This window comes from Pecten maximus, chromosome 4 (assembly GCF_902652985.1).
Source record: "Pecten maximus chromosome 4, xPecMax1.1, whole genome shotgun sequence".
NCBI lineage: Eukaryota > Metazoa > Mollusca > Bivalvia > Pectinida > Pectinidae > Pecten > Pecten maximus.
Genome location: NC_047018.1, coordinates 41,391,732 through 41,499,926, shown reverse-complemented (window position 1 = coordinate 41,499,926; position 108,195 = coordinate 41,391,732). Strand labels below are relative to the sequence as shown.

The 108,195-nt window shown below is 34.5% G+C and overlaps 1 protein-coding gene and 1 non-coding gene across 2 annotated transcripts; both read right to left on the bottom strand.

Moving 5' to 3' along the window:
• Positions 1-8,045: 8,045 nt before the first annotated feature.
• On the bottom strand, positions 8,046-97,964 carry LOC117326108 (metalloprotease TIKI2-like). The gene is given in 8 exon segments (XM_033882729.1): positions 8,046-10,828; positions 11,516-11,614; positions 12,148-12,270; positions 12,911-13,001; positions 35,807-36,131; positions 79,289-79,489; positions 79,491-79,850; positions 97,483-97,964. Coding segments are annotated over 8 exon segments (1,485 nt in total). The 5' UTR covers positions 97,582-97,964; the 3' UTR covers positions 8,046-10,641.
• Positions 97,965-99,511: 1,547 nt separating this feature from the next.
• Trnag-ucc lies at positions 99,512-99,583 on the bottom strand. The gene has a single exon. It is a non-coding gene; the product is annotated as a tRNA-Gly (tRNA).
• Positions 99,584-108,195: the final 8,612 nt, after the last annotated feature.

The following is a 108,195-nucleotide window of genomic DNA, read 5'->3' as shown; positions in this document are numbered from 1 at the left end:
GGTAAAAGACAATACTCGTCAAAGAATGGATGACACGGATGGGAGATTTGAAATGTCAGAAACAGAAATCGAAGAATTAAAACTCAACACAATCAATTGAATCTGGATGACAAATGGCAAAAATCTATTTAGAAAGTCTTTTTATATAAACAGTGGTGAGGATGACAGAAAAACAGGTACCAGTAACGAAAAAATAAATCCAAATAGAAAACAGAGAAAGGAATGGAAGCCATGGAGAGAAAGAGAATAGTCTCGGTCAGGAGTAATAACCCAAAGCCTTCATCACAGAGGCGAACGCTCGTGATCAGCTAAAGGCCAGATGTGGGCAGTGGCAAGGACCCGTCAGAAGTAATTAAGTTGCAGGAAAGAAGAGAAAAGATAAGATCCCAAATTTAGTCGCCTCTTACGATCATGCAATGGGTGCAGCAGGTACAATTCTTACGCCCTACCTGCAGGGCAGACAAAGGAAGAAAAGAAAGTGAATGATCGCCTTCGTCGACAGAATACCACAACTGTAGTAGAAGTCAAAAACGTTAACATCTTTAAAGGTCGGATAAATAGACACTGGAGGGATATCTGCCGATGTTTTGAACCGAGTTACCTGTACTTATATACTGCAATCACAGGGACTTGAGAACTAGTTACAGTCTACATGTATTTGGACCTCCCCTAGTGTGTATAAAACATTTTCACCCGGTGTTCATATATACGAAAAGAGAGGAAGCTTCCTGTGACAAAATCGACACCGCCTACGGTTCTCGATGAAAAAAAAATCTGTTGAGTGTAGAGAAAAATGCTTTCCGTATATATAAACACCGGGGGTGACATTTTTACCGAACTTTAATCTAGCCCCCCCCCCAACACGTCTGAAAATGTGCTATACACACTAGGGGATGTCCAAAAATGCATGTAGACTGTAACTAATTCTCAAGTCCCTGTGACTGCAATGGATATAGTGGGATTTTCTAGGATAGTATGTAAAGAATGTATTTTTCTCTCATTCACCAGATATTGGTACACATGCGTTCACCATCGTCGGGAACCCATACGGCCCTGACGCTCACGACCGTGCACGTGGGCTACCGACGATGGTGTTCACGGGATGTTACTAAATTTGTCTTATGTCTGTAAGAGTTTATTCCCTTCGTTTGTAAGTCCCAACCCCAGACAACTGTGATTCAACAACTCTTAAGTGTAGTTTAAAAACAAAAATGAAAATTCAAGGTCAAATCAATAGAGCCCAAACGATTTCAACATAGTGAGGTTTTAGGTTTCATGCTTCGGGCTACAGGCCCATACATGCAGTCTTTCTATTTAATTATAAGGTAATCTGGAAATAGAAAACGTGGGTTTGAACTTACCTGTATAACAGATCTCGAGATATGATATTTCGATTCACCAAAATATTACAAACAACAATTCTTAAAGTTTGCTCACTCTCTGAACGATTGTTATATTTTGAAATTGATTTAGTTTTAGTTTTTGTGAAACCAAAAACACATAAATATATACGGTTCATACCCTGGACAGGGATATTCACAATTTTACCGGTGTGATATTTTACGTTGAGTAACGAAGTCGTAAATGATGACGTAATTAATTTTGACGCACAGTCCAAGGAACATTGCAGATAGCGCGATGAAATAACTTTCATAAAAACTTTCATTTGCTTGCAAGTACAAAATGTACATTAATTTTTGTATGTGTGAAAAATAATCAAACATGGGTCTATACCATGACGTTTTTCTGACAATATACCATCGAGTCGACAATTTAATCACGTCACGTCAACATTTTCTTGTATTGATGTAACATCTATATTAGATACATAAGAGGGTAAACAGGGTAAGAGAAAAATAATCATTCACCCCCACGGAAGTGAGACGGAGGAATCTCGACCCTCGGGGGTATGATACTCCAGGTGCCAAACACTAGACAAATCCTCGTCACCCTCGGATTGGGATTCCCCTGTCCCTGATTCTTAGCTGCCAAACACTCGGCAAGTCCAGTGTTCGGCAAGATTCTATTTGTCTTTAACACTTGCACACGTAATCGCTTCGTCCATGATGTATTTTTTTTAACTTGGGCGATATCCGTTTGAATGTATTAGAAAATACAGAATTATTAAATATAAGTTCAAACTAATGAACACGAGCAATTGTATTTTGAACACAGATTACTCCTTTTTATGTAATAACAATACTGGTAATTGCTATTTATAACTGGGCTGCTCATGTTAAACATTGCCTTTTTTCTCTTTGCTTTGATGAGGCATGTGTATACCATTACACTTATAATTAAAAAACAACCTTTTACTGATAAAACAAAGAATTTTATCAACATCAGCAATATCTCCGAGGTTTACTTGATACCTAGTCAAAATGCGTACTTAATAAATATTTGGCTCATCATTTTACAGTTTTATTTGACAGGTACATTTTCTATATACCTGTAAAATATAGATCCTGTCTTACGAAGCTATGACGATTTGCTCATAATTTAGCTATCGAGACAGGTAGATATGTTAATTTACCAAGAGAACAAAGACTTTGTACTTTATGTCAACAAGATATTGAAGATGAGTATCATTTTATTGTAGTATGCAAAAGTGTTCATGATCTAAAACCTTTTTACTGGAACAAACCGTCATTGTATAAACTTATCCGATTGCTGTGTGTCAGTAATATTGGCGAAATTCGTAAATTAGTCATATATTAAATATGAAGCCAACACAGTCATTGTATTATTAGAATTTTATAGACATGTCAGTAGTCTAGTCCGAATTATCACGGCCGTGTTCTCCGCCATTTTGTATGCATGAATTGTTGTATGATATATGTGTATCTTGGAATCCTATATGCTGTGTTGCATTTGGAAATGAATTGAATTGAATTGGTCTATCAAAAGTAAACACTTTAACAGTCTATGACGACCGAGGCGGTACATTGCTAAAACAATGATCAATACACTTTTTTTTAATGAAATGTATTTCAGTAACTAAATACAATTACAAAGACCTATGTAAAACATACAATGATATTTATTGATTGTATTGAGCTTTGGTGGGATAATAAAACAAATGTATTTGAATAAAATATTGTTTAAACAAAATGAATTTTAAATGAAATGCATTTTGAATCTCTTTCATACGGCCCTACGGCACAGAATCCCCCTCGTAAATCATACAACGAAGATGCTTGGAAGATGGACTAGCCACACAAATACCGTTCCCAAAATCTTTCTCCTTACTCAACTCTCTGTTGCTCTTTTGACAGTGAAGAATGAATGTTTATATGGTAAAGCATCGGAAACGTTGAGTTATAATTCCTTACTGACCAGGTAAATTAAGAGATTTCGACATTTTGTTCGACTCACTTTGAGTTCCCTGTCTCCTAGGTATCAACTCTTTGGGCCTTGAGCATCACTGACTGACGAACCCTAGTATTGTAACTTGTATTCAGTTTTGGCGCTAGTCCAACCAGAGACATATATATATATATATGTCTCTGGTCCAACTCACCATTTTTATCAAATGTTGCTAATTAATATCTGGCGTGTCTTAAAAGGTGCAATCGTTTGAATTTGTTCTCTCAAAATTCAACATGGTGTATTTCTTTTCATAAAAACATTTTCCTTGTTTCTATTTTTGCAACAGGACATGGTATGTTGTTTGACTAGCTAAGCATGATGTCGCCATTTTGTTTATGTAGACAACAATATTTCGCGAAAATGGCGATAAAGACGTGTAGCTAGTCATCAATGAACGACATCCATAAAAATCCTGTCTCCAGAAAAGCTTGACTCAGGGTGACAATTTGCCATTAATAAGTTTATATAACATAATTTTCAACAATATCTCTTTCATATATTATCTAATAAATACAATATATATCCTCACCTAGAATCCACCCAGAGATGTTTTGATCCGATTGTGGCTGTTATATCGAAAATGCTATTTGATGCTTGTTTCGACTGACTTGACCTGGTTAAATTTCACCACCAAAACGAAAAGGAAAAACAGGTTTTAAGTTTTGTTCCATAAAATTTCGTTCTACCAAAAATTATTCGGAGACATCGAATCAGACAGTAATATCTTTAACAAGATATTTTCAGTTCTGATTATGTAGAATATGCAAATTTGATTAATTGATTACTGCATTGTTCTGTGAAGTAAACAATAACAACAACACAAAAACAAGTTATTATTGAAGGTAGTTTTATTTTGTATCTCCTCAAAACCTATTTAACCCCCAGTCATTGAGGGTTACAATGCCAAATGTTACAATATTACAATGAGGTAGATAAATAAAAGGGGAGCAGTACCTACCATGTTATATAAATTAATTCTCACATCAGTGACGTGTACAATATTTTGTCTACCTAGACTCTCAAATTAATTCTCACATCAGTGACGTGTACAATATTTTGTCTACTTGACCCTAAAATTATTTCTCAAACCAGTGACTTGTACAATATTTTGTCTACTAAGACTCATGAAATTTCTAATATATTTTCCCAATATTTAGTGACATTTTTATCTTGAATGACTCGTTTAATCTTTAAATGTCTAGTTTGTTCTTTATTCCAATTCATCCACCTAAATTTGACACAGTATATACAAGCACTGATTCTCAAGATACGTACCAATTAATGCCCACACTCCTTTTCTTTAACTCATATTTTGACCTAAACCAGTTCTGTCCTAGCCCTGTGTTTCTGCTATTGAATATAATAATTCCCTCAGACAGTAATTAAAGGTGTAAAGAATTAAGGCAAATGTTTTTAAAGTGTCTACAAAAAGGTAGGTAAGTCGATTGTGTTTTCAGATAAGAAATATCAAACAAAATATTTTGTTATTGTATAAAACAAAACAATTTAGTAAGTAGTAAGTAATTAAATCTGAGGTTTTCCTTACGTTCTTTTAACAAATAAAGGTTTACTTTATACACATTTAAAAAAAACAAACATGTCATGTAATATATTTCACAGGTACACAATTTTATTTGGGATTGCCAGTATTATTACTGTACAGAGGTTTTGAACACAGGTGCTTGTAACATTCTATTTCGCTATGGGTTGGCTGCTAAATAGATATACATGTATATACATATGTATATAAGTGGCCAGCCAAATAGGAAAATAAATTGTTACTAGCACCTGTGGTTTTGATTGCTGTTGCTCAGATGGGTCATGTGATTTGACGCAGATATTCATAGGCTAACACACCGCGACGAAAAATGTTTTTATTACATTGAATTATTAATATCAACATGCAATATAATTAGGTCAAGGTTTTCTTTTCTTTCTATCAGTTTTACAATTTCTCTCTCAGTTTATCTTGCCAATTTCTTTTAAAATGTTGAAAATTTACTGAACAGATTCATCTTGGCAGCGCAACAGGATTTTAATATAAATATTCTGTAATATACACAACAGGATGTAATTAATAAGGAAAGTTTATTTTATAAACACTTTGGTACGAAATGGAACGTAAAAAAGATTTATAAAATGCGTGTTAAATTTCCCCTCTTAACAGAATTGAATAAATCGAGTTATCTCCCCTCTACCATTTGATACCTTTGGACTGCCACTAAGACTTTTTTTTCTAAAATCTAAATTTATTGCCTGTTCCTGTATTTTGCCAACTTATAAATCTATAATTTAGGATACCATTTCTGTATTCTGAAATTATTTTATCGGAATAGATGTATTGTTATAATCACAATATCTCCTTAAAGGCCTAATAGGACAAATATTTATTGAGCTTTCTGGGGATTTTTGGTACTTAAAACCCTTACTTGAAACTAGTGCAGTGAAAGTATTCAAAGTCAATTTTATAACATCACATTCTTTTATGCATCAATATTGTACTGGCATTTTTAAATGGATTAAAATAAAACGTCTTACAATCACATATTCTCCTGTTCATAATTGACTTCCTTGTAACAAGCTACACTCTCACAAACAAAGTGACTCGCAATGTTGCTCCCTCAACCATCCAATACACCATACGCAATATATTGCACTATCAACACTACTTCAAGTTAATCAATTTCATTTCTAAATACAGCAAACAAAACCTTTCATCTCGAATTATACAGAGGTAAAATATTGAGTATAGAAATGACAGAATCTCAAAGAGTCCTTTATTTGTCATTTGTCATCAGTTTGTCATTTGCTTCAAGTATTTTCACAAAATTTCAAAAAAATGTCTCACTTTCCTATCTTTTAACCACCTGCATTCTGTACATCCTCTTATTTTCATCATTTACATAAAAAAAAAACAGTAGTAGTTTGAAATTTTCAGCAAATTTATCTTTATCTCACAAAATTAAAATCAAAACATATCTTTTTAAATTTCTAAATAATATTTCTTATAAATGTTCTATAAAAGGCCTGGTTGTGATCCTTTTTTCTATTCTATAATGTACCAACCAACTTTTTGAACATTTTGAACTTTACAAATGAATTCAGAATTCCAAATGCTGAAATAAGTGAATTTTGCACAAACTGAATGTGCATGCAAGATAAACAAGAGATCCCAGAGGGATCTTGGCGCCCACCATTGAATGATCTTTATAGGTTCCATGTCAGATTGATCTTTTCCCTACTTTTCCCTTCCTCTAAGTCTTACTTATCTGTGTAAATTCAGAAACAGCCCTCTAGTACTATTCAAACAAGGGGAACCTATATATAGAATTTAAGATTTAGCTATAATGGCTGGCTGTCGGCCATGTTGTTTTCGTATTGGTCCCAGTATGCATAACTAGGCACTGAGGGGAACCTACATATGAAATTTGAAAAAGATCCCTTCAGTACTTTCACAGAAATAGCGATAACAAACTTCAATTGTCAAAATCCAAGATGGCTGCCTGTCAGCCATGTTGTTTTCTGATTAGTCTCAAAATGCAATATGCATAACTAGGCACTGAGGGGAACCTGCATATGTAATTTCAGAAAGATCCCTTCATTACTTTCTGAGAAATAGCGATAACAAATTTTAATTGTCAAAATCCAAGATGGCTGCCTGTCAGCAATTTTGTTTTCCGATTGGTCTCAAAATGCAATATGCATAAGTAGGCACCAAGGGGAACCTCCATATGAAATTTGAGAAAGATCCCTTCAGTTCTTTTACAGAAAAAGCGATAACAAATTTCAATTGTCAAAATCCAAGATGGCTGCCTGTCGGCCATGTTGTTTTCCGATTGGTCTCAAAATGCAATATGCATAACTAGGCACTGAGGGGAACCTGCATATGAAATTTCAGAAAGATCCCTTTATTACTTTCACAGAAATAGCGATAACAAACTTTAATTGTCAGAATCCAAGATGGCTGCCTGTCGGCCATGTTGTTTTCTAATTAGTCTCAAAATGCAATATGCATAACCAGGAACAAAGAGGAACCTGCATATGAAATTTGAGAACGATCCCTTCAGTACTTTCACAGAAATAGCGATAACAAACTTCAATTGTCAAAATCCAAGATGGCTGCCTGTCGGCCATTTTGTTTTCCGATTGGTCCCAAAATGCAATATGGATAACTAGGCACCAAAGGGAACCTACATATGAAATTTGAGGAAGATCCCTTCAGTACTTCCTCAGAAATAGCGATAACAAACTCCAATTGTCAAAATCCAAGATGGCTGCCTGTCGGCCATGTTGTTTTCTGATCGGTCCCAAAATGCAATATGCATAACTAGGCACCAAGGGGAACCTACATATGAAATTTGAGAAAGATCTCTTCAATACTTTCTCAGAAATAGAGATAACAAACTTCAATTGTCAAAATCCAAGATGGCTGCCTGTCGGCCATGTTGTTTTCCAATCGGTCCCAAAATGCAATATGCACAACTAGGCACCAAGGGGAACCTACATATGAAATTTGAGAAAGATCCCATCAGCACTTTCTCAGAAATAGCGATAACAAGAATTGTTTACGGACGGAGGGACGGACGGACGGACGGACGGAGGGACGGAGGGACGGACGACGGACCACGGACGCAGGGCGATTTGAATAGCCCACCATCTGATGATGGTGGGCTAAAAATGGAGACCATTGCTCCTACTGGCAGAAAAATTATGGTAAATTTTTAGATTGATGAGCCAATTTCTCTATTTATAAACGTGGATGAAGTCTGGTTTATATGATACTGAACACTAATGATTATCAGTCGTTGCCAAAAAATTCCCAGTGGCACCTCAGACTCCCGACTGACAATTATGGCTGTAGAAGGGAGCTAGCATATTTAATTAGAATTGTCAGATTTTCCAACATAGAAAGGACAATTCTGTCCTTATTATATTACAATTAAATGATATCGGTGTCACTAGAGACCAAGAATTTCATATTTTCCTGTGACTGACTATGAAGGCATTTTTTTATCAGCTTCAACCCAATAAAACTGATCAAACATATTCAGTCTCTACATGTTAATTCTAAGTCAGGAGAATCGTCTCGTCCCCCTGCTCCCGATAATATGCTTCTGAAACGACCGAGAAAATTATATTTGAATCCTTGTATTAGGTATTGATTATTTTCAGTCCGTCATTCATATTCAAGCCACGGACAATTAAGATTCGACAATGGAACAGGAATACAAAAATCACAATGAAGTTACTCGTAGCCTAAAAGAACAGTGACATTGGCATGTGGAATTAATGCTGATGTTTCGTAAAACGCTTTTAATAGGAGATACACAGCACCAGTCTGCGACAATAAATTCATACCATTTATAACAATATCAAAAACAATATCTAACAGGGTCAAGAAGATAAAAAAAAGATACCCTGACAACCCCCCCCCCCCCCCCCACCTCATCCATTTTTACCCCAAAGTTTTGACCCTGTAGCATGAGTATATGAATGAGCAAGGTTTTAGAGAGTATTAAAGGGCATGGAGGGAGAAATTTTTTCATTTCATAAAATATGGAACATAAAAAAAAAGAGTGTGTGAGAAAAAAAATGTTACGATATGGTTATGGAAATTCATAAAATTTATGAAAGGGAGTCTTCGAAAAAACAATGTTGTAATTTCTGATGAACATGACCAGATGGATATAAGGAAGATTTTGATTTGAAACTTATATGCATTATTAAACTTATAGAAAGGTCTCAAAGACAATATTGGGATATTCAAAAGATCATAACAATTTGGTTGTTGATATATTCTTATGATATGGAAAAAGAATTTAATGATAGTATCTCCATCATAATCTTTTTCTTACCAATTAGTTCATAATATTCAGCAGAATTCAGTTAATAAATATATGACAGAATTCATGAATATGCAGTTGAATTTTACTTTAAATTTTACAGTAATTTTCTGTTGAATATTCAAAGCCTAAAAAATGTACTGTTGAATATTCATTAAGTAAAATTCTGCTGAATATTCAATGAGTAAAAGTCATACTGAATATTCAATAACTAATTGGTAAAATACGTACCTTCTGACAATAAAGTCGAAAATACATTAAGATGCATAGATTTTGAAATAATAATCTAATTATTCCTTAATCCATTCAACCTCAAATAACACTTCTCATTTTTTGATGTTTACAATATCATATGTTGTACAGTAAAGGACAAAGTCTTTCATTTTATATTCTATTAACTAAGTTTTCATTTTGTCAAATTTAAAATGTAGGAATTTGACATAATGCTTTACAATATATATATATATTATTATATACAATTAATTACAAATAAGATTAAAAAAAAACAATATTACATTATGACATACACAATGAACATCCATCAAATACACATTATCACAGGGTTGTGGCGTTTGGATGACCATAACAAAACAGCTATAACATTATGCCATTAATGGAAAATGATAATTGTGAAAATAAATGTGGGAAATATCATTTTGCCCGTCTCGGGCTTTCTGTTTATATGCACACAAAAACAATGATAACAGTATCATTGTACTGATAAGTTTGACATACTATAAGGTGTACCAAATATACAGAAAACGAACACAGCGGATCATTAAAATAATTAATTAATGCAAGAAATAGACAATGCCGACTGGTGGAGTTAAAAACAGTTCAGCATCAGACAAGTTGATATTTCTCGACGGCTCATTGTCTGGTAAATAGAAATAGAAAACAAATTTGAAAATTTATAGTTTAGAAGTAATTAAGCAAAGAAAACTTTGAAAAATTTAACTCTTGTAAAAAACCATTAGAAGAAAGAAAAAAAAGAAGTTTAACCTCTCAAAGTTATTTCTCTCAAGGTAAATATATCAACCTTTTAAGGTTAACATGTCAACCTTAAGGTCAAGGTCATTAGACATATATTTCCCAAGGTGATAAGGAAAATCTCTCAAGGTCGATGTAACACAAATTTACATGGTCATAGGTAAATCTCTCAAGGTCGTTTTACAAATTTCACAAGGTCATTAGGTCAATCTCTCAAGGTTGTTTTATTATATATATTTAACCAATTCATGCATGTAACATTATATTTTGTAATCACTTGGCACTCTGTGATCTTTTCATTCCAAAGTCATGACCCTCATTTCCGAAGTCCCCACTATTGTCTAATAACACAGGTATTCAATCATCCGTGACCATCTGCCCTCTCATCCAATCAGCAATGACCGTCTGCCCATGGCGGCCATTTTGAAAGACGCATGACCTAACAGGAATGAACCAGGTACTGTATCACATTAAGCACTAATACAAAAGTCCATAACCATGATGGTTGCCATGGCGACAGTCTGTTACCATGCGAGTAACCATGGTGATCCTCACTGATAGTCTGTTCCTGAGTGACTCCCTTTGAGGACATATATCTCTCAGCTAACTGATTCATCAAATCAGATCTGAAATGATAAACCATTGCTCATAAAGATATATTCTAACATCAATGTTTATAACTAAGTACAGAAATATATAGCTAAGTAAGAATTAATTCCTTTTTGCTAAAGAATGTGACAATCTAATAAAAAACAAAACGACGCATCGCAAATGATATTTCCCAATGTGCGCGCCAACACAAACTTGTTTGGGGTACATATTCTTATACTTTGACCAATACAAATGTATGTGAAGTTTGATATAAATTCTGTTTCGAAATGAAGTTGCTAGAGTAATGACAAAGATTTTCTATAAACAGTAACTGTGGCATTGACCAATTGACCTTGGCACCCAGGTGAAACATGAATTGAAATTCTGGGAGTTATCTCCCCTGATTGAACATCGCTTCCACGAGAGGTCTAAACTTCACTCTCATAATTCCGACTACAGAACCGTGCAGACCAGTTTTCATACCTGTGAGTATTACCTCCGTATTGCCTAGTTCTGCAGCCTAAGAGTCATTCGCTAATCTTCAATAGAAGACTGATGGTCTACCATACCAGTTTACTCTATGTTTACTCTTGTTCAGAGTTATTCTCATACTTTGCCAACATTATTAAGTTCAACTAAAATATAGCTACATTGTTAAAAACAGAAAGGTATTAATGGTGTCGTATTTTCTATTTTTTGCGAAGTATACACTTTATACATACGTTTCTGCATCCATCTTTACCCAGAGGTCGTTAAAAGGTTTTTCCTTATACCGATTGTAGATTTTCTTTCTGTGTTTATCCCTCTTCTTTAACCAATCACTGCAACAAAGAATTCATTTTACAATTGTATATCATCCACTTTAATTTTGACAGAAATTTCATTTAAACAAAGAACAAAGAATTTCCAAACATACCTTATTCCCAAATATGCCTTGGAGAAAATTTGCCACACAAACTTTGAATCTAAGTTGGGGGTTGGCTTATTGCTGGACAATGAAACAGTATTCGTAAGCATTTTAACTGAACTATAAAAGTTAGTTAGCCTAAATAATTACATTCTTAATCACCCACTGGCCAGCTGTTACAGGTACCTGGAATAAATCCCCCCCCCCCCCCCCCCCCTCCCATCAATAAAGATTTAAAACAAAAAAACAAAAACAAAAACAGAAAAATATCAGATCAACCCCCTTAGCACAGGTTTATAATGTCAGTGGTTTTCAAGATTAAGCCACTGATATTTAAATGTAAATCAAAATTCTACTTTAATTCCAGTGGCTCTAGAAATACAGTTGTCATCTTAGTCTTGGGATAAAGTTTAATTCCAGATATATCTAAAGCCCTTCTGTACTTACCTGTAATCTGTGTCTGACTCTAACTGGAACCAGAAATCACTAAAACTGTCATAATTTGGAAATGACGTGTTCTTCCCTTTCTTCCTATGATTTTTTCCATGATGCTTATTAGAATTTTTATGTCTGCAAAAAAAAGAATAAGAAAATTTAGAACTTTAATCAACTGTAATTTTTTCTTAACCAGTTATCTCCCTTGGATAGATAAACGCTAATGATAATTTAAGGGTTTGTAATACCTTACTGTGACACTGTCAAGTACATATCATAAATATTGCATTTTACAAGAACTGATAATGTACGTAGCTAATAACACTTATTCACTTGTTCTGGATAATGACCAGTGAAGCATTTTCAAAGAAATTAGAGGGAGATAACTCTAAACCAAATATAAGAGGACAGTTTCATCAATATTCTTAATTTAAGGAAACTTATTAACTTAATTTTATCATGGAAAATAATTGCTGATAAAATTTAAGGAAAGTTCCTTAAATAAGGTGTTTTCGTTAAATATATGTTTTCCTATGGTTAAGTTAAGGAATTTCCTGAAGTTAAGGGGCATTGATGAAACTGGAGCACAGTATGTGTGTAAAATTCTTTAACCTCAGATTTATTCTGAATGAATTAAGACTTGTAAATATCGTTATAAGTTGTTCAAGGGAGATAACTCTTAACCCAAATTGCTGTACATTTATGTAGGAATAGATGCAGCATACACCCTTAAGTTCTATACAGATTAAATGGATGCTGGTCCATGATGACTTACTTTGGAATGATGCTATCTGCGGGTGTATGCTCCACCCTGTACCCTTCCTCCCACAGTCGGTCAAGAATTGTGTTGTTTCCAAGGAAATGACCTACAACAAACAAAGTTTACAAAAGATTACTAACATGGTCAAATGTACCATATTTGAACTAAGCACACCTGCTCCTATAAGTGCATCCCCAGCTTTTTTCAGGAAGAAGATAGCTGAACTAATTGAAACAAATAAAAAGTATGTAAAAGCATGTAAATGATGAAAAAAATTGAAAATATCTGTAAGACATAATCCCCCCACTGCCAGTTGACACCCTGTAACACAATTTGGTGAGGATCGCATTAGCAGTTCTTGAGACTAGCTAGTTTCATTGCGTCCAGACGTGGCAGGACGAGATTCGACGAGACGATCATGGGTAACAATTTATGCCCCCCCCCCCCCAAAAAAAAATTTCATGGTAGGGGCATAAAAAAATAATGCAAAATTCTCATACAGAATTTTTTCTCAGTACATTTATTTCGTGAATTTTTTTAAGCACATAGTGCACTAGTGTACTAACATGGTTTTAGGTAGAATATGGTATTGTAAAGAAATGGGACTTTTTAGCTTGTATGTAGTGCAAAAAGGTCACTGTCACCCGACAGATGACCCTATTCTTGCACAATAGAAACATCACATACAGTGTTTAGAACCACATTCCAGTATTCAACAAACAATGTTTTTAATGTATGGTAATCGCAATAAGAATAAATTATCAGTCTGTTTGCATAAAAGATTTTTTCTGGACAACTCCTCCTTAATAGTTTTCATCAAAAATTTTGAGGATGTAATTATCTAAACACTTGAGCTCATATTGTACGTACTTGGTAACTTTCTAACTAGTATGTACAATGATGAAATAGAAATCAGGTCATTGTTTCTTGTGTAAATAGGTAAACATTGTAATCATTTAACACAGATTATGTTTCTGTTAAAAAATATGTTTTTATATTACATAGAGAATGAAGTCTTTGAAATTTACAGCTGGATATCACTTACCAATATCACAAACTTCTAACACTATACCTGTAATGTATCAGGTGTGGATTTTAATTATAAATTTAGGAAGTCTCAATTTTTTCAACTTATCAAATAGTAATATAATGAGACCTTATACATCAAATTCTAAATAGTCAAATTTGTTAAAAACTTGTTTTAAGAGTGCATGGCCATATCATTTAGTTAATTACACCGTTTCCATTGTCCGGTGTCATGCATAATATGTACTTCCTGTACCAGAGTATTTTTATACCCTACAAAAAGGTACCCCCTCCTCCCCATAAAAGTTAACCCACCAACCAAAAACCTTCAATTTTAATTTTATCAATCTGTGTAGTGAAAATATATAATGAGTGCACAAAACTGTCAATTACAAGTATATTTGACCCCCCACCCATGCCCAACCAAGTAAGGAAAAACATATCAAATCTTGATATACATATTATAGACATCCCACAACTTCCCCAACCCCCGGATATTTTTTGTTCCCATTTTAGCATAAAATGTACCACCCCGGATTAGCCTTAAAATCTGATACAGTGGCTGTAGGTACAAATGCCATCAAGGGAAAAGGCTACTTGAACTATGGGTTAAAGACAGATGTATTAATTATTGTGCTTAAGAATAAATAAAAAACTGCACTTCATTTTTTCATTTGACAAATAATTTAATGGATATTGGGCAACGGGCTAATGCCTATATTAGCCCTCTATCACTTGCCACATGGAGCTCTTTTTTCCTTCCAGGACCCTTCAGTAGTTCTAAAACGACTGGTGGAAAAAAAATCAAAAAAAAATCTAAATGGTGCAAAATTAACATTAAAACACAAATGGGAGGACTTCAGTGTACTGATTAACTCCATGACACAAAAAAAAGTTTTGTAATATTTTACAAGAATGTGAAATATGTAGAATATATATGTCTTGGGCAAAAGGACATTTGAATATTACATTTTTTGATACATAACATCCATTTTTTCATGTCATTTGATTGTATAAGAAGACACTGTCTCCAGTCCTCAGACTTAAAACAGATATGATATGACTGACTGCTGACCACAAAATATATAAGCTGTCAACAACGATCGCGACAGAAGCAGCATGGAGCATGCTTAAAGCTACAGATTATAATGTTTACCTGTTGAAACAGGAAAGATCAAAGACTAAACTGCATTCCAGTATCAAATTATGACAAATGCACCCCACAGGTAAATCAAATCTAAAGCGACACAGCCAAGAAAAAAAATATTCTGACTCCCTAAACAGCCTACAGCAGCCCAACATCAAAACACAATAGTCTGTTCCAGGGCAACGTCTGTCTGGTCTCAAATTTTTACTGTTATTGAATTTTTAAGTCTTCAATTTATACACACTAATCTAGAATGGGATTTTAATTTCCCTTCCTAGCAAGGTGTATGCTTTTTTTACACCAATGTTTTACAAAAGTAGAACAGAAAAGTAATTGATATCCTAGATGTTAAATACTACGTAAAACTCGAGATCCATCAATACAGTATACCCTCTGGTATCCTAGAATAATAGCTCTCATTTCATGGATGTAAAAAAACATTGTTTTCATTAGGAATTTATTAGTTTCGAGTTCTTTAAAATCCAGAGAGCAATATTGCATGGTGTTGAGTTCACCAAGTTTATTCTCATTTGTACAAAAATATGTGAGATTTAATCTAACCGATGATCGAGGCCTACTTAGCTAAGATAGGCCATCAGCAGGTGCTTCTAGCCAATAGTTGTTTTAACAGTACTTTTTCATGATATTCCGTAACTCCCATCAGCTGGGCAAGAATTTCTAATCGTAATTCGTATAATATTTTTAAAGACTTGTATCACTTTTATTTTGAATATTTAGAGCGATAGTGAAAATATTTCTTTTAAGTTTACTATATAATTTTCCAAATAATCAGATAGCTGGTAAGAAAATGAAAATATTAAAATTATGACACAGGATCAAACTACTCAACAGGGTTATCTCCCCTCTCAAAGCAATTTGCAATATATTTTAATTGTAGCATTAGGGCTTTTGTAGCTATTTCGGGAAAAGAATCCTGGTGTTTTGTGTGGAGAATTGAGCAAATAGTTGTAAATTTGGAATAATTTATTATGATGTGAATCTGGTTTTTTTTTTCCCTGACTGAAGTTTCTTGAGAAAGAAATGTTTGTACCTGCATCTGTTCCCCCCCCCCCCCCCCCCCCCCCCTCCCTTTATTTTCCAGGAACAACCTAAGACCTAGTTTGTTAAGTAAATTTGAGAGAAAAAAAAAACAAAGAAGGAAGGTGTTTAATATTTTTTTTTTTTTTTAGTGCGGGTAAGTTCCAGGTTATCTACAAAATTTCTGGAAAGGAAAAAATAGCTTATTTAGCAATCTGACATTTTAACAGCAGAGGCTATAGGTACTGTAATCATTGGAACAGCCTAGGCCTCTTAAGATGAAAGAAAAGGAAATGACAAGAAATCAGTGTAAACTTTAGTGTTATTTTCATCTCAAGTCATGTAACTGGTCGGCACAGCCAAGTATCGGTGTGATCGGTGCCAAAATCTCTAAAACAGAAATCGGTGGTGTAGTGGGTGTTTATACAACCATCGTGTCCCAATCACATATACCAGACCACAGGCCTATGGTACAGGTATGGCTCCAGCATTTAATGTTCTGGAAACTGTTTACCTAGCATTGTATTGAATTGGCAACTAGCACCTCAGCCATCTATACACTGACTGCAAAAGTTATCAGTTCTCAATTTTCAATCTAAGTAGGTCTCGGTAGCCTTCTGTCTATACCCCAACAAATTCCTCAAAACCACCTTCTGTTTGGGTGGTGTTCCTGGTATCTTCTTTAGGCCCTTGGTTCATTTGGTCATCCCCTGCCTCAATTTCCTTCCACTATTCATGTATTGACTTTCCCTCTTCAGATCCTTGTTGATCCTAAATGCTCTCCTCTCTTTTTAACCTCTTCCAACCCTTATTGTTTCTAATAAGATTACCTCCCTTTGTCTTTCTCTTTTGGCCATCGGCTCACTTTTTGCGAAAGCTTTTTTTTTAATGTTTTTTATTATTACCATTTTACTTTGATAAGAGGGACTCTGTGCATGATAATGTTTTGAAAATGCATGGGTAAAGTAACAATATAGTACACTTATACAAGTTCACATGCCCCACATAACATACCAGGAGAGATGTCAAAAAGACCAGCAGAGATGTCAAAGTAGTGTAATGGACCGACAGAGATGTCAAACTAGTGTAATGGACTGACAGAGATGTCAAACTAGTGTAATGGACTGACAGAGATGTCAAACAAGTGTAATGGACTGACAGAGATGTCAGACTAGTGTAATGGACCAACAGAGATGTCAAACTAGTGTAATGGACTGACAGAGATGTCAAACTAGTGTAATGGACTGACAGAGATGTCAAACTAGTGTAATTGACTGACAGAGATGTCAAATTAGTGTAATGGACCAACAGAGATGTCAAATTAGTGTAATGGTCTGACAGAGATGTCAAACTAGTGTAATGGTCTGACAGAGATGTCAAACTAGTGTAATGGACCGACAGAGATGTCAAACTAGTGTAATGGACCAACAGAGATGTCAGTCAAACTAGTGTAATGGTCCAACAGAGATGTCAAACTAGTGTAATGGACTGACAGAGATGTCAAACTAGTGTAATGGACTGACAGAGATGTCAAACTAGTGTAATGGACTGACAGAGATGTCAAACTAGTGTAATGGTCGGACAGAGATGTCAAACTAGTGTAATGGAGATGTCAAACTAGTGTAATGGTCGGACAGAGATGTCAAACTAGTGTAATGGTCTGACAGAGATGTCAAACTAGTGTAATGGTCTGACGGAGATGTCAAACTAGTGTAATGGACTGACAGAGATGTCAAACTAGTGTAAAGGACCAACAGAGATGTCAAACTAGTGTAATGGACAGACAGAGATGTCAAACTAGTGTAATGGACCGACAGAGATCTCAAACAAGTGTAATGGACCGACAGAGATGTCGGAGTAGTGTAATGGACTGACAGAGATGTCAAACTAGTGTAATGGACTGACAGAGATGTCAAACTAGTGTAATGGACTGACAGAGATGTCAAACTAGTGTAATGGACTGACAGAGATGTCAAACTAGTGTAATGGACTGACAGAGATGTCAAACTAGTGTAATGGACCGACAGAGATGTCAAACTAGTGTAATGGACTGACAGAGATGTCAAACAAGTGTAATGGACCGACAGAGATATCAAACTTGTGTGATGGACCAACAGAGATGTCAAAATAGTGTAATGGACCGACAGAGATGTCAAACTAGTGTAATGGACTGACAGAGATGTCAAACTAGTGTAATGGACTGACAGAGATGGCAAACTAGTGTAATGGACTGACAGAAATGTCAAACTAGTGTAATGGTCTGACAGAGATGTCAAACTAGTGTAATGGACTGACAGAGATGTCAAACTAGTGTAATGGACCGACAGAGATGTCAAACTAGTGTAATGGACAGACAGAGATGTCAAAGTAGTATAATAGACTGACAGAGATGTCAAACTAGTGTAATGGTCTGACAGAGATGTCAAACTAGTGTAATGTACCGACAGAGATGTCAAACTAGTGTAATGGAGATGTCAAACTAGTGTAATGAACTGACAGAGATGTCAAACTAGTGTAATGGTCTGACAGAGATGTCAAACTAGTGTAATGGACCAGCAGAGATGTCAAACTTGCCTGTTGAATGACTCATTAGTGCCGCATACATGTAGGCACTGACCCTTTTCTTCAAACTACTGCATTTATATGGTAATAAGCCCATTTATGAAAGTATGCCTATCCATTTAGATATAAAAAACAATGCTTTCATTGGCCTTCGATAAGCCTGCCCCTTAGTTATAGGGTAAAATGTGTTGGCCCCATGGGCTTATTTTAGGATAACTAATGTCTTATACCATTTTGATTTATTATAAATTCATCGTTATCTAGCTGATATATCAATTATATTTGAACACATACTTTTAAAAGTCCTCTGAGTTTATTTTACTCTGTACTGTTAAATTCATTTCTAGCGTCTTAATCATTATCACAGAGTTATGATTTCAAAATTCGAAGTGACTAAACAGATGACAAAACTGTTGTTTTATTCTAACTCTCAGATAATCTTCACCATAACTGTAATGTGTTTTTGTTTTATTTCATTTTAATGAAATATTTATTTTTTCTTGTCTGATGGGAAACATAACACTTTGTTTCCTTTCAATCAATCATGCTTCAGTATGACTTCATGGCAGTGAAATATGATTCATCTTGGATGAAGCACAAAATGAGGTTTTCCTCGATTCCCCCTCCTTGTGAGCCTCCTTTTATCTACCCTATTCCTCACAGCATCTTTCCCAAATCATTATGGTTTTACACAGGATTTGCTTCAGCAAGTTACTTTGAAAATTTCAAAATGGGCTGAAAAGATGGATGCATTATTGTGCTTACTCCATTGCAGGTCAATCCAGGAAGAATTTTTGTTTCCCCACAAATTCTGATCATCTTTTCAACTGTAACTTACAAGACCCTGCCGATATACAGTATATATATATATATATAACCCCATTCATCTTATGACACAGATATGTCCCTCTTTAGTCCCTTAAATTGCCTTCCTATATCCTATTGCACCTATGCACCACATCTCACCAATTTCCTCCTAATTTCCTCCTAATTCAAAATAATGCAGAAAATGCCAGCTAGTTAATGATACTCCTCCATTTGCTTAGACTTTAGAATGCCATGTATGTCACAATGTACACCTGCTGGTATCCCAGAACAAATTCTCCAGTATGCAGGGAATCTACAGTGTCTTGTGTACTCCTCTGGAGGTGTTTGAATTCAAACCTCCCTCTGATTAAAACTGGAAAGCAATGCCAAACCGTTCTGGTTAAATTGGTCTTCATGGTCAGTTACAGAGTATTCCAAAAATCTACATCCCTAATTAGCATCAGGGGCTAAAAACTCTATGCTAATGGTCAGTAGTAAAACTGACCACCCTGCTCTAGGGTCTCTGGTCAATACTTCTCTGACCAAACATTCATTATCACATACTGGTCAGTGCTCCCCTTACTGCTTACAGCTATATTCTGATATCCAGATTGTCTCCCCTTAGGTTGAATCAGTGGAGGAATCAGACAGAGCCCTGAGACCAAAATCATAAAGCTCAATTTTATTTATGATATTAATATTCTAGAGACAGGAGCCAGTCTTGTCAGTCATGTCCCGGTCAGTATTTTCCTCCCACTGCGTAATGGTCAGTAATCCCCCACTCCTGGCCAGTTATCAGCCTCCATGTGTCCTGGCAGTGGTCAGTATTTTCCTCCCACTGCCCACTGGTCAGTATCTACCCCTCCTGGTCAGTTATCAGTCTTCCTGTGTCTTGATCACTGATAATCAGCTGTCAGTCTGTATTTGTTACCAATAACTCATACTGAGGCATACTTGATTGGAGTAATGGGAAACCTACCATACTTTCTCCAATTACCTTTCCACTGATAACTCAACCTACTTTTCCTAATTACCTCCCCTTGTGATAAATACCATTTTACACCAAATAACAACTCTGTTTTCACCAATTACCTCCCCGTGATAACTACCATACTTCCCCAGTTAAATCCCATCTGACAACTACAATATATCTTTCTGATTAATCTCCCCTCTGACAATAACCATATTTTTCATAATTACATCCTTTTTGATAAACTTAATACCATATTTTCTAAAATACCTATAATTATAACATCTTCTCAGCACCTACTTATAAATCCAGTTTAATCTGTTATTTCAGTCACCACTTTTAAATTTAGTATTTTGTTATTTTTGTAACACAACTAAGCCAAGAGTTACTCCATTAAGAGAACTATAGTCATTAACAAAATGTTCACAATTTTCCATTAAGCTATTTTGACCTCACAATACTCTCAATTAGGTTGTCTACAACATATTTTATTGTAGGATAATGCTCAATTGTACAGGTACTTCAGGTTCTCAGTACAGAGAACTTTGGTTATGGAAATAATTTCAAAGTGATACCCTATAATCATAGTAAAAATTTTGGCAAAATATGAGTACAGCCTTAAATATGGCAAAATACTCATAATGAAGCATTATGGCATTAAGTAATGGCAAAAAGCCCTGGTAGCTAGCATACAGCCTTAAGTATGGTAGTATATTAAGTTATGGTAGCATACAGCCTTAAGTATGGTAACATATATTAACTATGGTAACATACAGCCTTAAGTATGGTAACATATTAAGTTAAGGTAGCATACAGCCTTAAGTTTGGTAACATATTGAGTTAAGGTAGGATACAGCCTTAAATACGGTAACATATATTAACTATGGTAGCATACAGCCTTAAGTTTGGTAACATATTTAAGTTATGGTTACAATATGACAGCCATTTTAGTATGGTAGCATATTATGTTATGGTAGCATATAAGTATGGTAACGTACTAGTTACAGTAGCATACAGCCTTAAGTATGGTATGATGTTAGCTATAGTAGCATACAGCCTTAAGTATGTTGACATATATTAGTTATGGTAGAATAGTAGTGTTGCAAAATATGATTATGATGAAAATGTAAATAAGTAGTATATTACTTAGCCTTAACCCAGTAATAAAATTTGAGTTTACTTTCCTTGCTTACAGATGCATTTTATAAGGATGGTAGTTCTTAAAATACTTCAATTAAACAATTTGAGAAATGACATTGATAAGAATCTCTGCTGTAATTGGTGTGTAATACACACCGGTTCAAGTTCATGTAACTTTAGCAAAATCACTGTACATAAGTAGTGCAAAAACTCATTACTGAATCTGTTGGCCATAACTGAAATTTCACAAATGCTTTGAAATGAATTTCTGTTCAAAAAGTTTTATATAAAACCATTGAAGCTCAAACATGTTTCAAATGATTTTTGTCTCAAGATCAATTTATTATTCATTTAGTTACACTTTCTTAAAGGAAATCCTTAAATTGAGGTCAGAGGTCAGTTTATGAGGAAACTTAAAACTAGAAATTTTACATTTTTATTTAAAGATTCTTTCTTGTTCTATGAAAAGGTCTTCATTTATGATATATTTTTTCCTCTACTTAAACTCCCAAGTATCATTATAGGGAGGAGGCATGACTATATTACGAGATAAGGGGATATTTTGATGTCAATAACTTATAAATTAACCTGTGTGAACTTCCATAAAGCATGATCAAAGTCCAAAATGACCTTAAAATAAGTTGACAGCGATCTAGAGATGAAAACTCATTTATTACTCTACCCATTAACACAAGTATTCTCAGCAGCAGGCCAGGATGGGTAACTGACGATGATCTAGTCATAGAAATAGAAAAAATATACATGTAAGCTTTTTTTCAAAACCCAAATTATTTTAGTGGCTCCTTAATAGTTATCAAAGAAAATTTCTGGCAGAAATTTTAATTTTAGATAATGATGTTGATATACAACTTGATAAAATATTTTTGTGTATGTTTGTTCTTTTTGCCTTTGAATAAATTTTACAGTTGTCATCAATGTTAATTTTTTTTTAAACTCACAAATGGCATAGCATTTTTTTATCCAAATGATTAAAACAAATATAATTTCACCTTTAAATTTGAATCATATTTTGGAAAATAATATTCAAGATTTATGTATCAATATTTGCATAAAGATCTTTTTAGGCCCTGACAATGTCCCTCAGGTAAAAGATGAAGGAATATTTTCTGTGGTCAAAGAAAGCAGAAATTTATTGTCCCAGATAGAAGCTATTGTCTTTTGTACATAGGGACAGACAGGTCAGAAGGCTGGGACAAGGCAATCGGTAATTGAGGAGTGGAAACATATTATATATAATGATATGTTGAAAAATTACATTTTTGGGAGGGGTAGCCATACTTAATGATTCTTGAGGTAGCACACCTCCACACAATTATGATTTAGCCCTCCAGACCACATCAGAGAAGTAATAAGATGAAAAGGCTTGGGGCTCACTCTATCACCTATCAGATTGGTATATATAACACACGGACACCACTAGGACTGACTGTGGTAGGAAGTTGTGTGTAATCTACATCCAGTCTCATAAAAAATCTTATCATTACATGTAATTACATACTGATACAGCTAGCCCCAGGGTAGTCAGCTTTTGAAACAACAGTTACAATAATAATATGCCTGGGTTTGCTCCCCCATGGAAAGGAAATACTGGTATATATACTTTATCAAACAAGGCAAAGTGTTAAAAGCAGTCCCTCAGCTTAACCTCTCAGTCCAAACATGGACAAAGGACAATAACTCCAGATATTTAAGGGCACACGTGCAAATTTCTGAATGTACATGACATCCAAAGTAACAAATCAGAATTTTAGGTAACATATGACATAGAGTAAACAACAAAAGAACTAAACTGTGTAAATATCATAGGCAGACCATGATATTAATAAAAAAAATACTTAGGGGGCCGCGATAGCTCAGTTGGTTAAAGTGTCAGCCACCTAACCTCAGGTGAAGGTTTGTCAGTTTGTGTTTCTCGAGAAGCTGAGAAATGGGCCGGTCTGTACTGTCGTTGGGGTGTCCTTGGGCAAGACACTTTACCCTAATTGCTCTCGATGGCATGGGACTGGCCTCCAGTATGTTGTTCAATGAGGTAGTCACCAACTACTACAATGAGACCCCACCTCAACATGACCCCGGCTGTTCACAGGGCAATTAACCCAGCAAAGAAACAAACAATACGTAACCATTTCAACATACCCTGGTTAATCTTACGATATAAGCCCAGGAGACAACACAAAACCTCAGTGACAGGGGTGGGCTTGTTTGAGGACACTTATTAGTAATTCTATTATTCTACTGAAAAACAAAAGTTATTGGTTCGTTTGATTTCTTTTGTTTAACGTCCTATTAACAGCCAGGGTCATTTAAGGACGTGCCAGGTTTTTGAGGTGGAGGAAAGCCGGAGTACCCGGAGAAAAACCACCGGCCTATGGTCAGTACCTGGCAACTGCCCCAAGTAGGTTTCGAACTCGCAACCCAGAGGTGGAGGGCTAGTGTTAAAGTGTCAGGGCACCTAAACGACTCGGCCTCCGCGGCCCCACAAGTTATTGGATAATTATTGTTAATGTACAGGTTTTTACAGTCCTAAATTAAACTGTAAAAAATATAAACCTAACAACACTATTAAAACTTGTTCAGTTTAGGCAGTGCTATATTGTACAGTACAGAACCATAAAAATTTAAAATAAAAACTTAATACAAAATTTAAAAATTCTCAATATCAAATTTGAAATTAAAGTGCACGGCTTCTGTTCCTGTGAACTACACCTCCCTTACGTAAAGTAATGGAATAACAACAATCAAGCCAATAGGAGGTCTGATAGAGCCGATTTAACAGGTTGTTTCCTACGAGAGATCTCACCAGATTTTTCATAAATAAACTACACTTCTACACCTAAAAGTGCGAGCACATTTTATTTTAATTCGCATATCTCCACTTGATTATAAATACCTGGCCTTTTAGAATTACACAAATGAGTAAATGATATGTTTCTATTATGAAAAACTCATAATACAACCCAGATATAATAAACCTACATCAGCTATCAGGACGTTACTCAACAGATATTCTATAACTATTCAAAACATGTTAGTCTCACTGAGAAGCCATCTTTTTGATCTATCAGGTCAAAGATGAAACCCTTAAATTGGCTATATCCTGGTAATCAATCTGTATTCCGTGTTTTTTCCTTGCCATAAATTTTAAGTAAATGGTCACAAAATTTGATGAACAAAGATAAAAAGATGCCGATTTTTTTCCCCCGCAATTTTAATAAAATATTTCAGATTTATTTTTTATTTTTTTTATTTTTTTTTAAATCAAAAATAAAAGACCACAGTTTTGACTTCGTTATAGAATAATTGAATTTTGAAATCAGAATTTCGAATTCAGGATTTGATAAGAAACAGTCAGTAAACTTGCCTTTCTGAAAAATTAGGTAACATAATTTGGTTTACTTTACCGTAACATGATTACACCCTTAACCCTTTATATTCCAGCTAATGATCATCCTGTGCCCCGATTCACCAAATCTGGACAGTTTTAAACAAGTTAACCGAATTACACCTTCAAAGAACCCATCAACATATTGCTCATTATTTTTCAGTTTTCCGGTCTTAGAGATATACTTTTATCCCGAAAATAATATGAAACATTTTCTTCGGGGTTGTAATGTTTGAATCTTGAAAGATATTTTTGAGATAATATCTAGAATTTGTATAAAGTACATTTTTTTCAGAATAGTGGCTGTTTAATTTACAGACTTCAGTTCATGGGGACATTATTTAAAAATTCACCAACAGGAAATTGGATGCACAGAATTTTCATCATTCTATCAACCATCCAATTTTGATTGAGATTTATTAAAACAGTAGGGGGTTGGCTTTTGTTAGCAATTTTACTTAACTGCAATAAACATAGATGGGCTAACTATTGGTTGATATATAACCTATATACGTTGACTGGAACATCTTTCTTCCTATTTAAGGGGCGCGATAGCTCAAGTCGGTAAGAGCATCCGCCACGTAACCTCAGGTGAAGATCCCAGGTGTGTGGTTGGACACTCCCTACCATGGTGCGTTTGTGTTTCTCAGGAAGCTGATAAACAGGTGGGCCATCTGTCGTGGTTGTGTCCTTGGACAAGACACTTTACCCTGATTGCTCTGGATGGCATGTGACAGGCCTCCTGTATTTTGTTCAGTGAGGTAGTCACCAACTACTACAAGAATACCCCACCTCAAAATGACCCTGGCTGTTTCAGTGGTGATCAACCAGGCAAACAAACAAACAAACAAACAAACAAAATAAACAAACAATCACAGGAAATGAGCAAAGTTCTTTCAAGTTAAAAACAAAACTCATTCCACATTCCAGACGTGTAAAAGGTGAGGAGTTGAAAGTTCTTAAATCCCACTCCCAATCCGTAGATGAATTTCGATAGTTTTGTAAAAGAAATGGTACACCTTAAACTAGTTAGGTGGTCCTGCTCTCCGTCAGATAAACAAAGGGATCCGATCACAATGTTAATTGTATCATCAAGGTGATTGCCATATCATAGCTTTATTCAAGTTTCCTCACAGATGTCAGCGGATCAATTAAGCAGTAAATCTTGGCTGATCCAGGTTTTAAATCCGTGATATGAAGGGTCTGATAAAGCATTAAGCCAAAATCTTCAATCTATTAAAAAAGTACTAAAATGAACTATCCAAAATACACAGGTTCAAAATAGTTATATTTATGATTTCAAAGAAATTTTTTTTTTTTAAATAAAACTATAAAAATATAATTATGTAAATACAGTAAATTTGTTAATATAGTTCTTAATGTTTCAAATAAACCAATAAATAATTCAGACCTTTTATTTCATAGTTGAATTCTTTGCTAATTGTTAATGAGTATTTAAAAGTTTCTTGAAGTCACAAATGAAATCTGTATAGCTGTAGATTCGTTTATTCATCAATGATAACCGGATTATATATCATACATTTAAGTCAAACATTCTAAAGGGATTACTTACTCACTGATAAAATATGCCAGCTCGTCTAATCCTTTTTCCGTTTATGACATAATCACCGATTCAAGCCTGTAATGGCATCTATAATAATCTTTACTGATAAAATATCACTTTAAAGATTTATTCCTAAACAAACTTTAAAGTATGCTTACACAATAATCAGAGATCAGTGTTATCTGATTTGAGAGTCAAAGCTACCATTGAAAGCCGTACAACCGTAACTGTCCAGATTTTCTGATATAACATGTGGTGTTCCTTTCCTTGATGGTCAGCAAGATTTTAATCTAGATATTTAAATATGTATGCTACATTGATCATGATATCTCGATCGATTTGTCAGGACTTAACAGAATTAAATATAGTGTTTGCAGGCGCATTTGACATATGAGAAATCTTTGTAGGCTAATTTGACATATGAGAAATCTTTGTAGGCTAATTTGACATATGAGAAATCTTTGCAGGCGCATTTGACAAATGAGAAATCTTTGCAGGCGCATTTGACATATGAGAAATCTTGGCAGGATCATTTGACATATGAGAAATCTTTGTAGGCTAATTTGACATATGAGAAATCTTTGCAGGCGCATTTGACATATGAGAAATCTTGGCAGGATCATTTGACATATGAGAAATCTTCACAGGCGCATTTGACACATGAGAAATCTTGACAGGCTCATTTGACATATGAGAAATCTTGACAGGCACATTTGACACATGAGAAATCTTGACAGGCTCATTTGACATATGGGAAATCTTGACAGGCACATTTGACACATGAGAAATCTTGACAGGCTCATTTGACATATGAGAAATCTTCACAGGCGCATTTGACAAATGAGAAATCTTGACAGGCTCATTTGACATATGAGAAATCTTGACAGGCACATTTGACACATGAGAAATCTTGACAGGCTCATTTGACATATGAGAAATCTTGACAGGCTCATATGACACATGAGAAATCTTGACAGGCTCATTTGACATATGAGAAATCTTGACAGGCGCATTTGACAAATGAGAAATCTTGACAGGCTCATTTGACATATGAGAAATCTTGACAGGCACATTTGACATATGAGAAATCTTGACAGGCTCATTTGACATATGAGAAATCTTGACAGGCTCATTTGACACATGAAAAATCTTGGCAGGCTCATTTGACACATGAGAAATCTTTGCAGGCTTATTTGACATATGAGAAAATGTTACAGGCTCATTTGACATATGAGAAAATGATATCATTCCTTTGAAGGAAAAAACCAATTAACAATTAACCTGTTCTTATATATATACATTTGTATATACATGTATATAAATGTAAACAATATGGCAGATTCGATTAAGTGTAGGAAAAAACTGTTGAACAAGTTTTGAGTAGTTGAGAGAAAAAAAACAGTTGAAACAAGCTGATTTCTTGCATTACTGTTAAATAAGCTGTGAAGTCTCGTAAAATTCAGCTTCACAGTAACAGTTCGGTAAAATAAGTAAACCAATCAGACAAGCTCCTCGCAAAAACTAATTTGAAAATAAAGGCACCTGCTTCAGCAATATACGTGGATAAATTTATGTCTTTTACCGGTGAAAACACACCTGACTTATGTTTAGGACATTACCTGATGGTTAGCCGAGAAAATTAAAGCGATAAATACAACAATAATTGGAAAATATAAAATTTTCTATTTATTTTGCGAGGGTGTTTAAACCCTTTTCTGAGGATCTCGAACAGAAGTTGAAAACCTTTCTGTAAAGAGTATATATCGAGGATATTGGATTTTAACTATGGGTGTTAATTACCAGATACAACTACAATGATGTATGCCGATGGTACAAAAAAGCAGGAGATTGACGCTGTATATATGCAAGCATGAAATTTCCCCTTCATTTTTGTAATTTGCCAAAAAGAATAAGTTTTCAATGAAATTTAAATGAATATCTTATCATAGTCTTTGCCACAAGACCAAGGAAACATTGATTTATTTTCTTGTAAACTAAGAATTAATAAATGTCAATGAAAACAAGGGGAGATAATTTTCAAAAAATATCAATATCAAAGGTATTATATTACCATTCAAGTTCCAAAATTAGCTAAAGGTAATGGAACAAATCAAAGTAATAAGAAATTTTCTCGATATTTACGATTTATTTTCCTAATTTCCCCCCAGATTCGATCTTGTTTTATAGTCAACAACTCAACATTACCACTTAACAATCACTATTAGACGTTTTTCTAACTGGCAAAACCCCTGTAGCCTAGCTGAGCTGGCATTTTTCAAATTCACCACCCACATACGGAACCCAAGGCTAACTGTGTAAAAATGAATATTATTTCATAAAGTATTGATTAAATGCGACTACCTATTACTATATATATATAGCTTCCATTAATCCTTGTATAATCGCTCTGTAATCTCTGAATCGTCAGGTTTCATATAATAACCACTATTACCTACAATTACTGCCAGTTTTGCTTTGTGTTCATATATCCAAGCTTGTTGTCCACTGTCTATTGCTATCAATCGATCAAATAGGTGAAAGATGAGTCGAGATACAAACATTCATATGAACGTGACTTGCACATTTTCCGTAAACAGGTACTGTTATATAAACTACAGGTGTTAACGTGTGATTATATACAAGGAACTACACATTACAAATGTACTTTTATAAAGGAGGTTACAAATCAGGCTCATTTTCTCATCTAAGCCAAGACATGATGATAAGCCTGTGTTTATACTGGCCGATTCTGGCATAGATGAAATTCAAAGGCTTTCAATAGAGAAACCAAAGGCTGGTGTTAATCTGAAGAAAACACAGTCAAGATTTTTGTAATCTTTAAAAGTCAAAGGTAATCGAGGAAAAGAACAGATATTTAAGGTTAACATGCAAATGGTAGATATGTTAGAGAGTAAGGCGTGCAGTTCATTAATTTAAGTATGTTAAATAGTATGTTATATAATCCAATAAAGAGGTATCTTAATACAGACTTCGTTGAAAAGAAAAGCTTCAATCAGGAGATTAAAAGATTTTTTTTTTAAGAAACAGAACAGGTCTGTTTGGCAATTTGATTTGCCCAACATATTCGATCATCAGACAATATGTTTCTGCAATTCCATCAAACAGTCATGGCCAGCCAATTCAAATTAATGTATGCAAATTTTAATATGACAATGGAGAAAATAAAACGGTGTCAAAAAACCTTTAATTATCCAAATCTTAATCAGTTTCATACAAAATGTTCCCAATTGGAGAAAATCTGGTCACAAATTAGTAATTTTAGTCACGAAATGGTTGGGTGGGCCCTATGAGCAGACGGCATACCAATACACAGCCACTGGTCTGACTCTGTTTGGCTTTATGCACAGCAGTCCTTGTGATACCCCCAACCCTCCTCCCACTGGGAACGCCTCTCTGATTACCTTCACAAATGTAATCTATCTGTTTAGAATAGACATTTTATGTGTTATAAGAGTATGTATCATTTTATCTTAACCCAGGTAAATTACACCCTTCATGAGAATCCATAAATACAAATTATTCCCTTATTTTGATCCTGTGAAGATTCGACCCCTTGGTGTCATGTTGGTAGCTGTTTCTTTTTAATATACCACCCTATACAGTTTCATGTCCTAATATTCATCAGATCCATTACAGATCTGCGAAACGTAGAATGAAGAATTCTCTTCCCTTCATTACTATCTTCCGATAAAACACACCAGACAATCTATCTCTTTGAAATTTCAACAACTACAAATGGAAAGGCACCTAATGCCCTGAAGCATCTCAGGGACGGGAAACACCAGCTTCAAACATCCAACATAATTTTGCCAAATCCAGATTAGTACATTCAACTATTAAGACGTCTATCAACTTCTACGGTATTTCTTGTCCGATTCATGTTTACGATTTTGAGGGTAATGTTCCGTTCTTAAAGCTCAGATCAGCTTTTCGTAATTCTTTTCAGATTTCAAAAAGTACAACTCTCGAATTATTCACACTGTATACATATCAAACAGTATCTTGCATAACTATCCAATTTAATTTAATTTAAAATTTAACTGTATTACACTGACACTGACATTTATCTTACTGCCATCTATTGTCTGGGGGCCAAGGAGCTGGATGCGTCAAATTCAAGGTGCTGATCCTAAAATCGATTAAGACATTCATCAGAGGGCTGAGGATTTACAAGACACTATTATCTTTAATGAAGGATTATTCAAAATTTTCAAATAAGATTTTTACAAAAAAATTTATTTGAAATATCTGTGGGAATTTGGTTTAATTTTGTACTGATAGTGGTAACTTTCAATATTAACATACAATTTCACCAAAGGAATTTCTAAATTTTTGAAAACAAACAATGCAATCGAAGGATTTCCTGATCTAAATTGTTCATAGGAAATTGCAAAATATTAAGAAGATTCCTTAAATAAGATTTTTTCCATAAACCCGATAATGTTTTCCTACGAAAAATTTTGAAGTTAAGGAATTTCCTTAAATTAATAAAAATGTTGATGAATCCATGCACGGAACACCTTGAGAGTTCATGAATTCTAACTGATAACATATCATCTCAAAGACTGACCTAAACTGCCCCCCCTGGCATAATCCCTTTAATAGTATAATTTTCAACCTTATAGCCATTTAACTTCTGACAAGATCAGGTGAAGACAAACGGTTCCGTATTTATGTGGTCAAAATGATAAATGCCCACAAAAATATGCTTTCAAAGAGTTTAATTGAATTTGCTTAAGATTAAATATTTTAATCCTTTATTAATTATAAGCTGCCATTAAAGCATTCAAACAAATCTTTTATTAGTTGTGGTACATTTGCTTCCCAAAGACCCATATGACTGAATTTATTAGTCATCATTTTAAATTAATTTAGGATTGCCATCAGAAAACAAAAAACGAAAAAAAAAATGTTGCAATTATTTAAATGTCTGGTTACAAGTAAATTGATAGCTGGAGGATGTTCCATCACCGATGAAACTCCGAGTTTCACACACTCCATCGTCTAACAGATCCAAATCACCTTGACGATAAAATACAAATGAAATACAAGTATAACAAATTTTAATTAGGTAAAGATAATGTTAAAGATTGTCAAACACTGTTAAACTTCGCATGGAAGTCAATATGCTTTCAAGCTAATATTCAAACCGCACTAACTGCAAATGTAGAGTTTTAAAAAGATTAAAATGCCTGTTAAAAGCGCTGAATTCCGGAAGTGATAGCTTTTCCATAAACAAGCTGATGCCATTTGTTTCACCCGCACAAATTGAGTTTAACAGTTTTGATATTTGATAATTAGAAAAGCTAATTACTTTTAATAGTAATAATGTAATAATGTTTCTCACTTTGAAAAAATCATTTTGGAATTGAAGTCAGCTGTAATAGGATATATCAACAGTTGCTTGTGTGATTATATCTCAATTCCAGCCTCTCATAGTGTGGGGTGTAATTTAGTTAAGGTTGTATGCTACCTTAAGTGACAATGTACTTTTGTATTTTAAATGAACAAAAAAGGATGTCATATTCAGCAGTTGTATTCAAAATATGGAAAAGGTATAATTATTCTATGAAGAAACATCTATAAATTATAATAAGAGGGAGATTTAAGGGGATTGAATTTTGATTGGAAGACTACCTTTCCTCACAACAGACCGAGCTTTCAATTAAAATGAATTTAATTACATTTACTTTCATATCAAACAAGAGGTTTTAAGTGAAGATTTTTTATTGTAATTTATAAAATAATCTCTAAATAAAAGAAACTCTGTCAATGATGTATATCAGTAATACATTTTCAACAATTACGTGTTGGTTAGAAATTCTCTACATAAAGTTTGATTGTAACAAGAATCTCATCCTTGAAAGGCATGGATATCTCTAATTTTGAAGGATCTTTTCATGGGGTTTTAAAACTCATAACAGCCAGAGTCATAATATGGAGACCGGTGTCAAGGAGACACCAGCAGTCAGGCTCATATTGAGACAGGTGTCAACAGCCAGGGTCATATGGAGACAGGTGTCAACAGCCAGGGTCATATGGAGACAGGTGTCAAGAAGACACCAACAGCCGGGGTCATATGGAGACAGGTGTCAAGGAGACACTAACAGTCAGGCTCATACTGAGACAGGTGTCAAGGAGACACCAACAGCCAGGGTCATATGGAGACAGGTGTCAAGGAGACATCAACAGTCGGGGTCATATGGAGACAGGTGTCAAGGAGACATCAACAGTCAAGCTCATACTGAGACAGGTGTCAAGGAGACACCAACAGTCGGGGTCATATGGAGAGAGGTGTCAAGGAGACATCAACAGTCGGGGTCATATGGAGAGAGGTGTCAAGGAGACATCAACAGTCGGGGTCATATGGAGAGAGGTGTCAAGGAGACATCAACAGTCGGGGTCATATGGAGAGAGGTGTCAAGGAGACATCAACAGTCGGGGTCATATGGAGAGAGGTGTCAAAGAGACATCAACAGTCGGGGTCATATGGAGAGAGGTGTCAAGGAGACATCAACAGTCGGGGTCATATGGAGAGAGGTGTCAAGGAGACACCAACAGCCGGAGTCATGTTGAGACAGGTGTCAAGTAGACACCAACAGCCGGAGTCATATTGAGACAGGTGTCAAGGAGACACCAATAAGTCGGGGTCATATGGAAACAGGTGTCAAGGAGACACCAACAGTCGGGGTCATATGGAGAGAGGTGTCAAGGAGACACCAACAGTCGGGGTCATATGGAGAGAGGTGTCAAGGAGACATCAACAGTCGGGGTCATATGGAGAGAGGTGTCAAGGAGACATCAACAGTCGGGGTCATATGGAGAGAGGTGTCAAGGAGACATCAACAGTCGGGGTCATATGGAGAGAGGTGTCAAGGAGACATCAACAGTCGGGGTCATATGGAGAGAGGTGTCAAGGAGACATCAACAGTCGGGGTCATATGGAGAGAGGTGTCAAGGAGACACCAACAGCCGGAGTCATGTTGAGACAGGTGTCAAGTAGACACCAACAGCCGGAGTCATATTGAGACAGGTGTCAAGGAGACACCAACAGCCGGGGTCATATGGAAACAGGTGTCAAGGAGACACCAACAGTCGGGGTCATATGGAGACAGGTGTCAAGGAGACACCAACAGTCGGGGTCATATGGAGACAGGTGTCAAGGAGACACCAACAGCCAGGGTCATATGGAGACAGGTGTCAAGGAGACTGACACCAACAGCCGGGGTTATATTGTGACAGGTGTCAAGAAGACATCAACAGTCAGAGTTACTAACAGAGACAGGTGTCAAGGAGACACCCAACAGTCAGGCTCATATTGAGATAGGTGTCAACAGCCAGGGTCGTATGGAGACAGGTGTCATTATATGGCAGATAAAAATTCTTTTTATAGATTTTTTATTGGGTTGGTAATTAACACAGGAGATCAACTAATGCCACAATCGTACTCTATAACAAACAATATTACATGATGAATCCAGTAAAAGCATACTATTCAGCCATGTACAAACACATAACCATCACCTCCTCTCACAGTCTCGGCCTAACATCCCTGCCACGAGCGACATTCCAGGTTGGTTCTGTGATTACTAAGATATACAGATGCAGTAGATGGTCTGTCAAGAAAGAGGTGCATCACTTGGACTCCAAGTTAGACATAATACCTGAGAATTACCTGCGCTTCATCGCTAAGCGAAGCTGACAAGATAACAGACGAAAACAGCCTTGTCTGTCACCCTAACAACCCAGATGTCATATGATCTGTGTTTGTTTCTGTCCAATCACTAACTGTTTCTCCAGTAGGGATGACAGTTATGGTTGAGCGCCCCCTCCCCCTCCCCGAGTCTCCCCTCCCAGGCTCCAGACCTTACACAATCAAGACATGCTTTATGTGGATATTGCCTTGCTGTACTTGATACAGAGGACACTTTGGCTGTCAGGGACTGGTAGTTGGTGTGACAATTTACACCCCACCGGCCCAGAGTTTATGTACTTTACAACCTTGTTGACACTCAGTGCTTTATAATGGCAACCTTCGCGGTCACAAAACAAACATCCACCTCATACATCAGAAGAAATGTGGGATTCAGGATTTCGATGATAGGAATTCTCCAACATAAACATAATTCTTTTACATTGGTTGGATTCTAAATCACTATAAAACCTTGTCATTATATATTCTAAATAAGTGTGGAAGACCTAAACCTATAAATTTTATTTATATTATCTTGGTATCTGATCATCTACCTCATTACTCATCACCCCAGCTTGGATTAACAAGGATTCACTATAAAAACATATCTTTAATTCAAAGATGTATGCAATATTTAATTGTGAAATGCATCTCCACTTAAAAACAATTTCATATATCACTATAAAATGTATCTCCATTTAAAAAGAGTTTCAAACTAATGAAAGAAACTTGAACTTATCTAATTTATTGATGTTAGAATGAGGCAGACTTCGCCCCTGAAAAAACAAATGACATACTTATTATATATCGATTGCACTGAGGAACATAATGACTCAAAGGGGAGATAACTCTAATACAAATCATTTACTTGTAATTCAGCACATACATGTAGCCTTAAGTTAACTTTTAATCTATGTCAATACACATTTTTGTATTCACCACAAGTAACTAATGCAAGTTTTTCAAGATGTCAGTTAGGCCATACATCATGATTGTGGGAGGGATCAGAATTTCATTTTAGACGAACCGTGGACGCATGTAACACAGATTATTTGTGAAAGAGGTTTCAATTCAGAAGATGAAGTGACAGAAAAACTTTTAAGATGGTGGCCACGGCATGGGTCCTATCTGCGAGAATTATATAAACAACTCATTACTGAGAGACTTGTCACAATAGGACAAACAGTTCAGGGGAAGTGGCTTTACGATATGATATTAAGATGGCTGCTGCATATATGACGCTTAGATTTTTGGAGTTTAAGCTATAGGTACAATCTTCATAGGAACTGATAGCTCCAAACAGACAGGTGAGATGTGTACGCTCCAAACAGACAGGTGAGATGTGTACAGGTGCAAATCATAGACAAGTTTTGTATCACAACAGGTGGGATTGGTAAATGGAGGTTACAGTTAGCTTGCACTTCCTGAAACTCCTCGACCTCTGACCCTATCAGCGTAGTTATACTAATTCATTAACACCCTGTTGAGAAGCCTAATTTCACACCTGTCTTCAAGCCAAGTACATACAACAATGACCTACCTGCACCGAAGGCAAAGAAAAAACTTTTCTTTGGGTGAGCTTTGAGCAAGCTAATTACTCTCTCAGCCATCCGCTCGTTGCGTTTATTTATTAGCTCCAATCGAAAGTATTCGTCAATGAGTTTGGCAGTCTCCTGAGCGCCCGGGGGTAGGGAGTTGTTGACGAGGCTGCGCACCTGGGCTGTATTTTGATTGAGGATGACGGCGTTGAGGTCCCCACAGTTGTAGTGATATATCAGTTCATCAGTAGTGTACCTTGTCCCTCCCTCCTCGCTAGCCCTGTATGCCTCATGTTGCCAAAGTGTCTGGTTTAACGCAAACAACACCTGTGGAAGAGAATGGAGAAAAACATAAATTGTGTGAATTGATACAGTGATATGGTTCCATTGCTTTTATATAGAGCGTAGATATTGTTATTTACATTTAAATTATCTTGAGGGAAAACTTCTACAAGCCATTTTCTTAATTAACACCAAAAAACATGCTACTATCAACTCTATAATCAGGACACCTCTGTGTCAGAAAACCGATATTTTCAGAGGAACATTGATTTTATGGTAAATCACCTTCTCTGTTCAGACCGAGATCATCTCTAAGAAATTGTACTTCAATAAAAGACCACTTCTGTTATATTGTAACCTCTGATCAGGGGCCACCTCCAATAAATGACCAACTCTGTCAGGACACTATATATCTCTCTTTTTAGAGACCACCTCTGTTGAGAGAACACTTTCATTTAGAGTCTGATCTCTGTCAGAAAAGCTGAGATTACTTATGAGAATGATAACATCTAACTCTATTGAAAAACCTCTGTTAAGATACCTCTATTTAGAGACCATCTCTGCTCATACACCACCTCTGTTAAGACATTACCTCTCTTTCGACACCATCTCTTTCAAAAGAGCTCAGACCACTTATTTTAAAGAAACTTATATAACATCTTCCTCTACTTAAAGAGACCTCTGTTAAGAGACCATCTTTGTCAAAAGACTATGTGCCTATGATAATTAAATACCTCCTTTGTCAAGATACCAAATATGTTTAGAGACCACTCTGTCAGAAGTGACACCTGAAACTGAAACTGAATGTACTCTAATATTACCTCTGATAATAGACCACCTCTGTCAAGAGACCACTTATTAGAACTCGAGACCATTTCTCTTAAGAGACAGTCATTTATGTGATCTGAGACCACATCTGATAAGAGACCACTTATGAGAACTGAGACCACCTCTGATAAGAGACCACTTATGAGAACTGAGACCACCTCTGATAAGAGACCATGTATGAGAATGAGACCACCTCTGATAAGAGACCACTTAAAGATCTGAGACCACCTCTGATAAGAGACCATGTATGAGAACTGAGACCACCTCTGATAAGAGACCACTTATAAGATCTGAGACCACCTCTGATAAGAGACCACGTATGAGAACTGAGACCACCTCTGATAAGAGACCACTTATAAGATCTGAGACCACCTCTGATAAGAGACCACTTATAAGATCTGAAACCACCTCTGATAAGAGACCACGTATGAGAACTGAGACCACCTCTGATAAGAGACCACGTATGAGAAGAGATGTCTGTCTAGAGACCACTCATTAGAACTAAGACCACCTTTGTCAAAAAACAATCTGTTTTAAAATTTTGATGAAAGATAACCTCAGTGTTAAGACATGTCAGCTATATTAAGATGCATTTCTGAGGCTTCTCATGGATAATCTTTGAATTTGTGTGGATCAAAATGTTTGAGCCACAGAAATAAAGAAAACCAGCTAGATATGTCAATATGTTCCTTTATCAGAAAAAGCATTGGAATACCTGCTTTTTGGTATTCTCTACATTTCCAAGTGCTAACAGTTAAGAATATGGGACTCACTTCTTACACAGAGCATTGCAAGATAAACAGATAAGAAAAAATAGCTTACCGCGTAATAACAGGATCACATTCCCATTATTCCTAAGTACGTTAAATTACATCAGTTATATACGGTATCTCACTACCAAGTCATACAACCAGTCAAACTCTAAATAGATCAGTTTATATTATGTATATAACTTAAGACCATACACTTGCTACACAATATCCAGATAAACTATTTCACCAATTTATCTTCTTAGTATTTAGTATAACATCTTTTGATAATTTGTCTATTATCCTCAAGATTAATGTCTGAGGATTAAGGTCAAGGACACGCAAAGACAATTTCTGTAGTTTATGAACAGAAAACCATTATGTGTGTCAGATTTCATACCAGTCGAGATATTTTCTTTAATTTTTCGGAACTAATCATAATTGAGGTTAAAGATCACCATAAAAAACTTTTAATGCGTAAAATTTAATACATTTTATTTATCATGTGAAGTAATAAAGGAATAATTCCTCAAGATGAAATCAAATTCTGATTTTCAGATAATTGTTTTTCCACTTAATTAGATCTAGCAAAGCACATTTTGGCTGTATGAATGATTGTATCTGGTTAAAATTTCCTATTTCTCTTTGCTTCAGGGAAATTATAGTATTAAGAGATTGTCTATAAAGACAATTACATTCTTGATGAGTTTGTCTGTTTATATAGAGGAACAGTCGAGACAAAGCAATACAGGTAATTTCTGAAGTTTTTCCTCTTACCATACAGGTTTAAATTACATCATTGCTATGTAAATCACCTACAGGCGAGTTAAAATCAATACTTATAAGTTCATTACACCCATGTAACAAGAAATTTCCTGATATACCGATGTACTATCTTTAAATACACCAGTATATCTACAGGCTAAAACAAATTACTTCTAACACATCAAATCTAATTTTCAATGAGAACGTGCATTTTGTCTTCTCTAATTAGGTATTGGTGTGTTTTAAAATCATTAAACTGTGCTCAGTTCGAGAGGATGCCGATGTATACAAAATTACTTTTTATTCACTGGATATATGCTGGTAATCACTTAATGTTCAATCTGAAACACTTTAAAAACAAGCCTGGTACAGTCCCGTATGTTAGCCTCTGTTTTTTCTTCCAAAGATATCAAATCTTATCCAGTCGATTTACAGCCGATGTCAACAACAGTTGGAGTTCATTCATAAAAGCACGGACATGGAGTAACATTGCTAGACATGAGCAGGTATTTTGCCGCGTTGCTTAAAGTGAAATATCTCGATATAAGATATGTACGGGAGATACATTTTGGCTGAAATCCAGGACGAAGTTTTCACAACCTTCCAACTTATCTAAAATTAATTCCAAAACAAATAGCGCTGTGTCTACTCTAGGATAATACAAAATTACTATGAACGTTCGGTCCTTATAATAGAAGTGTACAGCTTATACTGTCATAACTTTGATGTTTTCCTTTCATACAATACATTAACATTCAACAGTTCAAGTACTTTGTCAGTGTAGTAATACATGTTAAATATGTATTCAGTTTTAATGTGCGAAAACCTATTCAATCTTCAGGAAATATTTAAAGACTCCACATACTTGTCGAGGAGATACAATAGTGTTGTGTATTGGAGGTATCGGATACGATAAATATTGTATCTATATAAAAGATAGTACGGCGTTCCTGTTTATGTCTCAGATAGATATGAAACGTCAGTACTATACATACAACATCTACGCTAGCCAAGAGTTCATTATACGATTTCTCCACTTTATGATGGTACTGGATCGTAATCAATTAAAGCTTGGGGCTACCAATTTCCTGGTAAGCAACAATGTACTACACACATTATATTGGAATAGAATATATATTTATCCACTTGGAATATCTTTTAAACAATGATGGTAACATTTATAACAATAGATAATAAATAATAACAAATTTTTCATAAATTTCAGACAATTTTTGAAATTTTCATCATGAGGTTATCTACATAAGTTTATTTGGACATAATTAACAATTACCACTTAAACCTCATCAGATTATTTGTCTGTTGTCTGGAAAATTCTCTGTTACCCATTTTAGCTCTAGCCAGAACATCACTAAATCAACGAGACAAAAAATATAATAGTTTAAGGTATTAAATCACGTACAATGACCAGTGAAATTTACTCATATTCTCTTACAAATACCGCAAAGTCATCGAGTAATTGGTACCAATCACAAAAGGAATTGAAAAAAAGAGAATGGAAAAGTTAATTTGAAAATTTAAGATGTCTAAATCAAGAAATCTCTGAAAATGGACCACATGCTGTGTTTAAATTTCAGATTTCTTAAACATTTATTTTTTGAAGTAATGGAGTGACATGTAAACCGAGTCCTTGTAGTTGAATGACAAGCTTTTTCATTTTAATGAAAATGTCTCCATTCATTGAACCAGCTAGAAGTTAATATGCCCGGGAGTTTCACTGGAGGATTATTAGTGCCTAACAGCTGTGAAAGTACGCCTATATCTAGTATACAACACGTAACAGACTTCCTATTCTACCTGAACTACCCACACTGGCCATCTGGTTGTCTTACATTTCTCATATTCTGTACATCAGGCCTCTGACCCTCACACCTGTACTTCATTTTCCATCTTTTTTATTCTTCCTTCTCATCTCTTCACACCTTCTTTATTCATCACCTTTATTTATCCCCTTTATTCATCCCCGTTCTCCCAGTCATACTCTACTGACTGTCCTTCGTTGTATCATGTATTTCCTAATATAGGCATACCAGTATGTCCTCGAATCCTTAATATACCATTTCTTTATACTGACTGTCACCTACTGCAGACGCAGCCCCGTCATTCCACTCTCTTTTGTATCTATGTCCCAAACTGACCAACTGACCAGCACTCTCCTCATCACTTATATACCCATGTTGTATCTCCTTACTGACCATCTCACCAACCATATATCATTCCATCTGTCCATCATCCTTATCTGCTATAAACTGTTTCCAGCCATTTTGACCAGTTGACCTGATGAACCCCCAAACATTCCACTTTCCTTTTCACTATCACCATATACTGTTCCCTGTTTTCCCAACTAACATCCTGAACAAAGTCATTCCTTTAATTTGTAACTTTTAATACATTTTGTGACCTGCAGAATATCCCTCCATATTGCACTCTCCGATACCTTTCTTAGAACCTTTTATCATTTCTGATCGTCCTTATAATGTGCTAGATTCTCTACCCTCCAACCCCACGGAATACTCATCTCGTCATCCTTGTATGATCCCTCAGTTCCTACACTCTGTCCAATCATGTGTGGTCTACAAGGTATTCAGTTTGACATCGGAAGGAATTTTTTTTTAACTTCCATTGGACTCTCATTTGCGACATCAGTCTACCATAAAAACAAAGCGATGTGGAAACGATAGCACTGAAGCTAACACTTCTCCGACAATATAACACTACACCTGTAATTTTCTGACAAAGATGGCGGTTTACATAAAACTTAATACCCTGCAATGAGAGAAAGGGAATAACCTTATCCGTGAACCCCGCTTTCATCTCCGAGTCGCCGTAATGGCGAGTCATGACACGGTACTAAACACCTGAAATTTCCAATAAAGCCGCTCCAGTCAACCGTGAACCCCCTCGTCAGATAGTAGCAACCAACACAGCAATCGAGAAGGATTTCATGGAATCAAAGATGTTATGTGGACTGTCAGGGTTAGAACCAGAGAAAGGTTGAAATAACGGACTCCATGCCCTGTTCTTTAAAGATGCTACATCCCCGACTAGGTGTCTGTTTATCACACTATAACAGCCGCAGTAACGAAGTAAAGTCCAACCTCATTATCTTGAATTCAAACAATCCTCATTATCTTGAATTCAGACAAAACTGATTATCTTGAATTGAGACAAACCTCATTATTTTGAATTCAGACAAACCTCATTATCTTGAATTCAAACATACCTCTTTATCTTGAATTCAAACAAAACTAATTTTCTTGAATTCAGACAAACCTCACTATCTCAATCTATAATTCAAAGATCCTGCTTAACTCAAAATAAACATTCAGTTCGGACAGTATTAATTATATGTCAAATACACTCATTATGTCGAATACTCAGGATATCTAAAATATATCATGGCCCCATCGACTTTGAGATAAAGAGGTTCGACTGTATATCTAATAAACATAAACAAATAAAAACTAAAATAAAAAGGATTGGAGACTCGGACCCTTGGATCTTCAAACTGAATGAATGCATTCTAACATTATACAGCTGGGGAAAAGACCAGTCCAGTTTGGTTAATACAAGTCTCATTCCTTCATCATCCTGACACTGATGACACGAACATGACCATACACTACCTTTCTATACTAGACTAATTTGCCAAATGTAGATGAGAAAAAGAGTGGAGGATGTAGATCAACTCAAACCCAAGACCTCAGAACTCTAGACACACTCATCGCAGATTGGCTTAGTCGACTACCGGTATGTGCCATTGAAAAGATGTAGTCTATATGAATATCAAACGTTAAATCATTTTCATCAGTGTGAAAGTAAAGGAATTAAGTGTAGATTTAGAATGGTTGTGAAAAAGTATGGGGTCACCATCCCAACCACCTGGGTTTCCGGTTAAATTCCACAGGTACTCCGGTTAAAAAATCCTCCCACAGTAAGACCCTTAATTCCTGCACTTCTATCCGGACCAACAAGCATTTTTAATGTAGTTGATAAAACTTGTTTCACAACTGATGCAAAACAGATAAAGTTTATTAAATTATTAACATATTTGGATTCAATTTATAATGCCTTATTCTTCAAAGATCTGTAACACAGATTTGTTTATATATCAACATAACACCAACGATCCTGCCCTTTAAATTTGTGTAAATTGTAAAAGAGCTCCAGAATTCTGTATTGTTTTCCTATTGTAAGATAAACATCCACACTACAATGTTATCAATGAGAAAGTTTATGGCCAGAGACCATGCTTTACATGAATAATAACAATGTGGCTTCTGAATTCTTTGCCCAATTACAGTGTGCTGTAGTGGTGCTGGTGACAAATGATGGATTGTGCCTGGTGACCCCTGGTGACCTCTTGTGACCCCTGGAACCCTTGGTAACCTAGTGACACTACATCACCTATATTTCACATCCTTTCATTAATCATTGTTTAAGCCACCACCACCACCATCACAAAAAAAAAAGTTGATCATCCTATAATTCAGTGCCTTCTGTGAACAGGTCTGCTGCCTGGTAGTATGGGAAAAGGCATGCTTGAAATAATAGAATATGTTGTTTTGTAAATATCATAAAAAGTCTAATAATTTCACGCTTTTTTGTTTGTTTGTTAGCTGGGTTTACTGCCCTGTGGACAGCACAGGGTTATTTTGAGGTGGAGTAGAGATATACTTATCAAAGAACAATGATAGACAATAATATCTATCAACCAACAAAATACTAACTCATACTGTATATTATTGTATTTTCTAGTACTGTTTATATATCATGTGAATTAATTTGTATTCCCTGTGTCTTGATAAAAGGGTGGATTGACTCGAAAATTTGACATTTTTCATTGTCCACACTGTTAGAACTTTTTCTTTGCACCATATCAAACAACAATGGTAGATGTTTTATATCTATCATGGGATTGTACAAAAGCCACACAAAATGTTAGCACCCTATTGAGAGTTGGGGGGGGGGTCCCTAAAGACTGAGGAAATAGGTTGTTATACTTACTCAATCTTAACTATTGTGTATTAATTGTATTAACATTCATTCAGGATGTAAACTTTTATGCTATCTGAAGTTCTAAAATAATTCAAATCGGAGCCATTCCAAGTTTTAAAGCATGCTAGTGATTTTGCGGTCTGCTACCTCACACACATGGGAAAGTACTTGTCTCCCCTACAGTGTTTTGACAGGATGAGTCGGCTGGGAGCAGGATAGCCTCATCTCTCCCTAGTGATAATGTTTATTTACAAGGACTACGGTTTGATGTCAAGCTATTTCCATTGACTTAATGATAAATGAGGAACAGGTTACGAAAGTCCAAGATGTGTATTTGGTGGGACTTTTATTTCCCATATCGGAACTATTACAGCCAGAGATGAAATACAAACCTAAGATCTAGATAAGAGATTACTTTAAAATACTTGATCATATTCAAATTTTATTTGGTAAATAAATGTAACTTTTAGTTGGATCCATTTCATTTTCATTTCATTTTTGTGTGCTTCTTCTTAACTTGAATATTTTCTTATCTTTTTAAAAATTATTTTTTTCTTGAAATTACATTGACATCAACATTTACATGTAGATTTTTATTTACTTTTGTTTTATCTTTGATTCATCTAAGTGTTTTAACTCTGTATGACATACAATAATTAATCTATAGAAACGAATCATTTCCATCCCACTCACAAACCAAAATTTTCCTTTTCAATGTCAATGGCACATCTAGATAATTCAAAAGTTCAAGGACAAATTTTGATTGATAAAGTCAAGGACAATTAATATATTTTGAAGGTCAAGGACATATCTAGGTCATTCTCATGTTACAGAAACACATTTTTATTATATATAAGGTCAAGGACACATTTTGAATATGCAGTATCAACAAGGTCAAGGACACATCTAGGTGACTTACACAAGTTCAAGGACAAATGTGATTATTCACAAGGCTTGGGACCACATCAAGATTATCGGTATGAGATCAAGATGAAAGATTCAAACCATTGAAGTCAAGGTCATAATTCCATTGATAGCAAGGCTAAGTTTTCCACCAATTATAAATAAGGTCAATCATTAACAAAGACAAGAACATGTCCAGATAGAACATTTTAAAATACCAAGGAAATTAATACAAATCAATCTTATCAACAAAGCCTAAAACACATCCAACTAAGAGGAAAAGCTTGTACACATCCAACTACTGGTGGTGATGTAAACTAAAACTCAGTTTCTCCCTTCCCTGGGTTGATACAGTAGTCTTTGATGAAATATATAATGTTGGGGACCAAAAAAACGTTAACAAATAACAAATTCAGAAAGTGTCAATTCCAACAACCACCTGCACTGCATTAACACGAGGTCGGCTGCATCAAAGGTTTCGGGTTTCTCGTGTATGTTAAGGGAGACCCTTTAACTGTAGTGTATAGTGGGCACACCAGCATGTTCTCCACATATATTTTAAAGACTTGATAAATGGAAAATTAATGATGAAACAATTTGTCAACCTAAATGACATTTCCACACATCTTTCCATAAAAGGTACCACGGTTTAATTCCAATACACACTACAACATTTGTTATGTTGAGTGGATCATCAAATTGACATCACGGCACTGCACGTAAAAAGCTTCTTATCATCCCTAATATTGCTTAATAATTACGTTATAAATTTTTTGTACCTCATTTAGAAGTTTGTGTATACATCTCAAGTGTGGCCCTTCACGTTTCAAAACAGAATTTAAAGCTTTCAAAAGAATCAGATCCCTGTGAAATCAAACTAAATCAGATATGCATTTCATTTTTGAGACATAAAAAAAATGTCATTGTCATTTTTTTTTACCCTCTGTCAATTTTTTTCTTTAAAATGTAGGACACAGATGTTATCACAGGTTGGATCAGTTCAAGTCTTATTTCTAAAAATGTTTATTGAAAACATACCGGTAATTGTTACTTCAAACTTGTGATAACCCTATGAAATGGAAAACCGGAATAATATGTATCATAAAAGTCTTCAGTTATAGTATTAAGATTTCAATCTGATATACAGCATTATCTGAAAATCATTGTTAATTGCTCTACTTAAATTGAAGTGTGATACCCTTATGTGGACCCACCAACAACATTAAGGAGGATTGCACCATGACTTGATCAACCAACAACTTTAAGGAGAATTGCACCCTGACAACTTTAAGAAGGATTACACCATGACTGGATCCTCCAACAACTTTAACTCTTTCCGTACTCACGACGACTACAGACGTCACAAAAATGTGCTCTTGTATCCTTCATGACGACTACACACGTCACAATTAACATGCCTTCCATCCTTTGTGACGACTCAAATCGTCGTAAAACATCGCGAAAGATGTTGATATTACTTGCTGGTTTAGCATAGTCATACGAAGGAATTGACACGGAAATGATGTTTTTAAGAAATAAAAAGCAATGTAAATATTGTATTGATGGTATATTTTACGTACCAGAAGCATAATTCATTCGTTAAGATTGTCTATTTCAAAGAATTCCGCCGGTTCATGCCGAGCTGTTTACATAGCTACAAAATGGCGGCCTCAAATTTACTTTCGTTTTCTGTGAGATTGTTGAGGTGTTAAACACAATAAAACAATTAAAAACGATAATATATATATAATTGAGTAACGTTTATCATCAAAATAAGTAAGAAATACGTAAAATATTTTTACAAACCGAAAAAACGATGTTTTGGCTGCGTGATTTCTTGCACATGTGTGACACATGTGCCGATTAACATGTCATTTGCCGCGATTCTGCCTGGTGATTTCGCCGTATTTTAAAGGAAAAATTGGGTAAAAGAGTTTCCGTACTCAGTACTTGTTCCATATGATAAACTTCATTTAATATTAAGCATTATACAACAGTAAAAGATCAGTAAAAGATCGTTTTATCGACGTCTGATGTGATAGCCATATGCTCCAATACACAAAGGACCTACCCAGCATTCACTTCCGGTAGCGACCGCGAAATTTGAATGAGTACGTAAAGAGTTAAGGAGGATTATACCATGTTTTGATCTTCCATCAACTTTAAGGAGGATTATACCATGAATGGATCCATCTACAACTTTAAGGAGGATTGCACCATGACTGGATCCATCTACAACTTTAAGGAGGATTACACCATGACTGGGTCAATCTACAACTTTAAGGAAGATTAGACCATGTCAGTGGATCCATTAACAATTTTAAAGAATAGTACACCATGTAGATCGACAAGTTTTAAGGATAACTGCACCATTTGGATGTCACAATATAAATCAACAACAATTTTATTAATTCAACAACAATTTTAAGGGCGATTACACCATTTTGACAAACTAACAACTATGAACTTGCATCTTTATACCTCTAATTGCAAAGAAAATTGGGTAAACCTGATATCAATTGTAACCTCACAGAGACATTAATGTGGCTTCATTCCAAAAGAGGTTCCAACTTCACCTGGTAACAATAATTTAACTTGGATGCACCTGAATTTAGACTTAATTGATTAATTGATTTAAGAGTTCAGGGCACCTGTGAAAAGATACAAAAGAATTTAAGACATTTACATTTGACATGTACATGGACAAGAAATAATGACAAAGTTGAAAGCTTAATATAAGCTATTTATGAGATATTTGACATCGATTGACAGGTAAAAAGGAACTTATGCATTGATATTGTGCTGATACATACAGATGATATGGCATTAAGCTAATTCTAACATTTCTAAGGGCAACAACTCTGATTAAATGTATGGTTAATAGCATTTTAAGAATAAAATATGTCTTATATGAAACTAACAACCTGTAATGTATATTACCAGTCAATGTTCTACTGTATTTCATGACAGCTGAATTAATTTATTATACAGGAAAGTGTTATGACATGTAATATATTCCCATATTCCAAATTCCATGTCCATTAAATTATATTATACACAGCAGGACAAAACTATGATAAATATGTATGTCAATGCCAACTAGCTGCATAGTAAGTTTCTCTGTGCATGAGTATGGCCTACGTTCTTTTGTTACGTAATTATACAGGGTTCACGGGTCTATAACTCTACCTGTCACTTCTAACTGTCAGAAAGTGTGCTTACTTTAAATGCAATTGTTTACCTGCCAAGGTGAGCTAGATACACACAAGAACCATGCAGTGCATTGGACCAGAATTCTCATCTAAGATATACCTGCACTGTGACAGAGAAGCAAAAGGCAAAATTGACCTGTAATGTTCATCAGGTGATATTTTCAAACAATGCCAAGAAATTGCAATGCACCGTTTTTTTTGTGGCATATATTTGTGATCTATCTCTCACATCAGTTGTGCGACAATGACCACACATGCAACCATATTTCCTAAACATGTTTGATAAAAGTTTTTCTTTGTGAAGATTTCAATAATTTTGTTCTTCGTTTGATATATGTTTAGACCATCAAAAATGAGAATCAACTATAAATTTGAAGTTTGAACTAGAATACCGGAAAATAGAAAATGTTTTTGATTAAAAAGTTCATGTATTGGAACTAGCCACTGACTATACCATAATCAACCTTCCACAATATCCATTCTTTTACCGTATTAATCCTGCAATAAGCTCAAGGGGTCAACAAATGAACCCCTGACAAAAAAGAGTAGGTTTATCACAAGACATTATTATGAAATATCATTTGTAGGTAGTTATACTGAACAACACCTGATCCAGATAGGTCTATTACCAGACATGGGCTTATAATAATAATAAGACTTGGGCTTATTGCCAGATATTGGCTTATTACCAGGTATGGGCTTATTACCAGACATGGGCCTTTTCACAGCTTATTTCAAGATAAATATAATAATAATTGTAACTCTGTCAGATTGGATAATTCGTATAAAATCTGAAGAAGAATACAGATAAATTCTATGCTGTGTTATCGGGTAAGATTTTGTCATTGGATATTTTTTAAAGGGGGACAACTCTAAACAAATAATTTATCATCTAAATTCCATGTAGGTTATTTGAAATAATTTATTGGACCAGTACAAACCTGCAGAGAGCCCCAGAAATATTCATCACAGAATATTGCAGCCACGAATTAACAAACTGCATGGGTGGCAGACGGTCACCATCTGTTGTAATACAGATATCCATACTGCTTCAGACAGAAGAAGGTGTAGGACACAGTCATGTACAAGTAAAATTAACATGTTTCTCTGTGTATTGCCTAGGACAGACATCTGAAGTACACATGTACTTTCACCACCAAGAAAACCATCATGAGTTCTGTTGGCAAACTTTTATTTTTAACACCCTGTATTGCGTGCTGTTTGCCTACGAGAGTTGTTTTCTCAATAGAATCATTCAAGTCTCTGCCAATGTTAACAAAATTTGTAACATGCAACGAAGCGGAGAAGAATTTGAGTCTTAATCAACTTCTAAAGCCAATAGCAATGTTCTTTTTGCCTTTTAATCTCTTGAATAAATTGACTCAGTTTTGACTCACTTTACTTCTGAAATCTTTGCCTGCAATGTAATATGTTATCTCCCTTGCATATATACAAAAAGCTATTAGGTAAAAAGGCAGAATTTTCAGATTTTTATTTCAAATGCCAAAAAATCTCTATTTTAAAAGCTTCATTGAATGGTACAATTGATTTTATCTGGAACAGTGTAAAATAATTCTATCACTTTGAAATAATTTTTGAAATCTGAAACAACTTCATTTTTAATGGTTCATTAAAAAGTTGCTCAGAACATGTTGCCTACAAAATTACCTCAAAAATCAGTAAAATGTTAGATTGCATAACAACAATAAACTTTTACATCTTAAAGACCACTATTTTGTTTTTACTGGAAATGGGCCACTGAGGAATTGTGGGTAATGTTGTAATGCATTTCTAGCATTTCAGTAAACAGGCAATTAACTTTCCATGGTTTTATGAACAGAGCAAAACCTCAATTCAAATTTTATTGGTTCCTTTAAAATAGATTACACACAGTATTCACAAAATAAATAAACAACTGGTCACTATAGCTATGGTAACAGACTTATGGTCAATCTAAATCTGTTTTACGATCTTGTTCTTTCCCGAAACATTAGACAGATACTTGTAATATTGATAGCACAATCTTACAAAAGATAGGATACACAAATCTCGAGATCAAGACAGAATGTCTCAAGTACATTAAATCTCTCGAGGAAATCTGAAAAAGATACCATTCAATGAAACCATCCCCTACTGCGAAACGTATCCACATCAAAACATTGACATTTATTAATATGTAAACAAACACTATTTTCACTCTTTAAAAACATTTAAAGATCCCCGTCAAGGCTTTTTTCCCTCCACAGATTTAAATGTTGCTATTAGCAACAGGAAATCTGCAGTAGTTCACCTGTGTTTAATGAGATGTGAACGGCATATTACTATAAGTCCTTTTTAGAAAACACTCACAAAAGTGAAAAATTTTATCACAAAGTGCCCATCCTTTCCCCATCAAATCCAACTGCAAATATCATAGATTGAATACCACTACACTAATTGTTACACCATCCCTCCCATTTCTACAGTCTAGATAGCATACTTAAGATCACTGCTGTCTTACTTTGATGAAGGCTCTAAATGTAATTGGGCCCCCATTGATCTCAAGTGCTTAGACAAATCAATTATCAAACTTTCAAACTGCAGTCATTTAAGTTCATTTCCATGTAGATGTTTACCGTGCAATATTTGTTCAAAAAAAAAGATTCTTTTTATTTACAGTGTTTTACAGTTCTCTACATAAAGTTGCATGAAGAATCAAATATCCTGTTATTTTCTTCTGATCAAGGAGTTTGGTAACTGTTATACAGAAAAACCTCTTTATACTGCCATCATTTGTCAGGTAAAACCCTTGTAATACTGCCACCATTTGTCTAGTACAACTTTTGTTATACTGTCACCATTGGTCAAGTCAAACCTTGTTATACTGCCACCATCTGTCAAGTAAAACCTTGTTATACTGTCACCATTTGTCAAGTAAAACCTTGTTGTACTACCACCATTGGTAAAGTCAAACCTTGTTATACTGCCACCATTTGTCAAGTAAAACCTTGTTGTACTGCCATCAATGTCCAGTAAAACCTGGTTGCTAATATTTGTCCTTGGTATTAAGGTGTTAAACAGCTAACATTGGTGATAGTACTTGTTTTACTGCCACTGTGTCCTGTAAAACATTTTATGGTTTTAATATACAACCATATGTCATACTATCCCCCCCCCCCCCCCCCCCCCCCCCCTTTATGCTGCCATCATTGGCTATTTAATGAGGGAGACAGATATGAAGGTAGGACAAGGAGAATAAGTGTACAACATCTAGGAAAGATTTTATTTTAAAAACCCCATCCTCTGGTGATGCTGGGTCAGAAAGGGATTATATCAGGTACATACAGTCAAACTTCGATGTTTCGAAGTTCAAGGGACTAACAGAAAAACTTCGAAACAGCGGGACTTCGAATTATTCATGGTTGACAATAGATCGATGTTTTCTTGATAATGACCATATCTGTTAACGTTACATGTCCTCAGTGTCTTCGTGTTGATCGTCGCCTGTCAGGCTCACATCGAAATTTTAGTTAATTTATACCTCAAACACAACAAAATAAAAATTCTTTTCATTAATTATACCTAAGCATTTTATTAATTAAACAAAATATGTATCGGTTACAAAACACTTATATCGCGTTTAACAGATAAAGCAAAAGAAGTACAATACACACTTACGTAAGTCGTTAGGCTTTTCTGCTAAAGACACGTGCGTTTACGTTATGTGCATATAAAATACGGAATGCCGATCGGTTGGAGAATGCATGATTGAATGAAAAATAATCGATTTACTTGGATATTTATGTATAAGTTTGAAACGTGACACTTTGAATATTAGTGAAGCTATCGCTAATTGTTTGTGTTTAAAATTGGTCCGGTTGTTTTACAGTTCCGTAAAATGTACTCACCGACCGCTGATTTCAATGGCGGCGGAGATTATCAGAGACGACTACCGAAATGTTTTACCGGAGTAATTAAATGTCATGGCTTCTAAATACACCTTTTATCTATCAATTTGGTCTGATTATTAATTAACCCCATGACCGGGAGTGACAACACACGCTATCGTTATCCCTATTGTCAGTCAGGGCATTTGGGGGAGAGGTGTGAAATCTTGCCGCAGGGGTCACGACAAACACCTGTCCAGTGGTCAGTACAGGTAAATTTTTTGTTCGAATCATGAGATGTCAATTACCTATAATATCATAGCTAACGGGTCATGAAAAAAGTTCGATACATCGAAAACTTCGATTTATAAAAATTCGAATCATACATAGTTTCGTTAATAGTGTTATATAGTGAAAAAATTCGGGACCAAGCAAAAAGTTCGATACAGCGAGAAATTCGAATCAACGAAGTTCGAATCATCGAGGTTTGACTGTATATATTGTCCTAAAATGAGATGGCAAAAAATGGAACATATATGGAGTTTTACTGCATTACCCAGGGGTAGTGGTTAACAATACATTATATTTGTATCAAAGTTGAAGTTATGTAAAAATTAATAATTCAAATAAAAAAAAAATATCAAGTGCACATTCTTATAAAATCCATGAGGTCATATCTATAAATAACACTGATTATCAAATCTAAATTACAAATAAGCAAACTATCAAAACAAGATATTACCCAAAATTAAAAAGATTTTTGATAAGAAAACATAGATAGCTGTCCAAATAGGAAGTTAGATACGTTAGAAGGTGAAATATAAGGGCTGCCACACCTATGGCCCCAGTGCCCCCTGGGTAATTACTTATCAGCAGAGCTCACTGTTTCCTGTGCTGTGTAGGAAGCAGACAGATAACAGTAGATGATGTAGTCTTAGATCCTAACACTAATTGGGTGTGGGTCAGTATGAAATTCCAGGGGGTAGCAACTTTTTATCACCAGCATCAATAGAACAGCAGAAACAAGAGTTATATAATCATGGTCTGTCAACATTTATTCCTCTTCTAAGGTGTTAGAGGAAAAAGGGGGTATCAAAATATTTATCTTCAGTAAAAATATGATGAAAAAGGAAGACATCTTCAGATAGCATGGGAAAGTAATCCAGGTCAGGAAAACAAAGAAAGCTGCTAAAATTTCTGAATAAAAATTCACACAATATTGCAGGGGCCAAGATCAGATCTGAGTCTGAAAGACGTCAGTCAACTGTAAAACTTAGAAGGGGCTTGAGTGTGTGCAGTTTGATCCCTACTTTGGGGCAGTTTTTGTTTCTCAGGAAGTGGGGATCCTCTGTTGTGGTATGCAGTGTCTGTGGGAAAGACAAATATATTTCACCTCAATTGCCCAGCTGGACAGCATGTAAATGGCCTCCCTGATTTTTGTTCACTGAGGTAGTCACCAGCTACTACAAAGAGACCTCAAAATGACCCTGTCTATTGATTGATATTACAATACACCACATGACACACTGATTATGTAAAAAGGTAAAGTTTTTAATGTACAATCTCATTTTTATTTTTCTATGTACAACCGAAGCGAAGACCAATAACATTAAGTCTGACATGAAAGTGGGTGTAGATTTGATAAGATGGAATATTTGTTAATCAAAATGTTGTTTCAACCGTTTTGCTATACAAGTTACATTTTTTGTTGATGAACATATTTTTAATGAACCCGGATTATCCTCGAGGAATATAAGAAAGATTCATTAGTGGCTTAGATTAACTATTTTCAATACACACTTATAAGAATTAAGTGCTCTTATCTATAAAAACAAGAACCCCATGGTTATAGGGTAAGACCACAACGTGTACTGCCATCATTACAGAAACAGGAGGAACTATCTCTAATCAAGTTGTCTAGTCTCTCCATTAACTGACGACAAACAAACGGGATGTTGGCATGGTGTCGTTTTCAGCCTGACACTGTTACGATATCGCAATAAACAAATATACCATTAAATAAAATTTATATAAGATATATCAACCAGAAAATTTAATCCAAATGTTTCACAGGCATATCTTGATAAATGTCTGCACTTTAGAGATTCATTGGTTTGATATGGAAAGTGCTTTTTAGTTGAATTTATAGCTTCTCTATGTTTATCTGAAACAAATAAATTTTTGGTGAAAATGTTACATTTTTGAGTTGTCTCCCTTTCAAATCCTTCTCAAGAAAGTGATGGCTGAAATTAATGTAATACATTCCTTTGAAAGAAAATGTTGGTTACAGTACTACTTGAAGAATTGTCTCCCTTTGTAAGGATTCTCCAATAGGTGTAAATTGAAGTTAGATATCTGAGCTTCCTTAACTGAAACATATCCTTCAATATTCATCTGAAATACAGTATAATCAAAGAGTTGACAATTGAGAGAAAGACAAAGTTTTGTCTGTAGCCATCTTGGTAATTGTAATATCCTTTGAGGACTTTTAGCACTATGGTTTTGACTTACAGGGCAGTAGCTAGATTTCTGAGACTCAGGCTGGATCCAATGCTTTTGTAAACATATCAGCTTAAAAGAACAATGTTTTTATGTTGTTCAACAGTTCAGTAGACCTTTTGAAAACTTTAACAGATGGAATATACATGTTGTAACATTCTTCCCCAGCCCCGCCAATATAATTAATCTACCAGAGATTCCAAACTTGTACCAGGGCATGAAACATCTACCTCTCACACAGAAAATTGTGGGCTGTAATAAATAAACAAAAGTTAACTATATATATATAAATAGAGTCCCTTTACGTTTTACCTTTGAACATGATTCAGGATTTGTTTCTGAATTTGAAAAAATCAAAAAGAGCTCAGATCAATTTTGTAAGTCAACAACTGAAATCAAAATGCACTTTTATTATGAATAAAATTAAAAATAATTAATTTTAAAAATTATGAAAAAAATTCTATCACCTTTAATAAATCACTTACGACAGTCAAAGTTGGAAGCATGCAAAACAAGATAACATGGAGAAAACCCACATGGTCCAGCAGATGCTTGAACCCATATGTTTTTCTCAAGCTTGATTATGAAATTGATTATATGAAATCCTGATGAAGGAAAATCTTATGAAAGTGAATAAGCTACCCAACAAACAATAATAGCCATCCTGTTGAAGGCATAAGATATCATCAAACCTATAATCTTTTCAAAGGCAAATAAGTTATCTATCAAGTCTATATCATCCTGAGGAAGGCAAATAAGCCACCATCAAATTATCTATAACATCCTGAGGAAGGCGAATAAGCCACCATCAAATTACCTGTGAGACAAATAAGCTATCATTTCCATATAGTGACATCTGGAGAAAGGCAAATAAGCCACCATCAAATTACCTGTGAGACAAATAAGCTATCATTTCCATATAGTGACATCTGGAGAAAGGCAAATAAGCCACCATCAAATTACCTGTGAGACAAATAAGCTATCATTTCCATATAGTGACATCTGGAGAAAGGCAAATAAGCTACCATGAAACCTAAGACATCCTGAGGAAGGCTAATAAGCTATCTACTCTGTCACCAGACACATATGCTTCTATAAATCTATAACTCCTTATATAAATGTAAATCAACTCTGTCAAAGTGAGAAAATCTAATTATCAGAACATGGAAAGGGTGGGCTTAAAAGAACTTTAAAATGCTTAAAATCATAGGTATACATGTATATGTATATCGATAAAGTGATTTAGATGCATGTCAAGCTATGCGGCTCTCATATCCTACCATATATAATAACCTATCTGTGTCATAAAATTCACAGCCTTATGAATAAACATTTTTCTGCCCCAGTGGAATTCAGTGAGAGCAAAAAAGATGATCTCAAATATGATGTACATTATACAATTTAAAATAACCAAGGAAGTAGGTTTCCCTCGAGACAGCATTGAGATAAAACAGATCTTAGCTTGTATTTTCCCCGATTTATATAGACAGTTTGGCAACCAAAGTGTGAAGGAAGAGGATCAGCATAGTCTGGACTATATCATATATCATATCTATAACAAGCCAAACGACTCAGGGAAGGGGAGGAGGAGGGGCATGAATTTGACAATCATAAGCTGAAATTATGAGCCAATTAAGCCTTAGCATTCACTGTAGCTAATCAAGAAAAGAACATAATTCGCAAGTGGGTTAGGCAGATGATGATCATTTTTTTTACACTGGAGGTATAATTCTCATCAAGGTTGTGTGTGGCAAATTTATTTTGTTTTTTTTACACTGGAGGTATAATTTACATAAAGGTTGTGTGTGGCAAATTTATTTTGTTTTTTTTACACTGGAGGTATAATTTACATAAAGGTTGTGTGTGGCAAATTTATTTTGTTTTTTTTTACATTGGAGGTATAATTTTCATTAAGATTCTGTGTGGAAAATTTATTTTGTTCTTTTTTACACTGGAGGTATAATTCTCATAAAGATTATGTGGCAAACTTCTTTTGTTTTTCCTTCACACAGGATGATGCTGTAAATACATGTCTAAGACAAAGCACCAGGCCTTGGTCTGTAAATGAAATCTCAAACATTTCTTGGTGTTTTGAATCCTGCTTTATGTGATCACTGATTGGATGTGAAAATGTATGGGGTTTCTCAGTCTTCTCCCATAGTAACGTACCCCTCTCATACACTTCCATCCTGGCCAACAAGAGAGATTACTGTAAATGTTTAAATTTACACGAGGGGGGAATTTACGCTGATGAAGTAGACTCCTTTTATTCGCGAAAATTTCCTGCACGCATATTATTTTGATTTCAATTTGCGTAATCTTGAAATACAAGCGAAAGTGGATCGATCGCGAAAAATTACCCCCATGTATATAGTTTACATATTGAAATCGCGAAATTAACCCCCCGCAAAAATAATCACATTTACAGTAGTATTGTAATATTCTTTGATTCGTAATACAGTGCATTCCACTTAATCGGGTAACGCTTAATCGGGTATTTCGTTTAATTGGGTAAAATTTTAAAAACCAAAACCATTTTCTCTTAAATCATGTTAAAAAAATTCGTTTAATTGGGTTGGAAAAGTCGTATTTTTCGGTTATTCGAATAGAACAATCGGGACAAAAAATAGAAATGCTCCGATTTTCACGAAAGTCATCGCGTATTTCTTTAAGTTTTAGACATTTATCAACAAATAGTGTAATTTTGATGGTTCAAATGTCAAAAAACAGTTAAATATTACCTTAAACGGTAATGTTATGTCGGGGTTTTGTCATGTTCAGAACTGTGTTGTTGTTGATTCTGCCTCGTGTGGTTTTTCCCCAACAGGAAGTCGACTAAGAATTGTGGGTAAAATTAAATGTTATTTTTAGAGTCAGCAGCAGGCAAAACGTAATGGGGTTTTAAAAGCATAATTAAGCGACTAGACAATTAAACTTTTACGTCTGGGATGTAAAATCTTCGAAGCAAAAACCAAAACAATAGGTTTTTACCTGGGTCTGATATTGCTACAGATCGATTGATATCACCGCTTACTGTATGTGGCGAATCCAAAGTGAGGGGTTCGCCACGGGGAAATGTGACGACACCGATACACAGGTGAGTTAAAAATCAGTAGCGAGCAGTAAAATGACAGACGCCCGACGTTAGCTCATAATTCCTATTCAGGTTAGGATTAGAACTGGTTAATAAAAACATTACATTGGATTTCGTGTTGTTTTATCAGTGACTGCCAGTGTCAAGTTCGTATAAATTTATACCACAGGAAACGACCTAAATAAACTCGGTTTCTCCGATCTCTGTGCTTTGGTAATTGGAAATAATATGGAATATTTTAAACTTCAAAGCGAACATAAGAATGTCTCTATGATAAACATAAATGATTTTAGATGTAATTGTCGGCGAGTCCTTAGATCGTATGTCAAATTAGGAACACACGGATGAAACAGGGATGTATGACCCCCCGATTTGAGGTGCTACGATTGTACTGTGCCGCGAATAAGAAAATCATTAAGGTTTTGTTATTTTAATACACACATTTTTATACAATTAGTAATAGTAATCTGACAATTTGACATCAGTAAAAGCACAAACAAAAACACCGTTTATTAACAATAATAACGCAAATATTTTCATCCAAAATCGACCCAAGTCTGACTACCATTACGGACCAAATCCAAGATGGCGACGTGCATTTCGGCTTATCGGGTAAGTCGGTTAATCGGGTAAAAAGTCCCCGCAAATAGGCAACCCGATTAAGCGGAATGCACTGTAGTTGTAAAAATAAATGCAGTGGTTCGAATCCAAGCGTAACTTTTAAATTTTTTATCTTTTACGAATATCATTATAATATTTGAATAGTAATTTACATACAAGACTTTGTTGGGCTTTAGGTTTCCTCTCCGTCCATCTTTTACGTACAGTATATATGTATGTAGGTAACGCCAAAGTTTCTTAACTCTCTTAAGCGTCATCATTCCTGGATTGATTTTGATCAAACTTCACACAATGATAAAGGACCATATCTTAAAGAAGTTTTAGTCTTCTGGGTCAAGGTCAAGTTCACTGTTACTATCATTAGCTGGGGCCGGTAGGGGACATGTAACCCCTATTGCTTTAGCAAAACCCAGTATGCTTGTTTACTTAGAGATTGATTTGGACAGAAAACAAAACAATTTTCTCATCAAGGAGGATTTAATAATCTGACAAGTTGACAAATGATCTATGGGTCAGCAATTTTCACAGTAAATTGACCATTTATAGCACACAACATCTGCCACAGTATGGATAATATTTATTAATTCCTTTCTAAACTGGGTTTAAATTGAAGAAAAAAAGGCCAGTTCAATTTTTATTAGAAGACAGGTGTCAGGCAATGTGAAAATGTTAAATTTGAATGTAATTGACATATTGTAATACGTGGTTATATTGGACAAGAATTTCCGTCAGCAGTTAGCACTTGATAAACTCACAGGACATACCTAGTGTTAAGTGAGGACATCAATTTATCATTGAATTGAAAATTGACGTTTGATAGATCAGATCTGGTTACAGCACACATCTTCTTTTTTAAAGGAATGCCGTTTCATCTGTAAATCTTAAATAGCTCAGACATAGCGGTATACGGATCTGTCACTATTAACGCAGCTAATGGCTTACACCGTCAAAAAGGTGTTCATGGATGGGTAGCTAAACTTAGGGTAGTGTTCACAAGTGGAGCTCGAATAATATATCTAAACGATCGAATACTGTGACGAACGCCAATATGAGGCAGACAGACCGACGAAATACGCGAACAGAAGTAGTAGATACCTGCTGCTCAAGCGCTTAACTGACGCCATTGTTACATAGACACGAAACATAAATATTTCCAAATCTGTCACGCAACTTAATTTTCATTCAGGAAAATACTGCTAACTGAAGTTAAAGACCAATGTTATATTTGGTTCACTGGTTCTGAAATATCCGAGAATTATAAATGTTTGTATACATTTTAAAATATTTCTGTTTCATATGGAATACTTGTGAAAATTTGGTTCTTTTCCATGAATTTTCTTTGGCTTTAATTAAAATCAGAAGTTCAAATGGTCACTAAACTTATAGTAACATTTATGTGCGACCTTTTAACATTGGGGCAATTAAGTTGTCTGCATTTAATTTGTATATGCAATTATAGGCATTATAAGGAGGGCTGAAAAATACATGTAGGGATAAATGTATTGGCATTATAAAAGGATTAGGCAGCATAGGAAGGGATACAAATAATGAAATTCTAGAGGTATTTGGGAGTATATCTGAAAGACAAATATTGGCATTCGAAAGGGACTTGGTATTTTATCTAGAGACAAAAATATTGGATTTTTAAAGGAATTTGACGGTAAATTGTGGTAGTAAATTAACATGTTGACATTATGAATGAAGTGCCTTCATAATCATCTATCAAGTGAAATATATATCGTATTTTAAGAGAATCAAGAATTCTAATATAGGTTGAATACGGCCATTGTTCCCATAATACTTCGCCTTTGTGCACTAATGACTGTCCGATCTTGATCTACTTCACATACAATTCACAAAGATCAAGAAATGCTTGCCAAATTTGTACACGATATTTCAGTTCTGTATATTCTAAATAAAAATTATAAAACATTTTAAAGTACAAATACCAATGTTTATCAACAGACTGATGACAGGCCGCCATCAGCGGGTACCATAATGGGGCCTACATATTGTTTACTAACTCTCCCATGTTTTACGAGGGGTTACGTATGCGTGTGTTTATATTAACCTCTAAACACCTCCTCTTAATTCCTGAATTACTAATGTAAACGTTCATGTTTATTTGAATACTTACTCAATGCCAAACAGTGGCTCTAACCATCTCCCAATAAAAGCAATTTAAAGGCCAAAACAAAAACAAATCTGTTTCTACCTTCCTTACCTACACTATAGACATACTCATGATCGGATGTACTATGGATTTAGACATTTTTGGATAACTATCTCAAACAAACATGATTGAAATGTGAATCACTGATGAAAACATTTTACATGTCATTGTTATGAACAGGTTATCTCTATAGACAGGTGACCATTATCGACATAGAAACTTATTAGATTGGTGGTAGACATAGACAGGTTGACGTTATAGACAGGTGGTAGTTATAGAGAGGTGGTTGTTATAGACAGGTGGTTGTTATAGACAGGTTGATGTTATAGACAGGTGGTAGACATAGATAGGTTGATGTTATAGACAGGTAGTTGTTATAGACAAATGGTAGTTATAGACAGGTGGTAGTCATAGACAGATGGTTGTTTTAGACAAATGGTTGTTATAGACAGGTGACTATCACAGACAGATGGTTGCTATGGGCAGGGTATGTTACTGACAGATGGTTGTTACAGTCAGTCTATGTTAAAGACAGATGGTTGTTATAGAAAGGTAGTAGTCATAGACAGGTTGGTGTTTTAGACAGCTGGTTGTTCAGACAGGTAGTTGTTATAGGCAGGTTATTTTATAAACACCGGGTTATGTTATAGACAGATGGTTGCTATAGACAGGTTGATATCAGAGACAGGTGGTTGTCATAGACAGGTTGATATCAGAGACAGGTGGTAGTTAGATAGGTTGTCAATATCAGAGACAGGTGGTTGTTATAGACAGATGGTTGTTATAGACAGGTTGATATCAGAGACAGGTGGTTGTCATAGACAGGTTTTGTGCCATCGACAATAATAACACTCATTTGTTTGACATATATCATATCTTGAGGCCATATGTAACTAAGTTATTCCGCCTGGACATGCTACACCATGGACACTAGCCATCCCACCCTGACACAGTAGATCATCATAATATGTCTATATCAAAATACAGTGTGAAGCAGAGACAACAAGAAAACACTGGGTTAAAAGGGGTTAATTAGGTAAGCAGAATTTGCTGGCATCCACTTAGGTGGTATTTGTATTAATTATGTCCTGCCAGAAATACCTCTGACATTCTCCACCACTTAGGGCTGTAACTGTTGGGATACTGGCAGATCTCCTCTGGCATGCTGTAAAATCTGACACTACAAGACAGTGATCCAAGAGGATTGTGATTGATTTCAGATTGATAGAAAGATATTTAGGACACCAGGCAAGCTGAGAGAGATGGACATATTATATCCATTAATATAAAAAAGAACTTATTTCAATAAAGTTTTTTTCCAAATCATTTATATTATTTATAATTAGTTCCCCATCAATGTAAGCAATGGTCTACAATTTCACAATAAATGCATGAACAGACTGACTATATTTTACAGCATGCCCCAAATTAATATAGATCCCAGTTGTTTGTATTATATGATGTGCCAATAATACTTTGCCCTATTGAAGGCGACACCATGTGCACCCCAGTCTGATAAACTGCATTCCTCTATGTCAACACCAGCAAGATCAAACAGGTCCCTGTGTCTTATCACTGCAGCGATTACTGGAATTTCCCCACCAAAGAAATAAATCAAATAGTCCTATAATACTCTGTATTCTAGATAACAGTGTATTAATACTCTACATAATACAGTTCCTCCCACACAATATTGCATGACACTGTCCCAATACTCTACATAATACAGCTCCTTCATCACAACATTGTATTACATTGTCCATTATACAGTTCCTCCCCCACAACATTGTATTACATTGTCTATAATACAGTTCCTCCCCCACAACATTGTATTACATTGTCTATAAAATTTCCTCCCCCACAACATTGTATTACATTGTCTATAATACAGTTCCTCCCCCACAACATTGTATTACATTGTCTATAAAATTTCCTCCCCCACAACATTGTATTACATTGTCTATAATACAGTTCCTCCCCCACAACATTGTATTACATTGTCTATAATACAGTTCTTCCGTCACAACATTGTATTACATTGTCTATAATACAGTTCTTCCGTCACAACATTGTTTAACATTGTATCTAATACAGTTCCTCCCTCACAGCATTGTATTACATTATCCATAATACAGCTCCTTCATCACAATATTGTAAATGTTTCTATTACATGTACCAACCTCTAAATTAAATTTGTTTCTGGCTTGGATACAAAAGAAATGTGTAAGAAAATTATTTTTATGGTATTCTAAATTACTTTCATTCAAAAAGTACTTGAGCAAGCAATCAAACTTGCTCTATATACTTAAATATCTAAACATAAATAACTATTGATCTTTATACATATCAATCACTTGTCAAACATCTATCTGAAAACTGACATTTCATAATTCGTACAGACAAATAAGTGTGCCAGTGGTCTATATCTGTCAGTCAGAGGTTACATATCAAGTTTATCAGGTATTACTGTTCCTTTCATTTACCCCACGTGGGGCTTTAATATCCATCCCCTCCATCAACTATGTGAATTCCCCCTCTGCGCTTTCATCCACCCACCCCATTCCCCCACTTAACCCTACTTATCCTCATACCTCCCCTGTTCATAGCCCAAGGTTCCTTAATGCAATGTTATATTAAGGCTGGGAGCCCCATTACTTTTCTAAACTGACAACAAATTTAAGATGTCATATTCTCCTTAAATTTACATCATTTCCTTCATATTTACTTGTAACTTGTTTGCTGGGTTAATTGCCCCATAACACAGCCAGGCCCATTTTGAGGCAGGGTATACTTGTAGTAGTTGGTGACTACCTCACTTAACAACATATAGGAGGTCTATTGCATGCAATCCAGAGCAATTATAGGGTAAAATGTCTTGCCCAAGGACACAACTAGGATGGCACAGACAAACCTGTTTCTCAGCTTGTCGAGAAACACAAACTGGCCGGGAACGAAGTATTGAACCAAGAACATCAGATCTTAATCCTATGTTAAGTGGATGATGAAATGAAGGAATTAGTAATAAAAAGTATGAAAAAAACATATAAAAAACAAACAAACACAAAATTTACTATCATAGCTAAGCTGTGAATTGAAAAATGTACCATTGTCATGTTTAAAATATGACAATGAAAGCTGGTGGAAACCTCAATACTTTGTATTCAAGAGGTCTGGGCATTGAATTGCTTTCAGGAAGATTTGAAACAAGAAAAGAAAAGAAATAAATTGCAAAATGTGACTCTCTACCTAAACAGATGTATTTTCTAAAGTCAGTAAAACTGCTTTTAACTGCCAATGACTGGACTAGTGATACGTTGGGATTATATAAAAACCTCATAAGTAATTCAATGGCAAGGGGGACCTCACTTTAAGTATATCAACAGTAAGTATTTTATGATGTAAATGAAATGATGAACTAACTGATAGTTCAGTATGTATCAGACTATTACATACTGCAACAGCCAACGAGGCTACAAAGTTTATTCAGGTTCGATCCCTATACTTAGAGCAGTTTGTGTTTTTCAGGCAGCCAAGACCATTGGCCATTCTCACAGTGTTGTCCTTATTGTGATTTGGGTAAGATGATTATGCTTCAATGAGGTAGCCACCAGCTACCACATGGAAACCTCAACCTCGAAATAGCAATGTTTGTTGTCAAAATCATGACTTCACAGAATTTACCTTTTATGAAAACATTTTTTAACATGATTTTTATCTTTTTATTTCTAAATGCTAAGAAAAGTCAATTTAGTTGTAAAATATCATAAAAGACGAATAAACGCCTTAAAGCATAGCTTTTATCTGTTGACATTTCTAACTAAAGGTTAAGAGAAATATAAGAGGATTATTTTTTAGCTAACAGCATCACTGTCCCACATCTATGTTTTTAATCAGATAATATTTTTTAACATTTTCTTAAAGTGCAAGATGAAAATGCTGTGTTTTACCATGAGTGACGCTATATGTTGTCATGCTTGATAGAGAAATTCAGAAATTCACTTATCAATGAACCAATAAGCTTAATGATGAGTGGAGAAAGCCAGGCACATTTACTGAAAAACAGTCTTAACACATCGAATGGCTTTACGATCTGACAAGAAGATTTGTCGATGTACATGTTACAATCTAAACAAATGTACTTTACATGTTATTAATTTTCACATGTAAGTATATAATGAATTTTTATTATCTTAAGTCAATTAAGTTAAAATGTATAGGAAGTTGAAAAATTGTAGTTTGATTAAAAATGAAATAAAATCACCCAGGCAATCATTAATCAAAATTAACTAAGATATGATGGTGTTTCTTAGGAAATTGGACTACAAGTGTATGTCACATGGGACACAGTGTTGGTGGAAATTTATACCCAGGGGTCGGATTATTATCAGATATGGGCTTGTTATTAGAAATGGGCTTATTACCTGACATGGGCTTATTACTAGAAATGGGCTTATTACCAGGTTTAGGCTTATTACCAGACAAGGGCTTATTACCAGGCATTGGCTTATTACTAGACATGGGCTTATTACTAGACATGGGCTTATTACCAGACATGGGCTTATTGTGTGCTAAATAAGTGATACCCATTTAGAAAGTACAAGAAAATTTTAAAACACCAAAGTTGAATTTAAAAATGGCCCTTTTACACAGGTGTAATCTCAAAAGGGTAATGTTGAGCAGGTTCACGCCTGTAATAGGTTTTAATTCATAATCTACACACCGGGATAACAAAGAGATTGAATCAATATGGGAATTAGTTGTGTTAAGACTCGCTGATATCAACAACTGTCTAAATATTATAACAGGGCTAATTAACAGTAAAAGCAACCAAAAGGTCAATCAGCTAAACCAAGAGGAAGTGGGAAGAGAATGATAAGATAACACATAATGATATATGTACTGTTGTTGGTGTGTCTCAAGTTGTCTTCACCTGACGCATGGGTGTGATAGAGGGAGCCACCTGCTCCGACTGATATGTCCGAACATATGATTCTAAAACATAAAACATGTACAAAACGCCTAATAAACATGGCTGGTGTAACGCAGCCCTGCACTCCTTGTCTGTGTGAAATACAACTTGGAAAAATCATGGCAGACGGGCCTTACCAATGGATCTTAATGGCGAACTTGGCACTAGATTTGTTCCAGTGCATACAACTTCAAAAAGACAGGTGGATACAAATGATCCAATCAACATGACCGTTATATCAATCGGGAGAACCAATATATTCGGTTGAAACTTTCTCGAGAATTCCAATAAACAAGTGATGAAAAGAAAATTTATTGTTTTTCCTCAGATCAGTTGATATCAGGTTCTACAGCCCTTGTTGTACAGGGTGAAGAAACTGTATATCTCCTAGTTGGATACAATGCTTTAAATCTTTCATAATGCCCAGATCACGAGAAACGACAGTCACCCTTTCAACATACTCAACAGACACAGTTTTTTTTATTTAATGAAGAAGACTTACAGATCTGAGGTCAAGACTGTCAGTATTATCAATGACTTCCCTCGGCTTATAGCTACAAGTGATGAACAAGGCTTAGCTCTTCGCATCCTTCCAACTCCGTTAGTTTATCCAAATGTCTGCGTTACTTCTGGCAGGTCATTTGTATACCCCACGTATAACAGAGAATAGACATTTATAATCTAGCACCCTGTGTATATACAGTGACGGCTACCTCCGCCCTGAAAAAACCTTTCAATTAATATACGGGACCAGACCATACATGGTGTAGGGCGTTGATATAATCACTGTCTATCGCAGCTTTCTCTATTCCTTACAACATATACTATAATGACAGAAACAATTATTAATGTTACTGAAATATTCTGCCTGCAAATGAGAACTCTCCTCTTTGAAAAACGCATTCTGTCACACTATCAAGACATACATCCTGCATTTGAAAGATTGAAACCTCCGAGAAAACAATTGTAGATTTTGACTTTCCTTTATTCCAAATTGTACATTTAAGTTATATTTTATATCTTATGTTGGAAGTGAAAGCAGAACAATCCCCAGATTCAACAATCTTCCAATTAACTTGAGGAATACCCTCAACTTAAAAGTTTCCTTGAGAATTAAGTATTATTGTATTTTAGTGAAAATCTTGGTTAAGGAATTTTCCTGATAAGTTCTGTAATAATTAAATCTTTAAAGTCAAGCAATTATGATAAATCTGAGGCCACTGATCCTGTAAGAAATGAATCCATTATTTTCTCTAATACATTTTCCATTTAACTTTAAAATACAGCCTCTGTAAGCATTACAAATGTCCAAATCTTTATTAAAAAATTTAAAGATAATATTGCTTCCATGCAAAGCAGTAATTTAGGTGATCCAGGTTACAACATTAAACAACCAGTCAGCTGGATGGAATTTTGAAATAAATCAAAATTCAATTTGGAATCTTGCTGATTTCAAATATATTAAATACATCTGAAATGAATTTTCATAATATTTTCAATATATCGAAAATTAAGCAGGATACCATCTTAACACCACAAGTTATATGATGTCGGTATAAATATCAAAGGTCACGCCACCTGCTAGGTCTGAAGTCCTGTATCATTGAACTGCCCACCAGAGACTTTCATCAAAGGGCAATGAATGAAACTGCTATCATTAATATTGTAGCATCAACAGGATTGAACCTGCTCCCACCTTAAAGGTAGACATGCGCAATAATAAGATATCAATTTCACCATGTCTACTAAAGATCAGGGACCATAATGAGAAACACTGAAAATGACCCCTCAGGTCACACCAGGAGTGTGGAAGGGGGGGCTGACAGGATATATATATCATCTCCTAGCCAGTCTGTCCCCTGACTCCACACAGACAGGGACACAGCTGAGAGGGTCCAGGAGCTTGGTGACACTTCCAGAAAAAATATGGAGGTAAAGAGGAGACATCCTGGAGAGTGATTTGTATTCTGCCAGGTGTACTCATTGAACCTTTTTTATCAACTCCCAGTATCAGAGTACTTTCTTCACTTTATGTTACCACATCTATCCTAAAAGAGTAAAATTGTTGGATGGGCTTATTTTCAGGCCTGGTTATATATATATATATATATTGCCAGTTGAAAGATTTATATATAAATGAAGAAGTTAAACAACATTCTGCGCAAATTAATTGTCAACTGTCGAGGCATTCCACTCCTTTATCAAGACAGCTAGATATCAAGATAGCTGTTAAAGACACAGTGTTAAAGTTACATCACACATAAGTTACATCACACATAAGTTACATCACACACAAGTTACATCACACATAAGTTACATCACATACATAAAATATAAAACAAGAGTTACAAAATTTAGCACAAAAAACGATGAAACCAACAAATATCACTTTTTAATATGAATTTATTAATTAATACCGTATATGAACATTTTATATATCATTTTTAAAACCTAAGTTAACAGTAAGTATATACATTACATGATAGCTTCATGAAATATTGATGAGTATAGATCTAGGGAGAAAGTGTCAATAACATGCTATGTGTTGACAGTTCACAAATTGACACTGCCTGTGTCTTTAATTCTTTCAGGTTACGTGTATTTTCAACAGAAATAACTCAACCAGCGCAGCCTATCATTCCACTAATCAAAATAAATGACCCGGTGATCAAAACTAATGAAGAAGATATACAGGCAACAAAATACATTATCTTAACAACATTTTCAATCTTCTACAATTAGCAAAAACATTTATCATTTTGTTAGCAGTGTGTTTCTTCATGTCCCCGAGTCTCCTGAGCTAACAAAATTAGGAGGTCTCCTTGTACAAGGTCATCCCTCTAGGTGTCGGAGAAAGTTGTCCAGGGAAGTTGTCCGCATAATTACCGACACTATTTAACACTTTCGCTAATAGAAATGTATGTCGCTAAACGACTAAACAATTACCCCCTAATAGTCATTATCAAGTCATTCATTCCATCATACACTGGAATTATCTCCCTTGGGGGAAGTTGTAGGCAGATGGCAGGAAGAGCACAATGGAGTAATGATGCAGTTCTTTTATGTTGTACCTCGACACAAGTACATCAATGATCCTATTATCACCAGTTACCGGTGTATTGATGGTCTCTGATGAAACTGCATTCAGAAATATGGCCGACCCCACTTACAGCCATTTCTGTGTACAAGCCTACACAGAGGTATCGATTATCAAAGTGGAGAAATGAACTGAGTGGATGATATTATGGTAATTAGCACAGGGTTCTAATAAGGCTTGCAGGCCACCATGTAGAAATCTTCAAAATCACAGATCCACTGACAAATATGATGTATTACATGAAATAACAAGACATCACAAACGATACAAATCCCTTCGCGTGCCGACATGAACTTGTCCGAGGTATTTCTATATTTGATCAATATGTGATGTTTGATCAAAATCCGTTTAAAAAGGAAGTTGCTGGAGCAATGAAAATGATAATCTATAAATAGTAACATTGACCTTGACCTTGACACATATAAGCTCCTTTGAGATATTTTCATACTGACCAGTATGTGATGTTTGATCAAAATCTGTTCAAAAAGGAAGTTGCTAAACCAATGAAAATGATAATCTATAAATAGCAACATTGACCTTGACCTTGACACATTGAAGCTCCTTTGAGATATTTTCATACTGACCAGTATGTGATGTTTTATCAAAATCCATTTAGAAAGGAAGTTGTTAAAGAATTAATTAGTGACAAAGATTTTCTCTAAACAGTAACAATGACCTTGACCTTGACACACAGAACCATGAGCTCCTTTGCAGTATTATTACATTTGACCAATATATGATGCTTGATGAAAATCCATTAAAAAATGAACTCATTTTAGCTGTCAATGACAAAAAGTGAATATTTGTAAGAATGAACAAACAAACATACTAAGTATGTATACACATGGGATGTTATATCCCCTCCTCGACTTCACCGTGAAGGAATAATAGATACCATGTACTTTTAAACAGACTTATTTTCGCACACAAATTTTAGAGAATAATTGAATTTAATCACATTATCACAGTGATGAATTGACACACCAACAAAACTTGATGGAGAAAACGAAATACAGAAACTACAATTTAATTAGTGCAATCAGATTTTAGATGAACATGTTCAGCATGAAAAGCTTTAAATGTAAAAAATTACTGCAGAAAATTGTCTGTTGTACATTCAATTAAATCTCTGGGTTTTCTTTGATTTCTATTCCCGTTTCCTTGACCTTCTTCTTTTAATTTTAAACAGAAATACATAATTTAAAGCCAAGTTTTCACACCCAAATGGTTGAAAAAAACCTGACGCTGATTTAAATTACTCTAACCTAAAAAAAGATGTCAGAAATCATACGGATTTATCCACTACACATACAAACATGACACCCATATCCCCTGTTTCTAATAAAAGTGACCCAAAACAGACGTTCTAGTCAAGTCTTATAAAATTCAGACCAAAAAATCTTGATGAATTACCTTCTTTCACCAGTTTTCATTGAGCAAGATATACAACTAATGTAGGATTTTTCCGCTTTTCCGGATTTTCATTTCGTCAGACTACTGAGAATTATGGGTAATCTGAGGTAATTTAATGCCTTACAGATGTAGCATCTCTCAAAACAGATCACTGAGTAATTTGGTGTTAAACTCCAATACATTACAGATCAACATGATTCTTTCTAAATCTGTACCAGTATTGTAATGTCTGTCAAGTCCACCTACCATCTGTGATTTTATCATCTGACCTTGACCTTCGTTCTTTGATCAAAACCATTTCACAATAACCTAGACCTAATTAAACTGATTTCAGTTTAAATAGATAACATTTCCCTAATCAAAACAAATGTTATATTAAGAGATATTAGTGATATAAACCAATGTGATAATAACAGAAATAAGTGAAATGAAAAATATGTTATAACAGGTATAGATGATATTAACTAAATGTATAAACAGAAGAAAGAGAAATAGAAATGTTATATTAACAGAAATATGTGATATAAACCAATATTATATTAACAGAAAAAAAGTGATATAAACCAATGTTATATTAACAGAAAAAAGTGATATTAACCAAAGTGATATTAACAGAAAAAAGTAATATCAACCAACATTACATTAACAGAAAAAAGTGATATAAAGCAATGTTATATTTACAGAAATAAGTGAAATGAAACACTGGTATAGGTGATATAAACTAACTGTGATATAAACAGAAGGAAAAGAAATTAAAATGTTATATTAACAGGAAAAAGTGATATAAACCAATGTTATATAAACAGAAAAAATGTGATATAAGCCAATGTGATAATAACAGAAATAAGTGAAATGAAGCAGGTATAGGTGATATAAACTAACTGTGATATAATATAAACAGAAGGAAAAGAAATTAAAATGTTATATTAACAGGAAAAAGTGACATAAACTAATGTTATATTAACAGAAAATGTGATATAAACCAATGTGATATTAACAGAAAAAAGTGATAAAAAGTGACAATACAATGCCAAACTTTGACCTTATTCCTGACCCATTAATACAAATATGAGAAAAATCTGTTGGAAATGAGAAGAAACCTTGAAACAAAATGGGCAACACTTTTCAAAACAAATCTGACAAATGGCTTCTCCACATATCACCTCCACTTTAAAGCACTTCAACGATGTACTAAAGGCACACTGCCTTTATCGGATAGCAGATCGTAGCTCATTCACGATTTTATGATATCTATGTTGTTTTAACGCACAAGATATTTTTTGCAGATCCTGCAAGATTTTTTTTTAAACAATTAAACCCCACATTCCAATGTTAGAAGAATGGATGAAATCGTAAACAGATAGCAGATCCCCAAAACACTTACATGTTACAAAGATTAAAACACATTGTGTCTGCCGGGAGATCAGCATTACGCTTGCACCAAACGCGATTCACTATCTTACTGCCAAGCCTAGTTCAAAGGCCTAAACACTGAAGAATATCTGCAATGGTATTTGAGAGGGATGTCGTTTTAAGATTCTAGGCATGCATTTACACAACAAAAGAGCTGACAAGATATCCCCAGCTCCTGTAGTGTATTCCTATCATCTACAGTATTTACTGTAAAGTCCAACCATTTTGAGGAACACCATGTCTTCATGATCACAATGCGCCCTTCGGCCATCAAAGGACAACAAGAGTCCCAATGGGTCCGTATTGATCACCTGTTCTGTAGCTCATGAAGAAGTCTGGCTATTTATATCATGACCCAGGCTCTTGACATGGTTATTGAGAAGATTGAGAAAAAGTTATTTAAAAAATTTTGGTAAATTTTCAATCTTTGTCCTTTGAAAGTTAGTTGTGCATTCATGATCAGTTGAACTGCAAACTTAATACATTTGTAGCAATTCATCCAATTTTAATCAATTTGACCCCTGGCACATTATTTTACTGTACCTTTTGGAATAATTCAGAGGATCCCTGTAATGGCCATGTGGATGGGGGGGGGGGGGGGAGGTGGGGGGGTGGAACCCTTGAAATATTTCAAACAGAACTTGTTATAATTAGTAGCCAATCACAAGATAAACTACAATTGATGATGACACTGAGGAACTACAACAAAGGCAGGTATTTTTTTCCCTGACAGCAAACTAGTATCAATGTCTGGATCTAGGTACTCTCTGCCTGAACAGATACATCATATATACACACAGTAGAGAGATCATTTAACTGAAAACATAATTATGTTCGCAATTTTGGTCATTGAGATTATTAAGATCATTTGTATGCTTATGCACCATAATGAATTAACCAATATGTATATCCATGTAGCTCTGGTTGTCTGGTTGAAATCTGATCAGCCATTCAGGAGGAGGGGATTTTAAACACTTTGTAAAAGCTAAAGGACACAACAAACAATTCATCACTGCAATAGTTCATTGTTTTTCTCCTTCCGAAATAGTGCTAGAACAAGATCCTCGTAGATTGATCATCAGACATTATAAAAGTATACTGTAATTGTATTAATTTTGGTACAATTAAATTTTCACGCATTCAAAATTTCAACAAATTAGCAAAATGAAGAATCATGTTTTCTGTAGGAATATAGCACACTGAAAATGTAATGAGCGCAATCATAACTTTAACGATGAAATTAAATTACCTCTAAAATACATATATGTACATTTACTGTAGTTCCTTCAGGAAGCGATATTAATGTTCATATTTTCGCAAAAAAAGGCATTTATTTTAGCAAATACGAAATTTTACGACACTGTAATCTTACTTTGTATCAGTGCTGCGAATCGATTATCAAACTGATATACAAAATTATCAGGCCTATCAACAGTTCCTCGCCTTGTTTAAATGATCTTGGGTTTCTGCACCTGTTCCATGAACAATTGGTGGTGTTTGGCAAACTATTGTTAGTGTTTCGCGGCAGATCTTGGGTGTTGTATACATACCTAGGGGGCAGCACCTCTGCACCTCGACAACAACATCAAGGATGTGTTGTTAATTAACAATAAAACAATAGTTAATTCCCTCGACAGAAACAGCGGGCCATTTTACAAGGATTTAACTGTTTACAGCTGTTACAGGCTCAGATACATCTCCCAGTCTGGCAGACTTCAACATTAATACACAATTTATCAAGATTCAAATTTCAAAAAGAAAGTGATCTTTTGGTAACAGCATGCGTTTGTATGGCATATAAACGTATGGAGAACACAAACTGGATCCCCTATAGATATTAACGTAACATGTGTCTTAGTCAACCTGCTGTGGCAAATACTTACTTTTTACAGTTTTGTACCATTTTTATCAACCATTATATTGCCTATCATTACAAGTAAATTCAGGTTTATTCGAAAAATTATTTCAGACTCAAGGTCATTTGTTTCCACATTCAACGCGATAATAATTTGTCTATGTGCATTTTTCATAAATGTGGTATTTATTAAGGGATAATAAAACAAAGATAAAAGTAGATATAAACGCCAGAAATAAGTACATGTATATAATTTAAGACTGGCATATCAATCGTAAATGTCGTTTTTTTTTTTCTACATATAGCATTTAATGCATCAAAAAGGCACACTGGTTGTTAATCAATTATTTCATTTTCAATTTGCTGATGACAATTATATCACTCAAAAGATTATTAAAAATTGTGATAAAATGCAGAAATGCATATTTCATGCATGTATATATGAGCTTGGAATTTAATCACGCCTTAGCCGACTTGATAATCAAGCATATTTTCATCATGTGATGAACTCCATCCTGATCACATAGATGTTTGCTATATTGAAAAACAAAGAGGAATTTCATAGGAATTTCATACCATGCTCAAAGATATATATACGTATCTATACCAATCAAACATACATATCTATTTCTATATTTATATGGAATGTGTTGATTGACAGACACATCTGACTTTTTGACCTTGAGATGAAAGAGATTTTGATGCGTCATTGTCCGATTACACACAGGTAATGCACTAGGTCAGAAAATGATAATCATTTCCTAGATAGTCAAACTGTGTTATCGTAGAGTTATCTAAATCAATTGATTACAGAGCTTCAAACTGATACCACTCAAATACCAACGTGTTATCAACTTTTTCTTCGATAACATTTGGTCACTTGTTACTGACTAAGGGGAAATCCCACGTCAGCTCTATCATGGATCCTCTTAAACAATTAATTCATAACCTCACTTATGGCTTGATCGAGCTACAGTCCAGTTCCGCTATACTTCTCCCGCCTTCAATTTGGTTTGTTTGTTTTTGTTTAACTTCCTATTAACAGCCAGGGTCATTTAAGGACGTGCCAGGTTTGGAGGTGGAGGAAAGCCAGAGTACCCGGAGAAAAACCACCGGCTTACGGTCAGTACCTGGCAACTGCCCCACGTAGGTTTCGAACTCGCAACCCAGTTGTGGAGGGCTAGTGTTAAAGTGTCGGTACACCTTAACCACTCGGCCAACGCAGCCCCTCCCGCCTTCAACAAAAAAAAAAACCTGTTTTTTTTTGTTTTTTTTTTCCCGCCTTCAACAAAACCTTCAAACCTAAATTCATACCTTACACAAGACCCTCCTTTATTATCCTTCATTAGTTTGGATGACAAATTAAATATTTAGGAGACCGCAGTCTAATTCGCTACATTCTCCCTTCTTCAACAGAGCCTTTGACCTTTGATAAGCTACACATTTTATACCACCATCCAATTATTGGGCACCAAATACAATAGTAGAGCACCGGACCAGGATTCAAACCAAGAACCTTTGATCTATAGACGGATACTCTAAGAACAACTGCAATACCCGAACAAGTTTGATCAGCCGAATTCAATAACACGTACTACACTTATCTTCAGATATGTAATCCTATACCAGAATGTTTCAGATTTAATTCTCAAAGATAGATATTCAACCTTAATCTTTAATTTGATTAGGGAAGAATAGACAGTTGAATGACTGAATCTAAACATTTAATTATCTAATTTAATGATGCCACATCTGACGTCCTCATCACACACTCCTGGATCATGTCCTGAACAGTGTTGTTTTTAAAATTTTTAGATGGCCATGACCTTTTGACCTGACCTTCCATAAAGGTTTCACATTTGAGACATGGGCAGCATTGCTAGGAAAAGTGACCAAAGTTTATCAAAGAATTATAAGGATGGAGGGAAGGAGAGAAGACAAACTTCTGAGCAGATTATTTTATTTTTTTGGTGGGTTTATCACCCGAGAACAGCCAGGGTCATCTTGAGGCTGGGTCTCTTTATAGTAGTTGGTGACTACTGCACAGAACAACATGCGAGAGGCACATTTCATGCCCTCCAGAGCAATTAGGGTAAAATGTCTCGCCCAAAGGCACAACCATGACAGCACAGACCAGCCTGTTTCTTTGCTTTCCAAGAAACATAAACATGGGTCGAACCATACACCTTGGATCTTCATCAGTCATAAAATTACGTGGCTGGTACTCTAACTCTAACAGACTGAGCTATCATGGATCCTTAAATTTGAGCAAACAGAACAACATCATGCTTATACTGAATCACATAAATGCAGTTGAATAAATCTGACAGCTCAAGTGCCTGTGCTTTATTTTACAAAAAACTGGCAGCTCCCTGTGTCTCATCAAAAAAGCTGACAGTTCCCTGTGTCCAATCAGAATTACTGTCAGCTCCCTGTGTCCAATCAGAATTACTGACAGCTCCCCTGGCCGTTTGCTAGTCCCTGCACAGCAGTGTCAAGGAGGGGTGAAGTAATCAAGTAGATGGAGGGAGAAAATAAAATCAATGGCTAAGTACACACAAACTTCACACATGCATGTCCAGTCCAATTAGAAGTATCTGCTATTCTGTCTTAGTCAACAAGGATGGCTGAGGAACAATGCCCAGCCCACAAAGTGGCTCAGAAACTCAACAAACACGTCTTATACCATTAGCAAAACAAGATTCATTGAACTTTTTATATTCCAGCATTTTCTTGTAGCATTCTCGAAGAATGAACTTTAGATAAATGTTCATAATCTAAATCACTATGCTACATAATGTTAATGTTCTATATCATAGTGGTTTCTATCATTTATAATTATTGAAGACAATACATACAAAAAATTCATGAATAATGGTGATTATAAGAAACCTAAAAATGTGTTATTCTGCATATGTCAGCAAAATTATCACACCGTAATCAACAGCACTTATAAACTTTCATTAAGAAATTCTATCTCAAATGAGGAAAGTTGATATCGGGATGATACAGTTGAAATTAAAACCAGAAGTCGTTGAATATCGGATTGGAAAGCAATTGGTTATTGAAGATAAGAGAAGATGAATTCATAGGAGGTTGAATATGGGAAAAGTTGAAATTATAGGTAATTGAATATGGGAGAAGTTGAAATTATGGATTGTTGAATATGGGAAGTGTTGATATCATGGGTTGTTGAATATATGGGAGAAGTTGAAATTATGGATTCGTTGAATATGGGAAATGTTGATATCATTGGTTGTTGAATATAGGAAATGTTCATATCATGGGTTGTTGAATATTGGAAATGTTGATATAATTGATTGTTGAATATGGGAAATGTTGATATCATGGGTTGTTGAATATGGAAAATGTTGATATCATTGGTTGTTGAATATGGGAAATGTTGATATCATGGGTTGTTGAATGTTGAACATGGGGGAGAATACTGTATTAGATCATCATGGATTATTGAATTTTGGAAAAGCTGAAATTGATTCAGTTGTTGAATACAGAAGTTGGAAAATGCACGGTGTAAGATTTCAATGAATATGACAGCTGTTGAATAAAAACTTTATACAACATCAGAAATATGAATGTCATTTCAAGGTAAAATGAAATACTCCTGCTATCTGCTACTGATAATTTCTGATTACCTATGTAATATATGTATACATATGTCAGATAATTTGAGAGATATCAGCTTTTCATGATTTACTTTTTATTGATATTACAAAAAATTTTCACTGAAAACATTTTTCTGACTTTCTTAGACCACAAAAACATCAATCCTTTTTCCATGTGGATGACTCACTGCTGCAACACAGCCGTGAAAATTGATGTATCGCTAAGATTATTAATCAACCGTTACTTCTTTGAAGAAACTTCTTTCAATAAACCATTTCCCATCCCATAATACTACTCATTCATAATGTGTGGTAAATATCGGAAATGACATATTGTATTTGGTCACAGCCTTAAAATATCTGCTTTCAACCGAATCACCTCACATTACGTCAATTTTTGAAAAAACTAGAAACCAAACAGCAATTGAAAAATTAAATTTAAGGCACAATGAGTAGTTTGATGTTAAATGTCTGCTAGGTGCTGCTGTGAACATTCATCATTTTGCCAGCTAATAGTCTTAAAGATCCCCCTAAAAAGTAAAACAGAAACACTTTGCTACCATAATAATGTTTTCTTTAGAAGCCAACACCTCGGTCGTAATAACTTTACAAAAACGAAATGACATTACGACATCTATCATTGGGAGTGGCAAAACAGCTAATCCTGAAATTGGATCTCACATTTAGTGTCAAGCATGGTTTGTGTACAAGACGGTTCCAAATGTTTAATTATCTGAAATAGACACCAATGTTTGCAGTTCAGGTGCTTCAGTGACTTGCACACACCAACACCGTATCACAAAAAATCAATCACCATGTTAAATTTATTGTCCCAATAAGAAGCTGGAGACAAGGACCGAGAGATCTGCAGACATAAATCGTATAGCAGCTAAGTGCAAATAACCTTGTAAAGTTTTGTACACTTTTCAGAATCCCCCCTGTATCTAAATGAAGATTGGGAAAAGCATTCTACTCCATATACCCCAAAACATATTTTCTTGATAAATATGGAGCTTAATTGCCCCCTGTATTAGAAATCTTCCCTGCGATGGGACCATGATATAGCTCAGTCGGTTAGATTGTCAGCCTTGTAACTTCATGTGAAGGACACGGTCTGATGTACGTGGTTCGATGCTCCCTACACATATATGCATGTGTGCTTCGTATTTCTCCAGAAGCTGGCAAATGTGGCCTTGGGCAAGACACTTTACCCTTATTACTCTGGATGGCACGCTACAGTAAGTTGTTCAGTGAGGTAGCCACCAGCTACTACAACGGGCGTTTACAGGGCAATAAACCGAACAAAGAAGGTTGGCTAATGCCATGTTCTTCAGATAGTTTTGATAACTATTAACTGTTTAAAATATACAAGTATAAAATAAAAAAGTATAAAATTTTACAGTATCTAAAACTTAAAAAAAAATTTAAATAACAGCTTTTTGGGAATATTCAGCCCATACAAGTCTTTTACCAATTAGAAGTGAACAAACCTGATAGAACATTTACCGCTATCTCCATTAATCTAGACTTACACTTAGAGTAAACAATTAGCAAGTTGATATTCTGGTAAGTTTACCTTACAACAGGGAAAGCCGAAGACATTGAAGAAAAGAACAGTATCTCTGTATATTCTCATAGAGGACCAAAGTGGCTTTCAAGGATCCCAGAATGTGTTTGAGCAACACTATTTACCTCCCTAAGTGGAGCTCTTCAAACATGTGGGGTAGAAAAGTATTGGTGGTCTATTATCCAGAACACAAGACTAGCCATCATCGCCAGTTACTTAATGGGTCGGGAAAGAATTACTCTTACAAAGAATGTAATTGCTATATCAACTAAAACGTAATAAATACAACTTTGAAATATTATAAGGTGTGATAAAATTCATTAGTTCGATGACATGAACATTCATCTTATATCTATAGAAATTGATAAAAGATGTGTTTGTGTTAAATAATTATATATGATATGCAGTCATTTTCTTCACATATTGATTTTTGAAAAAAGTAGCATGCATCATGCATGCAAATTTACAGTACTGCAGTATATTCTCATAAGCTTTCCATTTTTCAATTTCATTTTTTTCTCATACTCAAAGTACCAAATGTAAACAAAAACAACAACATGGTGTACAAATGAACAATTACAGTCTGTACGGACCTGTTTGAAGGGTACTTTCTGAAGATTCAGGTGTGCTCCTAACTTCTGATACAAACAATTGACCTATTTCAGGTTTTTGAAACGAATATCTCAATTACTACAAAAACGAACATAATAAAATTTCTAGAATGGCTGAGAAATGGCACTTCCTGTGCCGTTAACAGCACTTACGGAACAGGTGTAGTAATCAGAGGATATATCCAAGGACAGGTGAGAGAAAGTTTTAAAATCTTTAGACCCAAAACTATGTACATTTATCCATTCCTGTAGAAATTAAAAACAAATGGTATATAATGCAGGAATGGAAAGCGATCGTATGAACTAGTGGCTAAATAACTGATTAAAACAGTGTCAGTTGTATATGCCGCCTTAAAAATGAGAAAGTTTACAATTATTTTTCACATTTCCATCCAAAACTGCTTTAATTCATTACAATTTTTATTAAATTTTGAAAGAACTAGAAAATTTCTGTAAGACCTAAATGCCCCCCGCTGCCACTTGACACCCCGAAACTTCAGCAGTTCCGGAGATTAGCTAGTTACATTGCATCGAGACGGGACAGGACAGGACAGGATGGGACGCGACGTGACGGACATGGGTAACAGGTACCCTATGCCCCCCTATTTCATGGCTATTCCCCAACCCCAACCCCCCCCCCCCCATTTCATGGAGGGGGCATAAACATGTTTATAAAAATAATATTTGTCAAACACACTCCTTTTTTCTGATGAAATGGTCATTTTAAACTTCTTTTCAATTCAATTAATTTTTGTCACTGAGTTTTGAGCCCCCACCCCCACCCCCACCCCCACCACTCCATTGCCCCAAGATCTCCCAAACTCAAACTTGAGACCCAAAAGGTTCAGATTGCAACCAGAAAGCCTTGCTTTACATTAAATCAACAAAATATGCAGATTATGAAATATATCAAGGTATGAAGACTTACCTGTGAGAAGTTTAGCTCGTTAAGTGGGACACATTGTTCTTCCACTCGCTCTATTGCACCTGTCACTTTGCCGATTTTTTCCGCCTGTTGAGCTAAGTACAAGTCTAACACTGGTGTCCCTCTGGACTTAATATCACTTTCCGTAAGAGAATTCACCATCAGCATGACCCATATGGGCCGCTTTCTCTGCCAGTTTCCGGCGAATAGCATTAAATAAATAGTCCGCGTACATTCCTCTGCCCTTCTGGTCAGCAGACATCCACGAAGGCATTTTTTCCCTAACATACTCTAGATGGCTTTTCAGTCGGTTGAACATGTCAACCGGCAACACGTCCGATAAGTTCTCGCCATTTGGTAAAAGTTGACAGTTGGCTAAAGCCGTGACTGTGTAAACATCTGTAAGATCCAATTCAAAGAATATGTTCTCCGATTGTTGGAAAGCTTCTTTGGTGCTTTCTGGAATGTGACTCCACACTTTGGTGTAAGGAACATGGATTGTCCCAAAAAAGTAGGAGGGTGGATCTCGGTTCAGTGTCCACAAAAAGGAATTCTGATGATCTGGCTGCAAAGAGAAAGAATACAAAAATTCATTTTTTTTTTTTTTTTTCGAAAATGTATTATTCAGAGTGTAAAAATTGTATTCATTTGTAATATTGACTGCACAGTACTGAAGTTGATCTGCAACATTCATCACATACAAGACGATGACCAGAGTTCAAATTGATCTATATCATCATCATTTAAAAAAAAGTTTTTTCTCTACAACAACAAAACTCCATTATCGTGAAAAACAGTCTGAAGATTCCCCGATGTGGCGTTACTTTAAATATCTTTTAAACCTTATAAACAAAAAACAAAAACAAAAAAGATAAAGATGGCCTTAATCACTAAAAATTTCAACTACAGAACTAAATCATTATTCACTACAGACCCTATCTTTTTTTTCTGATAAAAAAATCCACTCATGTTAATCTAAATACTCATACCCAATGTAGTTCAATTAAAATATTAACAATACTATTTCAATCAATCGGCACAACCACTAATTAACATTAGTATAACCTTGAGTCAATCATGGGTCAAGTATATAACCTCGAGTCAATCACGAGTCAAGTATATAACCTTGAGTCAATCATGAGTCAAGTTTATAACCTCCAGTCAATCATGAGTCAAGTATATAACCTTGAGTCAAGTATACAACCTTGAGACAATCACGAGTCAAGTATACAACCTTGAGACAATCATGAGTCAAGTATACAACCTTGAGTCAATCATGAGTCAAGTATAAAACCTTGAGCCAATCATGTGTCAAGTATATAACCTTGAGACATTCATGAGTTAAGTATATAACCTTGAGTCAATCATGAGTCAAGTATATAACCTTGAGTCAAGTATATAACCTTGAGTCAATCATGTGTCAAGTTTATAACCTTGAGTCAATCATGAGTCAAGTATATAACCTCGAGTCAATCATGAGTCAAGTATAAAACCTTGAGTCGATCATGAGTCAAGTATATAACCTCGAGACAATCATGAGTCAAGTATATAACCTTGAGTCCATCATGGATCAAGTATATATAACCTTGAGTCAATCAAGAGTCAAGTATACAACCTTGAGACATTCATGAGTCAAGTATATAACCTTGAGTCAATCGTGAGTCAAGTTTATAACCTTGAGTCAATCACAAGTCAAGTATATAACCTTGAGTCAATCATGAGTCAAGTATATAACCTTGAGTCAATCATGAGTCAAGTATATAACCTTGAGTCAATCACGAGTCAAGTATACAACCTTGATTCAAGTATACAACCTTGAGTCAATCATGAATCAAGTATATAACCTCGAGACATTCATGAGTCAAGTATATAACCTTGAGTCAATCATGAGTCAAGTATATAACCTTGAGTCAATCATGAGTCTGAGTAAGAGTCAAGAGAATGTTACCTCCTCCCCCTCCCACTGTTAATGTGCTAGTTATCTGAAGGGTAAGACAGAAGTTGTCTGTGTTCTATAGGAAGGTTGTATATTACCATTCACAGACCCAATCAACCTACCTTTCTCTCAAATCATATCATGCAGTCACAGATTTAATCAAAACGAGATGAAAATGTGTTGACATGTATGTGGAACTTTAAGATACAGAAGTGACTTTATTGGCAGATAATACACACATTTGAATTCCTATCCCCCAGAGAACCTCCATTTTTACCACAGTTTTTGCCATCACTTTCAAAGGCAGAAAATATTTTACACGTTACACCTCCCAAGATTCACCTAGTTTATTTTTCTCATTTTTTTACAATGTACGACCTTATCCCCTTTTCTTTCCAATTCCCACCCACACACTTTCTTTAAAATTTTTTGCTGCAGTTAAAAACTTTTACTGAAAGTATATCTATCAGACACTTGCGAAACTTCTAGATCTATTTTATGTATCAACCCCCTCCCACCCAGAAAGGGTGCGACTTTACTACGGATGTCTTACGAAGGTGACAGTTGATGTACTCGATTAGATACAGGGGGATGAAAACCAGTGCCAAAGATATAAAGTCCTTGACATCTTGACTACAAAGGTCTCTTTCCATATGCTTCACCCTGTCAGTAATATATATTATAAATTTAGGTATGATAATGAACCATAGCTAACCACAAAAACCTATATACGATAAATCTTGCTAAGTTTGTCTGAATAAGATCATAAAAGTCAGAAATCATACTCATCACCATTCAATTTCCAGACAATAATTTCTATATTTGTAAAACTTTGAATGACAATGTCTTGAAATCAAATATTGATGATTATAATATCCCCTAAAATAGTTTGTGATTCATTAAGAAATCATTTTCATACAGTTATTCGTTTCAACTGATTGTGCCCATTTCATTTGCAACAAGATCATGCAGATATGTTTTCAGAATATATATCAAATGAATTATGGGATGGTTTGAAATGTATTACACTCAGGTCGCATTCGGTGAAAAGTCAATTCAAAAGTACATAAAAAAAATCCCACAGTATTTAAAAGGATGAATTTACCAGAAAAATATATCATACATTTATCGGACCACCATGTTGGTGGTATATTTTATAATTATGATTTATATCTATAGAATTACGATGAGTGTATTGAAAATCTCCCAAAATTGATTGCCGTCTAACTGTAGGAGAAACTTTGACAATAGGACAGGAAACGTTAGATCGTTTGATGACGTGTGAAAATAGGAAATAGCGGGGGTGGTCATGTGTTTTTAACAGAAGAGCATTTAACCATACAATCTACTAAATCATACATAAATTAAAATCATTTATTACGGATGTTTTCTGATGGTGGTGATCAAAATGAAATAAAATATTCACAGCCTTTCTAAAAAAAATTTTTTTAAATTACTTTTAATAGTTATAAGTTAAATATTTGCACATGACCTTCTTGCTAGTAATAGATAACAAGGAAATTTAACAAAATTTTAAAGACTGCTACTTTATAAAGTTATGTATTTCTGAAATAAATCAACGTTAATTACTAGTTACAAGTATCGGGGTTAATACTCTCTGTATAAATTCTCCGAAGTTTATTTCGAGTTTATAACTGTATGATGACTTTCAGAGAGGCCATAGTCTTTCATCGTAAGTATTTTACACAGTACTGTACGATATAAAAAGACAGCTCATGCATAATTTATGACTTAAACACACATTTACAACAGCGATCAAAAGTTCACCTGTAAATACTTATTTTACGGCCTCCTATCCTATAAGATGTTCGGAAGGGGATCTTCTGCATTCTTCGTTCTCCAAAAATCAGTTTCACATATTTTAATAACAAACATTAGATCCACTTGAAAGATTTAATCTCTTAAAGCATCCCCTGTGCTATGTTAGCGATTAAATTCTAGTCTGTTATGACAGACCTTTAAGAACGAAACATTAAACCTCACAAATACCTATTGCACCTGCAGGTCTAGTAGCTCGCTAGAGAAGCCTTAAAAATGGTAGTAAGAAACCCATGATGTCTAAACATGGCCCTCATTTGGTTTATCAATACGAAATAAATAGATAAATGTTCAGATCAAAGAAAAAGAATCTAGAAAGCAAAATGACAGCCTAACAGGAAACCTCACTGATAATTCTCATAGCATACCAATGAAACTACTTGTATCACATAACACTACAGAATCTAAGTCTCAATTTTAGGCAATTCAAGGTCTAATTGCATGTCAACAGTCCTATATAGGTGTAGGTCTATTTATTCTTACACTTAATGTAACATTCCACTTTATATCAAGCTTCTCTTATTATCAAGATTTCCTTTCTTCCTAAATGTGTATGTACCAATAGTATGTACGGTTTATACTTCCGAGTAACATTTCAGAATAATTATATATATTCAACTTCAGATAACAGTAAGATTATTTTTTGAAATCTTTTAGACATTTGTAGATCTCTACTTTAATTTTCGTAAAAATTCAAAAGCTACTTGTATGACAAAGTACAACAAAATGTAAGTTCCAATTCTAGGCAAGATTTGATTGCAGAGATTTCCATTTCAACAGGCCTAGGTGTTGGTCTATACATTTTCCCACTTAATGTAACATATTCCACTTTATATCAAGTTTCTCTTAATATCATGATTTCCTATCTTCCTACAGGAGTATAATATGTACCAATAGTATATACTGTTTATACTTCAGAGTAAAAGGCCTCAATCTTATAACACATTATATTCAAATATTTAATCATTTGATATATCTAATTTCAGATAATAGTAGATTTTCCTTTTCTTTTTCTTTCCTTAATTTTCACAAAGATTAAAGAGATCTGGTTCATAATATTTGTGATTTAATGCAAGTATGTACATGCACATGAAAATGCAGGTATACATTACGAAAATGCCAGACAAAATATACACAAAATTTTATCTCATTCTACAGTATTTAGAACGATGCCAAGACTATTGATAGTCAGTTTCCGCAAGGATGCAAGCATTCATCTCGGCATTGACCTTTGACCTGTCTACACCTGTGAAAGTGTAAATCAGCGATTACAAAAACACACAATCTAGACAGGAGATAAACCATTCTCAAGTTGTTTTTTTTCTCTCTCTCTTTCCATCACAAAAGTGTTGTTTTTCTTTTCTTCTTATCTCAGCATGTTCACTACAAGTCTTGTGCAGGGCAAAGCCTTAATTAAAACAAAGGATATGGAGAGTAGCAATTCACTTGCATTCATACAGGAAGAACAAAATAGTAAGAATTTGTAAACAAACCAATTCTTACCAGAAATCATTTAAATTCAGGAAAAGTATTAAGAAAATAATTTTGGTTAGACTCCAGGAAAGCAAGCTAACATGGAGAGGATTGGCTGTAATGCATTCCTGGAGCGATAGACAATTACTTTTAAAGCATTGCCATTTGTGTTACTTTAATTGAATCAATGAATAACCAATAACTGCGAACTTGACTCCCGACTGTATCTTTAAGCTTTTTTGGCTTCAACATCCAAACCTTCACTACATTTGAAGATTTGTTTAAGTTTCCATAATTTTCACAAATTGTGCTGCACCCAAGGTGCTTTAGTCAATACAGTATCAAGATCAACAGTTTGATCCTCAGATGAAAAGCACAAAATGTAAACATTTGTTTTAGTTACCTTTGTATATAAACATCTTCGTACATGCATCATTTCAAACCACATACAAAAAATTAACTTTTTTATCTTCAGTCAGAAACGAATTCAAAAGTTCATGAAGGTCATAAACATTTGTCACCAAATACCTTTGAAAATGAATCAAAACTGTGGCAATACATTCTGTCATATCAGTAAAACTGACTCCATATCTATATACATACCGGAGCGTTTATTTACTCAAGTGACATGTTACACTCTTTGAAGAAGTCGACAGGTGAATTCTAGTCCTCTGTGCTCACGTAACGATAGTTTCATCATACACATGCAGATCGACATGCAGTATGATGTGCATGTCTAGCATGTTGATTTACGGGATAGGTAATACATGTACACGCCACCATAGAAACGGTGGTCCATATGTTGATCAGTATAAAGTAACTGCCATGTTTATTGTTTATTATATGTAGCTATTTTTTACTTATTTCAATGTCTGTATACATGCAGTGATCAAATCCTTTTCGAAACTTTTTTTTTTCTGCTTTAAGATGCATTAGAACCATTGAAATGAAAAAAGGGAATTCAATGAATTACACTTCACTACCAGATGAAGGTCAGAGGTCAAAATGTAGATCAGAGCGACTTACTTTTGATACATGACATGACATACCGCCTCATCTAGATGAGCTCATGACCCAAATATAAAGTCCCAATGACAATTTTAATATAAGAGACAGAGCCTTGCAATCTTTTCTTTGATGTAGGTCAGAAGTCAAAATATAGGTCGAAGCGACCTAATTTTGGTAAATGATACCATGGCATCACCTAGTAAACACATGCCCTAAGCATGAAGTTCAAGAAACATGTAGTGCAGGAGATTGCACCCTAGCTTGCAGACAAGCTATTTAAGTAAGGGTGAAAGGAAGGAAAGAAAAACAGACAGACACAATGTAATCATATATTCCCCCGCCTTCCCCAGGAAATCAAAAATCCATTTTTTTAAACTATAATGGTGTCCTTGACATGGATTGACAGATGGACATAGAGACCACAATATCAGTGATGTCCCAGGGCCTGTTTCATATAAATGCAAATCTTTTACATTAAAAAGACTCGAAGTTATGTAAATACAAACCTAAAAAGGATAAAAAAAAAATGAAGTTTTATACTGTTTCTTGCAGAAAAGTTAAAAGTCACTAATGTCAATTTAAATTCTTTACACCTATTTCATCCAACTTGGCATTGAAAATATAATCAAAATGATTTCTTAAGTAGGGACCGAGAGCAACTTTAGCTAACACCAGGTACAAGCTTTGAATATACATGTCTCACCAGAATTTACAAAATGAGGTAGCAAAAATATGTTACCTGTAATTTTGTTTTAAATTCTAATCCTTTCTATACAAATGTCTGGAAATTTGAATTTGCAAAAGTACATTTATATTGTCCTGGAATGCTGTAAATTCACAATTTCCTGAACGATCTGAAGGAGGCAGTCGTTTAAACATAATATACTGGAATCCATGTTAATGTACAATTTACACAGTGGGAGACCCAGATCATATGATACTCGACCAGCTACACTATTACAACACAACAGGCATGACATCTAAGTCTTAAAAACGTTCTATGATACACATGTTGTCCTCTTAAAAGTTTTTAAAATCATTTTTTAGTAGAACTATCATACAGCGAGTTCGCACCAGCTGTAATAATCAAACTTAAGAATTCTAAATTAAAGATTAAGAGAAAAAATATCTAGAGACTCAGTTAATTCTTGGATATCATCGAATATCATCAGTGGGGTCAAAGGTCACCATTAATCAAGGTCAACAGTAAGATATTTGTGGGGAAAAAAAAATGTAATTTCATATTTTTACATATAGGAATTTTCAATTATTGGGTGATGGGTGCAAATAAAGTCTTCAATTCAGAATATTTGAGAGAAATATGAAACAATTAAAAACCATATTTTTAAGAATTTAGGGAAATTAGGTTATTATCTACAAAGTTCCAGCAATGTCTCGATCCTATTGTGATTGAGAGGCATTGATTGAGAAAGTTCTGATACACCTGAACTGCAAAAATGACTGGACATTTTCATCAATCTCATTTGTTGGTAGAAAATTAACAAAACAAGTTCTGTACACTGCATGCTGTCGGATCCCCACCTACATTTAAAGGATGCAAATTCATCCCACCTGACAAATCGGGAGATATCTGTGATCTGTGTTTGTCCAGTAATGTCCACTGTGACATTCTTGACCATCAACAATACACACAGGATAAGAGGTGTGACCGTTCAATGGACACATGTTTGATAAAGTGTAGGTCTACATAATACTAGGAGGGGCCGAAAGTCCCATTAGGCCTAAAATCAACACAATTCTAACAAAAGTCCAATTATATCCAAACATGGCCAACAGGGCCACCTCAACTCCAGTTCTTTTGACAAAGGAAACACGAGCCTTCTCAATAAATTGAGTTCGAAATATTTCATAAAGTGCTAGTTATTTGAATTTGTAAGTGTAGTAAACAAATCGCTGATTAACTGCCGAAGCTTCAGTGGAATAAAGAAATCATTCTTCGTCTTTCAGGTGCTTGGCACCTTTTGGTTTAACTGCAAATAAATTCCTACAACATTCATTGATACCCTTTATCTCTTTTAAAGTGGAAACCTATTGTATAGTTTAATATCATAAAGAAAAGTGCCAAGAGAGAGAGTTATGGAATTGACATTTTGATGTGATATCATTGTTTATTAACTGTTTCCAACATTTCATCAAGAATTATTAAGACTTTTCAGAAGAAAACTATCACAATTTGACAAACTGCTATTCAAAGATAACCTCTGAGTTCCTCAATTAAAACACAAATGAAAATGATTATTTCAGGGGTAAGGCCACACAATAAAATTTGTTTGTTTCCTGTTAAAAGTTGGGGAAATGTTTATTTAAGGGTGACAATTTGTCACTTTTCTGAGGTACCTGCATGCTGTTTATCAATATGACATCAAGAGTTCCTTTTTGGAGTGTTGACTTGGTGCAGTGGTAATCAAGCTTCAGCTATTTCTGTATAGAAGACTTAGTACCTTAAATCATGAGATTTTAGCCTAACTAATCAGGACACACATATGTCAGAAATTGTATTATTTCAATCATATTGTAGTTAAATATGTACCAAACCAAAATGGAAAGCAACATTAACTCTGCATAACACAACAGATTTTTTTTTTATAATAACAAGAAAAATCTAAAATAATTTTTTTTTAAACTGATCTTTATTATTTTATAGAGCTGTTCAATGCCAAACTTTCTATAAACTGAAGCATAACCCAATTACAGCTATACACTGAATTATTTAGGCTAAAATCATATCAAATCTTAACATGTTTATGTAAATATTTGCAATAAATAAGAAGCCTTTGTAAGTTTTTTTGTCAGTTCAAAACTTACATGTACGAGAAATTTGATTTCTTTTGATTATATAGAAAGTAATACAAGCCAAATAATTGTAGAAAAAAAGTTTTTATCATGTTAAATCTGACCAGCCCACATGATTATAAACAATGACAGTCGTCAGGTTGTTTACTGATGAACAGATTGTTTAATTTACTGCTACTTGTTGAATATACGCATATTAACTTTAGCCAATACACAATGTAAGAGAGATTTGTAATAACAGTATCAGCCATAGGATCAAGTGGTATTCAAAAACGTGTAGACCAGCCAACAGTCACGCATATGGATTTAGCAATAGATATCCGTCAATCACGATAGCTCTAAAGTCAGTAACTTCAAGCTTCACTTAAATTGACCTGATCTTTTTTTTTTCTTTTTTTTTTTTTAATTTGTTACATTATAATGAAAAAAATCTCTTTAAAGTTTATGGATTTGAATATGGATTTAGCAATAGATATCTGTCAATCATGATAGCCCTAAGTCAATAACTTCAATCTTCATTTTAACTGACCTGATCTTTTTTTTTCGAAATTTCTTACATTATAATAAAAAAATCTCTTTAAAGTTTATAGATTTGGATATAAATTTATCAATAGATATCTGTCAATCATTATAGCCCTAAAGTCAATAACTTCAATCTTCACTTAAACTGACCTGTCTTTGTATTCGTCAACAGATAAGAAAATTTAGAATACTTCAACATTTATGAACATTTACTTTAAGTATTTTACCTCAACCTTATAAATTGTTAGCCAGGTGTGTCAAACAAGATTTCATTTTCATAATCACAAATTATATACAGGGCTGTATCGTATTGTAATAATCGGTATTATCTTTCCTTTCTAAACCAGCTCAGATCGACTAGCTATAGAGTTTCTTAATATTTCAGACTTCGACGTCAGGCCACACTTTAAAATATACATATAGTAATCAACAGACCATGACGTCCAGCTATATCATCAAATCAAAGTAGATTATTCGGTAAAACTTTTTTTTGTTTATCAATTCTGTCAAATAAAATAAATTTTGAACTTCGCAAGTTATATTAATGGCCAAAAAAAATGTTTGCATGGCATTTGTGGGTAAATAAATATATCTATCGCTTCAATAAATCTTTACTTTTACATGAACAAAAAAGTTTGAAGCTTAAAGATAATAATGCTGAAATGTACATGAGGCAATAATTTTAACTCAAAATTCATAAACATGTACAAAATATGAGTTGAAAATAGATTTACTGGAAGACACTTCCACAAATATGAGACTAAGACAAGTTGTTCGGGAAGGTAAGCATTTTGTTCTTCTTCAACAAAATAGTTATTGCACAAAATAAGCCTCTAGGACACCAATGGATGGAATATAAATATATCATAGGTATATGACATACAATTAAGGGCTATTTGAGACGTTTTGCAGGATTTTCCCCTTTGACGGGAATCAATCCTTCACGTACCTACCAGTTTAAGCCTCCTGGAGAATAAGTCATACTCTCAGAATTTCATTGTAATAAGTTTCTTTCTGACATCAGGGATAAAAATTGTATGTGAGATGGTTTTTAATCGAAATAAGAAAGGGTTACAGAGATTAAATGCATTAGAGATCGAGTTGGCCCTGGTAAACATGATGCATTATATATAGTTTGCGACTCCAGAAAACAGATATTTGTATAGGTTTGGCCTTCAAACTTTTGCTGGAAAGAGGGTGAATATTTCTTTGCATTATACAATATGTAGGCATTGGAATCTAGATATTAATAGTAAATTATCGTAAACTCTTGCAACATGTTATTCATAAAACATAACAAGACCATATTACTTTCTAGTAAAATAACAGTGAAGATTTTTTTTGTTTTATATATCGTATTAAATGTTTCAGAGACTTGCGTCATATTTGCGATAAAAAAGTACAGTATTATAGCATTAAATCATCACTTTTTGTTGAAATGAATCATAACGTAACATAAAACACCAATTTATAAAAATGATTCTCCGGATTCCTTTCAATGATAAGCAGCCTGGGCTGTATTTTACCTCTGGATTTTGTGTTTTCCATGTAACACCCATCAAAATTATAATGTGTACGATTCATCACCATGTTATTACCTAGACACAAGGAAGAGAATCAGAACTTGCTCACTATAATTAAGTACGATTTCACTGTTTTAGCTCTGTCTTGGAAGTCATGCATCATCGGTAATTTTTACTCACATTCGATTGTGAAAATAGCAAGTGACGTAGTTCAATCGAAGGAGAAACTTACTGACGATGCTCTCAAAGTGTATGCTGAGCTGTTTTCTATAGTTTTTCCATTCTGTTGAATTAATTTTCATAGCATGTATACAAAACTGCACAAACATCATATGAGACTCGTATACAGCACTCAGTGTTGTAAAATTACCTCCAATGCAGAAGAATTCCAATATTTGATGTGAAAATAAAATTTTGCCTTTATTTACAAAATATAGTCCCCACACCCCTTGATTGTCTTCAAAAAAGCTGATTTTATTAATCCAATATTCTAAAAATTGCCTTTTTATGAGTATTGAGGAGGTAAAATTTATAAGAAAATTAACATTTTTCAGACTTACTGCACACAGTACAGACATGTGCGATTTTCTGCCTTAAATTTAACACATGGCTTCGTCTCAGTCCAACCGCTGACAAATATTTGTTTAACCATCAATGCCAAACATATCACGAATTTTTCATTGACAGTTACACCGTGTATCAACTTTCCTTAACCTCTTAGAAAGGTGACAATATGCTAAACAAGAGGAACCTATCAATTTTCACACTCTCTCTAAACTTTTCAAGGTAACACAGATAATCTAAAATGAGGCTATCAATTTCCAAACAGATTTTGAAACCCCATGAAAACTGTTAATGGTTTAACGGCCTCGTGTATTATAGGGGTTTACGATAGCTTTAATCATATTTTAAGTGTATTAAAAAGATGAATGGATGTATTTAAGTATAAATATATTGTTGCCTTCAAAGGGACTCAACATTATAATCTCATTATTGACTTTAAAATTGGATTATTGAAATATAAAAACAGCATGACTAATTAGCTTCAGGTATAATATCACTTTTAAATGTTCGAAAAATAATTGACATTTTATTGTTCATATAGCATCTGGGATTAATTTAAATTATCAGAATTTAATATTGCATAACATGACTTTGTTCTTAATCATAAATGAACGAGTTTGATTATTTGATATCAGCATTTTGATTAAGATCGATTCATTTAATTATTTAAATATCATTCCTGTGTGGTTTGATCGTTTTACATAATATGTCATTTAAAATACAAATCAAGATCCTTTTAAGCAATAAAATATTAAAAGGTCTATTTTGAAATAACATTAATCTTTAAATTATACATTAATTGCAAATTACAATGTACTACATTATTTTTAAGCTTTGAGCGATTGACAGCATGTGAATGCTACAATGTGCTGGTAGGTGCGGGTTCAACTCCTAGCTGGTATTTTGGGCAGTCTAGTATACGTAGCAACAATATTACTCATTATAAACTTATAAAGTAATTCAAATACATTTGAATATGAAATATGTATCATAAATCCATATCATCTTCTTTTTTGCATCCCCACCTCACTCCACCCAGACCCCCCCCCCCACCCCCCCCCCCCAAGAATATTTGTTTTAAGACAGAGATTTGAGAATATTCACATGGGACAATCCATATTGAAATCACACTGAACACATTTAAAGTGACATAGCTGTATGTATGATGAGAATTTCTCAAAAAAAAAAAAAAAAGTTTGACAAAACAATCGATGATTAGAAATCTTTTTTTAATTTTGGCATATATCTGTCAATGATTAGCATTGATTTTGATCGAAAGTCATTGGTATGAATGGCATGGAGTCCAGTTTCAACCATCTGACCCTCCATAAGTAGAGTCCACTTATCTGTAATTATAGATCAACAGGGGTTCAACCAACCAGGGCAATTCAAAGTTTAACTTTTAAAGTTCCCTTTCAATTTTAAAAACCCCACCCAAATTAAAAAAAAATATTTTTTAGGGGAAAGGCCACACAAAAAAATTTTTTGTTCCTTTTAAAAAGTTGGGAAATTTTTTTTTTGGGGTGAAAATTTGCCATTTTTCTGGGGTGCCTCATGCTGTTTATCAAAATCACAAGTTCCTTTTTTGGAGTTTTTTGACTTGGGTGCCCTTAATCAAGTTGCTATTTCTTTTAGAAATTATATTTAATCTTTTGGATTTTACCTAAACTAATTAGGACACACATATGTCAGAAATTGTATTATTTCAATCATATTGTAGTTATGTACCAAACCAAAATGGAAAGCAACATTAACTCTGCATAACACAACAGATTTTTTTTTTATAATAACAAGAAAAATCTAAAAAAAAAATAAATTTAAATTGATCTTTATTATTTTATAGAGCTGTTCAATGCCCAACTTTCTATAAACTGAAGCATAACCCTATTACAGCTATACACCGAATTATTAAGGTTAAAATCATATCAAATCTAAACATGTTTATGTAAATATTTGCAATAAATAAGAAGCCTTTGTAAGTTTTTTTGTCAGTTCAAAACTTACATGTACGAGAAATTTGATTTCTTTTGATTATATAGAAAGTAATACAAGCCAAATAATTGTAGAAAAAAAGTTTTTATCATGTTAAATCTGACCAGCCCACATGATTATAAACAATGACAGTCGTCAGGTTGTTTACTGATGAACAGATTGTTTAATTTACTGCTACTTGTTGAATATACGCATATTAACTTTAGCCAATACACAATGTAAGAGAGATTTGTAATAACAGTATCAGCTCTAGGATCAAGTGGTATTCAAAAACGTGTAGACCAGCCAACAGTCACGCATATGGATTTAGCAATAGATATCCGTCAATCACGATAGCTCTAAAGTCAGTAACTTCAAGCTTCACTTAAATTGACCTGATCTTTTTTTTTTCTTTTTTTTTTTTTAATTTGTTACATTATAATGAAAAAAATCTCTTTAAAGTTTATGGATTTGAATATGGATTTAGCAATAGATATCTGTCAATCATGATAGCCCTAAGTCAATAACTTCAATCTTCATTTTAACTGACCTGATCTTTTTTTTCGAAATTTCTTACATTATAATAAAAAAATCTCTTTAAAGTTTATAGATTTGGATATAAATTTATCAATAGATATCTGTCAATCATTATAGCCCTAAAGTCAATAACTTCAATCTTCACTTAAACTGACCTGTCTTTGTATTCGTCAACAGATAAGAAAATTTAGAATACTTCAACATTTATGAACATTTACTTTAAGTATTTTACCTCAACCTTATAAATTGTTAGCCAGGTGTGTCAAACAAGATTTCATTTTCATAATCACAAATTATATACAGGGCTGTATCGTATTGTAATAATCGGTATTATCTTTCCTTTCTAAACCAGCTCAGATCGACTAGCTATAGAGTTTCTTAATATTTCAGACGTCAGGCCACACTTTAAAATATACATATAGTAATCAACAGACCATGACGTCCAGCTATATCATCAAATCAAAGTAGATTATTTGGTAAAACTTTTTTTTGTTTATCAATTCTGTCAAATAAAATAAATTTTGAACTTCGCAAGTTATATTAATGGCCAAAAAAAAATGTTTGCATGGCATTTGTGGGTAAATAAATATATCTATCGCTTCAATAAATCTTTACTTTTGCATGAACAAAAAAGTTTGAAGCTTAAAGATAATAATGCTGAAATGTACATGAGGCAATAATTTTAACTCAAAATTCATAAACATGTACAAAATATGAGTTGAAAATAGATTTACTGGAAGACACTTCCACAAATATGAGACTAAGACAAGTTGTTCGGGAAGGTAAGCATTTTGTTCTTCTTCAACAAAATAGTTATTGCACAAAATAAGCCTCTAGGACACCAATGGATGGAATATAAACATATTATAGGTAAATGACACACAATTAAGGCCTATTTGAGACATTTTGCAGGATTTTCCCCTTTGACAGGAATCAATCCTTCACGTACCTACCAGTTTAAGCCTCCTGGAGAATAAGTCATACTCTCAGAATTTCATCGTAATAAGTTTCTTTCTGACATCAGGGATAAAAATTGTATGTCAGATGGTTTTTAATCGATATAAGAAAAGGTTACAAAGGTTAAACGTTTAGAGATCGAGTTGGCCCTGGTAAACATGATGCATTATAGTTTGTGACTCCAGAAAACAGATATTTGTATAGGTTTGGCCTTCAAACTTTTGCTGGAAAGAGGGTGAATATTTCTTTGCATTATACAATATGTAGGCATTGAAATCTAGATACTAGTGGTAAATTATCGTAAACTCTTGCAACATGTTATTCATAAAACATAACAAGACCATATTACTTTCTAGTAAAATAACAGTGAAGATTTTTTTTGTTTTATATATCGTATTAAATGTTTCAGAGACTTGCGTCATATTTGTGATAAAAAAGTACAGTATTATAGCATTAAATCATCACTTTTTGTTGAAATGAATCATAACGTAACATAAAACACCAATTTATAAAAATGATTCTCCGGATTCCTTTCAATGATAAGCAGCCTGGGCTGTAATTTACCACTGAATTTTGTGTTTTCCATGTAACACCCATCAAAATTCTAATGTGTACGATTCATCACCATTTTATTACCTGGACACAAGGAAGGAAATCAGAACTTGCTCACTATAATTAAGTACGATTTCACTGTTTTAGCTCTGTCTTGGAAGTCATGCATCGTCAGTAATTTTTACCCACATTCGATTGTGAAAATCGCAAGTGACGTAGTTCAATCGAAGGAGAAACTTACTGATGATGATCTCGGCTTATGCTGAGCTGTTTTCTATAGTTTTTCCATTCTGTTGAATTAATTTTCATAGCATGTATACAAAACTGCACAAATATCATATGAGACTCGCATACAGCACTCAGTGTTGTAAAATTACCTCCAATGCAGAAGAATTCAAATATTTGATGTGAAAATAAAATTTTGTCTTTATTTACAAAATATAGTCCCCACACCCCTTGATTGTCTTCAAAAAAGCTGATTTTATTAATCCAATATTCTATCAATTGCCGTTTTATGAATATTGAGGTAAAATTTATAAAAAAAAAATGAACATTTTTCAGACCTACTGCACACAGTACATACATGTGCGACTTTCTGCCTTAAATTTAACACATGGCTTCGTCTCAGTCCAACCGCTGACAAATATTTGTTTAACCATCAATGCCAAACATATCACGAATTTTTCATTGACAGTTACACCGTGTATCAACTTTCCTTAACCTCTTAGAAGGGTGACAATATGCTAAACAAGAGGAACCTATCAATTTTCACACTCTCTCTAAACTTTTCAAGGTAACACAGATAATCTAAAATGAGGCTATCAATTTCCAAACAGATTTTGAAACCCCATGAAAACTGTTAATGGTTTAACGGCCTCGTGTATTATAGGGGTTTACGATAGCTTTAATCATATTTTAAGTGTATTAAAAAGATGAATGGATGTATTTAAGTATAAATATATTGTTGCCTTCAAAGGGACTCAACATTATAATCTCATTATTGACTTTAAAATTGGATTATCGAAATATAAAAACAGCATGACTAAATTAGCTTCAGGTATAATATCACTTTCAAATGTTCTAAAAATCATTGACATTTTATTGTTCATATAGCATCTGGGATTAATTTAAATTATCAGAATTCAATATTGCATAACATGACTTTGTTCTTAATCATAAATGAACGAGTTTGATTATTTGATATCAGCATTTTGATTAAGATCGATTCATTTAATTATTTAAATATCATTCCTGTGTGGTTTGATCGTTTTACATAATATGTCATTTAAAATACAAATCAAGATCCTTTTAAGCAATAAAATATTAAAAGGTCTATTTTGAAATAACATTAATCTTTAAATTATACATTAATTGCAAATTACAATGTACTACATTATTTTTAAGCTTTGTTCGATTGACAGCATGTGAATGCTATAATGTGCTGGTAGGTGCGGGTTCAACTCCTAGCTGGTATTTTGGGCAGTCTAGTATACGTAGCAACAATATTACTCATTATAAACTTATAAAGTAATTCAAATACATTTGAATATGAAATATGTATCATAAATCCATATCATCTTCTTTTTTGCATCCCCACCCACCTCACTCCACCCAGACCCCCGCCCCCACACCCCACCCCCCAAGAATATTTGTTTTAAGATTTGAGAATATTCACATGGGACAATCCATATTGAAATCACACTGAACACATTTAAAGTGACATAGCTGTATGTATGATGAGAATTTCTCAAAAAAAAAAAAAAAAAGTTTGACAAAACAATCGATGATTAGAAATCTTTTTTAATTTTGGCATATATCTGTCAATGATTAGCATTGATTTTGATCGAAAGTCATTGGTATGAATGGTATGGAGTCCAGTTTCAATCATCTGACCCTCCATAAGTAGAGTCCACTTATCTGTAATTATATATCAACAGGGGTTCAACCAACCAGGGCCTAGTGATAGCTCAGTGCACAGTTGTGAATGATTACCGACAAACACTGGGCTGGTATATAATCTGTTCTGGTGTTCTGGTGTTACAAAATATTTCTGTCACTTCTCCAGAAACTATAGTGAAATATATAAAAAGAAAATAAATTCAAATTCTTTTTCTAATTGTAAATAATAAGGATTTCAGTCAAATCATTTGAACAAGCATCATATTTTTTCACAGTATTGATTGTCCAACCCATAGGAAAATCAAATTTGACCACAGGGGCATGTCTAGTCTTATATTTAAAAAAAATAAGACTAGACATGCCCCTGTGATTTGACCAACCAGTTGACCATTGACACTCATATAAAACAAAAATGTAGAATATTTCAACAAAACCTTTTTAATCTAACCTCTTTTTTTAATGATTGATCAGAATTTAAGTTGAACTTGTCTATTGAAATGTGAATACATACCTTAAAAATTATATAAGTACTATCAATAATATTCCAAATTATGTATATCTGATTCGAGAAGAAGTCGTCTCTGATAAATATATATACTTACATTTTCTCGAGTCCTACATTTAGTCCTCTGATTAGCGTTCTTGTCCGATAAACCAGCGTGTATGGTAATTAAAAGAATTATCAATAAATGATTTATCATTTTGGTATTGCATTGTATTCATTTAAATTCCTTCACGTGAACTCCATCGCCACAAAGCACATGTTATTCCAAATTTATCCCCAGCCTCTGTAGTGTTATAATCCTCGGTATATCCTCTGCTAAGGGTCCATGTGCTAACCTTTCGGCTATACGTCTCATTTACAACTGACCGCTAGCCGCTGACTTGTGGGTATATTATTAGAAGGCGATGTTTCTCGTGTCGCTTTAAACTCAAAACTAGAAATGAGTTCCATTTTCACACCAAACATGATTTTCCCCGTACGTACGATTCATATGCCGTGTGTACATTCTGCTCCAACATACGGCTTTTCGATTGGTTCCTCACTCCGGAATATAAATAGCCTGTGTCTTTACGCGTACGATAAAAACCTGGGCAGTTACGGTCAATTCAACTCAACGTTTACTCCATGAATCGACTTTCACTGGGTTAGCTGTGATAAATCGGATGCATAATATTTAAACAGGTCATACGTGCGGTCGCATAAATATATGATACACATTGTATAGCATATAGCTTTACATAATAAAGCGAGGCGCGAACTACACCTGTACAGTTTTAGATTTACTTACACAGGTATATACTGTCACAGGTAAATTTCAATTCCACAGTATATTGACCTCCAAACAATGTGGTAATTAAAATCGTGGGAGACCACAAACGACTAAAAACTAAATGATTTATTAAACATAAAAATTGTTTTGAACGTTTTTCCTTTCTAAACATGAAAATATAACCCACTGCTGTGCAAGAGACTGGGAGCTACCGACTCGTTTAAAATAGCTAGTTAAAGGGACGGCGTGTCTATTTGAGTGAACGCAGCTAGCGATCCTAGTGTGGTTTTGGTTGACTAAATGCACTACGGGCCCTTACTGAAGGCAGATAGACATCAAACGTTTTAGAGATCAACAATGCTACCGATTAGCGATAAAACACTTGTCGATCGATGTATATTTGTCTCGCCGCCCGGGGGTAAAGGTGTACCGTTGTACGATCGTGGGGGCGGGAAATGGTCGTACATTTGTACATCAAAGATTTCTACCTTTCCTTCCCATTTTCATTACATTCACAAGGACGTAAATACAATATATATATGTCCATGGCACACCAAAAACCTCAACTTTTAAACATTATATGCGTATTCAAAATCAATATAAAATATTGCGATAAATTAAAAGTTTATCATTTTTGATTTTGTACTTCCCGAGTCTTCCAGAGACTGGAAATATGCTAGACACTAGATTAGTATAATTTGATATTCCGTGAATATAGCAGCATGATAAGCTAAATCACCAGAATAACGTTGTTTTAACATTCCCACTTGGTGGAACTTACGTAAGATATAATAACTACCAGGGGCGTAATTAAACGTCCCCCGAAGAGCTTAAAGCGATATTAAATACATGTAAAGCATTTCCACGAGATCGATAAACATGATTTGGTAATAATGCCTAAGAAATATCAATATCCAAATTAACGTATCAAAGAGTTGCATAATGGAATTTAAACGGTTACACCAAATTTTGGCGACTGAAGGATTATCAGCTTATTGGTAAACCAACATGGTTGCCATATGCGGTCCGACACCTTAATGTCTCGATCGCGTCTGCGTGCGTATTCTAAACAATGGCTATAATTACTGATGTTTCTTTGGAGTAATTTGAAGAAAACACAATGTTATCATGTTTTCGTTAATACAACCAGAGACGTTATGCAGTTCTCTGACATTACGATACTTGAACATTATCAGGGGCGTATATAAATACGCCTTGAAATTATTTAGAATAGTGTGGTGGAGTTTCAAATTTTTTGAGGAAAAAAATAAACACATTTGAAGAAAAAAGATAATTAAAAAATATTGGAAACATCGACCAGGTATAAGAAAAAATAATATTAAAATAAAAACAAATGTGCGTCGGCCGGGAGTCGAACCCGGATCGACTGCTTGGAAGGCAACCATGCTAACCGTTACACCACCGACGCATTGATAGTGAGCAGCATCATTGCCTATTTGTTCGACAGGAACCCTTTGGCCGGAAACGCACTGTAAACATGACCACGTGGCTACAGTTACTTTATTGGTGGTTGTTCTTATTTACGTTTCTGTTTGCGATAATATAAGTTCATGGCTACTTTGGATTTAATTTTTTTCGTTTTACAACTTATCACTGATTTTGGTAAATACATCAGTGGTCTTTGAATCCCAATAGGCCCTACAACATACAGCTTATAGCTATAGATCTGCGTATGTACGTTTACTTTTTTTAACCAGAGACGTGATATTTACGTCTCTGATTTAATGTACCAGGAACATATATTAAATTATATATGTCCCTGAATGTACAAAGTTGAAAAGTAGCAAATACAACTTAAAAAAATCTATTAGCAGAAACATAACCTAGATCTAATACATGTTTCTGCTATCAGCCTGTCTGAAGCCCGTACTTATTCATCATATACTAATAATAAGTCAAGTATAATTAAGATCACGGTATGGACCAAATCTTCTTCTTCTTCTTCTTCTTCTTCTTCTTCTTCAAGTTTTACACACTCTATATGACGCATCCACCAACATGTAGGTGGTGTGTCACATGACCCCGCGTACATTACGTCACCGACACGTCGGTATGGCATGTTTAATTAACCTCACTCAACATCTTGCCTTTATGCTAACGAGTGACTAAAATTTACAAATTGCATCATCATTGTTTACACAAAAAAGTTGATGGCCTCGACTGTTGAGAGTCGAATGCTTATAAAAATAAGTAGGCTTTTGACTCGTTCGACATGTTGCTCAATCTTGACGTGTTGGGCTCTGAAAGGGCCATGTTTTGACAAACAAGACTCATCGAGGAGGGTGTAAGATACCGAAAGAAAAACCCGGGCGTGTTTACATACACATGTTTACATAAAATCGATTCTTGAGACATGTCAGATGATTACCACTGACGTCTGCCAAACTGTCTCAAGTGGCGATGTCTACCGAAATTCATTAAAAACAAGTTAGCAGATTTTTTTTTGTAATAATTCTCACCAGTTTAATAATTTTGCCGAGATTTGTATATTGTATACTTTATTTATTTTACAACAATTGCGAAACAAGTTATATTAACTTATATTGATCACGCTTGTTTGCCCGGATGAAAGCGCGCGAGGTGTCTTACTGTGGGAGGAAACCGGAGTACCCGGGGAAAACCCACCTGGTCGGGCAGGTGACCATAACCATTTTCACGTCCGATCGGGGAATCGAACTCCGGCCGGTTAGGTGAAAGGCAAGTATGTCACCACTGTACTACCCGACCACCCAATTTGTATATTGACGAATCTCAATTAGTAATGATTGAAGTCTAAGTAAAATAGGCTATAGACATTGATCAATGTCCGGTATTGGATATACTTATTAATAGTACATTGGCCATAGGATTTCCGTAAACGTTACATGCTTGCATACATTGAAATACATAATGTATATTTATTGGACTCTAACTACATACAAATTAACGTACAGCTCTTGACATCAAATGTCTCATATACCCGATGGTTATCAAAACATAATGAAAAATATCCGACATCTTATCATAAAATTAAACTGTGTCTCCAGTTTCACACGACGATATTCCATGGTGTACCACAGACAAATATTTAATAATCGGCCATTTTCTTTTCTTTCAGCCTTCTTTTTGAGTATTTTACTTTTTTTTCTGTCATCTGAAACATAACAACATCTCAATATTTTGATTCACTGTTTGAAGCCAAATTTACGTATAAATGTTCAGTATAAGCACAGCTTTCTGTATTTCATTTGACTGGTTTGAGCAGAATGTACTATAATGACAAAACACTAAGATAATTTGTACATGTGTAAGAACCACATAGGTTTTTAGCTTATCAATTTTTAGATATATTTGAATATTTTTTCATATATCTAAATAAACAATAGACATATCCCTTTTTCTGACATAAATGAAGATATATTTTTTTCAACAGAGATGTTTTTAATCAAAACACATGCATGTATCTATTCTCGCCACACACAACAAATATTGTGCAAAGATTCATAGCATATAGGAGCACATGTGTTATCAAAGGACCTTACAACGGACGGGGAAACCCCCATCTGGGGAATTCCCGCCTTTTTTCCACCTGTAGTCCTACGCCATCCTATTTTTAGTATGGTCTTCAAACCTTATTCCTATAATCTCTATTCTCGCTTATAGGAAGTACCCAATCCATATTTTAATTGATCAGACCAACCCCTACAGGCCCCACAGACACACCTTCCTTAGGGACTTGGTTTACATGAAACAGCAGCTGATTGGCTGAATAAGTTGGGCGAGTACATGTTGTCGGTTTGTGACGAGTCGTCCTGACATTCGGTTTTCGTCACGATAATAGGATCTTTCGACCACCTTTTTGTTTGGTTTCTATTGTCTAAATTTTACCTTTCTACACAATTACATCTATATGTTTTGAATACTTGTTCCATTTCATTTAAACGAACTAATTTTAATATGGGATTGGCCACCCGATATTGTCACTGCAACCCGCTGTTTGGGCCGAGTTTTGCGGGACGAAATGTACATATCGAGGGAGGGGAAAAAACAAAAACAAAAACATTCATGACATAACACGGGCTGCCATCACATCGAATCGACCCGCGATGCTTTTCTGTTAAACCTTTAAGTTATATTATTTATCTATTTACTTATTTATTTGTTCATTCATTCATTCATTCATTCATTTACTTTTAGCATCTGTACACCACCAAAGATGTTTCCTTATTAATCATAATAGGCCCTCGGCGAATTTAGTATCGGCCGAGGGGGATCATTTTTACAACATTATGATACTTTTTGTTGTTTATACCTACTATATTTGTGTAACTGTTCCATGTTCTATGTCTATATGTGATCGTGTGTAATTTACCTGTGTCTTGATAAAGGGGCGGATTGCCTCGAAAATTTGACAATTTACTTGTCTGTACTGTCGTTATTACTACTTGACATATATCTATTTCTAGTAATACGCATCCAACATTTGTTTGTTAGGATCCAGTACCTATATTGGTTTATACCGTCGTTATTACTTACTAGACCCTATATATATATATATATATATATATATATATATATATATATATAGATCTACACAGAAACTGTTAAAGATACCATGGCAATATGACCAGGTGTTTAGGAAGGTTAAGCGCCTTATGGCATGCTAAATCAATGTTATATGCGCAATCCGCAATGTATCTTTAGCTCAAACCAAAATGATGTAACGTTCTCAAAGCTAGAACCGAGGTGCTGCAAATGGATGTGCATGTATCACCCCAGAGTTTATGTATGCATACATATACATTTCTTTGTATCATTATTTTTAGTTTTTTTTTTTTTTTTTAAAGTTTTTTGGCACTGTTAAAAAGTTTTCCCCAAAAATCAAAACGTTCCCTAGGGGGGTTTTCTTTTTTTTTTTTTAAAAAAGGTTTTTTTTGGGTTTTTTGGTTGGGGGGTTTTTATTTAAATTTTTTTTTTTTTTTTTATTTTTTTTTTCTTTTATTGTTTTTAAATTGGGTTTTTTTTTTCTTAAATTTTTTTTTTCCCCTTTTTTTTTCTTAAAAAATTCCGGGGGGGGAAAAATAAATTTTTTTTTTTTTTGTTTTTTTTTATTCTCCCCCCTTTTTTTTTTTTTTCTCCTCTTAAATTGTTTTTTTTTTCCTTTTGGTTTTTTTTTATTTTTTTTTTTTTTTATTTTATTATTTTTTTTTAAAATTTTAATGGTATTATCCTTTTTCTTTTTTTTTTTCCCCCCTTTTTTAAAATTTTAAAAAATTTTTTTTTTTTTTTTTTTTTTTTTTTTTCTTTTTTCTTTTTTTTTTTTTTTTTTTTTTTTTTTCTTAAAAAAAATTTTTTTTTTTTACTTTTTTTCCGTTCTTTTTTCCCCTTTTTTTTGTTTTTAAAAGTTTTTTTTTTTTTTTGTTTTTTTTTTAAACATTTTTTTTTTTTTTTTTTGGGTTTTTTTTTTTTTTTTTTTTTTTTTTTTAAAATTTTTTTTTTTTAAAAAAAAAATTTTTTTTTTTTTTTTTTTTTTTTTTTTTTTGTTTTTTTTTTTTTCTTGTTTTTTTTTTTTTTTTTTTTTTTTTTTTTTTCTTTTTTTTTTTTTTGTTTTTTTTTTTCTTTTTTTTTTTTTTCTTTTTTTTTTTTTTTCTTTTTTTTTTTTTTTTTTTTTTTTTTTTTTTTTTTTTTTTTTTTTTTTTTTTTTTTTTTTTTTTTTTTTTGTCTTTTTTTTTTTTTTTTTTTTTTTTTCCCCGTCTCTTTCTTTTTTTTCTTTTTTTTTTCCCCTTCAAAATTTCTTTTCCCGACCTGTATGTAGACTAAAAACAATTTCAAATCATATTATGAAATATGACGTTATTAGATCACCAAGGTTTCCCTGTCGCAACGACAATACGAAACAGACCCGTTTTATTTTCTGCAATGTAGCGCTAGCAAGAAAAAATGTTCACATTTAATAAAATGAAAAGGACAAAACGTTACGGCGCTTTTTGCTGATGTAACATACATAGTTTAGTTATCCGATTTGATTATACATTTCGTTGGTTACATTTCACAAGTCAAATTAAATTTTGGTGAAAACAAAAGGGTCTGAACATTGCCAAGCAAAAAGGTAAAAATGTGGTATTTATTCAATCTTAGTGAATGGTGATTTTTCTTTGTTCCATTGATTAAAGATCTGAAGCTCAAAATAAGTAATTATATAAGTTAGAACTGTGTTTTCCCTTTTGTCCAGATTTCAGAGAATTAAACAACTTGGAACATTTCAAAGAAAGAGCTCTAAACAGTAACTGCGTCATTGTTTTAACACGTCAAAGGTTAAATGTCCGTAGTCCATTTACACGTGGTTATCACTACCTCTCATAAAGCATTGGGCATACATTTCTCATAATGTGCCACACGTCTTGGTCAAGGCTTGGTTTGGTTTGTTTTTGCACGTCCTATTAACAGCCAGGGTAATTTAAGGACGTGCCAGGTTTTGAAGGCGGAGGAAAGCCAGAGTACCCGGCGAAAAACCACCAGCCTACAGTCAGTACCTGGCAACTGCCCCACGTAGGTTTCGAACTCGCAACCCATAGGTGGAGGGCTAGTGATAAAGTGTCGGGTCACCTTAACCTCTCGGCCATTTGGTCAAGGCATAGGTGTCTCTATCTGGTTAGTATTTATAGAAAAAAAGTATTAGTCATTTACTCCGACTGTAAATTCTATATCAATATTGGTACACAGTGGATCTTGTCTAATACGACACCTGACTTTTCCGACAACCTGTCGAATCCGACACTGTACCATATTGTACTGTAGGTATAGGAGCTAGGATAGTAACCAGAATCAGACGCCGGTGGTAAAAATGTTACCACTATTTCTCAAAAACTTATATACATCATACTTATATCCAGTTCTAAATTTGTGTACAAAGTCTCCACTTGTTCGTGCAACGTCATATTTACACGTGCAACGTCATATTTACACGTGCAACGTCACATTTAGTGTTTGGTTAATTTGGTGTATAACGAACAAACAACAGACAACTACAATGGCTTCCAGAAAAGTTTAATACATATTCAAATACCTTGGAACGTAACTAAACATATTCCCGCATTTTTTTTAATTATACAATTAAATTTAAATAATTTTCCTATGGTTATCCTCAGTCAAGGTCACAATTATCATCCTCTCTGACACGACTAAAGGTCAAGGTCTGTGGTCAAAGGTCAATCTTCCATGTACATTATTATGCCATGATATTATGAAGCGAAGATAGCTGAAATTCAGATTGAATATGATGTAGTGTATAATGATGATCAGTATTTTAATCAGATTAGTTCGGATTTCATTAGTTCTTCTGATTTCGTGTTATCTTGACCACAAAGGAGCCACACTTTTATATAATTCCCAGGCACCCACAGACATTTTGTTGAGATCCATATCACTAGTATGGCAAGTTCTTTATAAAACAATTGTGCATATGTGGCCGGGATATTAATCGTTTCTATTTCCCTAATGATGGAACCCTGTGCCTGAATTATCCTTTGTTGCATGCTTGTTGTCATTGTTTTGTACATGAAGCAGTGATGTGGTTTGAAATCCCAAAGATACAGCGAAAAAGATGCAGGGGACAATCATGGTAGCATTCTTGTACACATCAAATTATTCTTGAAATTCTGTAGATATATAAGTATATTTGGGTCTTGAATCTCGACCATTTCAATGTTATAGAAAAGTCCATAATGGTTGGGGGCTTGACGCCTACACTTGGACATGTAGCATGCCTTTATTTTTATTTTCCTTCCGAAGATTTTTATAGTTACGTCAGGGGGATGTCTCAATGTCTTCAATTTTCTTTTCTCAAAGAAGCAGGCCAATGGTGCTGGTTACGGACTACATTGTATAGTAGCGCAGAAGTATGCCCTTAAAGAGAAATACTGAAGTTGGGCAGAAGAGAAAGCAGAAAAGTTTGATGTTCAACAACATGTTCCCGTATCACGATTTCCATGAGAGAGCTGATGACGGAAAAACTAGCAACATAAGCTTTTGAGATGTTTGGTTTGGTATTGTTTGACGTCCTATCAACAGCTAATGTCATTGATGTGTGCATATTTTGAGGGGCTTCGGTACAATACTGATGTCGATTTAACTTTATAGTGCTAGTTTTATTCCTCGCTGAAACATACTGTCGAATTTCAACAACTGCCAATTAGAACGGCCTCCCGTGCGTGCGACGTGTGTTTTGGGAGGCTACAGTATGTCTGGAACGTTTGCCGATTTATAGTGCCACCGCACTGAAGCATACTGGCGAAGACATCCTGCAGGACACCCCATCCGGTCACATTATACTGACAACGGGCAAACCAGTCGTCCCACTCTCAAAATGCTGAGCGCTTAGCAGGAGTAGCAACTACCTTTTTTTTTTAAAGAATCTGTTAAAACCCAAAGCCTTCCTCGCAGCGGCGAATGCTAAATTAAAGGCCAAACGTGAGGCATTGTCAAGGGAGACATTAGGAAGAAGAAAATTGTTAATAAGAAAAAAAGGAAAGATTAGATCCAAATTCAGTCGCCTCTTACGATCATGCAGTGGGGGCAGCAGGTACAATTCTTACGCCCTACCTGCAGGGCACAATTTTGGTCACAATATACTGACAATAGGCAACATATTGATGGCGACCATGGAATAGTTTTATTGTTAACATCGCTATATGTCATTTAGAAATGTGCTATTACCTTTTGTGATATGAAGTTTGACAAGTTCAATGCTTATCGATTATACTGTTGGTTCTATTGTCATCACTCTGGTTACTATTTATAGGACGAGGCATCACTGTAGTTTTGATCTGCCAGAAGACGCTAACCCTTCTGTAACACATGGGCCCAGTTGTTCAAAGGGTGATTAGGCTAATCACAGTTTAACAACAATCTTAAAATCACAATTAAATAATTTCTGGTAAAAAGAACGTGATAATATTTTAATGAAACTGTAACACTCCTCCGTCTCTTACCATATTCCTATTTTAAGAATACACACGCTCAGGTTTTGTAGTAATGAGATTATCACTAATCAAGTGAGTGTGAAAAGCTGTATGAATATATATACACTGGCTCTCCTAATACATGCAGAATTTGCTATTTTCTGAGAAAACAATCCAGTGTGCATAGACGTTTTGGCAAAACACTCTAATTCAATATTTGTAATCTTTCAACATATTCAGTGTTGAAGTTATGGGATGCAGTAAAATGCTTGTGCCAAAATATTTACCGGAAATTGGAAAACAGTAGTCAAAATATTTACTGCTGTCACATAAGCTGAGCTTGTGTGTTCATCATTTTGGGGCTATGCAGTTCTGCTGGTCTCCGAGGAATCCTAACATGTGCAGTATAGTAGCTCACTCCAATATTCTGTCTGCTCCATGGATTCTTCAATAGGGGCACACCAAGTTATAGCTAGTGTCCAGTTCCCGAGTGTCTTAATCTATGCCTCAATTTAATTGAATTAAAGAGCATTCCTAATTCACAATATTTTTTATGCTGCCACATACTAAGTACAGTATATGTATCCAACATGTAAAGGTTTTTGTGAATTTATTTCTGTTAATAACATTAAATTGCACTTTATGGGCATAGGGACCTGAGAATTTGTTAGTCTACATGTACATGTATTTGGACCTTCCTAGTGTATATATAGCACATTTTCAGATGTTTTGTGGCGACTAGATTAAAATTTGGTAAAAATGACACCCCCAGTGCATAAATCAAATACACATAGACTGCAACAAATTCTCAGGTCCCTGTGTTTATGGGTAAAAGCTGGGAAAACATAAGTGTTCCATTTGAATTAGAACTAGGTCACAAAAACCAATGGTTTGAACCAAAACTTGGCTACCTTGCAAGATCTATGTTTTTAAACAAAAATATGTCTATATGCAATCTATATTTTGACATCTGACCCCAATAACAATTACAGGTATATTAGATACATTATTTTTGGAACCTTTCTTCTGCTGTGGGAACGGGAACCAGCTTTATCGTGTTGATAAGTGTTGATGCAGAGAA